We start from the raw sequence: 108053 nt of genomic DNA on the forward strand, positions 1-108053 counted from the left end.
AATGGCATCTCGTCTCACTGGAGTTCATTCTCTAGATTGACTTTGAATTTTTTTTTTCTCCTAATCTAAAGTTTTGAAAATGAATGGTTATTAAACTCTCAAATTTAAAATTCAAATTTTACATGAAGAAAAGATAACAAACCTTGCCCAAATCCCTCGAGTTCATGCTAATGTTATACCCAACATACTAGGTAAGCTTAGATAAATTCACATGGATGGCCAACGAGGGGAGGCCTTGATCACTCCATCCATTTGGCAACCGATCATGTTTTTGGGTGTCACGTGACATCCAGTCCATATAGATAGGTATTCCTTCGGTCTAGAAAATCCAATTTTATATGTTTATAATTAATTGCATGTTTTCTTAGAAAGGGAATTAGTTGGCTTTAATTAGTTTATTTACATCATTTGCATATATTTAATCTCAACTTGGTTATTGTTTTAATTTTATCCCTTATCCAGGATTGCATCAAATTTGATATCAACATGTGCGGATCCCATGGTTACTTCCTCTTTTGGAAAATATTTACTTTCAACGTTGTGAAATCCATAATGATAGAGAGTGCAATTTATACTCGATAAATTGCATAGGAAATGCCATATGCCCATCATGCAAGAATATTGTACATAAAAATCACAAAACTCATCAGGTTAATTAATTTTTCACTTAAATTAATGTTCAAAATATCATTTTTTTTTCCTCTCGTCACTCATTAATTTTTATTGTTATTTTTAAATCTTACTTGTGCTTCTTATCATGACACAATTTTGACTACATCCAACGGTTCATCGTCAATGGAGAAAGGGTCGTGTTTCTTTCTAGCAGGCGAACGAGTAAATATCAAACCAATCATAGGGACCATGCTCTTCAATGCGAGCAATGTCAATGGAAGTTATCCACCAAAGGAATATTGTACCTGGAAGGCATAAGATTTTTGTTCCATAGGATGTAAGGTAAGGAATTTACTTTCACTTAAAGGTTTATTGCCATTTTATGCAAGGTTTTTTTTATCTTTTACTAGCTTATTTTTTAAAATGGATAACACTTTTGGTGAAATTACGTTGTTGTCAGATATAATTTTGAAATATTTATGTATCGTACTGAGGTAAATTTGTTCTTCGACGTCAACTTTTCTAGTGAAGTTACATGTATATCTCTTTGATTTGAAAATATTCGGTAATGTAATCTTTGACCAATCAAAGTGACATAAAAGTAAATTCACTATAAAAGTATTTTTATACACAAATAAATTTATCTGGGTATCTTAAAGTCGTATTTAATAATGTAATTGGAGCAAAAACTATATCCATCTATGTAAAACATTCTACAACGACAAAAATTAAATTTTACTAACACTTCTGCAACAGTTGAAAACAGTATCAAAAGATCCTACAAATAAGTTAGACATGGGAATCAAGTATGAAGAACGTCAACGAATGACAAACATACCTTTGACATCAGGGGAGGAACCCCACCCAGAGCAAAAATAAGAAAGAATCTAGGCGTCCATGCATGTAATCCTAACAGAAAAAATGTAAAGGAACACCGCGAAAAGCTCCTGTTTACTAAGTTGTGTGTGCTCTCAAGATAACCTATTTTTCTTTTAATTATCTTGATAGTTGAAGAGGCTTACTAGATAATCCATGAAGTAGAATTTGAAGTTTATTGAGGAAAATACATTTGCTAATTAAATATAGTTATGCCTTGACAATAATCGATTGAATGGTATAGAAATAAGAGTTTAATTTTCTAACGGCATTTCATTTATAATACGATGATGATGATGATGATGATGAGCATGAAATTGATTCATTATGTATATTAATATAAACTCTTGTGCTTATGTAAAACTGGCACGGAGATCAATCAGTTCAATTGATGATTGAATATAACAAAAATCAATTAAATTTTCTATTCAAAATTAATTGTTATAATTGCTCAAATTAAAAGTCATCACATAATAGAATATTAGATAGAAGATTAATTTGCATATGGATATTGAGATAAAGATAATATTATAATCATATTAGAATATTTTCTATCAAGTAGAATCTTTTAATTAGTGCTTCTTTAATTTTCATAAAGTTCGGGTGTATACCTGTTCAAGGATCCCTTAAAAAAAAAAAAAAAAAAAGAGCTTTTTCAAATCTAATAAATAGAAATCACCATGGGTCTTCTTCTCTTTTTAGGTATTAGTTAATTGAAAATCTAATAGTTAGAAATCATCAATTAATTCTTCTCTTCTTAGGTATAAAAAGTGTTTTTTTTTTTTTTTTTTGTGATTGATTTGGGTATAAGTTTATCTAGGCATAGTCCATTGACATGAAAGATTATCCCATGTGGCACGTAAAAGGAAAATGAGAAAAATAACTATCCTGTGTCCATTCTGAAGAACAGTTACTCGAGTACATATGATACTAAAACTTGAAAATATTGGGTGTTTTTCAAATTAGCAATATAAGATATTGAAAATGTTGGGTATTTTTCAATTTAGCACACTAATAAGAGGTGATGGGTACATTCCAAAATATGATGCGTCCTATTTTGGGCTTTATTCTTAATTCAAGAACAAATCCCTTCAAACATTGGCTTTCAGATTATTTACATTAAAGAAGAGAGCAAATAAAGTATAATTTAAATTTAAATTAGGTTAAACAGTTGATGTATGAACAAGGATATCTATGCTTGTTACCCTACATAATGTATTATTGTCCCATCCATAATTGTTTGGAGTTGGAAAGTAGCATGAACCTAAATTGATGCATGAACGTGCATATAATTCACGGTTTATATATATATATATATATATATATATATATATATATATATATATATATATATAAGAGGGATCCATGTACACATATATCTATAACATGCCTTGTCTTATGTGGGCTAAAAGTTTCGAATTGAACTGATTTTTGGTGAGGATGATCTTTATGACAAGGAGATCGTCCTCACCAAAAATCAGCTAATTCTAAAACTTCTAACCCCATATTTATGAATTGAAGAATAATAGACTACCCATTTTTTGTAAATCACTTTTGATGAGGTTAAAAGTTTCGGATTGAGCTGATTTTCAGATAGAGATCATCCTCATCAAAAGTCAGCTTAATCAAAAAAAATTAGTCCACATAGGACAAAACACATTGTAGATATATGTATACACGGATCATGATCCTATATATATTGTATTGCTTGTTTGAACAAGAGAAATAAGATAAAGAGTAAAAAATATTAAAATTGTTTGGGTAGGAAAATTTTCATTTTCGCATATATCATTATTGGCACCTTGAAATCTGCACAATGATTCCCACCTCATCTCGAGCCCACTCTGGTCATTTAGGTTATTATTGAGGATTGCAAATGCATTCCGATGGCTATTATCTAGCAACTTCAAATCATGGGGGAAAAAAAGGATGATTACGTACAACCCATGCAAGATTCATTCTTTAACACAAATGGTGGTCGTGCCACTATTTAGTGGGGAGATCTCTGCTAGGAATCAACATGTTGGGAAAGAATAACTCCCACGGGAGAAAGGATGTTAAACCTAGGAAGTCAATAACCATCTATACTAAAAGGGGCGTCAAAGGCAAAGTTATGTGATTCTCACATTATAAACCTTGTTACAATCTGTTAAATTTTACACTGATTGAAAAGTGGTTGCTTAAAATGTACTCCTGAATGTGGAGGGGGTGTTGTAAGAAACAAGTTACAACTCTTGCAAAAATCGTGGCAATTGATTATTTTGAACTTAAAATTGTTAGTCACCTTTGATTATTCAAGGAGGAGTTGTGATAATCTGACTACCCCACGTGGCATACTCAAAATTCTCTACTGACGTGACATGTGCTATGACCATAGATTTTTTGCCTTGAGATACAGATTTGCACATCCCCATAAATAAGTGTAGTTGTGTATCACGAGGAACAAAGATCTATGATTCTAACACATGCCACATCATGAGGGTATTTTGAATGTGTCATGTGGGAGAGTCAGAAAATCATTACTCTTTAGGGAAAGATGAATATTCATTTAAATAAGAATGACAATAGTGATTTAATCTTTCTTTTCTTTTCTTTTTTTCCTGTAAGGGGTGGCCTAGGTGGGATATAGAAAAATAATATAGGGTAAATTATACTTTGACCCCTTTAATTTGACATAATTCAATTTTGACCCTCAAATATTTTGATAATTACTTTTATCTCCCTTATAATTATCTAAGGGATTCACTTACCCCTTTTGTCAAATTCCCAACTTAACTGTTAAATTCTTTTTATAAAGATCATTTTAAAATGTTTATTTTTTTTTTATACACAAAAATATGCTTACGGAAAAAAGAGTTCAATGAATGCGTAGGCGGGGGCACATTTTAATTATTTTTTAAATTTTATTTTTAATAAAAAATTACTAAAATAAGGGGGTAAAATAGTAAAATAACATCTAAATTGTAACCCATCAGTGAAAGAGGAGATAAGTGTAATTATCAAAATATTAGGGGTTAAAATGAAATTACACCAAATATAGGGGGTCAAAGTATAATTTAACCAAATAATATAATCAACTTGCAGGATGATGGGAAACTTCCTAAGAAAGATGAAAAGTGGGGGTTGGTATTATTTAATACAAGAGAATACAACAAAGCACAAATCGATTAAATTATAAACAGGGTGAGGGGAATGGAGATTGATCTTGTATCTCCAGTACTATTAAACTAACTTACTACAGGGATCCAAACCATCTGAGAAGATGAATATGAAAAGGTTTTACACCCATCGATAGTAGGAAATATTTAAAATAAATAAATAAATAAGAAATTGTATTTTATTTTATTATTAATATTGATCATAAGAGTTTGTTCATGGGTACATCAAGAGTATTACAAGATTTTCTCATTTCTAATTAGAATAATGTTGAAGTGACCTCACTCTGGAATCTCATATTACACTTCTTGATGCGAAAGTGTATGGAAATCATAGATGTTTTTTATCAATATATAAGTAAAAAAGAATCTATGATACCTATCTATTTTCACGTCAAGAAGTGCAATATGAGATTTCAATCTGAAGTCACTCGAACACGAATCTTCTAATTATGGTCCTCTTATCCTCTATTCTTTTCTCAAACCATGACTCTTAGGCTTCTTTTCTTTTCCCATATTTATCTAAGTAGAAAATTGAAATTTTAAATAGATAAAATACATAATTTCTTCTCAAAGAAAAGAGAGACGATAACAACCACATTAATTAAGGAAAATTTACTTTTAAATCTTCGTTACTTGTGTCAAATGAAAAATTGGATGAAAATTAATTATGCATGCCACATAATAGTAATCGTCGTGTTAGAGTGACCTCAAGATTGGACATCATATCGCACATCTTGACATGAAAGTGGATAAAATCATAGATGTATTTTATTTTTTTTGTATCTCAAGGATAAATATCTATGGTTCCCATACACTTTAACATCAAGGTGTACGATGTGAGGTCCAATCTTGACGTCACTTCAGCATTATTCTAATAGAAATACACAACATTCAACATCCTCACTTAGTGCGAGAATATCTCAACTTCCATATCTCGTGTTACGGGATATCTAGACCTAAATTACAGAATTGATCCCTACAATACAAAATTATGAGCATATACGAAGTCATCCAATTCACGGTATTGTTCTTTCTAAGTTCATGGATATGGTTATGATTCGTTTAAATTTTTTCATTTGATTTAACAAACTCAATATACCATTGAGATCCAAAGTTTTAAAATACAAGGTATTTTTTTGAGACATCTCGAATTATATCAATGTTTTATATTGTCCATCTGAAATAATATACAAAATTATAATTATAAAATTCATTTTCAATCTATTACAAAGTAATTCATTACTCATGTGTTTAAGGATGATAACTCATAACTCAAATTGTAAAAGACGAATTTAAAAAATAAAATAGATGGTAAAGTTGTTCTAAAAAGCATGGCATGTTACATCATACGGATGGACTCAAAATTTCCACATAGTCGGTTAGAGAAAAAGAAGATCATTGTTTTGGGAGTATATAAGAATGGCGGAGATTGCATGTCGGTGCATTTCGAAGGGTGGGCTCGGTGTTGGACGGATGGCTTACTTTAAATATTATTATAATTCTCGACAAACGATGAGCCGTTCGTTAATTGACCTTATGAACTAAGCTTTCTCTCTGTATAATTAAAAAGGTTAGTGGGGTTCAAACTTTCTCACTTTTCTACCTTTTTCATAAGAATCTAAAATCGCACGTGTTGACTAAAGTTCGACTGATTCTGTTTTTTCTTCATCTCAGAGAAAGCAAGTGCTTAGTCAGATTATACGTCTTATCACTTTTATTTTGTATTAGTCGAAGGGATCAACGATCAAGAAAACAGGAAGGTAGATAATCGACAAGGACGTGATGTACCTAAAAGGAAGAATTTGATGCGAGCTCCCCAAATGTATAACAATTACGAGTGGCGCAGACGCCGACACGTCTTCGAAGCCACGAAATTAGGTTGTTTTTTTTAAATGAAAATAAATTGATGCGTATTCTTTAACAGGGTTGCTATTGACACACCAACTCTTACTAATGCCACACTAATTCTTATGTAAAATCCCCAAAGAATTGCACACAGTTGATGAATTATTAGTAAAAGTTGGTGTGGCAATAATAATTCTCATTCTTAAAATAAATATGCCTTGTTGCACTACCACTAACCTTATGATATTCAACAGGTTTGCTACAGTGACCCTACATAACACTCAAAGTAGCATTTGGGTGTGCAAAGATTCATCGATCATCCTCGAGAGTAACATTTGCTTAAGTTATGCTGGAGTGACCTCAAGATTGTACCTCATATTGCACATCATGTCGAAATCTACAAAAAAGAAGCAATGACAAAGAGCTAGAACTATCGGCCAAGTGCAAGAAATTCGAAGTGTCCCACCTCATCTTTGTGGATGACCTCATGATTTTCATGAAAGGAAATGAGCAATATGCTTCTTCAATCGTTAATAGTATGCAATGGTTCAATCAAACTATTAGACTGAAGATCAATGAAAGCAAAAGCAATGTATTTTTTTTCGGGAGTCGATATTAGGAAGAAGGAGACTCTGATGAGCATCTTGAGAATGAAGGAAGGCCAGCTCCCTATGAGGTACCTTGGCTTGCCCCTAACAACTATCAAACTAAAACACCAAGACTTTCAACCTTTAATGGAGAAGATAACTTCAAGAATTTAAGTTTGGAAGGCCATATTTCTCTCCTTGGCATGGAGAATTGAGCCGGTCAAACCAATCCTCGATAACATCCAAGTTTACTAGGCTAGTGTGTTCAAACTTCTTTCAACAAAGACCTGGAAAAAGATGGCTAAGAATAAGGAAGAAGGAGAATTGGGGTTCAAAGACCTAGAGACTTTCAACAAAGCACACATAGCTAAGTAAGTCTAGGCCTTAGCTTCAAACAAGGACAACGTATAGATGAAATGGGTAAAGGAGAACCTGATAAAAAATCACTACTTCTGGACAATGAGAATTCTTAAGGATGTTTCATAGATGCTCATCCATGATCTGGGGAATGGCAACCAAACCTTCTTCTCGCATAACCCCTTGGCACCCAGACGGGAAGAGATTTCAATAAGCAATGAGATTCAACTTACTTATTGATGTATGACATCTACAACTCTAAGCAATCTGATTCTATTAGGTTTTATTTCTATTTCTATTTCTACTTCTAGTAGAATTTATATTTCATAGTTATGTTAGGAGTACAATTTCTTGTTAGTTTCTAATTTGTTTTAAATTCATTTTTATTATTTTAACTATAATTAGTAGTGCTTAGAAGTGTTCAATTTAAATTCTAATAAAATTAGAAAGTTAATATTATGTTATAAATAGGTTAGGAATGTTAATTTTTAGTATTTTAATAGGATTACAAATTGTTATGATGGAGTTATTTATATAAGGAGCTCAAAATATGAAAATAATCAATTCAATTGTCTTTTATCTTTTAATTACTTTTTAGCTTCAAGCTATTGTTTGTTTATCAATTGAATCTATTAATCTCAATTGATTTAAAGTAATTCATTGAACACAACCTATCGAATCTATTGATTCACACGTTTCCGCTACGTTTATTATCCATTGAAAAATAGGTCAAAATAGCAAATCTAATTAGTAATAGCCTTTGCATTCAACTCATCCCCGATAGGAACAACCTGGATGAAGTTTAGAATGATTTAAATGAAGTGGAGAGGGATTCTAACCAAGAAGACAAGGTGTTCAAGAGACTTGAACCAATAGGAAAATTTTCTGGAGTCACAACTTATACCTCCCTCAAAAGGAATGACTCCAATATTAGGTCGGTAGGGTTCATCTGGTTCACAGGAAGGGTGTCAAGGCATTACGTTATATCATGGCTAATGATGAGTAAAGGGGCTGAAGACCTAAGATCGTCTCATGAGGAGAAGGTGCATCCCCTTCTCTTGTTGTGTTTTCTATAAAGCATTTCCTGAAAATGAAGATGAACTCTTTCTGGAGTGCAACTACTCCTTTGAGCTAAGGCAAAGAATCCAACACAGGTCCCTTACCAACAGATCAAGTAGATGTTGGCAAACTAAAATCAAATGGTTAACTAGCAACACTATAAGCAAAAAACTACAATCCAAAATTAATTCAAAAATTAGCCTTCAAGGCCTATGTATACCACCTTTGGCTGGAGAGGTGCAGAAGAATTTACAAAAATGAATAAAAGCATCTGCAATGCATTAAGGATCTCATTGTAAGCAACATGACCATGATTGTGAAGCAGGTGGGGTTGAGAATTGAAAACACTTCAGCCGACGAAAGCTTTATGCCATCCTGGTACATTGAAGTTGAATTCTTCCTTAAATTGTATAGAATCATAGATTTTTCCTTGTATATCTAGAGGAAAAATCTATAGTTTCATGCACATGCCACGTCAGTTGGTATCTTTTTTTGAGCTAGTTTATCATAACCCATGAGAAAAATATATGTTTTAGATAAAATATATAATATATATTTAGTTTTGATCATATCAGGACCAAATTAATTTTTTTTATATCCAATCAAATTGAGATGTAATAAAAATTTTGATCCATCCAATAGGGGCACTGTCCAATAATTATTGGACCGACTTCTAATACGATCTTTATTCTTATCAAATTGGTATCAAATCAATACTAATCCGTTGGGTGTTGACTACCCTACTCACAAACAAAAATCTAAAGATATCTGATTTGAGTAACAAGAATTATCAAAAATCAATAATGAAAAATTATCAAATTTGATGACATATTTCTTCAATCGAATCATATGTTTTTATATATATGCCCACATAAAGATTCACGTGCAAGTTATCGGGTCTAAAAATGTATTTCATGGTAAATGGGACATCAATTTTTTTTTAGTAAGAAAAAGTACAGCAAATTTATGTCTTAGATGACGTGTCAATATCTACTATCTTCGCATCAACAACGAAACGGAGAAAAACAAAACCCAAGGCCAATTTCCGTAATTTAAGCTTAAAAGCATGGCTATTTCTCCGTGACAGTACATTTGTACAACCTGTCATCTATAATTTACAGGTTGGCAACCTTTCGCACTCTTTTCAAAAATGCACTTAAATACGACAAAATCCTTCGTGGCAAGAAACTACCGTTCGCCTATATAAATGGAATCCACTCTCATTTCTCCTCCCAGTCCCGGACAACCCAACCGAGTTTAAGCCGATTCAACTCGGAAATTTAAAAACCGAGATGGGCATTTGTAGCTCGTGCGAGTCAACGGCCGTTTCGACGGCTAAACTTATCCTCCAAGACGGAAAACTTCAGGAGTTCTCTTACCCCGTGAAGGTCTCGCAGGTGTTACAGAAGAATCCCACTTCTTTTATCTGTAACTCGGACGAGATGGAGTTTGATGACTTAGTGTCACCGGTCAAAGATGATGAAGAGCTTCAGCCTGGTCAACTCTATTTTGTGCTACCGTTGACTAAGTTAAGATATAAACTTCAAGCAGAAGAGATGGCTGCATTGGCTGTTAAAGCGAATTCGGCTTTAAGGAAGAGTGGTGGAGACAAGTGTGGGTGTCACCGGAAAGGGGTTGTTCCGGTGAATTTTTCCGGAAATGGGAGGCAGTCACATAGAGAAGTGGCCGCTGTGGTAGGTGGTGGTGATGAGTTGGTGGTGAAGAGGAGGGGAAAAGGAGGTGGCAAAGGACGTAATTTTACGTCCAAATTAAGTGCAATTGAAGAGTAGTGTCTAAGGGTTGATTTTGTAAATAGTTGATGTCTTAGAGGGGGATGTTATAATTTTTTCTTTACCCTGAATGGGTAATGAAATTACGAAAATAGTGTTAGATAAACTCATTGCCTCACTTAGAGAAAGTTGTGACGTCGATTGAACATCAGTTGTTGTGTCTTGCGCGTGTAGCAATTTTGACCATTGGTCATTACATAATTTTGGGTATTTGGAGATACCTCCCTCCCTGGTAATATATCATATCTGAGATGTCTCCCTCGATTTGAAAACAAATGAATTAACTCATTAGCTGGACCAATCCAAATCAAAATAATTGAGGAATGTATATTCTGTACTTCCGTTGGTTTGCTACTGTAGTTTGCCCCCACCTTTTTTTTTTTTTTTTAGCATAAAAGGCCAGATTCAATGCCCAGAAAGTAGAAATCATCAGGTTGATTAGTTGGCTTGCACTAACGTTTGATCATGAAAAAGACACGTGTTGTCTTACCTCAAGATATGAGAGATATTTTGCTCAATCAAGGATTTGTACAGAATCCCGACTGACTCTACTTACATAAAACCTAAAAGGGTAGTAATTTTAGTCGATGTGATTGGTCGATTGAAATTCTTTAAAATCCCAAATTAATTTTTTGCGAGCAATGTTCCAGAAGGGTTTATTTGTAATTTAGAGGATGCGTGAATATTACATATTAAATATGAAGGTGGCAGCATTTTTAGAATATCAATTTCGGTGTCACTTCTACTCCACCTTCTTTAAGTATAATAGTAGAGATATGATATGTTGTAGTTTTCACTTTATTCTTTGGTTTGACATAACTGAAACGATCAAATAAAATAATTAGAATGGATAAGATAGATGATCATATTCCAAATATGCAATAAAAACAATGAAATTTTGATATTTTATTTTTCAAAATACTCTTTAAATACCTATATTATTAAATAAAATTTAAAAAATATCAAAATTTTACTGTTAAATCATTAAGATAAAACAATCTTGACTTACGATCAAGGGGGTAAATCTAATCAAGCATTTTGCAAGAGCTAATATCATTAATTTTATAAGAGGGTGTTTCTAAAATACCCAAAAAAGAGAGCAACATGTAATAATTATACAACTCATCATTAAATTTTATTAAATTGGACACTGTCTTGATCATCTAATTGAAATTACATATTTCCATCAATATTAAGAGGAGATTGGATATATTTTTTTGCTCATGTTGTGAATCTCGAGGTGTGAGGCAGAGTTATTTCTCATATTGTACACTCTAGAGCACAAAGAGGATACGGAATTGGGTAGTTAATTCTCCAAAACTCTCCTTCTCATTTATTTGATCAAGTCAATGGTTCGAGGAGGCAAATTTGATTCAATCCTTATGACAATGGGGAACATCAAAATACTCTTAAATTTAGAGAGCTGCTACTGGCACCCTAAATTTTTACTTATTACACCCCCGATAAAATTTTAAAATATAAAATGTTAATGATTCAGCAATAAGTAAAACTTGATGTGCCAATAGAACTCTCTCATTTTTTTTCTTTTTTTCAATTTCTATTTGTCATATTCGGAATTTTAGAAAAGCTGGGGTGTATTAAGTAAAAATTGGGGTTCCAATAACAACTTTCTATTTTTTTTTTGAACTTTTAAGGAGGAATAAAATAATTTTTAAATGTTGTTTTATTGAACCTCGCAGGAAAAATAAAGTAATTTATACCCATTAGGTTAGTTGTGATGACAAGACTAATTGGATTTACTCTTCAGGTCATGACTTCAAATCTCTATATCTCTTTCACCATACCTATTGTACACATGTCAGGTGGGATGGTATGTGTTGTCCATCAAACTTCAAATCTCTATATCTCTTTCACCATATCTATTGTACACATGTCACGTGGGATGGTATGTGTTGTCCATCAAAGCAAAAATAAATAAATAAATAATTTCTAGATGTTATGCCTCTCATAAGTTGGTGGGACTCCAAAATGCATAGTGGCACTTTGGGACATCATTTATATTAAGAATTTTGACAAGTGCTTCTTAATAAAAGCTCTTGAGCTTATGAAAAGAAAATTGTTAAAATTATTACTTTTTGAAAGTTATTACTAAATGAGGTTGCCTTTTCACAAGTAATAGTCCTCAAATATAACGATTTTTTGGGCATCCCCCCCATATGGCCCCATCACAAAATTGTAGATCATTTGCTTGGGGATACATAGAATCATAAATATTTTATTGTCTATCCTGAGGCAAATTATCACGACTCTACTTTTATTCCTATTTTACTTTCTCAGTCAATATAATATATATTTTTTTAATTAATAAATTTTAATATTAAAAAAAATATAATCACAGTATATTTACACGACAGACTGATAGTTATGATATTTGTTGTGTCTTTAAAGAATTCATTCCTTAGGCCCATTCCGTGAGGGTGCACCCTCACTAACTTGGTGTGTGTGATGTGTGGGCGATGCACCTTCCCCAAGACTAGTCCTTAACAAGATCATGGTATATGGACTAGTCAAAAGCCTAGATACTGGTGCGGTCTATTGTCCACAGGGATACCCAATTATCAAAATAATAATAATTATAGTAATATAGTAGAAAATAAAATAAAATTGAAAAGAACCACCCCAAGACTTGGTTAAAGTTAGAGATATCCTTATGTTCTCCAGCTTCGTTATATATCTTTTGACTTCAGTTTTCCATGAGACATCAATATAAAATGATTGAAATGCCCATCTCTTTAACCTTTTCCCATGATCCAAGATCTTAGACTCCTATAATAAAAATGTGAACCCTCATCTCCAACCTAGAGAGAAGTCTTGACTTTAGTCTTTCATGATATTTTAATATAAAATAATTGAAATGTCCTTGTCTTTAACCTTTTCCAATAATTCAAGACATTAGACTTCTATCATAAAAGGTGCACCCTCAACACTAACCTAAAGATTCTCCCCCCTTCAACCATCAAACTTCAAGAACAAGCTTGATTATTGGGGAAGTTGAAATGTTGAAGACTTTCAAAAAGAAAAATCCATAGGCACAGAATTCTCCAAAAAAAAGAATATCGATCAAATCAACAAATTAATGATTTATGAATTTATCACAGAATATGATAACAATTTTATTCTTCACCCTCAAAATTTTATTACCTTCTACTTTTTAATGTCAAGAACAAGGACATTTCAACAAATAATTACTGAATCTTTCGAAATTTAGTCGAACAAAACCCCTCACCGAATAATATTATAGAATCCAAATTTTACTTCAAAAAATCAGGGGGTTTTGCTAAATCATGCATTAGTTGGAAAATCACCAATCAGACTATTTTTATGGTCTGGAGTTTCATGTGGTTTTAATGATCGGGTCCACAGGATCAATCAAACTGAACATAATCCAAATGCCAAAACAAAATTCTTTGGAGGATATCTTCTGGATGTTGTTACAGCTGGACAGCAGAGACAGGAATCCTACCGAACTGTACAAAGGTTTTGATCATTATAATCAAACCAATCATGATGATGTGTTGGCAGATCATCAAGACTGACCATCATCAGCATCATCACATCATCTGACATTTGATCATTCTCACTTATTCTAATAACTATAAGAGGAATACTAACAAGCGACATTTTTCACACCTACTTAGATACATATATAGTTACATTATGACAGCTGTCTTAAACATGATGAGAAAATGACCTGATAATAAGATGGGCTGTTTGGTGGGCCCCTTTTAGTGAGTGGTTGGATCCATAAACAGAAATGGGGAAAAGGTTTTGTAACTGTGGGGGTCCACCTACCTAAGCTTTCTGTTACATCACCACCGATGAAAGAATACCAAAGAAAATGTTTTTAAATCTTACTCTTTATACTAAGGTTGATAGTGCTGTTAATGGATTGGATCCGAACCAAAATTTGATCCGTTCTGATACGATAAATGAGGTTCTGATAAAAGATTTGGGTTAAGATAGGGATCCAATTTTTGGATCAACCATGTCCCGATTCTATTGAGAAAGTATATAAATTATTTATGTATTTGTTAAGATACATGATGTATAGTTTTGTATTTTATTTATCATATAGGATTTGAGTCAATTTGAACCCGATTAAAACGTCATCTGATGAGATTTGTATCAAAATATTATATTCATATAAAAATTCGAACCATTAAAGGCTCGACTCAATAAATATTGGATATCTTTATTTTTTATTAGTAAAGCGTAATAAATTTCTGATACATTATTCTTATCGGATTGAATCCAAATTGACCTGAATTTTGTCCAAACTTAATATATTGACAGCTCTAAATGGTGACCTAACCAAAGAAAAAAAAACAATGCTCATTAGATCTAATTATGAAGGGTCCCGTTCAGCAACAAACATTTTGGTAAAACATTTTTCAAAACATGGGTTAGAGATTTTGGAATGGGCTGATTTTTGGTGAGGATGATCTCTACGGTGAGGAGACCATCCTCACCAAAAATCAGCCCATTCCAAAACTTCTAGCCCTAATTTAAAAGTTGAAAAATCGTGGACCGTCCATTTTTGTAAACCATTATATATATTGAGAATTTTAGCTTCATCTCTCTAATTAATTACCTTAATTAACATGACACTCAACATTTTAAAAAATGAATGAAGAAATACTTATCCCAATCGTAATCTTTGAAACATGATGTGGTACGCCATTGTACACCTTAGTACAAGACATCATAATTTTGTACTTCATTAACCTTATGAAATCACCCATGCATTCTTTAAGAAAAAAAAAATGCGATCGATTACATTTAAAATTAACCATCACTTTAATTGATTAAATTGTTTACAGACGATCAAAAATGTTTGACCAAGCTTGAGAGAGATGGCTGCATTTGCTGTCAAAGCGGTCAGGTAGGAAAATGATCTCCATGTGGTTGAGTACTTTACCTTATAATTAAAATTTAATCATCAATATTTTACATCTGTTTGACACTTATAAAAGATGCAGTTATTTCTTTAACTATTTCATAATTGGGAAATGTTCAGCAACAAACATTTTGGCAAAACATTTTTCAAAACATGGGTTAGAGGTTTTGGAATGGGCTGATTTTTGGTGAGGATGATCTCTATGGTGAGGAGATCATCATCACCAAAAATCAGCCCATTCCAAAACTTCTAACCCCATAAAAAATGGTTTACAAAAAATGGACGGTCCACGATTTTTCAACTTGTAAACTGGGACTAGAAGTTTTGGAATGGGCTGATTTTTGGTGAGGATGATCTCCTCACCGTAGAGATCATCCTCACCAAAAATCAGCCCATTCTAAAACCTCTAACCCATGTTTTGAAAAATATTTTGCCAAAATGTTTGTTGTTGAACGGGACCCTCTATATATATATATATATATATATATAATTATAATTGTATTGTTGAGGAGAAAATAATGATATGGGCCATTGCAGACATTCTTGTCATATCTATTCAGTGTATGTAGGGCTGTCAACGGATAGTGCTATATCCGAATTCGAATCCGAAAATAACTAATACTATCTGAATTCGAATTCGAATCCGATCGGATATCCCTGACAAACATTCGAATTCGAATCCGAAAAAGATATCGGATATCCGATAATATCCGATTCGATAAAAAATCGGACGAAACCCACATATTTGTTCGAAAAATCACTCCGACCAGTTCAGATCGGAGAGAGAGACAGAGAGATAGAGTATGTACCTGCATGCTCGCCGGCCGGGGAAGACTTGTCGGAGTTCGCATAGTTGAAACGACGAAACCCACGGATTTGTCCGAAAAATCACTCCGACCGGTTCAGATCGGAGAGAGAGAGAGAGAGAATGCGTACCTGATGCTCGCCGGCCGGAGAAGATAGTGGTCGAAGTTCGATTGAAACCCGCTGTGTCGTCTGGTTCTTTACGGCTAAGGTGGGTTAGATTGAGAAGACGAAGGTTTAAAATAAATTTTCGTTGTATAAAACGAATACATAACACATATATACATATAGAAACGTTTTGTTGTAAAACATAAATACATGACATGTAGTGTCATCGGAGCGGATATTGTTGAATCGGATATCGCAATATCCGAATTCGTATCCGAAACTCATTCGAATGTTAGAATGACATCCGAATCCAATATCCGATATCCGAAATTTTCGAATAATATCCGAATTTTCGAATTCGAATTCGAATTCGAATTCGGATTTCGGCTATCCATTGACACCCTTAAGTGTACGAATTCGAATTCGGATTTCGGCTATCCATTGACCCTTAAGTGTATGGAGTATGGAGTATTAGATGGTGTGGATATATATATATTTCTTTGGAATTAAAATAATAAAAATAATGGAAAATTTATTAAGAAGTTAAATGAGTAGACGTAATAATTATGTTATTTTGTATATATATTACTAATAATAAAAAAAATGTTTTTGAGATCATTTAAAAACTAATAATTAATTTAAATAATATAATTTCGATTTGATATCATTGCAAAGGTCATGAGAGATTGTGAGTCTGTCATTTATTAAGAAAAATTCCAAAATGGCACATGCCATCAATATTCATCAATCAAAGCTATCAATGGATCAAATCGGACCCAAAATCCAAATCATTTTGATTCTACAACACAAGGTTTGGATTGAAGATTTGGTTTAATTTTGATAGGACTCAATCCGATATGGAGACAATTGACAAGTTATTAGATAGGTTTTCGACCAACCCCCGGTAGGTACCCAATCGAATTGTGTTTGAAAATGTAAATGAGATAGAGATGTGCGTTTATGTTACATATATTATTTAGGTGTAAAATATGGATTATATTGATATATATAGTTCTATCAAATCAAATCAGATAGAATTAGGACCAATAAAAAAATATAGATTTTCTAATTGGATATGGAACATCACATATTATATTTAATTAGGTTCATAACTTAAAATGATGTATCTAATGAGTCCATGTAGATCTACTAAATTATGGAAAGATTAGATTTATCACCAAAGGTCAATGTTACTTTTTGTTAATAATTTATTAGTGATTTTTTTTCTATTTAAAATGCCCTTTAAAAATTTAGATTACTAAATCAAAATTTCATCATTAAATTATCGACAAAAAATAACATTGGCTTCTGATCAAGGAGAGTAAACCTAATCTTGCATTCTGAAGGGGGTTAAATTTAATATACTAAAATTTTGCAAGGGAGTATTATCAAATTATGTAAAATATGAATTGAGCTAGGGTTAAAATTACTCAACTTGACCTTCATTATAATTTTTTTTATTAATTATATATTTTTCACTTAAGATATGAAAATTTTATTTATATATATTTTTTAAAATATATGTTTTTTTTGCTAATAAAATAAAAATAGGCTTGTTCAACGAGGTCAATCCCCCTCCCCCAAACTGTGCATAACTACCTATGCCATACTAACTCGAGCTCAATCCGATATTAAAAACTCAACTACGAGTTAAGTTTGGGTTAATGAGCTCAAGTTCAACGTTCGGATTGAGAGTTCTGCCAATTGTGTTGAGCCTTGGTCTACCCTCCAACACGCCCAGGCTGTAGCCTCATAGGTGGTTCAATTTTCACTCTGCCCTACCTCTAGTATATTTTTTGTTTTTTAGTTATCACTCCTTGATCTGGCATGAGAGCCCATGCAGGACACAAAGATATGAATCATCCGATCAAGTTGGTTGATGATCAGTATATCCGACGGTTGCCAGGCTGGTTCAACAAGGCTAGTGGGACTGCGGCAGTCAAACTTTCAAGCCACGTGACCTATAATGATCCTTGAAATTCCCACAGAAGCAGGTCACGTGGGCAGATTCTTTTGTAGAAGTCAACTAAGTCACGTGCCTGGTCTAGGCGTGCATCCCACCCTAAACTTAACTTACCATTAAATATTCATACAATATTAAAATACAATGATTCTCACAATAGCAATCCACTTTCAAGAAAATAAAATCATAATCTATGGATGGGAATCCATACATTGACATCTAATGACCCAAATGAAGATATTTTTAAGGTTGCGTTTGACAACTCCATTTGCGATTCTCATGATTTTGACCCCAAAAAATGATTTTTTGAATTCAAAATAGCTTTTAATGCCCATTTTGGAATATATTCAGTGATTTTTTTTTTCCTCTCGTGATTTTACGTTTCAAAATAAAATTATTGATTGGTAAAAATTTGTGAGGCACATTCCGTTCTTACATGAAGTTTAAAATGAACAGAAGCAAGAAGTGGCTCATAACCAAAAAGTTGTTTCCCATAAAACCTCTTTTGAGTTCAAATTTTGCCAAACACTCTCAAACAAGGCCTAACTTACAAGTCTTGTATTAACAAGGGCAAGATGGAGAATTTCCTTTGTTCTCACTTAGTATGAATGTGTCTATAAATTAGACTTCTTATCAACTTGATCTCACATCACACATGAAAAGAAAAATGGGGTCTATCATGCAACCAAACCACATCTTGTCCTTACTAGTAGCTCTAGCCATGTGCACCACCTCTTGTCTCATCCTACCATTGGTGGCACAACCTCACGGGCCAAATGCCACCAATGAGTTCCTCGTTGCTCACAACCGGGCAAGGGCTATAGTAGGTGTAAGCCCACTACATTGGAGCAAGAAGTTATTTATAGATGCAGACCGGCTCGCACGGTATCAAAGGGACAATAAGGGTTGCAACTTTGCTGTTACAAGGTTAGAAAATTATGGTATGAACCAATTATGGGCAAGTGGAAAGGCGGTGACACCCTACGACGCGGTGGAGACATGGGTGGAGGAGAAGAAATACTATAACTACGCTAATAACTCTTGTGTAAAAGACCATAAATGTGGTGTGTATACTCAAGTGGTATGGAAGAAGTCATTAGAGGTGGGGTGCGCACGAGCTTCATGTGCCAAGGGGCAAATTAGTCTTACTATTTGTTTTTATTTCCCCCCTGGAAATATAGTTGGTGAAAAACCCTATTAGAGAAGTGAGAGAGTTTGAAAGAGATCTTATTTAATGGTGTGATTTAATGAAATCTACACTAGTTTTACTATAAATTCAATAATTTGATTGGAACTTGGGAAGAGATTGTCTTGTTTTCTTCCTCTTCTTTTTTCCATGTGTGTGTGGATTTTTATTAGTATCAAATATCATTAGATTTAGAGGACTAAGGGTTTTATTATTAAATGTTTAACTTGGGGGTTTGGCCTGGGCTCAACCCCACTGATGGATGAGCCATTAGTTAAGCCTGGGTTTGAACAACTCAATCAGCCTTTAATTCGGGTTGAGGGCTCAGGCAACCCAACTTAACCTGAACTCGAGGTTATATAATAATATATAATTAATTGTATATTAATTATATATTTTAGTTTTTTTTAGTTATTTCTTGTTACATATATTTATTATAAGGAAAAAAAATTCTTTTTTGAACATTAATTTTCTTCTTTTTGTTGTCTATGGGTGTATTGTAATACTACATTAGACTTGTTCAATAAGCTCAACCCAACAAAAACTACCAAGTTTGTCACCGAGTGTAGAAGTTCCAAGCCCAGACTTAGCTTGGGTTAATGAGCTTAAGTTTGATGGTCGATTTAGTCCGCCCTAGCGTCAACCCACCCAAGTTGCAGTCCTAGTTTCATATGGGAAAAAAAAATGCAAGAATTTGACGATAACAATCTAAATAGCAAGGGGGATTTTAGCAGATAACAACTATCAAGAATATACGGGAAACAGATCACTCTTCATCACTTTAAATTTCACAATATTTAATAAACCACATAGTTATTTAAATAGATTGATTACTACTGTAATCGATAAAAGATTATTTAAATAGAAAGGTGGATTTTAGTTAATTAAGAATCCTGAGAGGGAGACTTCATTTCTTTCTTTATAGCAGCCACCAACTGATCATAAGCTTCTCCCCATGCATTCTTCATCTCTGGTGACCACATATCTGGAACTGCTTCCTTTATAGTATCCAATAGAGCAAACTTCGTAACCTATACAGCACCATTAAACAAATTATAAGGTGACACATTCAAGATTAATATTTTAATTTGCTAGAAACATGATCTGGGGTTCTACTTATGGTCTTGTTAATTCCAATCCTTTCGATTGGATTTTAGTAGAATTTCCAGGCTCTACAAGACCTTTCTTATAGACTTTAAATTTTGTCAACTCATAGGGATTGTTGATCCCATGGATTTGGAGTCCAAAGACTCAGATGAAATATGAGGTTTCATGAATGTCAGCTTCTATATACTTAGCCCATCAATAAACAAATACAATCACTCCTCTCACTAGCCATGGATTTGGCTTGGCAGAAGCAAAAGAGTAATTAATGAGATAGAATGTAATTCTTGTAAGAAATATGGAATTTTTGTGATTGGGAATTGTTAGGAAAATGGAGTTTTAGAAGAATAAGACAATCAAAATCTTGGGACTTTGAGACGTGAAAAGATCGCAATCTTTAAGACTTTATTTTTTCTCATTTGTAGAAGAGTTAACAGATAAAATAACCTTTAGGATATAACAAAATCGCAATAAGAATTTGCAAACAACAATCTTGAGAATTCCACTATATATGAAATTTCCTACGAAACAATGTGTAACTCCAACTTAATAATTTGAGAAATTAAAATAGTAAATTGAGTTCTTGAAAACTTTAGTAATTAGTATACTTGTCAATCCTATTTATAGATATAGAAGGAATTATTAAGTGTCTCTTTACAAATAGATGCATTCATTCATGAGTAATCAAAAAATTTGCACACATTCATAGATCAAAACTATAAGTTGTGACTATTCATGAATCAAAATCCCAACAGGTTTCATGGTATTACCTCAAAATGTTCATCAGCTACACCATATTTGAAGTGGGTGCCACCCAAGTCCTTTAGACTCGACTCTCTCACCGTAACTTTCCCAGCCTTTCGGAGTTGAATTGCTGATTCACAAGTCTACAAAATATAACAATAAATTTCAATAGTAGAATAGCTATTTTTTTAATTTATTTTGGGTAGTTATATTAAGAAAATAGGAAACTATTTGAAGAAAAATTGTTGTACTTTGCCCATTAAGGTCACCAATGAGATCAATTTTCTCATAGGTCCTACATTTTAAGAGTGCAATGCCTCAAGCCCATCTAGATTTAGATTTGGGTTTAGGTTAACAAGTTACGAACAAGTACAACTACACTTGTTAATAAGGCCTAGTTAGTAAAATAATTAACTTTGGGTTGATTGAATTGGCCCATTACAGCCGTTATCAATAAACAGAGTTTCTATTAACACACAAATATTTTACTTATAACACACCAATAGATATGTAAGAGAGAGAGAGAGAGAGAGAGAGAGAGACCATGACAAAGACAGTTACAGCATGAGGTTTGAGCTTTGGATTCTTGTCAACAGGAACATCTGAATCTCTCAAGAATGAAAACAGCTTCTGTGCCGACGGTGCAATTTCAAATACCCTGCAATTGCATGCCCCCACACCCACACCAAAATCCAAATATTATAATTTAATTTAAACTTTTACACATAATCCATCCCACCATCTCAAAAAGACAAAATAGTCAAATAATAATGTTCATTATTTTGAATCTTTCAATTAAAGATTCAAAATCAATTAGTGGCCTGACTAAGACAAAACAAAAATTATTTTATTAATTTGGTTATTGTTATAGTGAGTCCATAAATTTGTGTGTAATTATTTAAGAAAAAAAAAACTCTTCTCCCACAAAACATCAAAAATTATGATTCCAAGCCATTGAATTTAAACAGAATTTTCCAGGATGATATATTATCACCCCTATATGTTATAACCATACATCACTCTAAAAATATTATATAATTTAAAAAAACTTAGGATCGGATGGAAGAAAAATATAAAATCACACCTATAGACACAGGATAATTTTGATGTACCCTCTAGGTTTCTCAAATCATAGATAATTCCCTCTATTTCAAATGGTTAGACAACCTTCGATATCGGTCTTGCATGAGAGGCTAATACAAACTAACCAAAAAAAAAAAACCCTCATTTTCAAACTCGTGACAAGGATCTTCCCTTTTCCCCCACAAATCTCATTGTTTTCAACATCCAAGATCCCATTTTTTTAACCAATTGAACCTCTTCAAGCTTGTTTTAAACCTCTTGGCAAAAATCCGTTCCCCCCACCCCCAAAACCCTATCTCGTTCTTAGCATTTAATTGTTGATGAAGATAGAATCTTTAGGTTGAAGAATGGTGTAAAAAAAATTTACCACAAAAATATTAAAGAATGTGCTTTTTGGTATAAATGTTGAAGGCAAGGGCATTTGAGTTTTAAAATACAGGTAATATTCACCAAAACCTAGAAGAATTCTTCAGATTTACCCCATTTTAAATAAATAATATGATCATATAAATTTAAAATGATAACAAGATAATGTCAGACATCATACTATAATGTTGATAAAAGCCCTCTTTTCAACATAAATACCATTATTTATTTATTTATTTAATAAAAAAGTCATTATCAAAAGTGCCCATTATCATCACATAAATTATGATAATGGGCACTTTTGATAAAAGTATAAATAATTTTAATTTTTTCATATTTGTCGGTCGATCCAGCTGAAGTGAGTCAGAATTGGACCGTGGTCTCCGACCACTTTGACAAATTTTCGTACCAATCATCCGATCCGATCAATTTTTACATTGCATTATAGTTTTTTTTTTTTTTTTTTTAATGTTTCGTGTATATAAAAATAATTAATGAAAAATTTAATTCTAACAAGATTTTAGAAAATTCTTCATAAGAAGCCAACCCTAACAAGATAAAAAATATAAAGTGACATCTTTGATTTTTACCTTAAAAAGAATTTCAACCCTAATTCTCCAGCATTCTTCTTCATTACACTCCATGACTTGACAACTAAATCTTCCTGTTCTTCAGTGAATGCTCTTACCTTTAACTTTCTACTCCTCTCCACATCTTCATTTTCATTAACATTTAATTACATAATAAATCATCATAAAATAACATAAACAAATTACAAGACATTATTAAAATCTTACTTTTAATTAATCTCGCATTGTTACTAACAAGTATGTTCCTCAATCCATCCCTCTTTACCCATGAAAATTCGACGCATCGTCGGTTTCCATATATCGATCCACGTTCTTGCGTGTTGTTGATCTTTGATTGGTAAACAGCATCGAATGTACGAGTTCCTGCGATTAGACCTGATGATTAGTGAAAAATTAAGGGATGAAATATGAAATATGAAAAGAGGGGAGTGATGGGGGGGTACCATTAGAGAGGAGCATGGTAGCATTTGAAGCAGCTTTGCAGATCAAGAGAGACATTATTATTTTGAAATTTACTTTAGAATTCTTTACTTCGTTCATGATATAGGTCTTTTATATAAAAGTGTAGGGACATCAACATGACCTTTCAGAGCTTGGAAAAGCTATTTTATATCCTCACGTTTGTATTAAACTCGCAAGCTGTTTTGTGTTTTTGATGTACCCACCCATGGTTTTGAAAGGTTTTGACTCCTGGATATGGTTTCAAAACGTGGTATGTCGTCTGGTCTTCAATGAGTCCAATTGTCTAAATTGGTTTTAAATTATTTATTTATGAGTGATTTATACATGCCCCTCCAAATTTTGATTAACATTAGAAATACCCAATGTTTTGAAACTGATGACATGCCCCCCTTGATTTAGGTCTTTTTTTTTTCTTAGACTAATATGACCTTAATGCTCTCACTTCACCTCTATCCCAAAAGAAAGCCCTTTGATTTTCTCCCACAACCAGTAGTCAGCTTCAAATTTCAAACATTAAGAATAAGATATAATTTTTGGAGAAGTATAATGGTGGATTTTGGATAGAAAAATTGAGAATTTCTACAAGATATTGAAGATGACGGATAGCCTATGAAGGTGAATGTGTTAAGAGTAATTTACCCTAGAGATTAAAAGCTTGAATTGACAAGTTCTAGGTTAAACTCATTTTCAATCTTAACAATTAATCTCCTTTAACTTCCAAATCTTGAGTAAATGATAGAATTTTTGGGTAAAAAAATCAACGGTTTTCTTCAAACCTTGAATATGATGGATTGAATAATAGATTGAATTAGTTAAAATAATTTACCCTAAAAATTAACAACTTGAAAATGACAGATTTTCTAGGAGAAAAAAATATCGTTATGGGGCATTCATTTCATTTTAAATTAGTCTCTTAAGAAAAACCTTGGTCAAAGGGCTATTAATCAAAATGGGTATGTCTGAATCATCCTTTTAATAAAGTCTAATGCTTGAGTGACACAAACAAAGGCACACATATGACGTGGTGTGCACATAACCATAGATGCTTTTTACTCGTATCTCAAGGAAAATCATCTATGGTTATGTGTGTGCCACCACATCATTTGTGTTTCCCCTGTGTCACCCCAACACGACTCTTTATTAAAATATGTTCAAATGACTCAATTGAGTCAATTTTATATAAAATAATCAATTTATAATTTTTTCAATCATTTAAGGTTTGTAATCTGTACTAAAATAAGATTTTGTGATTGAGCCAGTCGAGTATCTAATAATCCACCATTCGAGAGAAAAAAAACTCATTCAAATATATATAAATAAGGAGAATGCTAACATCCATTGCCTTGTGAGGGGCATTAGGATCTCCAATACGTTTTTTTTTTTTTTGAATAATATATTTAGTTGTTTTATCTAAAAAAGGTAAGGAAATTTTGGCATTGGTGCAATGTCACTTCTTTAAATTTAAATATATATTGAAAGTATTGTTGTTGTTTGGATTTGTTAAAGTACCCTAAGGGAACATGTCAAGATGCATTTTAAACACCTTGGAAATATACATTTACAAGTATTTTTTATAGGAAAAGTATTTTTTAGGATATTTTATGCAGTAAAATAAAGGTTGGAGGTATATTTAATGCATATTAACCTGTGTTCTAAGGCACAAGTTAGCCACATTCTTATTATTAATTTTATAAGTCTTTATAGCATTAATGATATAATTATTTATTAGGATCAAAATGTCCTTACTTATCTTTTTAAATAAACGACAAGCATTGGATATCCCAAGATCAAAATATCAATATTTTCCATTAAAAATAAACAACTAAATAGATTAGTTCAAAAAAGAAGAAAAGTATCAATGGATGCTAACATTCTATAAATCGGAGGACCATGTAATACATGTTCTCATTTGGGTTACATTGGTCCAAGTAACACCTCAATCCTCTAAAATGTATAGTTTACATTATGTTTAAATTTTATTTATTTATTTTTTATCTAAGACTTTGAAAATGAACGGACATTGAACTCTCAAATCTAATATCCAAATTCAACCACTAAAATAAAGCATTTAAATATTTATTTCAGAGTTGTTAAAATTTTATGTCCAAGTGACATCTAATACGTGTCAACTCGGTCAGTTCAAGATGAGATGAGATAGTGAGCTTAGAATCAAAACGTAGTTGAAAGGGAAACCAGGGTGATCAATTTGATCAATGAGTTGGTGGGAGCATTATATAATTGGTACAACTGCACGAACATTGATGGACCTCCGATGCATCGTATAGTACTTGTACGAATTAGTAAATTGGATTGAACGTAACAGTCGGCTGAAAAATAAATGGGCCGTTCTATTTGCACCCACTTTTGATTAATTGCACCACTTCCTCAATACATTCCACTTCAAAAATTAGCTTGAGGTGGGTGCAATTAGCAAACTCGGTGTGTCAAAATAGAACGACCAAAAATGTACAAAACCACGGGCGTCCGGCCCAACTCCTGAGAACGCTGTAGCCTGTAGGCGAATAAGTTGAAAAAGAGGAGAGAGTGATTCAGTGTTTCTCGAGCCATTGTAGTTATCATCATCCGATTGAATCATACCTGATTGACCCCTCAGATGCTCTCTTTTGTTTTTATCAGTGTAGTTTGGTAGTAGGTGGATCCTAACTGATAGCTTGGGGAGGATAGATATATTTCAAGAGTGCCACTAACCTTACTAAGTTAGTAAGGGTTTCACCCTCACTAAGAGTCTTTGGACTCAACTTTTGTCATCCAAAAAAAACATGATCCAATGCTTGTTGTAGACGATAAAGTTCTACAAATAAAATAAAATAAAATCCCAAGAAGTAATTATTTTTCACCATTAAATTTTGATTTAAAATTTAAGAGTTATGTGAAAGCTTGGTAATAGCCCATTTTCAAAATCTTTGATTGATTTAAAAAAATAAAATTGTTTTTCAATTTTTGTTTTGTTTTAAATCTGTTTTTTGAAACAACTTAGAGGGCTGTGGTGTTGGATTGCTGAGGTGGTAATCTATCTAAGCAAAGTGACCTTCGGTAAGGATCAAATCTTTACTAAATTAGTTAGGAAAATGTTTCTCATATTTCAATGAGCTAAGGTTGACATGATAACGCCACTACAATCCCCAGGATAACAACTTTTGCATTGAAAAATTTACTAAAATTTATGGAAAAATTGAAGATATCTTTGAGAAGGAAAGCACACAATAAAAAGTCTCTATCATGATCCTCCGTTTATTTATTTTTTTAAATCCATGATTTCTATTTGTGCAATTAGGACCATTCACTTGGAAAAAATATATATACATATATACAAATGATTATATTATATTGAGTTATTATTATTATTATTTGTCTTTTAACATGCCATAAACACTTACCATATGACTGCAATTTTAGCCACATAAGCCATAAGCCATAACTTAGCTCATAATTAGGCTTCGTTGAAGCTTAGACGAAGGATTAAAGTTGTATTAGGTTGGTAGCTGACTTAAAATCCCACTATCTCCCAATTTGAATCCTGCTCTTGCAAGGGTTAGCGTGTGGGCATTTTCGACAACAAATTTCACAGATCTACCTCGAGATTCATGAAAAATATATCAAATGATTTTATTGATTTTGATAAAATGCAAATATAAATCTCAGTATTTTTCTCTAATTAATAGTTAAGTGCAAAAAGTAAAGATGGCGTGTATAGCTTTCTTCTCTCCGAACTTCGCGTTTAATCAGTTGGAAATGTTGCTTTGACGGTGATTTTGTTTGTGCTTGATTTTCTATGAAGGCTTCTGTAGATTTTCTTCTCTCTAGACTTCTCACTTTATCGGTTGAGAAATATTTATTGATTTTCATAAAAATACTTTAGGTTTGATCTTCTCTTTAATCAGAGTCTAAGTCTCTTTTAAAGTTTCGTTTTGTTTCTAGATGAGAGCTTGAGAGTTTCTTTTTTTTTTAAGAGGAATAATTTTTGTCTTCTAAGTGAAAGTAATCTAGATCCTCTCCCAATGAGAGAGGATTTGATATTTATATACTTAAATATAGTTTAACTTTCCAATTATGCCCTAACTTAAAGAATTTTGATTGATTTGTTTAAAAGTCAAAGTCCAAATCAAATTTTAAGGATTCTATGGATTATTAACAGGTTAAATTCATTTATTTGGATATGAGGCCCAACATTTAATATATGGATCATTTAATTTTGTTTTAGATCATGAACTTTATTTACGACAATCAAAACCCAAAACATATAGGATCTATCTCAATCAATAGGTTTTAATTAAAATGTATAGGCCCAAATTTGATTTTAGAACCTTTCGATAATTTGGAGAATTGCAAGGTCTCTTTAAAATTTTGATGTCTACAGGCACAACATGCATGCTTCAACGACGCTTAGTTTTGAGGAGAAATAAGCAAGATGGTGTATCCATCACTTTTGATATATAGTTATGTTAAGTGAGCTATATATAAATTGGTGTAGGTGTAATTTCATATTTGTACATACTATGAACTAATAGCCGATTTGTTTTAAAGTTTTAAGAGGGTTTTTCCAATTTTTGAAGACGTGAGATTGAAAAGTGTAATCTAGTTTTCATGGAAATAGTGTAGGGATTACATCATTGACCATTGACATAGGCAATCTTGCCAAACCTTGTAAATCCTGTGTCACGTGCTCTTTCTATTTTGATTTGTAATTTATTTTTATTGTTTTCATCGTTTCTCACACTATTTTTCAACTGTGTGACACTGTTAAAAAACTTTAAGTTATACAAAAACATACAATGATCTAAATTTCAAATTAAAAATATATAAATAGTTATTAAAGATTTATATAAGGTAATGCTAACATCCAACACATAATGAGGACTTTAGTATTGTTAAACATTTTTTTTTCAATAATACCCCTCATTGTTTTATCTTTGAGTGAAAAAGACACGGTTATGTTAATCTCTTTACATAATAAATGCTATGAACATTTAAGTGTTTTGGATTAAAAGTCTTTATTATAGTAAATGCTTTGGCCTTAATGTCAATATAATAAATTCATTTATTGATAGCATAATAAATATACTTATTGTGTTAAAAACTAACATACTCTTGTCTTTTTCATTAAAAGACAACAAAAAGGGGTGTAATTGAAGGAAAAAAAAAGTGTTGGACAATATTAACGTCTAAAACCTCACGGGGGCGTTAGCATTCTCCAACACTTTATTTTTTCAATAATACCCCTATTCATTTTATCTTTTAGCGAAAACAAATAAGGGTATGATGGTCTTTAACACAATAAATGCTTATTTGCATTGACTGGTAAATTATTTATTGCAACAAGACATTTAATTCTGGAGATTAAATGCCTAAGCATTTATTTTGAAAGAGACAAGTATTAATTAAATAAATAAACATTTTATTATGTAAAAAGACTAATATATCTTATCTTTTTCACTATATGACAAAATGGACGTTAGTCTTCCCCTATATACATATAACATATTAAAATAACAAAATAAAACTAAAGCACACAAATATCTAAAGAAAGATTATATTAATCAAATTATCAAGTATTCATATTTAAAAAACATGCAAAAAAAATGTAAATGTTCAATAGAAAATGATGAAAATAATCATATACACCCTTTATTGATGATGATTCTTGCACTGATAGGAAGCTATTATGAGAAAATTGAAGATATCTTCGAGAAAGAAAGCACAAAGATGACATAATAGAAAGTCCCTATCATGGTTCTTCAATTATGTTCATCTAAATTCATGATTTCTATTAACTCAACTTAGACAATTCACTTGAATAAGTATCGAGAAACAAAAAATAACTATGCATATGTCTACAAATATTTTGAGCTACTTATGTGTGTTTTTTGTTTTATCATGCTATAAATACTGTCATAGGAGTGCTATTTTGGCCATGTATGTCACAACCTAGATTGTGACATAGAGCCACTAGCTAGCTTTCAAGGTTATGATAGGACACCATACAAGCACATTACCTTTTGTGGACTTCGAGTCAAGTTTTATATGGTTGTGTATGTTGTATATGGAATTTTCCTTTTGTGGAAGGTGTTGAAAAAGTGTTGATGTAACTAACAAGACAAAAAATAATTTGATAAAAACGATTGAGTCGTGATGAATAATCGCCCTTAAGAGTATATCGCGCCCCACTGTGCAATAGGTTATAGCGGAACACCCTCCAGGGTATAACAATTGAAATCCCAAACCAAGCATGTACTTGCAGTGGTTGAGAATGTCGAATAGTTCAGATTACTCCTCATTGAAGAAAAGGAAAAGAAAATAATTTTTAGGCAACTTAGGAACATAAGAAGAGAGAACAAAAAATTTATGTGCTAATATAACATTAAAATGAGCAGTCTAATGCGACTATCTTAACAAAATAGAGTTACAGAAGTAAGTGCCAATTTAGATGATTATTTGATCTATTTTCGTCAATACTTTTCACACCCAGGGAACTCATTTACAATATATTATATATTTCTCTATATCAATCTATTAAAATTTGACCATCTTAGCTATATGACTGTAAATAAAATCAGTACAAATGTTCTTTTGTCTTTGTCAATCTCTACTACTATACAAGGCAAAAAAAAAGTTATCCGTGAGAAGAAAACGCATGCATAATTGATTAATCTTTAATTATGTAATATTGTAAAAGTTGCCGAATAAATATACAAAATTGACATATTCTTCTGATTCACACAATTTGTGAATTAAATTGATTATTAGCTGATGATAACCCAATAAAATTAATAACACAAAGTTCGTAAAAGTTTGATAATCAAAGGAAACGAGTGCCATAGATTACCTAGCTAGATTCCTACTCAAATAGGAAGCCATTCACAATCAAAAGTCAAATAAAATAACCTTGTCACATAGCCATACCTGACATCAATGCTAAATTTGTCTGTACACTGGTTATTATCATTTACACAATTACACAATCTCCCTCGTATTAAAATCTTCCATATTGAAAGCTAAATTTGTTTATACATGGTGAGTTTTGTTTCATCCTCTATGCATAAGTAAATGTTTTATAATGCAGTTTTTAGCTTGACATGGTACTCAAATATTTTGAAAAGAAAATTGGGGTTAAATTAGTATAAATTTGTTGTTGAGGAATTTCTGTGCCAAGCTGATGAATCAATGACTTGATGCCACATGTATTAAAAATTACTAAAAATATGGGCTCCTAACTGTTCAGAAATTTTCTCTCCCTAGATTTTATCTCCACCAACCAATCACGTTTGCTTTTTTTTTTTTCTTCAATACACATGGCATCATGTCATTGGTTCACCAGCATAGCATAGAAATTCCTTAACAACAAATTCGTATACTTGGCTTAAATCCATAGCTTAGTTGGTTTGATGCATTGCAAAGTAAATTTGAGGTCGTGTATTCAAGTCCAATTTACACATATAAAAAAAATTGAAAAAAAAAATTCTATTACTTCGTAACATAATTTTTTTATATATAAATACCCTTTATCATTTCTTCTCATCATCATTTTATTTTTGATGGTAAAATAGGACCCATCAAATACAAGACAAATGCATTTTCATGCTTTAACAAATTAGCTGGTTGTGAAATTCCATCTCCGACTGTATTTCTGAGTTCTATTGGAGGGAAAGTAAATAAATTGCTGATTTCTTAGCTAAAGCAAATGCTACATTCCATGAGTATCTAGTCTTCTTGGACTCCCATTTTATTTTGAGAGAATTATCAAATATTTTTCTTGGTGATCTCAATTGTAATTATTCTCTTTTGTAACCCACTTTTTATTTTCTACCAAAGATTGGGTACCGTAATCTTCAGCTTATCCAAAAAGGGGGAAAAAAAAAAAAAACCTTTCAATGTACACCCACCTTTATACTTATTGCACCCACTTTCTTTTACACATTTCAATCCAAAATGTGCTTTTAAGTAGGTGCAGTGAGCACAAATGGTGGGTGCAAATATCCTGGCCAAAAAAATTAAATAAAAAAAATACGAGCCAACATAATTGAGTCCCAGTCACATTCACTCTCTCGAAGATCAAATAAGGAAGTATACAATAATTTTTCCTCACTTTCCATTTTCGCTAAAGAGGGGGTAATTAACGCAGCCATTTATACATTTTTTTAGTGGTTTGGCCAAGTTGTCTAAAAACTCCTAGATTCATCGCCCCACACCACCCCCCCATGACCTAAAAGTTCTGAAACCCAAGAAAATAAACAAAGGGTAGAGACCCAGTCTATACAAAAAGGAAACAGTTCACCTGGAATTCTAGATCCCCAATTCTTCTAACAACACAATAACATGAACCACAATCTTCTCTAGAGTCTCTCGTATCGTACCCCCAACCAAGCCATAGACCCCTCTCCTTCCTTATCGATATCCCTTTTTTCTATTTCATGTACACATGAAAAAAAACTGGTAGACCAATTGTACCATCTCTCACTAGTGTTAAAAAGGCCCCAAATCACCCCTCCAACAACCATGAAAATAGACGATCTTCAACCTAAAGATCTATCTTCTCCACATATTTAAAGGTACATTACCCCAATTTCTACATCTTTACTAGAACATACTCTATGTGTGCTTATGTGTGTCAATGCAACCTTTGTAGAGTCATGTTCGTGCCCTGTCTCCTTTAAAAGAAGGGAGAAAACCATTCTTTGATTGGTTCATCTAATTTAACATTTTTTTAGGTTTCTGATTGGGTTCTGGTACATGGGTTTTCATGGTCATGGATTTTGGTTTTAGACCCACCTTTTTTTTTCGCCCACCCTTAATGGGTTGACGTTACATTCTTTAGTGGCTGATGATATATGTCTGTTTGCTTTCTTGATTGTGATTCATGTGGTTTTTTTCCATGGATTTTTGGACTTTTTGATTTGGGTATTTCTGATTAGGGATTTTAGATGTGATGATCGCAATTTATAGGTTACATGCTCTCTTCTGAGTAATGGATCGTTGAAAAATAGTGGTGGGTTCATCTATAAATGATTGGATCTTTTAATTTTTTATAGTTTAGGAGAGGTTGAGATTTGAGAATGACTAATATGCATGTAATGAAGGCCGAGGATTCATTCTATGTATGTTTTTATTATTTTATGTTGGATAGTTTGACTATTTGAGGGTAGGGCAAATTTTTTTGATTTTATGGTTCAGGAAAATGTGGCATTACATAAGTATGTTTATCAAGTTAGTTCAATGAACTCAAAGATTTCAATCAATGACTTATTTGGGTACTACGACGACGAGTTTGATGTTAATGTCAGTTTTATCGTTATATCTTGATAGTGCCAGCCAATTATTAACGCATTTTTTTTTTCCTCGCGTTTTCTTTTGACGTAGGAGGATGTCTTTGTTCAAGATGGTATGATTAAGTTCAAACATGGACATGGTTCAAGTGTGTAAATCTTTCAAAACATTATGTATCATGGAAAATGACCTCGAACTCCTTCATAGGTTGCATTGTAGTATCTGTGGATTCAATTTAGATTCGGATAGAGAAAGTCTCCATTCTATTCATGTCACAATTAATACGTATAAAACTGTCGTAGTTCAATAATTGATAGATATAATAGCATTTGTATGATAACAGTTACGAGACTTCTAACTATTAAATCTTTTATCTATTCTTGATAGATAACTACTAACTGTATAACCGCCATTGCTTTTAATCTAGTATTCTAAAGCATAAACAAATGTTTCAAAGCTTCATAACTTTTAAGGTGATCGGGGGATTCACCATGAATGGTTTTATAATAGAGGAAGATATTTGTATATTTAGTTCTTCATCATCATTGAAGCCATATGCCAAAGATCTTGGATTAACTAAATTTGTATATTTATTTTTCTTTTTTTATATATGGATAAACTAGACTTGAACCTACAACCTCAAAGTAGCATGGGAATATGTCAAACCACCTGAGCTATCGGTCCGAGCCCAAATTTGTATATTTACTTATAGAACTAATTAAAAAAAAAGATTTTTCCTTACTTTATATGGAAAATTACATGGGTAGATTTCCTGCTTCTCGTTTGAGATGGAATGCACAAATATGAAGTTATATTTTCAATAGTTTGGATTATATCACCGTTTTATATTGCAGCATTTGAGTCTTCAAGCTGTGGAAAACTTGTCATTTAGTTTCCATTCCAAGTTTAATGCATATGTTAGCACTTAATTCAGATAATTGAATTTACAGTTGGGATTAATTAGACTAGTGTTTTAGATTATCACTATTCGTTGCATTTATATCACCGATGCATATGGGCGATAAAGCACCCTCTCTCTTCATAAAAAAGGGAATAAAAAAGAAAAACATTGCAAGTATCAACACTTGGAAACTTTAAACTGCTAAACTATTAACCACACATCCCACTTTCCTATTTAAAAAAAATAAAAAAATCTCAGTCGGCTGATTATCCACTAATAAACATAATTACTCAAAACGAAATTGTAATACCATGGAGCAAAACGATACAACATACTCCGCAAACCTAAAGTAAGACATCACATTATAAGACGGTCCATCCATCCGTAATCCATCCCAATCTAACTTTTTCCATCTAGCAAATGATACTCCCTCCCAATATTTGCCTGGTGTAAGTCATGCTCGGATAATAAGGTACTTTGGTTTCATATTTGTTTGAGTTATCACATCAATCGGCGCGTCGATAACCAACTTATATAGTATGCATCGAAAATATGGTTAATGACATTGCTACAACACATCAAGCGAACCTTTATATTTGTATTACAGGTAACATACTAATTTTCTTTTCAACTCTTTGTTCATTGATGCATTTTACACACACACACACACACACACACATATATATATGTCCTATTTTTGCATATTGTATTATTGGTCAAAATACTTCTACATACATGCACACACGATATATTTATATACGCACACATCCATAGATGCCTATATACATGCATACATTCGTATTTGGGCCAGCCTTAAGAGTTGAGAATAAGGAATGAACCAAAGGATTTATGTTGTCATCATGACATGTGAGAGTGCAGTTGGATAATCCATTTGGTGGTTCATATGTAGAAGATCTTGGTCCAAATTGTCCTAGACAAGTTATCTCGACCATTTTGAGACATAGTTTTTCACCCATGCCACTTGCTTTATTATTTTTTCGATCCTCCAAGAGAATGTGTTATTTAGAGGCTTAGGGTTGTCCAATATCTTAGGAGGGACTCAATGGATGGTGGGTTTTGAGCCTGTTTTGTGAGGTCATGTGTATGACACTCGTATTGGGTGTGATTTCTTCCTTTATTGTTTTGACTTGAGTATACCTCTACGTTGATCATTCTGATATCTATTGGATATTTTTTGTTTTTTATTTTCATAGGTAATGATGGGGAAATTCAAAAAATTAAGGAATTCCATTCCATATGAACCTTAAATGGTCTATTAGACAATAATTTTACGTGATAGAGTTTCCCTCCTTAATTCCATCCTAGCATGGTTCTTGGGTTGGCGATTTATTCAACATGTTAGAACTGGATCATTGGTGATCAGACTTCCAATTCCCACTATATTAGACACCACTTTTGATAGTTCTTTGTTTTGTCAGAACCACTTAACTTGTTCCATGTAGCTAGGTCTTATTCATCTAAAACCTGCTGTCTTTTCTGCACTTCATAATTGGTGGTTAAGCCTTGATTGAAACCATGACATCTATATAGCAACTCTTTCCTTACATTTCTAAATGTACTTTATGAACTCCATCTATATTAGGGGAAGATAACATTGGTTTTGATACAAATTTTCTATAGATCTAAGATGAGTCAGGAGGCTGAATGTTGTTTCTTAGGTAATTTTGTTTGAGTGTTAGTGTTCGCAATTTTCACTCTAGTGAACTTTTTTAAACCAGTTCAAGGGAAATATATTTGAAACCTGTTTTTTATCTTGATCGGTATATCATCTACATTTTCTTATTTATATTTGATCTAGTTATTCGATTGGGTGTAGATTTGTGTGACCAAGGAGGAGATTTGGACATGAAAATCTTAATGTAGAGTTATGGAAGTACTTTCATGTTCGGATGTCCAATGTGTCGGAGAATCTGATTGTGCACAAGAGAGTTCCGGAACAAATCTTGTCTATAGTGGAGAACCCAATTGCCTTGAACATGGACAGGTTCAAATATCAGACGTTGCACATAAAGTGGATAACTTTGTGGTAAATGCAGAATGGCCTCAGAAAGATAGACTGGGTGAAGATCAAGGGAGAGTAGATGGATCACCTTCTTTAGATAAGGTACAGGGGCTAGAGTTGCCATGTTACTTCCATGATTCTCAAAAGGAAAATAGTGAACCTTGCATGGCCTCCCAGAGCTTGTATGCAAATGTGGATAAGATTGAAGGTGAGCTGCCAAATAACAATTGGGATGGAGAGTCTTGTCTCCCAGAAGCCGAGTGGTCAGAGCAAGATGAGGCCGTGGCAATGTGGGTGAAGGTATCTAATGCTGTTTTTCTATTGATAATCACACGGTATAGTTTATTCTGGTGCTATGTTACCCAATTCATTTGTACTAGTCCGAACCACGAACCGGTACAAACTGAACCAGTTCGCGATATGGTTTGTACTAGATTCATAAAATCAAGCGAACCATGAACCCACTGAATTTTGATTGGGTTTGTGGTGCAGGACTGCATCAGTTCGGCAAACTGAACAATTCGGTTTGTCAACCAAACAATTTTTTTAATCTTAAAAACATGTCGGACTTAGTATGGTCGTACCTAGTTATTGTGCAATCGATCTGCTTATAGTTGGATGTTATTTTAATATATCAATCTGCTATGAAAGCTAAAATTATGCCTTCCTTCTATTGACCATGTTTCTTCATTTTTTTTACCAAGTATAGTGGAGAGGAAAATGGCAGGCAGGTATCCGATGTGCAAGGGCTGACTGTCCACTATCAACTTTGAAAGCGAGGCCTACTCATGAACGGAAGAAGTATTTTGTAGTATTTTTTCCCCAAACAAGGAATTATTCTTGGGCAGATACACTTCTTGTCCGTCCAATACATGAATTCCCAGAGCCTATTGCGCATAGAACACATTATCGAGGGTTAAAAAAGGTAAAAGATTTAAGCCTTCCCCGTCGCTTTATCATGCAAAAGCTTGCTGTTGGCATGGTGAATCTCATTGATCAATTACATAATGAGGTACTCATTTTTTTGGTTTCCATTTCTTTCTTTTATTTGTTCTTATCAGATGTTTTCTTACTTGGGGTTCCATCCATCTTGAATAGGCTGTAGTTGAGAGTGCTCGGAAAGTGGAGGCATGGAAGGAATTTGCTATGGAGGCTTCCTGCTGCAAACATTATTCGGATCTTGGAAGGATGCTTCTAAAGCTTCAAAGTGTAAATCCCTGACCTTGATTTTAACTAGAAAATAAGGATGTTTTCTTTGAGGAGTATTAAGTCTTTTGACCCATTTATTTACTGATATAACATCTTAAATCCTTGTGAAATTAATCAATTAACCCTTGAAAGACCGGGTGGTCTTTATTCCTATTCTCACGTTCCTTATGTAGACTTTATCCTCCCTCCCTTCAAAGTCTCTCTATTTTCGACCCGTGTATGTTGCAAATTCTAATTGCTTCCCAAATTTATTCTCAATCTTTGATTATATCTCAATTTAACTTCAAAACCTTCTCAAGATCTCAATAGCCAGGTTTTGTTTCCCTGCTTCGAAAATGTAGGTCCGCTCCTGTGAATGGGTCCTTCATATTCCATATTGTCACCCTCCATTTTCTGCAACGGATTGGTCCGTGGCCGACCTTGCCTTTTGGTCTTAAATAGTCATAAAATAGTGATATACATTTGTTCATGTCTTTTCATCTCCTTTTTTCTATTGGTATGTTGTTTATCCCTAATCAGTTGACATTGTCCTTTGTATGACCAATAGTTCTTAGCCATGGCATGCCATTGTAGGAAGTTGGAATATTAGTTTTCCTCACAGTGTGGCTTTCATTGAAATATAAATGCTTTTGAGAAAGAAAATAAGTGGTGTGGTCCATAGTTTTGTGTGGGAGGAGATGAGAGTCAAGGAAGGACATAGATTAAGGGCCAAGAGCGGATGTAGGGGGAAGGGCATGACGAGAGTCCTTTGGGTGGCATTGAGTTGTACGAAGGAAGACTAGATTGATTTTTTTATTGGTTGAAAGATAAGCATTTGGACAAGTGATTAACTTCTGTTGCTAAAAGGAAAGAATATGTGGCAATTTGGATTTGGATTTGGCTTTGCATAAGAAATTGAATTTTACTAAAAACTTAAATTAGATTGCCATTTGATTTTACTAAACTGGGAAGAGTCACAAAAAGGACACAATTAAAGGATCAAGCGCTGATGTAGGAGGGAAAAAGTGAATGATGAGAACCCTTTGGTTGGCAATGATTTGTACAAAGAAAGATTAGATCTTTTTTTTGGGTTGAAAGAGAAACATTTTCGCAAGAAAGTGTGGGAATTTGGATTTAACTTTGCATGAGTAGGGAGATTGAATTTTTAATAAAAAACTGAAATTAGATTGCAATTTGATTTTGAGGAAGATTCATATTGTTTTCTTGGCCAAAAGATAAAGATTTAACAATTATTTAAGCTTTAAATAAAGGGAAATAATGTGCTGATTTTGGGGGCTTAGCTTTTAAAGTGAAAATTAAGTTTTGGTAAAATCTACTAAATTTGAGTAAGGCTGCTAGCATGTAAATTGCACTAGGTTAGCAACCTTGGCATTGAATGATTTAAGAGATTAACGAGAGTTTCATGAGGAGGTAAATGCATGCAAAAAGAAAAAAAGAGTTAACAAATGGTATAGGATTAGATTAAATATTTAGGAATGAACAAAAACAGTGGAGAAGAAAATTGATAGTGTGTGACCAAACTACCCTTATAATAAGTTATTCTTAAGGAGAAAGGGAAAAAAAATATATGAAATAAGTATGTATATCAATCTCAAATCTCATGGAATGTCAAGAGAGATTTGATTCACCCATCATTTAAAAAGTATCCCAGGACATTCTTGATGGTTTGCAGCCAATCTGTTTTTAGGTAAGTGTGTATGTGTCATAGTATACTTATAGGGAAGGTAATTCGCTGTTTACTATTAACTTCTCTTTAAACCATTCCTTGCTAAAGTGTTTGCCATTTCATTTGCACTTCTTAGCTGCCAAAATCAAGGGTACTCCCTCTACTTCGCTATCTAATGCGGTGTGCCACTACCAAATCTCCAAAGGGCCCTTTCCATTGCTTCTTGCTCTTTCAATAGCATTCATCAGACCCCCCCAATCTTTTTGGGGCTATTCTTGATTCCTTCTTCTCTCGATTGTGAATGCCTTCCTATTTGAGTAGGAGTCTAGGTAAATTATGGCACTCTTCTCCTTTGATTATCTTCAATGATCTTTGCACCTCCATTTTATCGTGTTATTATCAGCTAATGATTAATTCACACATTGTGTGAGTCAAAAAAATATGTCAATTTCGTATGTCTATCTTTGGCAACTTTTACGATATTACTCAATATAATTAAAGATGATAGCTTCTGTTGCCACCCCAATTTTTTGCTAATGCCACCCCAAGAGTGTGCTAATTCTTTGGTGATTTGCATTTGAATTGGGGTGGTGCTAGCAAAAATTGGTGTGGCAATAGAATCTCTCTTGAATTTCTATCATTTATGCACATATTTTCTTCCCACACTGAATTTTTTTGCTTTTGTATTAATTTCGAAGTAATGCTACTTCTTTCCTTGCAGATGATATTGCAACGCTATGTAGATCCTGATTGGCTACAACATTCTTTTGACTCTTGGGCAAACCACTGTCAGAATGCACAGAGTGCTGAATCTGTTGAAATGCTGAAGGAGGTGCTACTCATCCAATTTTCCTGCATAGTCATACTAAAATAGTTCTCGAGTTGATGTGCTGATGCAAAATACTATTTTACTTGTGCTTTTAGATTTCTACATAAAGATAGCCCAAGGAAAATTATATCAGTCTCTCTCTCTCTCTCTTTGATAGGTATAAGATTAGTGGTTAGCAAATGAAATTGGGTTCAAGGGGGTTTGAACCTAGGATGTGACAACAACTTTCCACATGTCTTACGACTTAGCTAAGTTGGCACTTAGAAACTGTGTGCCACATGACCTTCCGTAGCCTTAAAATGAACAGAATTATATAAGTGCTAAACCTTGATATCCAATAACGAAATGAACAATAGTGACAAAGTTGGGTTCAGGAATATTTCGGCAAGAGAAAGGTTCGGAAAAATTCGGTGAAAGATCAATAAAGTTGGGAAAACATCGGAAAAATGAAAAAGGAAAATAATTTTCTTAACTATAAAAAATGTAAAAAAAAAATGTATTTCATACATTAAAAGATAAAATAACTCTTAAAAATTCAAAAAATAAAAATAATCTGTGATTTCTTCCAAAAAAATAATCGATTAAATCACAATTAATTGTGATTTTTTGAAAATCAAAGATTTTTTTTCAAAAACTTCCCAATTTAAAAAAAAAAAAAAATAAATCATGATTAATGAAAAATTGCAGATTTTGGTCACTATGAAATGAGTCAATACGATGATTGCTATTTTTCTTTCCTAGTCCTTTTTTATTTTGAAAATTATCGGGGTTAAGGCAAGAACCAAACCAGAAAAAAAACATAAGGGGCGGGGGTGGCAAACTCACTTACAATCCCACCACTACTATCCTGACTTGGGATATTGCATGATGTTGATTTTTCTTCTATGAAACCTTGTATTTTGTACTTCAAACTCTCAGATAACTTGATGGATTTCTTGGCTTTCCCAGGAATTAGTTACCTCCGTTCTGTGGAACAATATCGAAGCACTCTGGGATGATCCTGTGCAGCCTGAATTGGACTCTGAGTGGAAGACTTGGAAGCAAGAAGTTATGAAATGGTTCTCGATATCACATCCCATTGCTACTTCCATAGTAGAGCAGAAACACACAGAAAATTCCATGAACTCGGGTATCCAAATCATCAGGAAACGACCTAAACTTGAAGTCCGTCGTGCAGAGGTACATGTTGCACCAGTGGAACCCAACTCACATGAGGTACAACCTCAAGGTAACACCGGTGAGATAGACTCGGGATTCTTTAATAGCCCGGGACTTGGGAATGCTATTACATTGGTTTCCGAGCCTAGTATAGACAGATGGGATGGAATTGTTGTTGAAGCGGGAAATAACGTGTCCCTCCAAACCACACAATTAGAAGAGACACCCATAGATGGAGGAAATGGTATGAAACCTTTGGACCCGACGAATAAGAACCGACAATGTATGGCTTTTGTTGAGGCTAAAGGAAGGCAATGTGTAAGGTGTGCAAACGAGGGTGATGTTTTCTGTTGTGTGCATTTGGCAGTTCGTTCGCTTGGTAAAACCGTGAAGATGGAACAAACACCCCATTTTGATGCTCCAATGTGTGAAGGAACCACAACTCATGGTACTAAATGTAAGCATAGGTCACTATATGGATACACATTTTGCAAAAAGCATAGACGTCAAAACGGCCAGTATTTAATGGATATTGAAAAGCTATCAAGTTCACCGGGGAATACCCATAAAAGAAATCACAATGAGATGATTTCTACCACAGAAACTTCACCTTGCAAAGAAATAATCTTAATAGGAGAAGTTCAAAATCCTGTCCAAGAGAAATCAATATCTGTTATGGAGGAAAAAACCTTGGATGGAGGACACAGCTTGGTAAATAGTGCAGAGTTTCTTCACTGCATAGGTTTATGCCACCAGAATACCGATGATCCATGCCAAGACCGTGCAAAACTTCACACATTATACTGTGAGAAACACCTTCCAAGCTTTCTTAAACGGGCAAGGAATGGTAAAAGTAGGATTATATCAAAAGAAGTGTTCATTGATCTTTTGAGGAATTGCAAGTCGCATGAGCAAAAGTTGCATTTGCATCGAGCATGCATGCTTCTTCATTCGTTCATGAAAAATGCCCTATCCCTCCGAAACCCGGTTCCTAAAGAAACCCAACTCCAATGGTTTTTATCTGAGGCTTCTAAAGATTTATGTGTTGGGGAATGCCTAATGAAGCTGGTTTTCCGTGAAAAAGACAAGCTAATGAAGCTTTGGGACTTTGATATAGTTCCTCATGCGGAACTATCAGTGCCTGCACCGGCTTCCCACCAGAGCAGCCATAACACTCATAAGCCCGTTAAATGCAAGCTTTGTTCGGGGACATTCTCTGATGAACAAGTGCTCGGCACTCATTGGATAGATGTCCACAAAAAGGAAGCACAATTGTTGTTTAGAGGGTACGCGTGTGCCATCTGCCTGGATTCGTTTACTAACAAGAAGGTTCTTGGGACCCATGTGACAGAGAGACACGAGGTACAATTCCTCAAACAGTGCATACTATTCCAGTGTATACCATGTGCTTGCCATTTCAACAATGCAGAACAGTTTTGGTTGCATGTTGTTTCAGTTCACTCCAAGGATTTCAAGTTGCCAACTGTGGTTCAACAGCTCGAGCTTGGTAATAATTATGCCCCAGAGAATAATTCCGGGAGTAAAGATGTATCCCGGAGGTTCATTTGTAGGTTTTGTGGGTTGAAATTTGATCTCTTACCGGATCTTGGTCGCCACCATCAATCTGCTCATATGGGTCCTAATTCAATCAGCAACATTTCCCAAAAGAGAGGGTCTTACCTTAATTCTTACAAGTTAAAGTCAAACAGACTCGACCGTCGAAGATTTTCAAAAAATGGTCTTGGAGGGGCTTCATATAGGATCAGGAACCGGGGTAATATGAGAATGAGGAAACGCTTTCAAGAATCAAGCTTGGTTGACACTGGTGGGGTTAGAGTAGAGACTCAGGTAACCGAAATGGTGGGTCTTGGTAGATTGGCGGACTCTGAATGTTCTGCTGTTGCGAAGATCTTGTTTTCTGAGATTCAAAGAGCAAAACCTCGGCCAAGTAACCTTGACATTCTTTCTGTTGCTCGCTCTACTTGTTGCAAGATCAACATCCAAGCTGTACTGGAGAAGCAATTTGGATTATTGCCGGAACGTCTGTACCTCAAGGCAGCTAAACTTTGTAGTGAGCTCAATATTCAAGTGGATTGGCACCAAGAAGGGTTTATCTGTCCCAAAGGATGTAAACCTCTCGAAGACCCCCATATTTTGTCTCCCTTGACACCTCTCCCAAGTGGGTTTGTGGAACTGAAATCGGCAACATCAGCAGATCCTATGAGTGATGAGGAGTTGGAAATGGATGAATGCCACTATATAATCGAATCACAGCATATCAAACTGAATCCTTCGATAAAAGTAGTCTTGTTTGAAGATGTAAGTGTTGGAAGGGAATCAGTTCCGGTAGCGTGTGTGGTGGATGGCGATCTTATAGGATCCCTCCATGGTGTTACAAATGAAGCATCCAATGGTGAAAGAACCGTTAGTCCCATGCCATGGATGGACTTCTCGTATGTCAGAAAGCGGTTGCTTGATCCATCCCTTGGTCGTGACATACAGGTATTTGTTCTCTTGTTATACAACTTGATACCGATATGCGTCAGTGTTGGATATAGATATGAGGTATTGGACATGTGTATTCTTAAGGTTACCGTACAGTCACACACCATTGTATCTGTTGTGATTGTATTCTAGTATTAAAATATAAATATTGTCTCCAAAATAGAATAGTATTATTAATTAAAAAGTAATATATGGCATTTCCAATGTTTAACCAATGACGTATAAATTGAAACTAATATATGGAGATTATAATCATGAATCATGTGATCGAGGCAATATTTTTCCAATGAGATCTCCTCGGTGATACCCATTGTATGGGCTTGAGATCCTTGCATGTGGCTTGAATATACGTAGATGCCTCTCTATATATCTATATAATCGATTGAATACACCTTGTGAGTGGGTTTTTTTTTTGTTGTTGTTGCAGAGTATGCAATTGGGGTGTGCTTGCCCACATCCAACCTGTTCTCCAGAAGCTTGTGATCATGTCTACCTCTTTGACAACGACTTCGAAAATGCAAAGGATATTTATGGTAGACCAATGCTTGGTAAATTTCCGTATGATGAAAATGGCAGAATGATCTTGGAGGTAATGCGATACCCTTTCACTGTGAACCTCTGTTGATCACGCATTTGTCTAAGTTTTGGAAATTTTCTCTACGGATGAGATAAATTTGAATTTATTTTTTTGGATGCAACCTATGTTACGGGAACTTTTAATCTTTCCCTTTTTTTTTTTCCATTTGGTTGGAGCCAAGAAGTTTTCTTGGTCATTTATCTTTTCTTGAATGAGAAAAACTTGCATTACTGAGGGAAGAAGACTCACCATGAATTTTGAGAAATTTCAACTTTATTGTTTTTTCTCTTCTCCCCCTTTCTAAGAATACCCCTCCAACTTTTTTGCCTTTCCTCTTTTACCCCTTCTTTTCCAAGAATACCTCTTCAACTTTATATTATTGCCTTTCCTCTTCATTTAATTATACCCCTCCAACTTTATTATCTTCCTCTTCTACTCCCTTTAACCCCAAATTGTTTTGAACACCCAAAAAGAACGCTATAGTTGGAATGATTATATCATCCAATCAGGTCAACCTTGGTCTAAGGAATCTTTTAGATGACCGATCAAATGTTGGGTTCTGATATGTAAAATGCAAGTGGGCCTTTTCTTCTGGTCCCGTGCTGGTGCCGTCATTTCTCTTCTTTGGGATATAGGAACTTCACTTCTTTCAGTAAGGGAAGGTTGTTATTTGCTTGTAGAACTTAGCTTGTGGTATTGAACTATGCAGGAGGGTTACCTTGTCTACGAGTGCAACTCCAGGTGTAGATGTGACAGAAGTTGTCAGAATAGGGTTTTGCAGAATGGGGTGCAGGCCAAATTAGAGATTTTCAAAACTGAGAAGAAGGTAATAGTTTCCAAAGATCATGGTCTTTGAAGGTGCCGCCTCAGTAAGGTGGTAAAGTCTGTGTTGTAATATGAGACTGGTCCAAAATCCCACTTTTTTTCCACCTGAACCAATAAAAAAATTTCATGGTTGTTCGGGAATCCTAGATTAATATATCTGCTTGTTGGTTCACAGGGTTGGGCTGTCAGAACTTGTGAAGCAATTTCACGTGGGACATTTGTTTGTGAGTACATAGGGGAGGTTTTGAATGAGCTAGAGGCGAACAAGAGGGGCTTAAGGTGGGTTTGGCTTTCAGTATGTTCAGTCCTCTTCTGTTAATAGAATTTTATGCTTATTCTGAATGGGATCCTCTGAAATTTCAGGCATTACAATGAAGGATGTGCCTATTTGTATGGAATCGATCCCGTTATTAATGATACGAGTGAACAAACTGAAGTAGTCCGATATATGATTGATGGCACAAGATATGGGAATGTCTCTCGGTTCATCAATCACAGGTAAGGATGATTTTTTAGGCAGTGCAGTTGATAATATCCTTACCAAGGTGATTATATACGACTACAACATCTACAAATGATCCTATATACGACTACACTATCCCAAACTAGATTCAAGCTTTACATATTACACAAAAACATGGCTCTATGACTAGAATACCTCAAAAACTCCAAAAGTCTACTCAGATCCTCTATCTGAAAAAAAGACTTCCACTTCACAAGTCCCACAAGCCAACTACTCTACAATTTGGATTAAAATAACAGTATGAACTTACAAGCCCAGTAATTAATTGATCACATTTTAATAGGTACCAAAATTCGATAAAATACGAAATGTTTACGCTGAAAAAAATTGGCAATATATTTCTGAATATTCATATCTTAGTACTCATAGTTTCAAGTTACAAGTTCTGTTTTAAAATCAAATCAAACTGTAGAATCAAAAACCTAAATTAAAATTTTCTCATTTCAAATCACATTGATATTTTCAGATATATATTAACGGCTAAACTCATAAGAATGCATTTGAAATTCAAATTCACATTTATATACAAATTGAAAGTTGATCTCCAGAAAAAAAATTGATCAAAGTAACTGAACACTCCTATAGATGTCCAAACTATATATAGCTAAACGAAAGTGGCACTGAATACCAGAGCGCCATTTCTATTGGTCCAAATAAAAGCCAACACTACGCTCAAACTAGTAGAGACCACAAACACATAACCACCTGGCCAATAGTAGGTCTTAGTTCAGGGTTTTGCACCCAAGGGAACTCCATCACACCCTTATGGTATTCTTTTCACATAAATTATATAAAAATCAAAATTTACAATGTGTATCACAACTGAAATTGCCTTGCGGCATCAAATTAAGATTCACATTTTAACACATTACATATTATGGAAATGTCTATTCTTCAAAACTTTATCTTTATCCACAAATTTACGTGTCAAATCTTGAAGATGACTTAAAAGCACTTCTCAATTAATAACTAAAATAGCAAAAAAATCCTAGTAATTCATATTCAAAGTTTCAAATAACTAGTAGCAAAAAAATAAAATTTTCCTAATTATCAACTTAATTACAAATTATTTAATTTTTTTTGTAAATAAAAATGAGGAAAAGTACAAAGCAAAGGAGGCTGAGATAGCCCCAAAAAAGAAGAGAACTATAAAAGACAAAAGTAAATATAAAATGTAGAACAGCCACACCCCAAAGAGAGTTACACATCACAAAGAGAATCCCATTTGAGCACAAAATCCTCGAAAGATTCCAAGAAATCCTTGTTCAACTCTGACCAAAAGTAAAGAAAGCCCAAAATCTCCATGGTCAAAGCATGAGAGGTACTTTCCTTGCCCTGGAACACCCTATCGTTTCTCTCTTTTCAAAGACCCCAAGCAATGGCCGAAGGAAGAATAGCCCACAAATGTCTTTCTCTTTATAAAATTTCTTATTTAGTCTAGGAAATCAAATCCTATTAAAATTTGACAAACTACTTACCTAATTTGAAAATCCCCAATCAATCGAGGATAGTCGACGTCAAACGTATGAATTTTTGGCAAAAAAAACCCCTTCTTTTTTTTCTCATGTTTTTACTCTCTCTCTTTCTTTCATCTCCTTTTCTATTTCTTCTTCTTTCTCCTGTTTCCTCTTTTCTCCTTTTCCTTCCCCTCTTTCTTCTTTTCCTTCTTTCTTTGTTGCTTTTGGAACGAATGAGTCTGAAACCCTTTTTCATTTTTTCTTTCTTATGAAGTGGTGGGGTCCACCTATCACCCCAAAACTACCACCGCCTCAAATCTTACACCCCCCCTAAACCCTAAATCCTACCTAATGTTTTATTTTTAATTAGACCCTATTTTGATTTTTTTCTTTCTTATTTACTTATAATTAATATCAATTTCTTCTTATTATATATAATTTTCAATTAAATTATTGTACTTTATTTAAAAATATTTGAACATAATTAATGCTTATTCAATAATATTATTTGCAAATAAGTAAATCAATAATCACATTACTCAAGATTCTTGTTCATATTCTTAATTATGGCAATATATCCATTCAAGACTCCTTTTTCTAGTAGTCCCCAAATTAAGTCTCTTGGTACTTTGTTAGATGCATTCTCTAGGTCTTCTCCATCATTCGTCATATCCATTCAAGAATCCTTCCGCTTGTCCCTAATCTTCTCTGTTATTTTTTTTAAGTGGAAAGATCGCCTTGGTGGTTGAATCTACTTGGAATAAAATCAAATTGTTTCTCATATATATATATATAATATATATATATATATATATATATATATATATATATATATTTGCCTTTTGTCTTAATCTTTGTCGAATTACTCTTTCCTGCAGTTCTATAGTGTAGGTTTATAAGTTTAATACCTCGATTGTTGGTACAACTCCTATGTACACATGTTCCTTATGAATCAATTCGAACCATTCAATGGGCCACCTACCACCTAGAAGGAACTGAGCATCCAATGGTTCCTAACTATCAGTCTCTTAATTACTTTCCAAACTACTAAACAATTTCTTTCATCTGATCACATATTCCCCTTATGAATCAATGTGAACCATTAAGTGGGCCACCTGCCACCCAAAAGGAATTGGATGTTCAAAAGGTTCCTAACCATCTGCCTCTAGGTTTCTTTCCAAACTTCAAAGCCAATTGCTTTGTTTCATCCAAAATAAATATGGTATAGCATTAGAAATTTGTTTTTTTAAGTCATGACAAGAATCTTGCCCTAGATTTTTTCTTCCTTCAGATTTGTTTCCATATCTGCTTTGGACGTAAATGAATGTTTTTTTGTTTAGTCTTTTGAGTTTCTCTGTTGGTGCAGTTGCTCACCCAACCTCGTTAGCTATCAAGTTCTAATGGAGAGCATGGATTGCCAGCTTGCACATATTGGTCTTTATGCGAATCGTGATGTAAGTTACTCTTCTCCCTATTGGAATACTAATTGACTTTATTTCTTCAAGATATTGATTATTGACCCGCTAAGAAACTGTTATAAATGGTTACTTTATTTCTTTGAATTTTAGGAAACATGGCTCAGAAGCACATGGGTGTTCTATTCCACATTAGGATATTTTGGTCTATCTGCATTAAAATTTAGATTTGGTAGAAGAAATTATACCCACTCATGTCTTCTTGGATCATCTATCCTACAACCTATTAGAAGTATCTGATTTAGTTGTCTAAACGATTAAGGCCATTTTTTCCCTTTATTGAAACGATTATTCTTTGATTTAGCTAAAAAATCCTGTGCTAACGTGCTGACTTGTATGATCAGATCGGTGAAGGCGAAGAACTGGCATATGACTACAGCAACAAGATACAATCAGGAGGATGCCATTGTCATTGTGGAGCTCCCAACTGCAGGGGTCGTCTACCTTGAAATCCAAGTTCACCCCACGACACACTGAAGCACATTGAAGTCATCCATTTCGTTCATGGAGTAGTCGGTATTAATAGTAAATTGGGCATATACTGAGAGAGGCTGAATCATCTGAGTTTTCCTACCCAACAGACTATTATCCCATAACCACCTTATTAAACTGAAAAGCTGGTGTGTTTCATTTGGCAATATTTGTCACTAATTCTGTCCAGAAGTGCTTTAGGATTTTATAAATAGCTTAGATGGTCTGTTTAATTAATGTGGGTGACTTTGCCTTTGTTTTCCAATATGGGAAGCCTGCCTCACCCATCCCCTTAGAATCGCCTTTTTTTTTCGGTTTTTGGTTTTTGGATAAAATATAGATGCTTGAACCCAAAACGAAGTCTCCTTCAACATAGATTTAATTTTAATAATATATCTTTTTCCAGAGAGATTTTTATGGAGTAACTTAGAACTATGCACATGATTGATGGGGGCTCTCTTTGCATGTAGAACCAAGCTGAGATAAGAGTCCAAAGAGGTTTGTCAGCATCTTTTAGTGTCGCAGGGCATTTCTTTCACGTTCTTATATTATTATTATTATTGCCACACCAACCTTTTTTTTAACACCCCAATAATAAAATTAATCAGATTCCGAAGATGGTTGGTAAATTTTTTGAATTTTCATCTCGATACCATTTTTTGGGAAAATCGTGGGGGACTTTCTTTTTCACTGTTAATTCTCACTGCGTTGATGTGATAGTGGTAGACGTAGGCGATAAGGGAAAAGGTGGGGTTCTCTATCATCCACGATCTATTTGCACAAGGAGAGGGTTCTTCCAGTGTTGGGTTTGAGTTTTGGCAGGTGGTGGTGGTGGGTGATTATTCGTTTGTTAGGGGTTTAAACCCAAATAAAATGGATGAAAGTGGACCGAGAGAGAGAGAGAGAGAGAGAGAGGAAAGAAAAAAGAAAGAAAGGAAAAGATCTTATGCAGGTCCTTTTACAGCGCGTAGGGAGCAACAGAATGGTAAAACACTACTCACCACAATGCCAGCTTGAGGCCATCCGTGTTTATGGTATTTTTCTTCGGAAGAAAAATCAAGGTTGGGTAATGAAGATTTTTTTATACCATCAAAAGGTAGTTCATGTGCAGTGCCAAAGGCGCGCTCTTATAACCCGAACCAATGTTTTCAGTATCATATATAGGAATAGGACTACAGACCTATTGCAAGCCAAGGTTGCCTTCTCACCATAGAATATGATTGTACAAGTTTTATTCATCCATTACCAACTGTCCCAACTAACTACCAATGGATCAGATCGATTTTACTCGAGAACTGATCAATAGTTAGTAATGAGTAGGTGAAGACGTGTTTTGATCCCTTCTTGTGTTCTTCTTTAGGAAAATCCACTCTGTTTAACACTGCATTGATGTGGTGACCATAGATGTGTTTTCTTGAGATACAAGTGAATAGTATTTATGGTTATGTGCGCACCTCGTTGTCAGTGCAGTGTGAAATGCAGTGAAAAATGAAGTCACCGCAGTACGACTCTTGTATTTATTTATTTACGAGGGTTGATGGTGTTGTAACAAAGTTCAGATTCAGTAATTATTTGGTGGGATTTCAATTTTGGTTAGTTTGGATAATTATGGGAAAGTTTCACAAAAAATTGGAAATATTTTAAATATATACTAGATTCTTAGTAAAATCTATCATCTTCAGCCTCCCTAAGTATTTTTTTTATCATTTCCTTATTTAAATTTTCTAGAAAATAAAATTTTGAGGGTGAAGTGTAAAAATGGTATCATATTCCATGATTAATTGATAAGTTATTGATTAATGCTTTGATTCGTTGGTTTAATTGACTACCATAACAACTTGTTTAGTAGTATTGAAAGTATTGTGTATAAAAATACTTGCATGAAATTAATAGTATTTTTTTTTAAATAAAAAATTAATTTATATCTAAGGCTTTCTCCTCAGGAAAGATACTTGCACCTCAGTTACGTCTCAGTTGAGGAGTACACCTTTTATACGCCTCAACCACACCTTAGATGTTTGATTGGCTCACCCCAACGTCTCGGCACCTCGATTCATACGCCTCAAGTGCCTGTGAAAACACTGACCCGAACTAAACTTCCTTAGAAATTCAACAAACAGTACAATATATCTCTCCCATTACCCTCTTTGTTCTTCATCACCAGCTCTTCATTTTTCTTTCTAAGATTTTCTTTATAGTAACTCTAGAAGAAGATAAGAGAAAAGATATGAATGTTTTTATCTTTTATAGTGGGGAACGCCATAAGAAATTTGAATTGCTAGCTTTTACTAAACAAATTAATATACACTTTCTCTTACTCATAGTTCGTGATTCCTAGTTGTGTGAAAACCAATTTTGCCAAAAATCAATCATTCTTACAGCCACCAGTCACAAAGTTGGCTCATTATTAAGTCAATGTTACCATACACCAACGTGCCAAAGGAAAATTAAAAAACAAAAAAAAATCCAAATCCCTACAGAGATACAATTACGTCAAAAACCCAAATCTACTTCACACTACTTTTCATATAATTAATAATATCGAAAATGATTCTGAGGTTGTGGGACGGAGCAAAATTGAGAAGAAAGTGACCATCTTTCATTAATCAAGATTACCTTTTCAAGTGATTGGATTGAACAATCTTACCCTATTATGAAAATGGGGAAAATAAAACCTTCCATTTAAATTATTAGGTAATTGAACTTTTATCAGAAACCATTAAAAGTCCCCAAACCTCAGCTAGTTCCCCACCCCACCCAAACCCAACCTTTCCAGTATTTATTCAAACCTTGGGTATAAAATATACATATCTATATATAAGCACGTAGACCCAATCGAAGGCACTACATATATGGGTTCAAAACAAAACAATCAAGAGATCCCAGTGTGAGGAGACCCAACAGGAAACAAAAATGGAAACGCAGCTTTTCTTCTAGGATCCGTGAGTAACGCCAGGCCTCACTTAAGTTAAAACTGTACACTTATGTTGGATAAAGTCGGAAAGCCACTTTAAATCAACTTTTGTCAATCACCTCAGGAGGCAAGTTGAGATCGAAAAGCCCATCTCCACAAGCTTCCCTCCTAGCACGTTTCCGGGATGAGCAACCAGTCTCAAAATCTGTGGACCCAGAAGGCCGACCTGGTTCCAATCTCCCTCCTATATGTTGCACATGTCAGTAGCTTTTGAAAGTGATGTTGGGTCTTAATTTATCTTCATATTCGCTCTCACTTAAAATATAATCAAGAAGAATAATTATGGTGAAAAAAGATAAAAGAGTTGGGTTGAGATAAAAATGAACCGAGAAAATTTTCCATACCAGTACTAGAACCATATCGATCAGAATTATTGGCTTTGGTGCTCCAAACAGGAAGTTCTGATGCTCTCTCAACACCTTTTGATTTGTACGGAGCGATATTGTGGGTTGCAAGTTGGAGGGAACCCAATAAATCATTTTCAATGCATTCATACCTGCTCATGTAATCCATGTGAAATTGGGAACAATGAAAGAGTAAATCTTAATGGAGTTTAGGGTATTATACGAACCAAACTTACATTTTCTTACAAAGCCTATCAGTGACCAAGGACAGATTGATTACTTGCATCCTTATCGACATGACTTTATCCTCAGAATACCCATCAAATGGTTCCTCTATAAACTTCGATAGCTTCTCCACATTTGATTCGAGCTGCTGTTGCTGGTCTTCAAATAGGTGCTGTTTTAATTCTCTTTCTTCCTTGGTCATCTCATCCTTGAAGAGGTCATCCCCAAACATGTAAAATGCAAATGGGTATGAATATGAGAGAACCCGCCTAGACCTGAAGAGTCTGTTGAGTCCATTTGTTACCCAACTAAAATCTTTCAGTGTGGAGTCCTTGCTCTCCAAAGTTGATATCTTATCCTGTATTGTTTCTTTAAGATTCGTTTCAAGCTTAAAAGAGTCTGTATGAGCTTTGTAACGATTGTGATAGTGCATGTATCGATAAAGGTCCCTCTTTGCACGCTCTGATTTCTTCTCTCGTTCTTCTTTGTAGCGTCCGCAACTGTGACCATTGATGCTTGACCATGTGTGCTCCCGGCCAGTTGCTCCACCACACAACCAACTGCACGAAGGCAAATAAATTTAACGTAAAATCAAGGTCACAAGAGAGGCTAAGCATTGCACAAATAGTCGTGTCACAAGATAAGGATGCAATAGACTTATCATGTATGAAAAGCATAAACAAGAACTACATCTTCTAAAACACTTATCTTGGAAGAAATGCTTCAATCCAAATTAAACACACATTATATTACAAAACTGGGGATTGGGCAACAATCACATCAGATGCAGAGTCACGTTTTTCAGGAAAATTAGATTCTCATAATGAAAATGAGGTAAGATATAGTTTAGCCTAAATTACAAAGCCTGCTAATACCTGATTTGCTAATCTATATGGTCATGTAGTTAAGTCCGTAAAGTGAGATCTAGCTTGAAAAGCATGCATCAGTAGTGATGGGAGCTTGAGTTAACCCTAGATAGTAGAATCGTTCTTCAGATCCTTACACATCACACAGGATGATATGCATGCCACATGGGGTTAGTCTGTGCTCTAAGAGAGAAAAAAAAACTCAACAACAGCTTTCTCATGGATTATTTTCACTTCAAACCAAATTATGTGCTAGAACATATGAGAATTTGAAAATCTAGAAGAAAAAAATTATCTGAAAGATGCAAAATATTAGTTGATAAAAGATAAAGAGTATAAGGGTGAGAGACTTTCATTCACTCATACTTTCTCATAATATTAGAGTAGTACCATACCCTTGAAATGAATTATATAACAAATACCATACATGGATATATGGGGGTATTTTGGGAGACTTCAGTTGGCCAGTGAAATAACATAATAGGTCAAATTCAAGTTCAGTGTGAATCCAGAGACTTAAGACCGATATTAGAATTATTTATATGGGTCCCGTTCAATGGCTAACTTTTTGGCAAAACATTTTTCAAAACATGAGTTAGAAGTTTTGGAATGGGCTGAATTTTGGTGAGGATGATCTCTATAGAGATCATCATCACCAAAAATCAGCCCATTCCAAAACTTCTAACCCCATCAAAAATAGTTTACAAAAAATGGACGGTCCACGATTTTTCAACTTGTAAACATGGGTTAGAAGTTTTGGAATGGGCTGATTTTTGGTGAGGATGATCTCCTCACTGTAAAGATCATCCTCACCAAAAATCAGCCCATTCCAAAACTTCTAACTCATGTTTTGAAAAATGTTTTGTCAAAAAGTTAGCCATTGAACGCTACCCTATTTATATATAAAAAAAAAAGAAGCACCAATATCAGAATTACTATCAAAGCTAAGGCATTACTAGTAGTAAAGAAGTGTTGAGATATCAGGAGAATGGTCCACCACAAAGAATATGCACGAAGAGAAACTGAAGATGGGAAGAATACTCACCAAAATGCTTGTCCACAAATACAGCTCACTAGGTTGCAGCCACCATTCTTTTCAACAGGTTTGTGACACTTTGGGCAAGGCTTTGTGTTGACTGTAATCCAATTAACAGTCTCTGATTCATCATGGCATTTCTTGGTCCAAAGCTCCCACATCAGGCATGAACAAGGTGAGTGTGCTTCGGATGAGCAACTGAAACAGAATTGTAACCCACAAGCACATTCCACCTCGCAATATTCATCATCCTCAACACGTATTGCATTACCACAATGGGGAACACTGGGACACCATTTGACCATTTTGTTATCCTCAATATACGACTCTAAAAGAAACCGTTCAAAACGCTCTGCCAGATCACGATCCCTTGCACTGACTAGATTCCTGATAATAGCTTCGTCACAAATAGCATTGCACTTGTGCGCCATGCACCTAATGCGCCTACTTTGTCCTTCATTAATTTTTACAATAAAATGCTCTGTCCAACCTAACCACAAATGCATATATGTGTGAACCCTCAATTAAAAAGTTGTACAGATTTCTTTGATGGGAACTGAAAATGCAGAATTTCTTTCATCAGTATTAAGTGTTCCTCAGAAAAAAATAATCAATAAAATACCATAACCTGGTTGACACTTATTACCAGGGGCGGATTTAGAGTGGGAGCAATGGGGGCACTTGCCCCCACAAGAATTTTCAAACCTTCTTTGGAGTAATGAACTATTGCTCTCCCAATTTGTTTCACTCTTAGTTGCCCCCACAAAACAGTTTCCATTGTTATGTTGCCCCCACAAAAAAAAAAATTACAATCTTCGTTGCCCTCACAAAAAAACTTCCACTCTTACATTGCCCCCACATGAGTAAATCCTGGCTCCGCCCCTGCTTATTACAACACCTCTTCCAAACTGCTGCTATGAGTGACCAGTCCAATGGAAGAGTAGGGGTTGTAAATGGCTTTGGATTTCAACCAAAGAGGAAACAAATTACAGTAAAAAATATAAAATAAAAATAAGGTTATGGCTCATAACCAGTGACAAAAAATCTGCATTTTTTGAAAAAATAAAATCATGATTTTTTCAAAAAATCATGAAGTTTTGGAAAAAAAGAACTTTGATTTTTCAAAAAATCATGATTTAATGTATGATTTTTTGAAAAAATCACAAATTTATTTTTATTTTTAGTATTTTTAATGGTCATTTTATCATTTAATACATAAAATGCATATTTTTTTATTTAAAAAAAATTAATTTTGAATTTATCTGATGTTTTTCCAACTTTTGCCAACTTTTTTTGAAGCCCTCTTGAAGAATTATTTCCAAACCCTGACTTTGTCACTATGCTCACAACAAATTTGTAAAAAAATTATGGAAATTAAAAAGACATGTCAGAAACTTATTCAACAGGATTTTGCTATTATGGTGGAAAACTGTAGACAAGTAGCAGAGTGCTTACAATTGTTGCAAAAGCAGTGGCCACAGTCCATTGCAGTAGCCTCATCTGTTGAAATGTCCTCCATGCAGATATTGCATGTTACCTTGCACAAGGACTGGGACGAGGCAACATTTTTATACTCGAGCACAGTCACACCCGCTTCAGAAAATAATCGATCTTTCCCCTTCTCCACAAGCACTGCCAACAACTTCTCAACATCCCAACGGTGATAAATAAGTAAAGTCCGTGCGTGTTGTTCGCTGAGTTTTAGCAACTCCATCACTCTACGCAAATCTTCCCTCTGCGTGGATTTATTCTAATAGCTTATTACCAGCCATGAAAATACAAATTGCAGCAGGAACGATAACAATGGTTAGGAAGTTTCACCTGAGCCACTAAAAGAGATGCTTTTGTGATTACCTGCAAAAGGCTCAGAGTGTCACGTACAGAAATCTAAAGCAAAAAAAAAAAAAGCATCATTGCAAAAACACTCTTTTTTATTCTCATATTTTTCCACATTTTTTAGAAAAATGAAGACCTTATAATCATAGTATTAAATTTCGACATATTTCCACGAAATATTTCAATTTCCACAACTTCCGACATGCAATTTAACCGACCATTTATATATATATTTCAGTGGAAATCACTATTCATTTCGTGAAATATTTTGATGAACAGTGAATTTCAGCCAAAATTATCATTTTTTAGGTGTAAAAATGGAATATTTCAGTGGAAATATTTCGATGAATAGTAAATTTCAACCGAAATATTTTATTTAAAAAAAAAAAAAAACTTATAATTGCTTTTAGGAAGAACTTGTAAATTATACATAGTATTTACTAATAAAAATTGCATAGAACATTCATCCATTAGTATAAATGAATTATGATTAGTTAGTTATATATATCATCTTATTTTAATGTATTCTAAGCACATTAGTACGTTTATATAAGCACAAATACAATCAACCATATTTCAATTAGTTGGATACATCATACATTAGCAATTTATTAATACTTATTCAAAGAATAAAAGAAATATAATTACACATGAATGCAATACTTAATACTTTCTTCATATTAATGCCTTACATATTAAGTTGTATGTAGTTAATGCAACATTATTATTGTTATTTCCACTATCAGCCTCTCAATACATGTGCGTATGACTAGCAAAATGTTATTGATGTTCAATTTCTCACTCCATATGATAGTTTATTGTATTTTGATGACTTAATGAGTGTGCTTTAATGCCTATTTTATCATTTCCTACATGTTTAATGAAAATTTCATTAATATTTCTGTCATTTCCAAATATTGTATTCATTTCCACATTCATCGAAATATTTCCATTTCCAGACTAACTGAAATAGACACCGAAATCAAAATTTAATACCTTGCTTATAATACCAACTCATGATATATTTTAGTAATTTCAATTGAATTGTGCCTTTAATTACTGACAGAACATAACCTCACATCTCTTGCACTTTCCCCTCTATTGATACCAACCCACACATTTTTCTCTCCATCTCTCCCTTCAAAAGTGAACTTTTTTCCTTAAAAAATTTAAATCCTCATAACCATTGTATGCTGGTATGTAGAAAATATATAACCGTTAGAAAGTTCAGCTGAGATATTTGCCATGATATCTATAAAAGATATTTTCATTTGATTCATAAAATGGAATTTATTTTGATTTGAGCATTCATATTATGACCCTTCAAAGTTAAATTTTCCTTGACTAAATATAGTCATTTAAGTCAAGGTTTAAATCTCATCTTGAGGAATTTTCTCGGGCAGGAGAATAAACTGAGACTGTTATTAAGACAATCCCAAAAACATTCTAAGTTTTGGTTAGGTCTTGGCAAGGATATGGTTGCAAATTGCAACTACTCATCTACAAGGCATCTTTCCACACGTCTATAAATAGACACGCTCCTTCTGAAAAGGTGTCCCAATGTCCATAAAAGAGATTCTTTGTTCTTCTCAAATGAAAAAATTTCAGCAACAGCGTTCTCTAAATAGAAAGGAAGCCACATTTTCCTATCTCTATAACACATTTCATAAATTTATTTGAGTAGTCATTTGAGGGCATAGAACAATTGAAGCTTATTGTGGTCCCTTTTTAGTAATTAAAATAAATTTACTAGTTTCAAGATTAGTTTTGTTCAGTTACTATATAAGATTAAATAATTAATATTTCACCTAACGGTGGGATTAAGTTGTAAGTGGTTAGCTTTCTTAAAGATTTGATTGATTTACTTTATAATTTTATCTTCAGGAAGCGAGCTTTAGGGATTTAGGTTGAAAAAGAAAAAGTATTTGGGAGAAACTTTTTAGGAGATTTTCCCCCCTCAAAGAGATGAGATATATTAAGCCCCCTCCCTGCAGCCTCCCTCTCGGAATGGTCCTATTAATAACATATATTAGTATTTAGCTATTTTTAATGTTTTAATTTTCATGTTGGTAATAACTGGTATCAAAGCACTTTCCTGGACAATGCAATAAAACTTATTACATGAGAGTGCAATTTTTCTTGGAGGTATGTGTTCCAAGTTCATGAAACCAAGAGATTAGCTAGAGCTTTCAGGTCGTGCGAATTTGAATTTTTCTGGCGCGAATCAAACAGGGAAGTTGATAACTTAGCTATATTCGGATCAAAATCTTGTTTGCTTGTTTTTTTGTGGAGGAATTTCATCATGGGTTGTGTTCATTTCTCTCGGATAACAACATTACTTGTAATTAAGTCCGTCTATCATTACCTTGCTTCTATTGTGTTTCATGTTGCGTACCATTAACCATAGCTTATCAATTTAAAAAATAAAATAAAAAATTGAGCTCAATTAACGATGGGTATGTTATGAAGGCCAAAGTATGGAAGAAAACCCCCAAATATTCCCTCAAAGCTATCGCCTTTGCTACTAATCGAAATCACATTGCATTAACAGAAGACATGGATTTAAACAGAATTCAATTGGAGGAACAAGAGTCCTTTAGCTGAACCAATTTTTTTTTTTTAGATAAGGCTTTGATCATGATGAACTTTTAGGGTTACTAATTTTAAGCTTTTAACCTAACTCACACACACACACACACACACAAAAATCCATCTTTTTCAGCAAAATAGCTGCAATTCAATGAAAATTTACAAAAACCTAAAATCGAAAAACATTCCAACAAATTGACACAATTATTGTCCAAACAATCTAAAAATTAAACTCTTTCTCTCACCTTACTCGAAGAAGAACTTTGAGTCGGCCATCCAAAAGGATCTTCTTCGTTCTCGATCCCATCATCAACAGAGTCTCGATCAGAGCAATAATCATCATCATCATCACTGCACACGAAATCCCCCATTGATCGATCCCCAGACAACAGTACCAGAAATTTTGATAATTCGATCGATCCCAGCGATCACGTTCCCGAAGGAGATCAGTTTCCGGGAAAAATTGTGCCGGAATCCGGAAGGTTTTCCGTTGAGAATGAGAGCTTCGAGGGGGAAGCAAAATTGAAGAAAAACGAGAGAGAGAGAATAAACTCCAGAGCCCTCCTGTAGTCCTGTCGGCTTATTATATTTCTCAAATAAAAGAAGCCGTCTAATTTAACGGTGAGGATTTTAAGATGTTACTATTACTAACGCCGTCACTAATCCCTGACCTCACCGCAACGGTGGATTTGTGGTACGTGGTAGTAGAGTATTATCTTTCCGGTTAAGGTAATTTAGATATACCCCCATGACATTTTTACAATATTGGAGATACCCCTGTTTTTTCAAAATTATGATATGCCCCTTCATTTTTTTGGGGGTTTTGTTAACGTGTTCTCTTATTGCACACGTTAAGTGTAATAAATAAACCTTGGGCAAGGCATTTGAGGGTACTTTGGCAAACAAATAATTTTTCAAGGGCATTTTGCTTGCAAAATCCAATTTTCAAAATGTATTTATTGCTTTTTAACATGTGTCCTTAAGGCACATTTTAACATGACCCTCTTTTTAAGAACTAAGATAGCATGTCCTCTTAGAGCCCCCACTAATCGTGGGTGTATGTGCAGTCTCACCCTACATGCATCAAGTTGGGCTAAATCCCCAAAGGTGGGCCACTAAGGGGTGGATTCAACTTCAAGATCTTCGTTTCCTAACATGTGGTCTTGGCCATCTCATCAATCGTTAAGAGTTTTGCCTTTGATATTTGTAGATGTTATTTTTGTGATTGACCTCGAGATCTCATTTTTAGCAAAAATCATTTACTAATGAATCATATAAATAATAGAAAAAATATCGAAAAAGAGAAAGAACACAAAGAGATTTTTTATGTGATTCGACAAACGTGCATACGTCCACGGGTTCGGGGAGTCATTTCACTATAGATCTCCAGTTACATAACTTCCTCTCTCTTTTTCTCTTCTTTTTTTTCCTCCTTTTTTCAATGGCTTCCAAACCTTTAAATAGTAAAATCCTAATTAATTACAATTGACCATATTATCCCTTATCCAAAATAATAATTACATAACAAGGAGAAGATTCCTTTTAAATTAGGAATCTTCCTTAATAAACTAGAATACTCTTCAAATAATGCCATGTGTCCACCTCGAGATACGTATTGATGGTGCGAATGGATGATCCAGATAGGAAACGATTTTAACCATCCACATTATGATCCGACGGCTGCGATCTTCGTTGGACAATTGTCGAAAAGTTCGAACCGTAGGCGCAATGCACCATCTTTCTCTTTTTCCAGCTTTTCTTTTTGGTTTTTTATTTTCATCCTCCTTGTCGCAAAACCCATAGTCCTTGCATTCTATCTTTTTTTTTTTTTTACTGTATAGAGATTTGTACCTCGACAAAACGCGATCTGAAACCCTAGATCTGTAAGGGTTGATACTGATGTCAGTCTTCGATCTACATGTGTATGTCGTGTCCCTTCTTTCGTTCCCACGGACGGCACCAATTGTGACGGTCATTTTTGTGATTGACCTCGAGATCTCATTTTTAGCAAAGATCATTCACCAATGAATCATAGAAATAATAAAAAAAAATACCGAAAAAGAAAAAAAACACAAATAAATTTTTTACGTGGTTCGACAAACGTGCCTATGTTCACGGGCTCGGGGAGCCATTTCACTATAGATCTCTAGTTACATAACCTCTTTTCTCTTTTTCTCTCATCTTTTTTCCTCATTTTTTTTAATGGCTTCCAAGCCTTTAAATAGATAAACCCTAATTAATTACAATTGACCATATTGTTCCTTATCCAAAATAACAATTATATAACAAAGAGAAGATTCCTCTTAAATTAATAATCTTCCTTAATAAACTAGAATACTCTTCAAATAATACCACGTGTCCACGTCGAGATACGCATTGATGATGCGAATGGACGATCTGGATAGGAGACGATTTTAACCCTCCACAATATTCAATCATAAATTATGACAAATGAGATAAATGGCCTCATCTTCAACTTGAAGGAATTTTTTTTTTTTTTTTGAATTTCTTTAATCAAAATTCATTCATCTTCAAAGCTCTTTAACCTATGGTAAATTATTTTAATCCACTAAACCTCATCTCCAATCCCTTGTCTTTAAGAGTTTGACTTAAATTCTCTTAGAAAATCTTTTTTTATTTTATTTTATTTTTTATATTCAAATTTCAGCATCTTCTCCTTTAAAATCTTATCTAAACCTTGAAGTTTGAAGGTTGAATTGGAGGATAATAATTTCTTTTAAAAGTTGAATTAGATAAAGTTAAGGTTGAAAAGTTGGATAAGAATTCTTGGCCAAGAGATTCAAGATGAATGAATTCGGAAAAGGTTTTCTTTACAGGTTGAATAAGAGGGCATTTAGACTCTTTTTTTCATTAGAGAAGACCGAGATGAAGGGATTGTCAGCAGTTTGAAAACATATGGGGTATGTCTGAATCATCCCCCCTTCTTATAATTAATACTTTCTCGTTGACTTCTCACGTTCTGTTCAGGCGATAAATTGAAAATAATCGGGGAAGAATGATTGTCGCGTTGGATAACACTTTTCTAAGCTCAAACGACGTTTAAGGCAATCTACACGTGTCTCACATAGATTAACTCTCTCCTTAGGTCTTCGTCACAACTCACAATTAAGTACTATTATATGCTTCGCCACTTTTTTACCAGTACATATTTGTATTTATTTCTCACCACAAAATTGCATATGGCAATATGAAATTGCTGAAGTAACATTTAAATTGACATCGATTCTCACGTTGCTGATGTGGATATATGTACGGAGTTATAAATGCTTTTTCACTGAGATATGAGTGAGAAAAATATTTATGATTATGTGTAGACCTCTACATCAATGATGTGAGAATCAATGTCAATTTTAATGTTACTCCTACACGACTCATTTCATAATCCCTTAAACATAGTAAAACCAAAGGATAGGTAGAGAGATCAAATCGATGTTTTAAAAATCAAAACAGTGATTTAATTAAATTTTGTTAAATGGGTTGGGCCATTGTTCACTTTGTTTGGATGGCTATATATATTTTTAAATTATTTTAAATATGTGTACTTTTCAATGAAACTTATATCCATGGACACAGAGTCCAGAGTCCGACTTTGAAGAAACCTCCTTGATACAAGACATGTGACAATTTGAATTTATTTCACATCTCTACATTTTTGTTAAAATTTGAACTATCTCCTTGAAAATGCTACATGTAGTAATCTAATGGAGAGGGTTCCTTCAAAATTTTGAAGTGGGTTCCGTTTAACACATTGCAAGACTCACTCATTATAATTATCTAAGTATAAGTATTAATATCAAGATGACGATAATGTTATGAGCTCTGCTGGAGTAGCTCAGTTGGTTAGAGCGTGTGGCTGTTAACCACAAGGTCGAAGGTTCAAGCCCTTCCTCTAGCGGATTAGTTTATAACTAAAATTAATCATAAAAATTAAATTTTGCATCGTCGAATTGTTGATTTTAGGATGTCAGAAAAAACAATGTAGAAAGAACTCCACTAGACAATAAATTAAGTAAAAGTCGATTAGAGCACGTTTGGATAGAAAGTACCTAAGAAGAAAGTAGTTTTGAAAATAAGTTTTAAAAAGTAGAAAGTAGTTTCTGTGTTTTAAAAAAAATTATGATATTTTACTTGTTTTTTAAAATGAATCCAAACAAACAAACTATTTTTTTATGTGTATCCAAACAGGTTCTTAAGATGATTTGAGCATGTTCATTGAAGATTGATTACAATCCCAATTAAAAAAATAACCAAGTTGAAGATCGTAAAAGAGTGAAAGTCCGAAGAATGTGAATGATGACAGTGAAAGCAATCAAGAACTCATTCTCAAAAAACAAAACTCAATCAACAACAATAGACATAATTTCATACTGTTTTTTCAAATCCCAAAGAAATACTTGCATAATGAAATATATATTCAAACCAACTATCGCAGGGCAACTTTGAGGTTATGTGTCCAAGTCCAGCTTGTCCATCCAAAACACAAAAATGAAGTATATAACACTATAAATCACTTAAGACATGTGATGAAGGAAAGCACTTCAGATGAAACAAAATGAGAAATCTGCTCTTGTTAGTATCTAAATAATTCATCAATGTTTTTTGATACATCAAATAATTTATCAAATTAATTACCAAACTACCAATGCAAACCCTATCAAAATTTACTTTATCTAATTCATCACCACTCTACCCACAACTACTTAACACTCGTACAATAAAATAAAGATCAATGTTAGGATTCCAATTCCTCAACATTGGTTCGAAAAATATAATCTTCATCATCTAACTCCTCATGAAGTAAAGAAATAGATGTCATGTCGAACCTCTCGCTGCTGCCTTTACAATCTTCTATTGATCTCCTCCCCTGATAAAAATAATGACATATGAGATTGCATCTAAGGGGAGGTTCTAAAAGTAAAGGAAATAGAAGACCAACTAGGACAAGATCGAGAATTGCTTTACTTGTTAAGAAAAAAAAACAGATCCAGAAATGAAAAATGACCTATCAGGACCACAAAAATTGATTTAACAAACCTATATAAACATACAAAAATGTAGAGAATTGCTATTGACACCCCAACTTTTACTTATTACACCCCAATTAAAAATAAAGAATTAAGCGAATGGTTGAGAATTAGTAAAAGTTGTGGTTCCAATAGAAGTCCTCTCGTTTTGCTTTTTTTTTTTGCTAGATTTCTGGCTTTTGGGTTTAGGATTTTATGAGCCTAATCATAATTGTAAACAACTGCTGAAATTGTTTGAACGAGTGTTATAATGTTTTGTAATGTTGAGATTATAATTTGAGCCAGACCTTGGTAATGTTTTAAGAATGTGTTTTAAAATTTAATTGGGGTGTAACAAGTAAAAGTTGGGGTGCCAATAACATCACTTAAAATTTATCGCCAAGTTACTTATACAAACCTTCTTCAAGATATAAAAGAAATAGTGGAATCCTTCACCAAATGTTTTCCATTCAATGGACCAGGTAAACTCTGGAGCTTCAAAAAGTGGACGCCTAAAGTGTGGCTGTGGATAATACACATTACAAATTTAGAGATAAGAAGCAAAATAATAAAAGTAGCTCTATATTTAAGAGAGCTTCTACCACACCAACTTTTGCTAACACCACCCCAAGATTTGTGCTAATTCTTTAATGATTTACATATTGGGGTGGTGTTAGCAAAAGTTGGTGTGGCAATAGAATCTCTCATATTTAATTGTTGTAAACTTGTAATACCTGCCCAAAAGAAATTGATATGAAAATTCCATCTGGTTTCAGAACACGATGAACACCTTGAAGCATCGCCATTACTTTGTTTACTGTTGTAGGTCGTGGATTCCAGGGGTCACCACTGTCCACGAACAATACATCCTTCAAATTCAAATTTACATGTATATTTCAGTAAAAAAGATAAGCAATAAAGCAAATGGTATAGTAGGTAATAAAACAAAGTTCAAAACGCCTTTAATGCTTACCATAGTTCCTTTCTCGATGACCACGTCGAAAGACTCCTCACTAAAGGGTAGGTCTAGCATGTCCGCCACTAACACTTTGATATCTGATAACAGAAGGAAAAAACGATGGATAAAATTAAAATTGCTGAGTTGTGTTATTCTCTACTCCTTATAAAATGAGGGGCAAAACAAGAGATCTGCTGTTGGCACCCCAACTTTTACTTACCACAACCCAATTTCTTAATTATTTATCATACCCCACTTAAAAATTAAAACACACTCTTTAAACATCACAAAGGTTTGGCTCAATTTATGATCTCACAATTACAAAACATAATAACACTCATCCAAACAATTTTAGTAGTTGTTTACAATTATTATTAGGCTCATATAAAATTCTAAACCCAGAAAATAGAAATCTAGCAAAAAGAAATGAGAAAGCTTCTAATGGTATCCCAACTTTTACTTATTCTCATCCATTTACTTGTTTCTTTATTTTTAATTGGGGTATGATAACTAAAATTTGGGGTGCCAATAGTAGCTCTCAAGAGAAAAATACAATGATTTTGATGTCAGCATTGTAATATAAGTGGATCACATATTTAATTTGAAAAGCTGAAAGTAATACTAGAAGATAGTACATAGTTGTTCGGGGCCATATTGATCTTTTATAGAAATTTCAGGTATGACTTTGTCATTTTTTGCTGCAATTTCAAGAAGCAAATTCCCTCTTATCAAACATCTAGAAATCATCAATTATGATTAGGGGTTTGGAGACATAGCTCAATTGGTTGACATATTATAATGCAACTTTAAGGAATCCTCCTCAAATGATTCAGATTATTCTGTTATATTTATTAAGCAAGTCGAGAACATGTAGAATAGAACACAGAACACACCTTTATATCCATTGGCTAGTAATCTCCTCTGCATCCTTTCCACGGCAACTGCGGAGAGATCGGTGCAAGTTATTTCAGTAATCCCATCTTTGAAAAGTTCTTCGCACAACTGTGAGTTTCCACAGCCAAGCTCCAACACCTACATCAAATCAATCAGGTTTGTCACTCTCAAAGCCATTAAACATTTAAATGCCTCGTCCCAACTACTAGACCCATTTCTTGGATCATAATTTACAAAGCCTATCTTTGTTAAAATTCCAAATATAAAAAAAAAATTGTTATGTAGATGTTTTTGTTTCTTCCATTGATGTCTATTGGGCCTTTTGTGTCTCTTTCCACAGTTGGTCTCCATTTGGTTTTTGTGACTCTTTAAAGAGAACATGTCTCTTTACATAGGTGTTTTAAAATGCTGCATATATGGGTCTACTGAAATAACTGAATTTGGAATTCTTCTTCCCGATTTCATAGTCTTGAAGATAAATGGTATTCGCAAAATTGAACTCGAATTAAGTACAATCTTATTCATAGAGCAGAGTTGCTGACCTTCATGTAGGGTGAATAAAGATTCAATCTATCTGTCTTTTGGATCCAAATCCAACAATTTTAACTATAAAATTTGTGGTCGGCAACATAAATCCTACTATTTCTCATTCAATTTCAAATTTATATTTAGAAGAGCTATTAACTTCAATTAAGCAAAGGATCTTCAGATGTTTTCTTAGTAACCCAATTGGATTCCTAATTGGGCTGTTTGATTGCTCTTTCAGAGATTAAAAAACAGACCCAAAAGGCTTAAGAGATACAACCAACATACAGAAGAAGTAGGGTGAATAAAGATTCAATCTTTCTGTCTTTTGGATTCAAATCCAACAATTTTAACTATAAAATTTCAGGTCAGCAATAAAAATCCTATTATTTCTCACTCAATTTCAAATTTATATTGAGAAGAGCTATTATATTATCTTCTACTAAGAAATGGGTTTTCAGACATTTTCTTAACAACTCAATTGGATGCCAAATTAGGCTGTTTGATTACCCTTTTAGAGATTTTTTTTTTTTAAAAAAAAAAAAAAAAAAAGAACAAAAAAGGCTTAAAAAGAGTGATTGGAGATACAACCAACATACAGAAGAATTGGGTTTGATGTGGTGTTGAATGAGATGTCGAAAATGAGAGTAATCCTTGAACCATTCATAGTGATCTTCTGAACTGAATCGATCGTTCCTGAAACATTCAAAAGCAAAGGAAGGATTTTTCAAACAACTTCAGTTACTCTTTTAGAAACAAATCAAACCCCCAGAAAGCAAAACATAAACTCACTAGAGAGAGAGAGAAAAAGAACCAGTAGTTAGGGTCAAGATAAGCCAATGCGGTCGACGGACAAACGTCGTTTTTTTGTGATTCCTTCGGACTTTGGTCGAGATCCATTACGAAAGGAAGATGGGCAAAACCCTAAAAATACGAGTTTTAAACCTACTAGAAATATGTTAAACAAAAAAATTAAAAAAAAGGTTTCCATTGCCGGGATTTGAACCCGGGTCGTCTGGGTGAAAGCCAGATATCCTAACCGGACTAGACGACAATGGAATTGTGATAGATTTGAGAACTGAATAAATTTATCCTTTTTTCAATCTTAGAGCTCCATAGCCTCCAACCGATGTAAAACAATCTTGGAAAATCCAAAAACGCTTTTTCACTACACTGCACTGACGTGACCATGCGCACATAATCTATTTTGAGTGCTGATTTTTTCGCTCAGGATACAAAATTGTACATATTTATGGGGATATCCATTTGAGTATCTCTAGGGGGGGGGGGGGGGGGGGTGCGGAGAAATCTATAATTCTTGTACCCGCCATGTCAATTGAGTTTTTGAGTTATCCTGTCAGGTTGAGTTACGAAATCATTACACATCTATTTTCCTTATATCTTGAGAAGAAAAAATCTATAATTATCTACATATTGTGACTTTAACGCACTATTGTAGGAAGTCATTTTTTTATTTTTTTGCCAAATGAATGTTGTAGGAAGTCACTTGAATAGTTCTATAATCTAAAAGATTATTAAGTAGGTCAATTAGCATCGTTTGCGTGACTTATCCCCAAAAAAACCCAAGGGATACAATCTTGATCTCGAGATTAAATGGTATAAACAATAAAACAATTAGATTCACTCTTCATAGACAAACTTGGGATTCGCAATTCAAGGCCTGCCAATGCTTAACTCAACCGGCTATTATATTTGATGTATGTATATATATGTATAGCTAGATGTATGATTATATATATATATATATATATATAAATAATAATATTACTTTTATATTTAATCACTTTTTTTTTTACTAGAGTAGAGTTTGGGCCCTTTTTGGTTTTAATGAAAAGCAATATAAAACAACTCCAAATGATTTGAAAATTGCATGGATTTTTTTTTTTTGCTTTGGCGAAAGATGCATGAATTTAATATTATTATTTTTTTATAAAATCAAAATGAAAACAAAGCTTGACCCGAGCTCAAGAGGGCCAGGTTTGGGTTTGATCAACTTATAATCAATAGGGGTATGGGGCTAGCCTAAGGTACAATCCGCCTCTTTAGAGTTAGGTTAGGATTCAACCAAGTTCCACTTGAAACTTTCCATTGAAATCTTAGGTGGTGTTTGTTTCCGCTTCAAAATGCAGATTTCAGTGCGTTTGCGCTGAAAATCTGCGGTTAGGTCCGAAATTACCGTTTGTTATGAAATTGCGTTACGAATTTGCGTTACAAATTTGCGTTTTCAAACGCAGATGTGAGAAGCTGGTAAAAGACCCTTTTTCAATTTGCGTTTGCGGGAGAATCCAACACCGAAAAACGGTTCAGCTGAAAAGACAGAAATACCCCCGGATTTTTCTTCTCTATTTCTCTTCTTCCCTTCTTTGCAACAGAACCACACACAGTTTCAATGGTTTTCTAGAAAAACAGATAAAAAAGGAAAGGGGGAGAAAAGAAGAAGAAGAATAAGGAGGAAGAGAGAGAGAGAGAGGAACCTGGATGAAGTCGTTGATTCTCCGAAGTAACACTTACGTGTTGAATTTATCACCAAATCCCCACTTGTCTTCTACTTCGTCTTCTTCAAGGGGTTTTTTTTTTTTTTTTTCTCCTCTCTTCTGAAATAAACAAGGCTGAGTTGCTGTATTCAATGAAGCCAGGCCTTGACTTCAGTCTTTCATGAAAGACTGAGGTTATTTAGATTAAAACCCTATATTATTGTTGTAAATATTTGAGAAATCCTATGTTTCAAATTAATGATATCCCCCTTGACCACAGTCTTCTATGAAAGAATTTCTAAAAAGAACAATTTGAATTTTTTGAAAAGAACAATTCAAAAATTGAAATATTGAATCAAAACGACATTTTAAACCATGGAAATAACTAAGAAGTTTTTTATTTTTTCTTAATTAGCTAGAGTCATTTTATTGTATTTTTGAAACAAAAAAGACGAGTCGAAGACTCGATTCTTGGTGCCAATCAAAAATAAAAGAAAGGTGGGTTTTGCTTAAAATTGCTTCGGTCAACTAATAACCAATAGTTTTGCTCTTGAGATTTTTTTTTTTTGATCATGTACTACTGGAAGTTGGATAGCTACCACGCTCTATGTCACAACATGGGCCACTTCATACTTTTTTGTCAAGCAATTTGCCTCAGCCCACATTTTGAGGATCTAAAACACTAAAATCCACTGTTCATTTTAACTACTAAAACGTGAACAATTACGTTTTTGTTATAACAATAAAAAATCAGTACAAAATAATTATTTTTCTGGTTCAAAATGAAATTGTCACTTTAAAAACCTCCGAATTGGTCGTAAATATCTATATTTTAAAATTATTTTCTAATTATTTCTTACCATGTGCATCTAAGGATTTTTTTTAAACATTACTTTTATTTTTATTGTTGTTCTTGCCACCATTCTTGAATCTTTTCTATGAATTGATCATCCTATCAAAATCATCAAATTCAACGTCATCCACATGTGCATTGTAAATCTTTGAATCACGTGGACCCAAGTTACCAAATACACTCCTCATATTTCTATCTGTTAGGCGATTTGGAATGAATGAAATGGTGACTTTTTTTATGGTAAAGAGTATGATCTTTATGAGTTCATTATCTATATCCTTGGGTTCATGTGTTTTTGGTGCAAAAAATTTGAATAGTTTAAGAGAGTATTGTAGGTCTTCTTGACCACCTGTGTTCTTTTGATGATATAATGCATGTTATGTACATAAAAGAAAATCAAAGTAGAACTTTAGAAATATATAAATTAGTAAATCCTAATATGTTTATTCGTTGTATCCCTTTTCCACTTCTTTTCAATTTTTTTTCTTCTTCCTATAATAGGCCTACCTATTCCACTGTGAGGTTTGCCAAGATGTTGCATGGGTGCATCAAATGGAGTAAATTCATTAATGTGTGTGATGTGGTGTAATTTTTGATGCATTATGTTGGATTGCATATTATGCAGGTATTTTGTTTATCAGAAGAATTTCATATGTCCATTTTTTAGAGGAGATGCTATCGAAATTTCTATAGAATTATAAATTTTTTATAATTTTTTAAAGAATTATAAACTTTTTAAAATTAAAATAATTATTTTTATAAATTTGTAATATAAATTTATTATATTTATATATATTTAATGTAATTATATATTATAAGGGTATTCTGATAATTTTAATGCGTTCTGGGTGTACTATCAACTTAAGGGTATTCTGGTCATTTTACCATAATACAACAGATTTCAGAAGCTGTATCAAACAATAATTACCAGATTCTGGTAAACAGCACAACACTTTTATAAAGCTGTAACAAACAAGCTTTTCAGTGTTTCAGCTTCAGACAGCAGATTCTGACAGCAAATTCTAACAGCAAATTCTAACAGCAGATTCAGACAGTTGAATCAAACGGGGCCTTACTAATTATGTCAAACTGATCAATTGGACCAAAAAAAAAAAACAATACCTACATAACATTTTTTAAATGCCAATGGGCAATGAACAAAAATAATGAAATAAAAATAGTTCAAACTTATGAAAATTTATAACATTATGGGAATCAAGAAAATTTGAAGCTAGAAATCCTTAAATTTGAGATTTATCAATTATCAAGTATTGAAAAAACGAAAAAATGAAAAATCTAATTTGCATTATAGCGTCGAGTTCACCACTTTTTAACTTAGTGTTGAGTTCATCAAATTTTAACTTAATGCAAACGTATCACCAAGTATCAAGTTCATCATTTTTATTTTATTACTATTGAGTTCGACGGTAATTAAATAAAAAGTGGTGAATTGGACGTAGTAATGCAAATCGGAATTTTTTTTTTCATTTTGATACTTGCCTAATCTCCTTAAAATACCCCAAAAATGAATAAATTATGGTTGCAAATCAAAAGTTACAATGTAATCATAAAAAAATTCGAATCTTAACTTCGTTCTTCAAGGGTTATTGGGACTATTTAGATTATTAAATTATAAATCCAGTAGCACATAATTCTAGTTTTCATGGAAAATTCAGATTAAAAAGATTTTTATTCAAAAATAATAGTTTTGAGCTTGATCATAGGTATCGAAAATGAATGGCTATCAAACTCCCAAATTTAAAATTAAAATTAGACTGTGAAAATTAATTTTTTTTTTGTGTTCTTAAATTTTTTTTCCTTTATAACCTCGTGACGTCAGATTATATTTTTGTATGCCACAAATTGATGCTATTAGAATCCACTTTAAGGTATGTTTGAGTAACAAATTAATTTTATAAATTTGCATTTATGACATGGATCCCCACTCTAAGGTTGGTTTGTTGGGTAATAAAGTGAGGTTTGATGAGTAACAAACTTCATAAAGTAAGGTTCCCTTTGAGTTATCAGAACTCGAAGAGAGTTTTTTTCTAATAAAAATGCAACAGTTGGCTCTGCCAAGTAAAGAGAGAGCTATAGGGATACGGCACGGCATGCTCCCACGAACGAAAACACAAAACAAAGAAGAAAGGGAGATGGAAACTTGCATACTCGGAGATCCATGAAGCCACTAGATCCACCCCCAATCGCGAGAAGAATTTAGCCGGATCACAAAATGGTTAATGCTCCCAGCCATGATGACAGACCCACAACCTCAGAAGAGCATGTAGTGGTAGTAACTTCAATCTCTTCTAACAAAAATATATTGTAATTTTTTTTTTTTCCAACCATGTTATTCGTTCTATGAAATTCAATATTATTTTTTTGTTTTGGGGGGGGGGGGGGGATTCTAATGTAGGAAACATGGTCCGGTGATGAGAATGACGACAAAAGTCGTGCTATTGAGCTATCCCTTGCAGAATTACGAAGAAAGGGGAAAATGTCACCTGTGAGTAATAATCATTATTGGAAGTTGTTTCAAATTAATAATCAAACAGTTGTTCCCAAGTGAACAGTAGAATTATGCATTTTATTGTGTTTGTAGTGGTGCGTTCTTGGTGAATCCAGAGTTTCCATTGTAGATTTAAGTCCATTGTGTACTAGAATTCGCTTAAATGCTTGATAGGATGCTAAATTATAAAGCCTAGTATCAAGATATTGGATAGGAGGATATCCATGTCAATGTCATGGGTTAATACTTAATATGTATGTACTCCCTCATCACCTTAGAACAAATTTTTTTTAATGTGCCTATACATTTTGTTTCTTTTGTCTTTGATTACTATAATTTTGTTATGGTTGTTCGACAGGTTTCTGCAATATTGCTCTTCCTGTCGAAGAAGGTATCTGCAATGTTTTAGCTCACATGTGGTTGGAAGCGGAGACAGTGTTAGGATCAAGTTGTGGAAAGCGATTAGAGTTCGATAAACAAATTGGACATTTTTTCGAACTCATGATTGAAAAAGATCCTTCTCCAGTCTATGGTGACGGGTTCAGAGCAGCTAATGAAGTTGTGTCTAACAACGGCCTCAGGCACGCCCTTGACCATGTACGGGCCACTGGACAATTACTGGCTTAAGGCTTGAGGCTTGAGTCTTTAAAATCATGATTTATGTCATTTAATTTTTCTCTTCACTTGCCACATGAGAGAACGTGTGTAAATATTTTAAATTAGAAAAAAAATACTCTTGGATATATCTACTAATTCATTCAAATAATTATCTTCTCGAAATCTATGTGAAATATATTTTGCAAATTACAAAAAAAATCGTAAAAAATTTGGGTGATTTAGACATGCCCCCTACGTTTTGCTAAGTATTCGAGATACCTTCTAATGTTTTGAAATTGATGACATGCATCCCTTGACCTTAGTCTTTTAAATAAGTTAAGGGAAATGGACTCAAATGCCCTCATCTTCAACCTCTAGTCAAAATCCCAAAAATATTTATTAATGGATATGGACTAATATATTTATAATAATAAATAGAATAATATTTGGTCTTAGAAAATTTCCAAGACAGAAACATAGATGCTTCTAAGTTTATTATAAGGAAAAGTGTATTTTGTCATGAAAAAGACTTGTTTCAATAATTAACAATAATTTACTTGATTAATTACAAGAATCTTAACACATTTATACATGAAAACAAATCATAACTACTCTAACTAATCTATTGTGATGACCACTCTAACTTATAAAATTGTCTTAAAATATAATTTGGTGTGTCTTTATACACCTTATTACAATGCATTGTAATATTCAAATATTTATCTCCTCAGAATTTGCTTCCAAAAACAAAAAAGAAAACCATTGAGAGGCCGCAACTCACCCCCACTAACAATGCCATCCCTGATCATTGTCACCACACCAAAAGAACCAGAAATCTAAATGAGGAGATATTACAAGAAAATAAGAAATTTACCTCTTGAAATTGATTTTTTGATAAAATATTTTATTTTTTTTCCCTTTGAACTATATATTTTTCATTTAAGAAGTGTACACCATTTTTTGAAGAATAAGTTTTCCTATTAAACATAGTCTTCTGTATACATTTCTCTCCCTAAAACCCTATTTAGTTCTTGTTGAAGAAAGTATAAATTTTAGGATCCCGCAAATGCCCCCACTTTTTACATTTAAACTGGTATATAATTGGGTTCATTTTGGCCAAAAATCAGAAAATTGCAGCAGCACTCTAGAAAATTACATTGGTTAATATTCAAAATTACAAAAATAACTTTTTTACAATGTAATAGTCAAAACTCATTTTATCAATATTTTAAATTATGGATAAGTCCTTTTGATACATGTGCATTTACACATGCCACCTTCAAGTTAGAAATAAAATAAGATTTGTTTCTTACAAATTTGGAACCTGTTTTTCATGTATTTGCACTAAAATGGTATTTCTAGAAATAGGATTTAAAAAAAACCAGAATTTTATTTTTAATTCTAAATTATGAAATCAGTTTCTACAATAGTGTGTAAGCAAACAAGTTTTCTGGATTCTGGAAATCAGTTTAATTCCAACAATCCAAAATCAGAATCTAATAATCCAAAATAAAATAGAAAGGTGTCTCACCACATTCAATATATCTTGAAATCTCAACTCTCTTCACTTTTGTTGAATTATTGGGAATTGCTGAAGCATCCAACTGCAAGAACATAGAAATCACAACAAACCCACTCCCCATTTTCTCTCTAACAACTCTTTTACTCAAATTCAAGGACCAAAATCCCGCTAGTCCATGGTGGTAGTCTTCAATCACAACTTTCAAAAACAAAAATATTCCAACCCAAAAAGCTAATCTGGCTACTTGTCTGATTCTTGTGGATGTGAAAGTGTTGTTAAATAGATTGACAACAGAAGCTGAAGCATAGAGAGGAAACCACAAGTACCAATCTACACAAACACATAAGAAACCAAAAAATAAATAAAAATGGAACTATTATAAAAATTGATTTTGTTTTGTTTTAATTTAATGAAGAAAGGGGATTTCAGGGAAGAATTACCTGGGTCATTTAATTGAACTAATGCAGAGTAGGCAAAGAGAGAAGCCATTAATAGAGAACATAGAGGGAATAGCTTTGTGGGTTTTGCCATTTTTTGTTTCAGAGTTTTTCTGCAAATGAAGGTGTGATTTGAAGTTTTCAAATGGTTAGAGAAGTCAACGGTTCTGGTTGTAGGTCCCCCATGTTTTCAAAATGATGGCATGCCCCCCTCCTTGAACTCAGTCTTTTCTGATGGACTAATAGAAAAAGATTTAGATGCCCTCCTTTTCAACCCATAGTTAAATTTTCATAAACTAATTGACTTAGGAGAGATTTTTCATATATGTATAGTTGCTTCTCTTACCAACTCAAATCCGGTTGAACCCCTCTTCACCTACATTAACCACTAATCCTTTGCTTGCTTAGCAAAAAAAATATATTTAGAATTAAGATTAAAGAGCTTGAACTATGATAGATTTCAAAAGAAAATGAAGATTTTCTTTACAAGAGGTAAAGAAAGAGGGGAGTTGTATGATATTCTCATATGGAGTTGTTTATTTATTGGGTGGCCATCTACTTGGGATATGAGATGGCCACCCAAAAAATTATCGAGTCCATGGTGATAGACTCAAAATTGGATAATAAATTTCGGTTGCATTGGTTACCCATTATTGACACCTTAGTTCTAGGCCTTATCATATATTTGCATGGTCCTCCATGATGATCATCATCAAAGCCTTAATTATCCCAAATAAATTTGGTCCATTGAGTAATTATTATTTCTCAAATCAATTCCATTTATGTAAGCATGTATTCTTTGGGATCACATAAGCATTTGCTGACTACAATACTGTGGCCCACATTGTCTATTATATTGATAAATACATTTATAACAAGTAATTAATTTGTAATTGGAACATGCGAATCAAGAAAGCCCCTATAGCTCAGTGGTAGAGCGTCAGTCTTGTAAACTGAAGGTCTGTAGTTCGATCCTGCATGGGGGCAATTATTATTAAATTTTATTTACATACCTTCCTAGAGGAAATACATGTTTTTATCCTAAAGATAAATTACACATATCTCGAGAAAAATCTCAACCATTGACTTTGTGTTTAAATGGTTGCGATCATGTGCTTCTTCCAGGAGCCATTCTTCATGAGTCACCGGAAATTGACCCACACATATAAAAAGTTTACAGAGTTAGATAGGACTCTGTGATGCCAAATCCGATCTTGAAAAAACCAATTTAAAACAACAGTAGGGAATCGGGTGTAATTTCATTAACTCAAGCCCAACAATAGGGCCCGAATCGTGTGGGCCGGAGTCTGATCCAAACACGGCCAATTAGGAAGGAAATAATTAGAGTAAAGTTTCTATTATTATTAATATTCTTCACCCACGATCACTGTCCAAACACGGAAATTTTTTTTTTCAGACTTTTTTAACAGAGCTAATCAATCACATGAACCCGCGTGTATTGAATAATTCTTAATTTACAAAACTATCCTTGCCATGTTTGATGAGGCACGCACTGGAGAACATGGTTTTTAAATTTGGTATTGCTTCTCGTCTCGTTTAATTCCAATATCAAGTTGTCTTGGACAAATTTTCCGATACATTTGAGACATCTCGTGAGATAACCGAAAAAATAAAACGTGAGATGTAAAACTCGGTCAAAAAATGATTTTGTGAATTGGTTTCGTTCAGTTATTATATCGAGTTAACTCGGACGATACGTCTCGATCTCTAATGAGTTAAAAAACCATACTGTAGAGTCTGTGACCACTGTGAGAAAAAAAAAAAAAGAATAATTTATCAAAACGGTAGAGTTTTCGAAATTAATTCCGAAAACGGTACACTGTAACAATTAATTCCGAAAACGGTAAATTTACCGTTTTCGGAATTAATATTTTTTATCAAAACGGTAAAAACAGTAAAATATTTTTTTTTTAATACCGAAAATACCCTTTTTTTGTTTTACATATATATTTACAATTTTAACCTTAAAAAAATGAAAATCCAACTAAAAAGATTCACTCTCTTTCGGTAATCCAACAATTATATGTATTTATAAATTTTTTTTTACCGAAATCAATTTTATTTTCATAATTTCAGTCAAAAAATAAAAAAGGGCATTTTCGGTATAAAAAAAATAAAATTTACTATTTTTACCGTTTTGATAAAAAAATTAATTCCGAAAACGGTAAATTTACCGTTTTCGGAATTAATTGCTACAGTGTACCGTTTTGGTAAATATTCGAAATGTTGTTCATGTTTTGATAAATCTGCCAAAAAAAAAAAATATAGTCGCGCGTCCACGTGTGAGAGTTAATACTAATTTTCCTATTTTATAACATTATAATAGTGGGTATGGTTTGGTGTGACAAACTTCATAAATTTTGTTTTATGAATCTCATAGTAAAATGCCACGTGTCATATTCATGCCAACTGATCCAACAAATGTTTGAATTCTCACTATATCGACTTGGTGAATAGGTCCATGGAGTGGGTTCACAATTAAACTATCGATCGCATCCAATGGTTAGAAACCATTAACCAGTTCAATTTGATTGGGTAGATCAACTACGCAGTGGGTAAAACAATGCACCACGTGGCCTTCTCGGAGTGGATCTCACATAAAAACTTTGACGGGTTTGACTTCATCAAATATATTTTCCAAAATCCAATGTATCATCTCTTGATCCTTAAAATCTTTTATAATCAGCATTAATGAAAATCATTTAAGAATTAAATATGTGGGAAGAGATTTTTAGCAAAAATAAAAATTAAGTTTCTAATTAAGGAGGACCCACGCAAGCACACAAGGAAAGATGTCTTAGTCTCTAATATGGTGTAAAACTTCAATTTATATAAGCAAAGCTTAGGCTACACAGTACTAGAAGAAGAGACGCCTAGAAAACTGTAAGTCTCTGTTTATCTTTTTTTTCTTCTTGTAATTCTTATTTACTTATTTAATATTTTATACCTTTTGAGCAATCTTAATCAAATTGATGCATGTTTATATTTAATTTACCAATTTTTTGGGATCGGCTAAATGAACATTATTCGTCTATTTCAGTTTACCTTTCTTTTGATTGGTGAAATTATTTTTAACAAGACTTGTAAACTCAATGATGGATGGTTGAGAAACAACTCAGGTCTATGGAATCATTGACTAAGTTAAATATCACATTCAAACAATTATCTATTCCATTTTGTCCAAAATCAAAATTAGAAAATTTTGTTTTTAACAGTGGAATGGAGGAGGAAGATTCATTTAATTGACCTCAAATTTACCAACCCCCTCCTCTGTCACAAAAAAAGAAAAAAAAAAACTTGAAATCATCAAAAAGTCTGAGAAAATCTAGACTTGAGACTCTAATGTTTTACTGACACATTTAACCTAGACTTAAAAAGTTTAAAATTAACTCTATCATTATTATTTAAAATTACCGAGGTATGGTGAAAGATATTTTCTAAAAAAACATCATTTTTTTTTATTTAGATAATTGCTATTGCCTCACCAATTTTTACTAATGCCACACTACCTATATGCAATTCCTTGGTGATTTATATAGGAATTGGTGTGGCTATAGTAGCCCTCTTTTTTTATCGGTCTGTTGGGAACTTACTAAATAGTTGTTATTTGATTTTTCCACTTCTCTCTCCAACTTCCGTTTCGAGTATTTTGACTTTTCAGAGAAAGTCAACGTCCTAATTCTTTAATACGAAAGAGATCACCACTGGGCCTACTCATAATTTTTTATTTATTTATTTATGTATCCATGAAAATTAGTTGGAAAAAAATATTTGTGGAAAGTATAATTTGTAGGTCTCTGCAATTTTGGAAAAAAATATTCTTCTCAAACCAAAACCCAAAAGCTATTCTCTCAACTACCCCCAAAACTATGAAGTTTATTTTTTTTTTATACATTTTAAATATGGGAAAATACTTTATGAGAAAATTCCTTTCCCTCATAACATTTTCAATTATGTACACCAAGGCCTAAGTTCTTTTTCTCTTACTTTCAAACCCATTTTGGGTTGGAAAGTTAAAGGATCCTACATGCAAAACCGCCTAAAAAGCAAAGAAAATGTTGAATCCTCAAATGAGTTCGACACCTTTTCATCTGGATTTGCTTACTAGTCAAGTGCTCTCCTCAACCCCACAATCTTACTCTGCATATTTTTGCATAATAACGAACTTAGGTTTCTTTTTATCTGAAACAGTTTTTGCTCTAATAGGTTCTTTTCTGGATTGAAAAAAATGGTGGGTCTGATGGTAATTCTTCTCTCTGGATTGAAGTAAATAATGGGTTTCTTTTTTCACCTTCAGCTTCATTTACTTGAACCAAGACAACTACAGCCAAATTTCATTGGATTGGGACCTTAAATTGTGATTAAACATTTATAGAACTATTTGGCAAGTAGTGGCACTTTAATGTTCTCTTTATTTTACACTAAACCAAATTTTTTTTTTCTTCAAAATTCCGAGGTCTATGAAGAACATCCATATTAATATTTGCTCACTTGGTATTTTATGATGTTCTACATTACATTGGAAGTATAAAAGAATGATCACACACGAGCATAATTTAAAGTTTTGTACCATTTCATAATGTTCCCACCGAGACATATCGGCTCAATTTTTCAGGTTTGTCTTGTTTGGGGTGGTCTCATTTATTCTCCTAGATGAGAGACATTGCTGCGAGACGAGATGTTAAACCTTACTTGGCAAAATATCAAATGTGTTAATCAGTTGTGATAACACCTTTGCTTTTGTATTTGATTATTATCTTGGTTAATTGAACGTATTTTTGCAGGCAGAATTTTGCCCGATCACATAATGGGTAATGGTCCCAGCCATGGTAGACCCTCAGAAGAGCATGTAGTGGTAACTTCAGTTTCTTTTATATCTCTTATTTTATTTTTATTTTTATTTTTATTTTTATATCTCTTGCATTACTCTTTCTTCTGTCACATTAATTTTTTTGATAGAAAATATATGATTTGGTGTCTAACAAGTATATATTTCTGTTTGACTTTGGGTCATTGTTCCATGGTCTCCTTATAGAGCCTTTTGTTAGTTGGTGTTATAGTGCAATTTTTTTTTCAACTTTCCTTAAGCATGCCATTCCTCTGTGAACTTCAATTTTTTTTTTTTTTTCTGAGAATTCTAATGTAGGAAACATCATTCGATGTTGAGGATGACGACATAAATCGTGCTATTGAGCTCTCCCTTGCAGAATCACGAAGAAAAGGGAAAAATGTCATCGGTGAGTAATAATCATTATAAGACATTGGTCATTATGGGAAATTCTTTTAAATTAATAATCACAGTTTTTCCCAAGTGAATGGTAGAATAATGCATTTTATTGTGTTTGTCGTGGTGCTTTCTTGGTGAATCCAGAGTTTCCACTATAGGTTTAAGTCCATTGTATACTAGAATTTGCTTTAATGCTTCATAGGATGCTAAATTATAAAGCCCTGGTATCAAGATATTGGATAGGAGGATATCCATGTCAATGTCATGGGTTAATATGTACGTACCCTAGAAACCCAATCCATGGGAACCGATCCTAGCCTTGCTTCTGTCTTTCATATCCATCCAAAAGTTACCCACTCATACTTCCTGGTCTTCTTGTAGGAAGTCTTTTTTCTTGTTGTTTTCTTGATCAAACTAGATAAAGCATGATGGGACAACAATCCGATTATTTGATGGATATGTCATCATCGTCGAAGCCTTAGCCCAAAGACTTAAGGGTAAGCTTAACAAATCATGTTCATTCAATTCTGTCAGGAACCACATCGTTATTGAAAGTGGGTTCATATCCACTTTCACTATGAAGGTGCCAACTTAGCTGAGTTGGTTAGGCATATGGAGAGATGATCCCACAACATAGGTTCAAAACTCGTTGAACCAATATTCACGCTGACTGCAAAAAAAAAAAATCCAAATTCACTACCTCTGTTTTGGGATGCTCACTATTGGATAGAGATACCAACATCAGTTCATTTTTCATCATTTATGCCTTGATACAAATATTAGTGTCTCTAACATGTATCCTATTTGTGCATTCAAATATATCTAGAAACATCCCTTTTGTTGAGTCAGTTTTTTAAATTATATGAACTTATCTTATTGTTTTAAAGAAATAAAAATGCATTTTCATTCTTCTTGTTTTCACCATTTTTTTATTTTTGTTTTGTTTTCTAAGATGAAAGTTCTAGTTTGGATGAAGATGAACAACTTGCCATAGCTACACAAGAAAGCTTGAACATTTTGGATGAAGATGAAGATGACCAACTTGGCATAGAACAGGAAAGCTTGGACATTGAATTTTCTCCTCATTATCAAAGAGGAACTATTAGTAATCTTTTAGCATTCTCCCGTAGGAATCCCAATCGTACAAGATGTGCTGTTTGTATGAGACCTGTAAGTGTCTATCCCGATCAAGTTAATATTCTCTTGAGTATCTTTATAATGGAAGTTAGTTCTGTTTTATTTGCACTTATTAATGCCAAATATTTATAACTAATGTGCTTCTTAGCCATAAGATTTATCTCCTTTTTGAATTTGGGATTAGTATCACTTACTATTTTGTTGCTTTCTTCCTTCACATATTTCATACTCATTGTCAACTTTTGCATTTATTTTTACTTTGTGTATTTCTCACAGATTCCATCAAAACCTCGTAATGCTAGTCGTTATATGTTGGATGGTTTTTGGAATCAGCAGTTCTGCACCAAACATCTTCGTGATGGTACCCCTCGATGCTGTAGTTGTCAAAGAATGGAGGTTAGGCTTACAATATGTACATATTTCCAAAACATTCAAAAACACTAATGTGTCCATGTTTATTAAGAAATCTAAAACAATGTTGATACTTTTCTTCATTATTTGCAGCCAAGAAACGATGAATACCTTTCCCTTGATGATGGTCGGAAGCTTTGTCTACAATGTCTAAACACTGCGATCATGGATACCAATGAATGCCAACCTCTCTTCCATGAGATACTACATTTTTATGAAGGTTTGAATATGAGAATCACTCAGGAAATTCCCATGCTCTTGGTCCAGAGACATACACTAAACGAGGCCATGGACGTCGAAAAGATTGTAAGGCAGATATATCCAACCCACCAAATTTTAGATTTAGAACAAAAAATGTGTTTAATTTTTTTATTTATTTAAACTTTACTTGGTCCTTCATTGATTCTTATCTTATTTCCTTTGTCCGTTTTAGGCTTCTCATAACTTGCCTGAGGTTAGAGGGCTCTGCTTGGCAGAGGAACAAATTGTCCGCAGTGTAAGGATTCTTTAGCATCAATTCTCTTGAAATATATATATTTTTAAATAGAAAAAAGCAATGGCTTTATTTTTATTGTCCAATGAAATCTTTGTAAAAGACTATATGAGATTTTATACTATTAGCAAAAATGCCATTGATCAATGACAATGTTATTATTGCTTTTTGTACCACTATACAAGCATATATGTATGTGCCATGTATGTAACTTGTTTAAGGGTTACAAGAGAGTGAAATTGAACGTGAAAACTAGGGATTCTAGGATGATCATCTCATCTCATCCATGGATGTAAGCACAGTCAGACCAGATTAAATTTGTTGTGTTATATACATTTTCTTTTATTTTATTGCTTTTGTGATTTGATCTCCTTTTTGGTGCTTACTACCAGATTTCAAGGAGGCCAAGGATTGGTGGGAACCGAATCAGTGGCTTGGAAACCAGACCAAATAGGTTGGTCCGTCGTTGTGAGGTGACTGCCATTCTTGTTATATATGGCCTCCCTAGGTATTATTTTTATTCTGCATTTTGATTCACATATTTAGTTCGTATGGTTCAAGTCCTTGGGTAAATATTTCGACTTATGAGCTACAAATTTTCTCTTAATGCAGACCAATAACTGGGTCAATCCTAGCTCACGAGTTGATGCACGCATATATGCGACTTAATGGTACTCCCTTGCCACGTTAGAACAATTTTTTTAAATGTGCATATGTATTTTGTTTCTTTGTCGTTGGTTGCATAAAATTTTGTTATGGTTGTTCGACAGGTTTCCGCAATATTCCTCTTCCCATCGAAGAAGGTATCTGTAATGTTTTAGCTCACATGTGGTTGGAAGCGGAGACAATGTCAGGATCAAGTCGTCGTGGTAGATCATACAAGGGAAAGCGATCAGAGTTCGATAAACAGATTGGACATTTTTCCAAACTCATGATTGAAAAAGATCCTTCTCGAGTCTATGGTGACGGTTTCAGAGCAGCTTATGAAGCTGTGTCTAACAACGGCCTCAGGAGCGTCCTTGACCATGTACGGACCACTGGACAATTACCAGATTGAGTCCATCTTCGTCATCCATTCCTTGATGATGAACACTCCCTCCCCCATATCGTATTATCAAATGTTCAAATGATCAAATTCTGGTTACTCCTATTAATTATTTGAAGTATCATTGGGATTTTCCAATAATCTACCGATAATAATAAATAGAAAAATAGTTTGTCGTGGAAAATTTTCTTGACATTTATCAAAATCTGTAATGGTAGGATTTTCTAAAATTCATCATTTTCCCTCTTCTCTCATGCTAAATAGTATTTCATCTCATTTCTCCATTAGACGCACTCAACTATCTCTTTTCTCATCATTGGTGATGATCATTGTTGCAATTTCATCGAATTACTTTCTCCCACTTGAATTCGTTAAACCCATTTTCATTTCTTATCATCAGGTGGTAAGCATTAATGTAATTCATCGAATTAAACTATCTAATCAATTTGCGATGTTGGTTCTAACAAACAATAAATATGATAAATTCATTAAGCATGTATATATCCTAATCTAAGATACCACTATTATAATTAAAAGAACCTTTCATCTTTACATAACTATAGCTTTGCATCTAGAATTATGATTCTGTTATTCTCTCATTTAATATTTTCTAAAATCTGCTTGTTTTTCTTTTGTGATGTCTCACATCTCTTTCATTTTAAATCTATAGTCCCTCTCTTTAAATCTAGAAAACACATTTAACTTTCTTATTTCTCAACATTGGTGATGGGTATTATTCTACTTTCATATTTAATCATTTTCTCCCACTTTGAATATCTTAAATCCATTCAAATCTCTCATTTCTCATAATCAGAGTACTAATATAGTTTTATTGAGTCAGACCCTAGTAATAAAAAATCAGCCACATTACTAGAATCAATTTGGCCAGTTGACCCAAAAGAAAGTACCACATGGCGTACAGAAAGACAAAGGAGCTAGATAGCTACCTAGTTTTCACAAGTACAGAACCCAAACTCAAGTTGGAAAACAGGGTGGGGGAGGATTTTTTGCATTATTAAAGGATTAAAAATAATATGATTAGGTAGGATTTTTATAAAGTATGTGATTAATTAACTTGTGAAACAAATTAAAGTTTGTTTTTTATTTATTTATTTATAAAACCCATGCAACATGGCCCATTACATTACATTCTAAAGATAAAGACACAGGTAGAAGCAAAATATGGTCGGATGTGTTCTTTATTTTGGAGTAAAAATCATTTTTCCAACAATGTTTTCGAAAGTCCAAGGCAAGCTTTTTGTCCAAAAATTAATTTCTCCATTATTTTTTTTTTTGTTAAAAATATATTTTTTCCATGGATGAGAATTGAGAAACATATGTTATTATCACACCAATTTTTATAAAATAACCCAATCAATGAAATTAATTGGGTCTTCATATAAGAGTCATTCAATCACAATAATTTTTGTTCATTTAAAAGAACAAAACATGGATGTTCCCTTTAAAATGTATTTTATTTTATTATTTTTATAATATTTTGAATTTCATTACAATTATATTCAAAGTTATTCAATTTTTTTTATAATTAAAATAGTATTTATGTCTTTATCTTGGATATTATATCCTAATTTCATTAAGAGAAGAACAACATAAGAAATAAAACTTTGCTGTGGTAATATCAGATCCCAATTTTTTTTAATATTCAAGTGGTAGGTTGTTAAAGTCTCAAATAATGAATAAAACAAAGGAAATTTTCTTTGGGCTAATAGGTTAAAATAAAGAAATTAGAAGGTGAGAATAATACAAAATCTCTGATGCAACTGGATTTTCTTAATATATGCATATTGACATCTAGACAAAGTGGAATGAAGGAACAAGATTCGTTCAGTCGCCTCTAAATCCTCGATATAAGACTTTGACGATGATGATGCTTTAATACATAAAAAATTATGTATATAGCTATGTACATCACATTCACTATAAGGCATCTCTAGCAAGGAGAAGGGAATATAAAAGAATCATTCAACCTAAACAAAGACAAGAGGCCCTCAGATTTTTATTAAAACAGAAGGGTTATTTTATTAAGATAGAAAGCTCCACCCCAACAATGCTGATTGGCTTTCTAATATAATTTTAACTGTAAAATTAAAACAACTCCCTCTTAACAGATTACAACTTTACAAACCAACCAAAACCCACTTCAATGGCAATCCTTCTCTACTTCCAAGCTCTCTCTTCCTTCCTTCTTTTCTTCAACACACCATGTATCATTGCTCAAACACCACCCACCAACATCACAGATTTCTCATGCTCATCGGACTCACCCCGCTCTTGTGACACATACGTTGTGTATCGTGCCCAATCTCCTGATCTTTTAGACCTTGGACTAATATCCGATCTTTTTGGGGTCAGTCGTTTATCGATAATGAAATCTAGTAACTTGAATTCAGAAGAAGTTCAACTTATTCCTGACCAGCTCTTACTAATACCAATTTCATGTGGTTGCACTGGGAACAGATTTTTCGCCAATATCACGTATCAAATCAAGAAAGATGACAATTTTTACTTGGTTTCGACCCACAAATTTGAGAACCTCACCAATTATCATGTTGTGGAAGATCTGAACCCGACGTTGAATCCAATATTGTTGCAAATTGGTGTTGAAGTCATCTTTCCTGTTTTCTGTAAGTGCCCGACAAAAACCCAATTGGACAAGGGCCTTAAATTTCTTATTTCCTACGTATGGCAACCGAGCGACGATGTCTCACAAGTGAGCTCTACACTTAATGTATCACCTTTAGATGTTGTAGCAGAAAATAATTATATGAACTTCAGTGCTGCCGTCGATCTTCCAGTGTTGATTCCAGCACCCGAATTACCAATCCTGACTCAACCCTCTTATGCGCCGCCTCCACTTAAAAAGAAATCTGAATCTCATCGGATCTTCACCATTGTTTTCTGCTCCGGAGCTGCTGTCTTGGGTTTGATTTTCGGGTGTTTGTTGATCTTCATCTACCATAAATGTTACAAAAGAAAGAATACAGATCCCGAGATTTCAGTGTTGGAGAAGATGGATCTGATTCAATTGATGAAAAAGGGTTCTAAAGAGGATGTTTCAAGTCCTAGATCGATACAAGATAAACTATTGCCTGGCGTTTCAGGCTGCTTAGGCAAGCCGGTCATGTATGAAATGAAAGTCATAATGGAAGCAACCATGAATCTCAACGAACACTATAGGATCGGTGGATCGGTTTATAGGGCTAACATTAAGGGCGATGTTTTTGCCATAAAGAAGGCCAAAGAAGACGTTACAGAAGAGTTACGGATACTACAGAAAGTTAACCACGCAAACCTAGTGAGGCTGATTGGCATTTCGATTGACACAGATGGGGGTTGTTTTTTGGTTTATGAATTTGCAGAAAATGGGTCACTCGATAAGTGGTTGCATCCAACATCATCATCATTATCACCGTCTTCGAGCTCAGTAACTTTTCTCACTTGGCGTCAAAGATTGAACATCGCGTTAGATGTAGCCAATGGTCTACAATACATGCATGATCACGCTCAACCAAGTATCGTTCACATGGATATAAGAACAAGTAATATTCTTCTCAATTCTAAGTTCAAGGCGAAGATAGCAAATTTTTCAATGGCTAGAACCGCTACAAACTCTGTCATGCCCAAAGCTGATGTTTTCGCATTTGGGGTTCTTTTATTAGAGTTGCTTTCAGGAAAGAAAGCCATGGAAACCAAAGAAGGTGGTGAGATAGTGATGCTTTGGAAGGAAATGAGAGTCATATTGGAAGTTGAAGAGAAGAGAGAAGAAAGGCTGAAGACATGGATGGACCCAAACCTGGAAAATTTTTATTCGATTGAAGGTGCACTGAGTTTGGCGGCTATGGCAAAAGCGTGCACTTGGGAGAAATCAAATGCAAGGCCAAGCTTGGCAGAGATTGTTTTTAATCTTTCTGTTCTTACTCAGTCATCAGAGTCATTAGAAAGGTCTTGGACACATGGTTTAGACGCTGAGGAAAGTATCCAGATTATTAGTCCAGTCACGGCACGATAGATAAATGTGCTCAATTAGAGATCTCATTTATGTATTTCTAAGTAAATGAAATATGAAGAATGTGTTATATCAGAACCAATACATAGCTCAAGTTTACATTCTTTATAGATTTTCATAAAACATATTTATATCGACTATGCTTTTTTTTTGGTTGGTGGGGTTAGTGGTTAACAGTTAGCATATTAGTATAAGGTGTTTGAACCTAAGACCTTGGGAACAACATCCACAAGGTCTTACCACTTAGTTAAGTGGTGCTGCTTTATTTACATCAACTATGCTTATAGGCCCTAATTCAGTTTGATCTTCCAGCCTTGCTTGACCTCAATCTACTACTTTTATATCTTTACATAGCTCAAGAATCTGTTGTTGAGCAAATGCAATCTTCCCATGGTTTTGCTCAAATGGGAACCAATATTCACTCCAAAATCAGTCTTGTTCTCAATAAAAAAATCACTTTTTTCTCAAACAAAGGACTCTATTCTGTATTAAGGGCAAAAATGGAAGAAAAAGCAAATATTGACTTTGCCAAGTCTAAGAGAGTGAATCAAATAAGGAATCTCTAGACCCCATTAATATTTTGTTACGATCTAATATACACCATATAAAAGCCCGTGCAATGAGCAATCAAGCCAAATTTCAGTTGGAAAAGAGAACATGAATGATTGGAGAGTAGAATACTTAAATAATTTTTTTTTGTAGGTACAACAGAATAAACAAGTTAGGCAGGAGATACAAACATACCCACTCCCATCTACCCAAGAAATCCTCACAAAAAAAAAAAAACCTAAAATCTTTCAGAATTTTACACAAAAGAATAAAAAATTCATGGAGGACAAGCACACATTGCTGAGCCCACCTTCTCAAAGATCTGTCAATTTTCTCTCCTTGTAGATTGCCCAGGAACATATAAAGTCAAGAGAGCCAAGGTATCTGTGTCACCATTGATTTATGATGCACAAAGCAGGGTAGATTGAACACGATTGTAGTTTTAATTAATGAAAAATGGTGATGCAACATAAACTAAGGTGGATTTCGTATATATAAAATCACCAATGTGTGCCAAAATGCACATGAATGACACCCTTTCTTTCCCAACACATAACACATGACATTTAAACCATATAGAAAGGCTTGAAACTTCACTTATGTATTTAAATATATATTTACCAATTGTCCTACACATGAAACATAACATATGAGCATTTAGCAACTCAAAATTTACAAAAAGCTGGTAAATGAGCTCCCACTATAACTAAAACCGCCAAGTTAACTAACAAGGGAAACTCTTGTCAAAATCCTTCCTTACCAAGATCCCTTCCATAGATATGATATGGCAAAGATGCACAGAAATGATATACCAATGCAGTAACAAAGATCGCGCCCACAATTACTTGAATCTTCAATTCCTCGAATCCAGTCTATGAGAAGTAAAACTCCAATTATGAGACATAAAATGCCACCCAAAATGCTGTCATGTAGTTTGCGAGCCACCCAGCTAGGCATGATGACGAACAAGAGAAAGCGTGACACTGAAAATATAGTTCTCATAAATAATTATAAAATCGGGAAAAAAGTATCTCAATTGTCTCAAAATAGTAAAAAAAATTAGATTAATTCAAACCTGGGAATTCCCGGGGAAATAAGAGGTGTGCCACAACTGCAAAGAAGGCAACCCAACATCCAAACTCTCCTCTGCAATACAGCATTGGTGATTTTAGCTATAAGATGGAAGGACTAAGCATTGAAACGATGGAGAAAAAATGGAGAAAATATACACCTTACAATGTTGAACAGCACCGTTGGAAGACTTGATAAGAGATAAGTTACTAAAAGGGTAGTTTGTGTGGGGGATGGCCGTGCCAATCGATTCAATATCAACAGAAATCTGGCACAGCAAAACAGAAACAATATCTATCATTATAATAAAGGGACCATGAAGATTCAAGCCACTTAGGTACACAAAGCATAGATAAAATATCCATGAAGTCCCCAACCCAGTTAAGTACCTAGAATTAGAAATGAAGAAATACATTGAGGTAGACACATCCTCACCAAAAATCAGCCCATTCCGAAACTTCTAAGCCCAGTTTATAAGTTGAAGAATCGTGGACCGTCCATTTTTTGTAAACCAGTTTTGATGGGGTTAGAAGTTTCAGAAGGGGATGATCTTTTGTGAGGATGATCTCACCATAGATATCATCCTGACAAAAAATCAGCCTATTCCTAAACTTCTAACGTTTTATCCAACATATTTTTTCCTATATGGGTTAGAAGTTTCGGAATGGGCTGATTTTTAGTGAGGATGATCTCTATGGTTAGAAGTTCATCCTCACAAAAAACCAACCCATTCCAAAACTTCTAACCCCAGTTTACAAGTTGAAGAATTGTGGACTGTCCATTTTTTAAACCACTTTTGATGGGGTTAGAAGTTTCAGAATGGACCAATTTTTTGTGAGGATGATCTCCTCACCACAAAGATCATCCTCACAAAAAATCAGCCCATTCCAATACTTCTAACCCATATAAGACAAAACATGTTGGATCTAGATCTTGCCCCCATATATGTATATATTGGTTATTCCTAAAAAATTCCTCTAAAGTGGTAGTCACCAAAGTCTCCGGCTTATTGTAGAAAATGCGATTAAATCATGACTTTTCCCCTTCCTGATTTAATAACAACTTTTTTAGTAATACGTGACTTTTACGAACTTCACGATTAAATCACAAATAATGCGAAAATAAGGAGGATGCAAATGAGAATGACATTGATTTTATGTTTTTGATCTTTTAAAGAATCCTAATTTGGACTTATAATTGTCATCTTTTTTTAAATATATTTTGAATAGTATAAACCTTGAATAAGTTGTGAATCTATGGTTACTTGTTGTGGATGCATAAATGATATATGGGAATTGGTAATTTATCATTCTAGTTTAATATGGAAACTAATGATATAATATAGGAACTCCTACTACTAGGAACAATTACATAACATAGCCCAAACCTAGCTCAATTTTTCCCGACTTTTTCCGATGTTTCCCGATTTGACCGAATTTTTCCATTGCCAACTTATTCCCAAACCCCAACTTGGTGAATATACTAGTCCTAGGGTCATACATAAAATGGTTGCTAAAATAGTGTTGCTTGAGAGTTAGTGAGGGATTAGGGAACTAAGTTACACTTGCTATACATGTGCGAGCCTCAAAGGTTTGGTGAGTTGCCATTTTTGATAGGGTGGTGCAACCCTCCACTAGGCTAGTTTCCATGATAGGAATGTATTCTATGAGTTTACACTTTAGGGACGCCACATCTCTTACCCCATGCAACCATCATTTAAGCTAAGCATGGAGAGGGCGAAGACGTTTTACCTCACATGGTTTTACTACCGAAAGACATACTTATCTTGATAGATGACAATAGCTCAATCTAGGTATGCTGTTTAATTTTATTTGTTATTTAACGTTTGGAAACAAACATATTCAAGAAAATGGAGAAGTAGCTCCAATAGGTGATAAATTAAGAGAATGTCAACTAGGATGGTTTGTGAATGTTCAACGGAGGCCAATTCCATGAGAGGGCCCACTCCCAGAACCATTTTTTTATGATAATGTAATAAACGAATGAAAACTCCTTATAATATAGGCATGTATCATTTAACATGAACCAACTCAACTTATTCAAACAAGGAATTGTTCATAATGGGATACATTGAAAAGAAACCATCCCACTAATAGCACAAAACAATTTAAATCTACCAATGTACAAAGGATATCTCAAGTTTGCAAATAGGAACACTTAAAGTAGCTGCAACGAGTATTAGTAATGAGATAGATGATGTGTGCTGAACATTGACAATTTCATGGTAAAGCAAACTACGGAATAATTACTAAAACATGAGAGCACAATATCTTCCCTCGAATTCACGAATAAAAGGCCATGGTTTAAAACCCAATTTTCCGGATCTGATCACCAACCACCTAGTCCAGTTTGACTCAGCTGATCCAGCCCAACTAGAATGAGTCAAATTAACTGGCTCAAAAGAGAGCAAAACATTTTTTAATATATGGGTCAGAAGTTTCGGAATGAGCTGATTTTTTTTGTGATGGTCAGGACATCATCCTAACCATATTGATGAGTCAAATTGACTGGCTCATATATTGAAAAATGTTAGGCACAATGGCTCTCTTAGGGCCTCGGAACGCTTCCATATATATATATATATATATGGGGGGCGTTCAATGGCCAACTTTTTAGCAAACTTTTTGGCAAAACATTTTTCAAAACATGAGTTAGAGGTTTTGGAATGGGCTGATTTTTTGTGAGGATGATCTCTATGGTGAGGAGATCATCATCACCAAAAATCAGCCCATTCCAAAACTTCTAACCCCATCAAAAACAGTTTACAAAAAATGGACGGTCCACGATTTTTCAACTGGTAAACATGGGTTAGAAGTTTTGGAATGGGCTGATTTTTGGTGAGGATGATCTACTCACCGTAGAGATCATCCTCACCAAAAATCAGCCCATTCCAAAACCTCTAACCCATGTTTTAAAAAATGTTTTGCCAAAAAGTTTGCTAAAAAGTTTGTCCTTGAACGCTACCCTATATATATATATACAGACACACACACACACACACACATATAGTTAAAGTTTTTTTTTTTTTTCCTTATGATCTCAATTAATAGATGCGGCAATATAAAAAAATTGTCCTTTCATGTTGACCAAAAATATTTATAATCTCAATAATAATAATAATAATAATAATGGAAACCGATTCAGACCCAACGACTGATTCAGTCGAGTTCTCAAGGACCAGCTGAATTTTTTTACCCCAAAAAACTAGGACGAATCGACCCACATTTTGGACAATTCAATAAGTAACCCGACTCATAGTGGGAGAATCCCAGGGTGGCCTCCGAGTCAATTCATTTCATGGAACAGGATTAAAGACACCCTGAGAACATTGAAGAACAACAGCCACATCCATGATTCATGAATACATGTTGGATCAAATTTAAAGAAGTAATCGGATGTTATCTACTATTTGGTTTTATTAGGGTTTTAAAAATTCACAATTGACCCAGGCCAACATTCTGTTCTAATAATCGAATCAAATCCAACCAAAGCTTTAAAAAAAATAATAATAATAGAAAGTTAGAAACCCTAAAACAAAGAAATGGGGAACCAACTAAAGATGGACTAACATGGCAAATACGGTTCCACCCCATTGAAACCAGGTGTGAGTTGTGTGAGCTGAAGATGATAATGGAGTCTCTGAGTCTGAGGAGATTGTTAATAATAAGCTTGAAACCAGATTTTCCATCTCAGCCTCTCCTCTCCACCAGTTGAGATCTCCACTCCTCCAGCCCTAAAATTACTCCTCCAATAATCACATCTTGGATTCTTGATTGATTGTTTCTTTTAACATAATAAAGGTAAAGGTCTCATCTCTGATCTCTCACGAGTCAATCCCATAGCTTTAAATTCAACGGATCAAATCAATTTAAAATTTAGTTTTTTATACTAGAGGGTGGCATGTGAAAGTGCATATGTATCCAAAGGGTTTATCCGTAATTTAAAATATTGATGAAACGGCTTATGAATGTTACACAGTAACAAAAATTACACCCAAATGTTTATACCCAATGCTTTGACATAATTCTATGTTGTCACCCTAATGTTTTAACAATTGCACTTACCTCCCTTATAATTATCTAATAAACTCACCTAACCCACGTTCTGTCAACCAAACAATTAAAAAATGAATGAACCTTTCAATAATTTTTGGTAGATACATACCGAATATTTTCAAAAAGATTCGATAATAAAATATCATATGTTTTTACATGGGATCCAAGAAATTGTTCGATATGTAACTAACGATCTAAGAACAATAAATTCGATAGAAACATATTGAAAAAAAAAAAAAAATCATTATCTTAAGATAGGTACATACCGAACAATTCTTTACATAGGGGGTCCCATGTACAATCAAATGCGTTCGGTATGTGCCTACAGAAATAGTGCTAATGGGTTTAGTCCTAATTCACCAAACATATTGGGAACTTTGATAAAAAAAAAATTTCTGATGCAAACGATAAAGATAAAATTAATTTTTAACATGATTCACTTACAAAATAATTAAAAACAATTTCAAGAACAAAAGATGATGGAAGTAAATGATAAAAACTCACTTCAACTAAATGAAAATAAGTGGTAAAAAATCAGATTTTAGTGAATAATATCCTCTTCAAATGGATCAAAATGTGATCTTTTGATAAGTCTTTGAAGAAAAATCGTTCAGTTATGTGGATTTGATTGAACTTTGATAGGATTTTTTGGTAGGGATGTTTAAGTAAGGTTTAATATGCTTCAAATTGGAAGGAGTGAAAAATTGCGTTTGTTCGTTGAGTATTAGGTGGGTGTATGCAATAAAATATAATAAAATAAAAAAGTGTATTTACATACTTACATATGATTGACATTTAACCTTTTAGCGGATGTGACGAGCAAAAAATGGGTATCAATAGCGCCACAACATTAAAAAATGATTATTTATATTTTATAAAGATTATTTTACCCTTTTCAAAATATTTTTTTTGTAAACAAAACTATCCCTATGAAAAAAATGGGTTCACTCGTAAGAGTATGAATTCTTATATGTGGATATTTTTATACTTTTAAAATTTAACATTTTTTAAATAAATTAATAAGATAAAATGGGAAAGTAAAATAGTAAAATGTTCAAAGTCGAGGAAAAAATTACAAAATTAAAAGGCTCACGTTAAGGGCACCCATTTATTTAGCATGGGCATCCATTTTAATAGGGGCACCCACATTTTATTTCCTTATTTAGTTTAGTAGGGGCACTCACTATCAGACGAGCACCCACCATTTTCAATGATTTTTTCTCTTCTTCATCTTCTTTACCTCTTTCACCTATATAGTTTGAAACTCTTAAAAACAGAGGAGAAAAGTCATGAAATCAGAATCCATCGATATTATATCAGGACCTTGTCGACATAAATTAGAACTTTTTTTTTTGTCTATGTTTATAGGCTCCTATGTCGACAAGATCCTGTTGACATTAGATTAGAATCATTTTTGTTTGTTTACCCTTAAGGCATGGTGGACAAAGATCCTATCAACATTGGCCAATTTTTTTTTTATATATGAAAGACTTGAAACTCATTTATCCATTTGTCCAACTGAGATTTTGATGCCACATCAACTCCAAGATTTTATAGAATTGGGAATATAACCTCAAAGGTTGAGGATAATTTGGGTGAACAGTCAAGTATATCTTGACTTGTCTCCATCGTTGTTACAAACAAAAAATGTTATAAAGAGAAAATGAGGAAGTGGTGAAGTTTCTGGCTGGAAAATGATGATTTTTGGTGGAAATTATTGAAGTTTGACCTCCCGACGGGGAAGAGGAGTACCGGATTCCATTGCAAGTGGAGGAAGACAAGAGAGAAGAGAGTAGAATGGATAAATAGTGAGTGCCAACATCTGATCCCCACTTAAGCAAACATTTTGGTACTTTTGAAAAACGTATCCCCCAAGCTAAAATGTTGGGCACCCTTAACATGAGCCAAAATGAAATATGTATTATTATTCAGATATAATTTATTTCATGTAGTAAATAAAAATTATAAAATTTTATCTTAAATATAATATAATTTTTTTTTCTAAACTTTACGAACAGATCAGGATTAAATTGTCAATTCAAGGAAATATGGATTAATTGTGATTTAAAAAAAAAAAAAACACAAAATTTTGTCACAGTGAGGGACATGTGTGTTTATTACAAAAATTAGGATTTATGTTTGAATAATTTTTTATAATTATTTTAAAATTCTATTTAAAAATTGTTATATATAAATTAATTTTACATCATATTTATGTTATAATAATATTTTATGATTTAAAATATTAAGGAAGGGAATTTTGAAAATGTTGATATGGATAAATGGAATGGCTAAGAAAAATAAAATTATATATAAAAAAAAAAAACACACACACACACACACATTAAAAAAATATGTATTAGTAAATCCAATTGTCGAAAAGTTAATAATAGATTTAAATAATTTGAGCGTGTTCAAGAAAGGATGATTACAATCTCAATTAAAAAATATTCAAATTGGTAGTACTAAAAGAGTTAGAGAAAAACTCAAAAGAATGTGGACGAAGATAATGAATAGATATATTAACTTACTTTAAGTAACAAAAAACTTTAGATAAAGTAGAATACCAGATTAATTCAACCGACCCCAAATTTGTGAAAAAGACTTTGATGATGATATTTATGTCAAAATGACAAAAACATACATTATGTGAAAAGTGAAAATTTTGACAAGAAAATTCGATGGACCAAAACCCACAAATTTTAGAAATTGAATTTTGATGGCCTATGACTATTGAAATTTTTTATGTTCTCCAATTTGATGCCTTGGTCTGTCGAATTTTAAGAAATTCAACAGTCTAGAACCATCAAATATATGTTATTTTCACGTTGTGATAAATAATGATATTGAATTAAGGGTATGGCCATTAATGTTTATCTTCACCATGTGATCTACCTAATAGTAGGTTGGGTTCATTATGGTCAGCATGTGCCCCATTCATCCCATTTGTCTATTTCTTCAAAATGGAGAGACATGGAATCATCATAGGCAAATGGTTAGGTGACTAATCCATCCTAGGGGTATTTAATCCACTTTTTTACCTTCTATTAGTTCAAACGGTTGCATTCAATCCAAGACCCACCTGCCCCATTCTTGGTTTCAAGATTTGTTTTATTATCAACATTTTTGTCCAAAAGGAAAAACTGAATTTTTGGCATCCCAATTGAGTTTCAGAAACCCTATTCTGACAAAAAGATTTGAGAAGAAAGAAGAAAGCATTTTGAAGACATGTACAAAACTAGGATTTTTTTTCAAATCGTTGTTTTGCATTTTGATGAAAATCGATCAATGATTGTTCTTTTGGTTTGAAATCATCCAAACAAGTCGTTATTTCAAGGTTTAAGTGATCTTTCCATGTATTTTAGTAAATAAAAAAACTCGAAAAACGAAAATGAGTAGATTTTAACAACTTCAAGTTAACCACCTTTTACTATCGAGTTCGACATTTTTTAGAAATTGTTAAATTCAACACTAAAAAATGTTGATCTAAACAATAAAAAAGTGTGAACAATAAAAATGTTGACCTTGATAATAAATAAAAAGAGGTCAGCTCGACGATAATGAGAAACCATTAAGAAATAATAATAAAAGTTTACTAAATGGACTATCAAGCTACCTCCCAAAACTTAGGGACTATATAGAAATAAATCCCTTTGCCACTTTTTCTTTAAGGGTATGTTTGATTGCATGGAAAGTGACTTTCCATGAAATTTGAAATCCATGAAAAAATAGTGGTGGAAAATAGGTAGGATTGGAAAATCAAATTCTATTGTTTGATTATACTTGGATAAAATCATGAAAAAATTATATGGGGAAAAAGAAGAAAAAGAAGGAGAGGAGGAAGAGAAAAAAAAATGAGAGGAGGGGAAGAGGAAGAGGAAAAAGAAAATGAGGAGGAAGAGGGAGGGGGGAGGATGTCGTGGTGGTAACAGTGACGACGGTGGCGGCAGAAGTAAGTGAGGAAGAAGATGATGAGGAAGATGAGGGGAGAGCGTGGTGGTGGCGGAGGAGATGAGGGATGGGAAGAGAGAGAGAGTGGTTGGAGATAGCGATGACGGTGACGGTGACGAAGATGGTGACGACGACGAGGTTATTGTGATGGTGGTGATAGGGGAAAAAAAATATAAGTGTGGAAGAATTGGGGATGGAAAATTTGGGTAGATTTCATTTTCCCACCCATATGAGTGGGAAAGTGAAATCCATGTTTTGATGGATTTTTTGGTTGAAGTGGAAAATGAATTTCCATTTCCATGTGCAATCAAACACTTGAAAATGTCATTTTCCACGGAAATTGATTGTCCACCTATTTTTCATGTGCAATCAAACATACCCTAAGTAAATTTTCCTATTTAAAATGTGTTAGACACCACTATGTAGGTTCAAAACCCACCTTCATCTACTAATCATTAATCAGCAACCTACTTGTTTTTTTATGGGTAAGTTGACTTGAATCCATGACCTCTAAGTTGTTTTGCAATATGTCAAATCAGTTGAGCTATGGGTGTTGAGCCTTAATCATTCACCTACTAATCATTAATCAGCAACCTGCTTGTTTTTTTTTATGGGTAAGTTGACTTGAACCCACGACCTCTAAGTTATTTTGCAATATGTCAAATCAGTTGAGCTGTGGGTCTTGAGCCCTAATCATGCACTAACCTGCTTGCTAATTAAAAAAAATACTATGATAAAAACAATTAAAGTAGGTGAAGCATCTCTATATTTTTTTATGACTAATGTCACAAGCAATGCTTCTTCCTTTAATTAACTTTCTTGATGTCTCACAACTTTGCATCACCTTTAAGAGGTCTACAAATTATGAGGTGGGGCTCACCAACATAGTGTGTTGCTCATTTCATTCTTAAACCCCAAGTAGCACTTAAACAAACTTATTACAAAACCACAATAAACATTTAATTAGAGAAGTTTTCTCAAAACTCAATAAGAGAATATTACAATCTTTATTATCTATGTATATGTATATGTATTTTTAACACACATGTATACATGCTAATCATGCCATCATCTGGTGGAATTCATGGAAATCGAGCATCCCATTGTCATCAAGATCAAAAACCCTTATCATGGCCACACACTCTTCATAAGATTTTGTGTCGCCAAGGCGATTCAACATTCGTTGCAAGCTCTTGGGTGTTATGCATCCCGATCCCTTCTCGACCTCAAACATCTCAAAGGCCCTTCTTAGATCCTCGTCCCCATTGTCTCGTTCCATCAATTGCATAAAATCTTGAAAATCAATCAATCCATCGGCATCCATGTCAAGATCATTAATCACACTCTGAGCCTCATCATGCGACATGTACTCGCCTATCGACGCGAAGTAGGCTCTAAGTTCTAAACTAGATATCTTTCCATCACCATCACTATCGAAGTAGCGAAAAACGTCTTGAAGCTCGTCTTCTCTTTCACTAGCTTTTGCTTTCGTTGTAAGAGGGGATATGGGTGGGCTTAGTGTTTCAGATTTTCGACGAGGAGGACGAGGGAGGCTTAACTTGATGTTCTTGCTGGAGAACCATTTGGATGTCTTAGAAATGTTAAGATTTGCCATTAGAGAATGAAAGACAATGTAACAAGTGTAGGATACAAGTATTTGAAGGGATGAGAATGGTTGAGAATAAATTCAAAGAAACTTGCAAACAAGTTGCGTATCAGATGGAGAACATTATGAGAATTCTGTACCGGACGGAAGTTGCATGGAAACTTCACAAAGACTGACTTTTGTGTAAGGTACCCTATATTATTGAAGCCCTTTGGACTAACATGGTTATTAATCTGAGTTCACTTCGAGGGTTTTACAAAAATAAGGGTAATTTAGACATACCCCTCTGGGCTTTGATAAATATTTGGGATACCTCACTGAATTTTCCAACTGACAGTATACCCCCTTGATCATGGCCTTTTGTAGGAGATAACATATAATGATTGACATACCCTTATCTTCAATCTCTTGTTTCTCGAGAATCAGTTGTCTTCTATTTTGAGTTTTTGTAATGAGATCACTAGTTATTCTTCATACAATTTGATTATTTTATCCATTTGTGTAATCGTGTTAATCTAACTTACTCACGTGGCATACTCAATTGACACCCATGATGTGATAGGCTCGAGAATCGTAGATCTACCCTCCTTGAAATACAAAATTATATTTTTTTATGGGGAACCATTGTTCTGTATCCCGAGGTGAGCAGATCTACCATAAATGCCTTCACCAAATAAATCTAGGGTAGTGTATGATGGATTTTAAGAGATTGAAGATAAGGGTGTTTTGGTCATTTAATTTTTCTCTCCCAAAATTCTTCAGGGGTATGTCATCAGTTTGAAAGGACAGGGGCGATCTCGAATATTCCCCAAAACCTGGTGGTAAGTCTAAATTACCCAAGAAAGAATCTTGGACCAGGTGAGACTAGAGGTTGAAGGATTGGGACAGTTGAGGATTATTTGACTGGCAAGAATAAAAGAGTAGTGTTTTATGGAGGCTTAGGTTGTCATTTACGTAACCTCTGCGAGAATGCGAGATGGGCATTAATCAGACCAAATTGGGGGTTGGCTTAGCTTAGCTGGACCAATCGCATATACTTTTCACTCTTACCTAAATACAATGTTTAGAACATAAATAATACTATTTATTATTCATATAAATACCATAATTATTTATATTATTTTTTATAATTGAAATATTATTATTGACTCAGTGAGTCTCCAGCCCACTAAACTCGACCTTGGACATTAGAGCTGGATGAGGTTTCAAATCTTGGTTTGACATCTCTTCTTGTTTAGGGGCGAGACGGACAAGTCATCTTGTCTCGGATGAGATAGATCATTTAACTCAATTTACAATTAAATGTAAAGAATTATAATTTTTTATAAAATAATATTTAAATTATAAAAAAAAATATTTTAATCAAATAATACAAAATCCTGGTTGATCCGATTTAGTGATTCAGCTAAGATTTTCAAAATATTATCTAAGTCGTCTCGTTTGCCTCATTAGATGGTGTGAAGCCCAAGGCACAATGTAAATCCATCCATCATATTAGTGAATGATAACGAGATGACCCGGGCAAGTCATCTTGATCTCGAACAAGATTTGAAACCATTTATTAACCTACAACTATTATTTTAGAAAAGAGTGATCTTTGTGTCCCTCTCATTAGTATCTTCGAAGCTATTTCAATATGCGTTTTTTTTTTATTTGTGTGTGTGTGCGTGCATAATTTTTAGGTAAAATTTTCTTTCTCCATTCTTCTCATGACTTCACCATCCCGCACTGCACTAATATTATTTTAAAAATAAGAATTCTGTTGACACACCAATTATTTACTTACAACACACCAATCTTTTAAAAAATATACACATATAAATTCTGTGTGTTACAATTAAAAAATTAAAAATGAATGTTTCACATAAATTTTCCAACTATGTTTTAACTGTAAGAGTGTCCCCCTCACCACACCCAACAAATAAAAAAGAAAAATCATCCTTGTGCTTTATGAACTTTAATCAGGTAGTCAATATTCAGATGGACCACCACATGTTCTAACGTGCTCCTTGGCTTGCAAAGAATGTATTTATTAGGTGAAACAAATACTACATTATTCGATTATCAACATCCATTGATTAATTAAACACATCAACCATGCTCTATACAATTATAGATTAACTCTTTTAATATATATAGGGAATATCCCCATTTTGATATTGAATTTTTTCTTTTTCTTTTTTCAATAAGGGTAACTATTGTACTTGATTTAATTTGTTTCACAACTACAATTGGTACCCTTTTCAAAAAACAAAATAATTAAATATCAAAACAGGGATATATACCCTATATGATTCAATACCAAACAATGGATAATCCCTACAATGGGTGCTCTTTAGCAGATGGTTTTCGCTCCTTCTTTTATTCTCTCATAAAAGACCATGGTCAAGGTGTATGTAATCATTTTAAAAACAGATGGGTGTCTCAAATGTTCACTAGAAATTGGAGGGGTGTGTCTAGATTACTCAAAAAAAAAAAAAGAAGAATTTCAACTATTAGTCTATTTTAATGAGCTCATCCATGGAGCCTTGAACTTGTCTTTGAACCATAGCTAACAAGTTGTCTCCATTTTTTCAAACAATGGCCTGGGACTCAACGGTGCTGCCTTATTTTGGTTATTTTGTGTTGGTTAAGATAATTTACAAGGTTGAGGAGCCAATGGGCATTTTTTGAAATAAGATTGAACAAGTTGCAGGTCACCAATTTGCGCTCCACTTAAAAATTTTACTTGCACTCCACAAGAAAGATTGCACTGCATTCTTTTTTTTTCTTCATACAACCAAAATTTTATAAATTCTAGGTTCCACTTTCAAAGCTTCATGATCTCCAGGTAGGGTAAGAATCTACAGGAACTCTTGCAAATGATAGGTTTGGTGTAAAATTTGCACAAACTCCTACTAATGATGGGTTCTTTACCTCAGTATCAGTGTTGTGTAAAATTCTTGTGGGGTGCAACTTTTTTTTTTTTTTAGTTTGGAGTGCAATTGGTACTAGATGATGTGCACCTAGTCAGTCCCTTATAAAATTCCTGTTATTTTTTTATTCCATGAGTCGATTATTGGGTTTTGAGTTGCAACCCACTGCTTCATGGTTGGGAAAGTTCTGCAAAGCCCAAGATATTACACTGCTATTATTTTAAAGGAAAATGTTGAAGTAACATTAAAATTGACATTGATTCTCACATTGCTGACGTGGATTTATGTACGAAACCATATATGCTTTTCATCGAGATACGAGTGCAAAACATCTATGGATATGTGTCACCTCAACATCAGCAATGTGAGAATCGATGTCAATTTTAATGTTACTCCAGCACAACTGTATTTTAAAAAACAGAGGAAGCAATATATATATATATATATATATGGGAAATGTTCAGCACCAAACATTTTGGCAAAACATAGGTTAGAAGTTTTGGAATTGGCTGATTTTTGGTGAGAATGATCTCTACGGTGAGGAGATTATCATCACCAAAAATCAGCCCATTCCAAAACTTCTAACCCCATCAAAAATGGTTTACAAAAAATGGACGGTCCACGATTTTTCAACTTGTAAACATAGGGCTAGAAGTTTTGGAATGGGCTGATTTTTGGTGAGGATGATCTCCTCACCGTAGAGATCATTTTCACCAAAAATCAGCCAATTCCAAAACTTCTAACCCATGTAGGACAAAAATGGTGGGCTAAAATGTTGGCCAAAATGTTTGGTGTTGAACGGGACCCATATATATATGTGTAGTGTTCAATGGTTAACTTTTTGGCAAAACATTTTTCAAAACATGAGTTAGAAGTTTTGGAATGGGCTGATTTTTGGTGAGGATGATCTCTACGGTGAGGAGATCATCCTCACCAAAAATCAGCCCATTCCAAAACTTCTAACTCATGTTTTAAAAAATGTTTTGCCAAAAAGTTAGCCATTGAACGGGACCTATATATATATATATATATATATATGGGTCCCGTTCACCACCCTACGCTTTATCAAACGTGTTTTGTCTTACATGGGTTAGAAGTTTTGGAATAGGCTGATTTTTTGTGGGGATGATCTCTATAGTAAGAAAATCATCTTCACCAAAAATCAGCCTATTCCAAAACTTCTAACCCCATAAAAAATGGACGGTCCACGATTTTTCAACTTGTCCTACATGGGTTAGAAGTTTTGGAATGGGCTGATTTTTGGTGAGGATGATCTCTACGATTAGAAGATCCTCCTCACCAAAAATCAGCCTATTCCGAAATTTCTAACCCCATATTTACAAGTTGAAAAATCGTGGACCATCCAATTTTTGTAAATCATTTTTTATGGGGTTAGAAGTTTTGGAATGGGCTGATTTTTTGTGAGGATGATCTCCTGACTCATGTAGGACAAAACATGTTTGGTAAAGTATAGGGTAAAGTGTAGGGTGGTGAACGGGACCCATATATATAGGAAAATGCTGAAGTAACATTGAATACATCGATTCTCACATTGCTGACATGGATGTATGTACACTTTCCATTCGAGATACGAGTGAAAAGCATCTATGGTTAATGGTGTGTCTCCACATCAGCAATGTAAGAATCAGTGTACATTTCAATGTTACTCCAGCATGACTCATATACAACCCTTTGATAATCCTACACAGCTCATGTTTTCATGATCCTTCACTGTTACTAATTTTACTTAATTTTTGTATTAAAACTTCTGCTTTGAAACTTGAATTCAATCCCTAGATCCTTCTATGCAACCTTCATAATGTTCTTCTATACATTATAAAGTTTTATGTTTGGGTTTTCTTCTCTCACTTTGGAATAAATTAGACATCTGTATCATTCTTGTGCTTTTCACAGTTGTTGCAGGATCTTGTGGCCTCCCCCATCTCTATGTGCCCACCTTAGGTTGTTGAGGTTCAGATGGACCACCCCATGTTCTGATGCGTTCCTCAGCTTGCACACCCTGTAGTAGATAAATTGACCAAATTAATTCACATTATATTCTTATTTACATCAACCATACTATATGAAATTACAGATTCTACATTGAGAAAACTTGTCCTAATAGACATGTATAGGAGTGGGCATGTTATCAAATTAACATACAATGACCTTAAACATAAAACATTTGTTGAGAAGTGATAGTGAAATTGGGATTCTATGCTAAAAAATGTACATGTGTTTTTAAACCCTTAGATTTAAAAGAATAATGCCCACTATTTTAATTTTAATTACAATAGCACCATTTACAAATACACGTATTATAATACCTAATGGTATTATTTATAATACAATGGCAATTTTTTTAAAGATTAGTACAATAAGTATATTTTAATATATATATAGTTTCTCTGTCTTGTGCTTTGTGTTCTTTTGATGTAAGAATTTTGAAGAGTTTATTAGAGATGTCTTTTTTAAAGACTTTAGTTTGTTGTTGGTGTTGTTTTCTTGCTTGTTCTGTCTGTTGGTCATGTCAACCACTTAAAAAAATTTACTTATTAAAAAAAAAAAAATTGTTAGTTTCATAGTTCATAAATATTTTCAAAATGTATGTAGATATGTAAATTCTACAATTTCATTTTTTTCATAGTAATGGAAAACAAGAGAAACAAACAAGAACACAATGGCCCAGAAATTTAATATTGTTGTGCGAAAGAAAGCGTAACAAGAGCAAACGATAAAAATAAAAAAAACAATCTCTATTCTAAAATTCTAAAATCAATCCTTAAACTTTGCTTACCTCTTTATCCCAGTTAGTTCTGTACATGATAACTAACAAAACAACTGTTTGCAATAGGTACCCCACTAACATCCCTGACCAAATGCCCTGTATGTCATTAGAGAAACAAATGAGAAATCTTCTTTAAAGATTTTTATGATTATAATTAGAAACTTTAATTTGGTTTGGTGCCTTACCTGAACACCAAGATCAAACTTGTAACCAAGCAAGGCACCGACGGGTAGCCCGAAAAGATAGTAGCATCCAACATTTACAAATGCAACTAAGGATTGCCAACCTGCACCAACTGCCACCCCTGCAAATTCAAGAAATTTTTTCTTACTCGAAACTTTGTGTTTGAGATGACAAGTAACATAGGCCTCTAGTGTTTGTTTTAATTTCTTCTAAATTTGAGTCTGTATTAGACGAGAGAGGTACCATGTAGAACGGGTTGGATGCTATTGAGGAGAATTGTAGCTGCTAGAAAATACCCGAGCTTTGACGTCTCCCTCATGACTATAGGTTTTCCCGTAAACATTTTCGGGAAATGAGTCTTGGTGGCTAGAATAACAGCTGTAAAAATAATCCCAAATACTGCCGATGTCGTAACAACCATCACTACTGAGAACTTAGCAGCTTTTGGGTGTCCAGCTCCAAGTTCATTCGAGACCCTCACACTGTTATACAATCAAGAATATGTAAACAAAACGAAAGAATACGTTAACGTACGTAATTGTGTTAGAGCCAACTTTCAACCCATTTTATATTATCGAGAGAGAGAGAGAACCTGACGGCTGCATTGAAACCCAAAGCAATCATCAATGTCCATAGTTGCAAGTTCATACTGGAAGATTCAGAAAAAAAAAAAGGAGACAAATTAATACTTTGTTTAGCGAGATAAAAAAAACATAAAAATGGAAAACTAACCAGATTGAAATAGCATCTATTGCAATTTCAGGATTCTTTAGGTAGCCTACAAGAAGGATCATTGCTGTGTAATACCATAGCTCCAAACTGTCATCAAATCAAAGCATTTGCTTACTTAAGCAACGAGACGATATGACACATTCGGTTCTTTGTTTTTCTTGGATTCAATTACTTACCATAGCATTAAGGCTGAGGCAAGTGAGAGCTTCACAAAGGCAGACAAAGATTTGAATGCCAATAACGAAAAGCCACTCCATGCATCGGGAAAGCACCCCGAGACCACATACACTATCTGAGACAGAATCACTAGCCACCACGAAATGTTCCCAGCTATTGCCGCCCCAGCCAGACCGTGCCCAAGCTTTGTCACGAGTACCCAATTCAACAAAATATGAAAGAATAATGCAACCATAGAAATTATGGTCATGACCCAAACTCTGCTTTGAGATTGGAAAAACTTTTGTATGGGGAAGTTTAGGGCGTAAGCAAACAATTGCGGGATCACCCATATTGAGTACTTCCCGACAAGGTCTGATATGTCGTTGCTCTGTTGAAGGAGCTTTAGTAATGGTGAAGCAAAGACATAAATTGGTGTTAGAAGCAACGCTGTGACGCCTGTTATGATCCATGATCTTTGTAAATAGATTCCAAGCATGTTGAATTGTCCAGCACCGACCGCTTGACCGCAAAGTGTCTCGAGAGCACTCCCCATCCCTAGCTACTATGCAGGAATAAATTGAAGTTTCAATCAATTTAGTGGGCTATTGAGGTGAAAACTCCACTCAAGTTTATTGATCTAGATATATAGACAACTTGGATTCAATTTACATAATGTGTCAAAGCATGAACATTCAAATGGTGCCTAACCATTATCTGTCCCTGAACCATATAGAGTATTTAAATTTAAACATTAGGAGTGATTTAGATCAATTATGATCCTTACACTAGATTTACTTTCTATATCTTTGTTGATATAATCTCTATAAATACCATGTCAAGACTTATGTAATAATCATCCAAGAATTTCAATAAAGTTTAATATTGGAAACAAGCAACAAAAGAAGAGTTTTAGAATCAAAGAAGATTGAATACTACACAAAGCCTTGGGATGACTAACCATGACCCCATAAACAAAGCCTTCAATGACATTTTGAACAATAGAGACCGCGGCAAGCTCAACATCTCCTAAATGCCCGACAAACGCAACAGTTACAAACCCAATAGAGAATTGAGTGACTGAAGTGAGTATAGCTGGCCCTGCTATGTGCCACATCTGTTTTGATTCATTCAAGCTTTTCTTAGCTAACTTCCCTTCACACAAAAGCTCAAACATACTTCTTTTTGTTTCAAACTTCTTTTCTGTCATTGAAGAAACTTATCTCTTCTGCTTTCAAGTTCTAGTCTCTCTTACACCTTATATGATCACCACCTTAGTACACTACCTACTGCCTTGTAATATATTTGAAGAATCTTATGGACCAATGAGAAAACCAAGTCAAAGAAAACTAAATTGAGAACCCAAAGTTGATTTTCATCTCCTAAATGAAGAAGAGAGAAATATATGAGAACATCAACTGCAAAAGCTACTATAATTTTCAAAAGAGTATTGTTTTCTACATTAATTAGTAGTTAATTTACATTTATACCTTTTGATATCGAAACTATCAATGATGGTGACGATGATGATCACGAAGAAGCATTTTTCTTCTATTGCTCATAAGTCCTTTAAAGTCATCTCCCTCATTTGTCCAATATCAGTGTTTATTAGGGATGGAGAGAGAGTTATTTTTCTTCTTTTTTTTACAATTAATCCAGCTCTATAATTTTTGTGCATGGACACTCTTTTGAATTTTCATTGTGTTATATATGTGTATTTCGAATTCAGAGAAACCTGATTATCGTTGTCATCTTGATTGTGGACATCATCAATTTATCATGTTTTCTTATAAAAGGGAAAAAAATAACTATCATTTTGAAAATATTAGTTGCTTATGAAAATGCCATTTTATTATCCTTTTCGTAAATATTTTGGAAAGAAGTGTTTCAACGTGATAATTTCAATAGCTCTATATTGATTTTATAAATTCCTAAACAATAATTGGGGTATGTGAAAGGATATATGAGTCTAAATAAAACTTTTTATTTATTTATTGGTAAATCTATTTTTAAATGAGACCAGTAACGTCACCACGGGGGGATTGAACCTAGGTGTCTGGTATCATCACTAGTAGATTTTACCAACTTAGCACTGGTTGGCACCTTGAATGTTTGGTGACTGATACACCTGTTATGAATTATTTACATTTTTTAAAGTATATTCGTCAGTCATGGCTGAGGAAAAAATGAAGTAGTTTTTTATCTGCATTTGTGCAACATATTGTCTCTTTATTTAATTTGTTGCTGAATGGATTTGATATCTACCCCAACTTTTTTAAAATATATGTTTCCTTTTATTTTACAAATGAAGAGTCCAACAACATTAATACTACCTATAGTCAAATTGTTGTTGTCATTTTATTAAAATACTCTATATAATCACATAATCCTGTCATACTTCTTAAAAAGAAAAAAAGAAATGCAGGGACAGAGCTACATAGGGATGAGTGGGGGTTGAAATTTTTGTTAAAAGAAATTAATTTAGGAATATACCTTATAGATTGTAATAAATGTTAGATATACCCCTAAATTTATAACAGATGCACTAAGTTTGAAAAAAAAAAAAAAAAAAGAGGTTATTTTGACATACCCCTATGCTCTGATAAATATTATACATAGCTCCACAATTTTAAAATTGAGATAGGCATCCTAGCTGGCCAGCCGCTTAGAGTTAGTTTGAAAGGGAGTGGAACTACGATGAGTAACTTAGTAAGATTTTCAAATCTTTTTTGAGATTGATCCAAATTGTTATAAATAGACGGCTACTAACTCCCAAATTTAAAATTAAAAGTCAAGGGTCAAAAATTACTTTTTTTTTCGATGTTCTTTCAATTTATTCTTCACATCCCTGTGCCATTGGATCGTGTTTTTAGGTGCTATAAGGTAATGCAGTCAAAAAGCTTTCTTTACTTAGTTAGGAAAGGTTTTTTTTCTTTAAGAGAATATTGATTTAGGCATGTTCCCCATGTTTTGGTGAATATTAGAGGAATGCAATTTCGGATATCGACATTTTAGAGACAACAAGAGACCTCACATTCCTATTGGTCCATGACTATTGAGGGCATCCTTAATTTACAAAAATACTCACCTAAACAATCTTCAATTTACAAAAATATTCATGTTGAGGAATCTTTCAATACACGTGGATCAATAGGAATGTGAGATCTCAAAGATATCCATTCTGTTTTAGTAATGAAAAATAAATGTCCATTTTGCAATAATCTTCTAACTAATATTTAAAAACTTTAAAAAATGATACTGCATGCACAATGGCATCTGTACTCTTAATTTTTTTCACATGTAAAAAGATTAGAAACAATATTTGATAAGTTTTTTTCTTTTGAAAAAAAGTAAGTTTTCTCCGACTTCCATGCTAAAAAGGGTACATGGATTGAGGTACTCATTTTCTTTAAATAGTTTTTTTTCCTGATTAAAAGGTTTAAAAAATTGATGACCATTGAACTCTCA

The 108053-nt window shown here is 33.7% G+C and overlaps 12 protein-coding genes and 3 non-coding genes across 21 annotated transcripts; 7 read left to right on the forward strand and 8 right to left on the reverse strand.

The window, feature by feature from the left end:
- Positions 1-9706: 9706 nt before the first annotated feature.
- On the forward strand, positions 9707-10560 carry LOC147403532 (HTH-type transcriptional regulator). The gene has a single exon (XM_086439135.1). It carries the CDS (start codon positions 9787-9789, stop codon positions 10282-10284), a length of 498 nt encoding a protein of 165 aa, XP_086295261.1. The 5' UTR covers positions 9707-9786; the 3' UTR covers positions 10285-10560.
- An 8184-nt stretch (positions 10561-18744) lies between these two features.
- On the forward strand, positions 18745-19278 carry LOC147403533 (CAP (Cysteine-rich secretory proteins, Antigen 5, and Pathogenesis-related 1 protein) superfamily protein). Its single transcript, XM_086437567.1, has one exon. It carries the CDS (start codon positions 18745-18747, stop codon positions 19276-19278), a length of 534 nt encoding a protein of 177 aa, XP_086293693.1.
- Positions 19279-20016: 738 nt separating this feature from the next.
- HB1 (hemoglobin 1) lies at positions 20017-23752 on the reverse strand. Its single transcript, XM_086439136.1, has 6 exons — positions 23594-23752; positions 23358-23513; positions 23151-23274; positions 21655-21769; positions 21138-21254; positions 20017-20294 (listed from the first exon to the last, which is right to left on the reverse strand). Exons 1-6 carry the CDS (start codon positions 23688-23690, stop codon positions 20148-20150), a joined length of 756 nt encoding a protein of 251 aa, XP_086295262.1. The 5' UTR covers positions 23691-23752; the 3' UTR covers positions 20017-20147.
- An 8069-nt stretch (positions 23753-31821) lies between these two features.
- LOC147403535 (histone-lysine N-methyltransferase SUVR5-like) lies at positions 31822-48922 on the forward strand. 4 transcript variants are annotated; one of them, XM_086439137.1, is made up of 12 exons: positions 31825-32179; positions 35633-36118; positions 36528-36830; positions 36917-37027; positions 39415-39525; positions 40471-43182; positions 43613-43774; positions 44472-44588; positions 44763-44866; positions 44951-45085; positions 47934-48021; positions 48387-48922. In XM_086439137.1, exons 2-12 carry the CDS (start codon positions 35684-35686, stop codon positions 48489-48491), a joined length of 4383 nt encoding a protein of 1460 aa, XP_086295263.1. In that variant the 5' UTR covers positions 31825-32179; positions 35633-35683; the 3' UTR covers positions 48492-48922. The 4 variants fall into 4 exon arrangements, 3 of the variants coding, with proteins under 3 accessions (XP_086295263.1, XP_086295264.1, XP_086295265.1); XM_086439138.1 differs by lacking the exon at positions 31825-32179 and adding an exon at positions 32212-34402; XM_086439139.1 differs by lacking the exon at positions 31825-32179 and adding an exon at positions 32212-32616.
- A 2381-nt stretch (positions 48923-51303) lies between these two features.
- LOC147403536 (putative E3 ubiquitin-protein ligase ARI2) lies at positions 51304-58951 on the reverse strand. 2 transcript variants are annotated; one of them, XM_086439140.1, is made up of 7 exons: positions 58629-58950; positions 55780-55812; positions 55414-55693; positions 53968-54448; positions 52068-52616; positions 51832-51983; positions 51304-51671 (listed from the first exon to the last, which is right to left on the reverse strand). In XM_086439140.1, exons 1-7 carry the CDS (start codon positions 58752-58754, stop codon positions 51529-51531), a joined length of 1764 nt encoding a protein of 587 aa, XP_086295266.1. In that variant the 5' UTR covers positions 58755-58950; the 3' UTR covers positions 51304-51528. The 2 variants fall into 2 exon arrangements, with proteins under 2 accessions (XP_086295266.1, XP_086295267.1); XM_086439141.1 differs by having other exon boundaries at positions 51603-51742; positions 58629-58951.
- Positions 58952-62225: 3274 nt separating this feature from the next.
- Positions 62226-62299, forward strand: TRNAN-GUU (transfer RNA asparagine (anticodon GUU)). Its single transcript has one exon. It is a non-coding gene; the product is annotated as a tRNA-Asn (tRNA).
- Positions 62300-62947: 648 nt separating this feature from the next.
- On the reverse strand, positions 62948-66750 carry LOC147403538 (S-adenosyl-L-methionine-dependent methyltransferases superfamily protein). Of its 2 annotated transcripts, none has more exons than XM_086439142.1 (7): positions 66599-66750; positions 66384-66480; positions 65259-65397; positions 64381-64463; positions 64142-64276; positions 63826-63930; positions 62948-63268 (listed from the first exon to the last, which is right to left on the reverse strand). In XM_086439142.1, exons 1-7 carry the CDS (start codon positions 66682-66684, stop codon positions 63137-63139), a joined length of 777 nt encoding a protein of 258 aa, XP_086295268.1. In that variant the 5' UTR covers positions 66685-66750; the 3' UTR covers positions 62948-63136. The 2 variants fall into 2 exon arrangements, with proteins under 2 accessions (XP_086295268.1, XP_086295269.1); XM_086439143.1 differs by having other exon boundaries at positions 66376-66480.
- Positions 66751-66769: 19 nt separating this feature from the next.
- Positions 66770-66843, reverse strand: TRNAE-UUC (transfer RNA glutamic acid (anticodon UUC)). Its single transcript has one exon. It is a non-coding gene; the product is annotated as a tRNA-Glu (tRNA).
- A 6713-nt stretch (positions 66844-73556) lies between these two features.
- LOC147403540 (transmembrane family 220 helix protein) lies at positions 73557-74337 on the reverse strand. Its single transcript, XM_086437664.1, has 2 exons — positions 74201-74337; positions 73557-74090 (listed from the first exon to the last, which is right to left on the reverse strand). The coding sequence occupies exons 1-2, from the start codon at positions 74289-74291 to the stop codon at positions 73735-73737; spliced, it is 447 nt and encodes a 148-aa protein (XP_086293790.1). The 5' UTR covers positions 74292-74337; the 3' UTR covers positions 73557-73734.
- Positions 74338-75112: 775 nt separating this feature from the next.
- TRNAT-UGU (transfer RNA threonine (anticodon UGU)) lies at positions 75113-75184 on the forward strand. Its single transcript has one exon. It is a non-coding gene; the product is annotated as a tRNA-Thr (tRNA).
- A 3682-nt stretch (positions 75185-78866) lies between these two features.
- Positions 78867-82705, forward strand: LOC147403542 (protein DA1-related 1-like). The gene is made up of 9 exons (XM_086437665.1): positions 78867-79073; positions 79365-79455; positions 80398-80615; positions 80859-80978; positions 81087-81299; positions 81427-81489; positions 81879-81994; positions 82099-82157; positions 82257-82705. The coding sequence occupies exons 1-9, from the start codon at positions 79026-79028 to the stop codon at positions 82541-82543; spliced, it is 1215 nt and encodes a 404-aa protein (XP_086293791.1). The 5' UTR covers positions 78867-79025; the 3' UTR covers positions 82544-82705.
- Positions 82706-84643: 1938 nt separating this feature from the next.
- Positions 84644-86715, forward strand: LOC147403543 (serine/threonine receptor-like kinase NFP). Its single transcript, XM_086439144.1, has one exon. It carries the CDS (start codon positions 84696-84698, stop codon positions 86559-86561), a length of 1866 nt encoding a protein of 621 aa, XP_086295270.1. The 5' UTR covers positions 84644-84695; the 3' UTR covers positions 86562-86715.
- Positions 86716-87672: 957 nt separating this feature from the next.
- Positions 87673-92054, reverse strand: LOC147403544 (cold-regulated 413 plasma membrane protein 4-like). 2 transcript variants are annotated; one of them, XM_086439146.1, is made up of 4 exons: positions 91769-92054; positions 88344-88446; positions 88183-88253; positions 87673-88090 (listed from the first exon to the last, which is right to left on the reverse strand). In XM_086439146.1, exons 1-4 carry the CDS (start codon positions 91885-91887, stop codon positions 88057-88059), a joined length of 327 nt encoding a protein of 108 aa, XP_086295272.1. In that variant the 5' UTR covers positions 91888-92054; the 3' UTR covers positions 87673-88056. The 2 variants fall into 2 exon arrangements, with proteins under 2 accessions (XP_086295272.1, XP_086295271.1); XM_086439145.1 differs by having other exon boundaries at positions 88339-88446; positions 91769-92051.
- A 5070-nt stretch (positions 92055-97124) lies between these two features.
- CML41 (calmodulin-like 41) lies at positions 97125-97975 on the reverse strand. Its single transcript, XM_086439147.1, has one exon. It carries the CDS (start codon positions 97818-97820, stop codon positions 97266-97268), a length of 555 nt encoding a protein of 184 aa, XP_086295273.1. The 5' UTR covers positions 97821-97975; the 3' UTR covers positions 97125-97265.
- A 4696-nt stretch (positions 97976-102671) lies between these two features.
- LOC147403546 (protein DETOXIFICATION 33-like) lies at positions 102672-105795 on the reverse strand. Its single transcript, XM_086437569.1, has 8 exons — positions 105547-105795; positions 104606-105147; positions 104430-104516; positions 104290-104346; positions 103941-104179; positions 103700-103818; positions 103524-103610; positions 102672-102746 (listed from the first exon to the last, which is right to left on the reverse strand). The coding sequence occupies exons 1-8, from the start codon at positions 105793-105795 to the stop codon at positions 102672-102674; spliced, it is 1455 nt and encodes a 484-aa protein (XP_086293695.1).
- Between the last annotated feature and the right edge of the window lie 2258 nt (positions 105796-108053).

Source organism: Akebia trifoliata, chromosome 4 (assembly GCF_017979445.1).
Source record: "Akebia trifoliata isolate Shusen 1 chromosome 4, ASM1797944v1, whole genome shotgun sequence".
NCBI lineage: Eukaryota > Viridiplantae > Streptophyta > Magnoliopsida > Ranunculales > Lardizabalaceae > Akebia > Akebia trifoliata.

Excerpts from the sequence above, each read along its gene's own strand:
- LOC147403543 (XM_086439144.1), top strand. The coding sequence starts at position 84,696 with ATGGCAATCCTTCTCTACTTCCAAGCTCTCTCTTCCTTCCTTCTTTTC.
- LOC147403538 (XM_086439142.1), bottom strand. The coding sequence starts at position 66,684 with ATGGATCTCGACCAAAGTCCGAAGGAATCACAAAAAAACGACGTTTGT. Across the intron at positions 64,464-65,258 it reads ACTAGCCAATGGATATAAAG|ATATCAAAGTGTTAGTGGCG; the intron begins GTGTGTTCTGTG and ends TTCTGTTATCAG. Across the intron at positions 63,931-64,141 it reads TATCAATTTCTTTTGGGCAG|CCACACTTTAGGCGTCCACT; the intron begins GTATTACAAGTT and ends TATTATCCACAG.
- LOC147403546 (XM_086437569.1), bottom strand. The coding sequence starts at position 105,795 with ATGACAGAAAAGAAGTTTGAAACAAAAAGAAGTATGTTTGAGCTTTTG. Across the intron at positions 104,517-104,605 it reads GCCTCAGCCTTAATGCTATG|TTTGGAGCTATGGTATTACA; the intron begins GTAAGTAATTGA and ends ATTTGATGACAG. Across the intron at positions 104,347-104,429 it reads ATAGATGCTATTTCAATCTG|TATGAACTTGCAACTATGGA; the intron begins GTTAGTTTTCCA and ends TGAATCTTCCAG.
- LOC147403532 (XM_086439135.1), top strand. The coding sequence starts at position 9,787 with ATGGGCATTTGTAGCTCGTGCGAGTCAACGGCCGTTTCGACGGCTAAA.
- LOC147403535 (XM_086439137.1), top strand. The coding sequence starts at position 35,684 with ATGGAAGTACTTTCATGTTCGGATGTCCAATGTGTCGGAGAATCTGAT. Across the intron at positions 36,119-36,527 it reads CCGTGGCAATGTGGGTGAAG|TGGAGAGGAAAATGGCAGGC; the intron begins GTATCTAATGCT and ends TACCAAGTATAG. Across the intron at positions 43,775-44,471 it reads ATGGCAGAATGATCTTGGAG|GAGGGTTACCTTGTCTACGA; the intron begins GTAATGCGATAC and ends TGAACTATGCAG.
- CML41 (XM_086439147.1), bottom strand. The coding sequence starts at position 97,820 with ATGGCAAATCTTAACATTTCTAAGACATCCAAATGGTTCTCCAGCAAG.
- HB1 (XM_086439136.1), bottom strand. The coding sequence starts at position 23,690 with ATGAACGAAGTAAAGAATTCTAAAGTAAATTTCAAAATAATAATGTCT. Across the intron at positions 23,514-23,593 it reads TACCATGCTCCTCTCTAATG|GAACTCGTACATTCGATGCT; the intron begins GTACCCCCCCAT and ends GTCTAATCGCAG. Across the intron at positions 21,770-23,150 it reads GGGTTGAAATTCTTTTTAAG|GGTATTTGAAATTGCACCGT; the intron begins GTAAAAATCAAA and ends ATGCAATTGCAG.
- LOC147403536 (XM_086439140.1), bottom strand. The coding sequence starts at position 58,754 with ATGGGGGATTTCGTGTGCAGTGATGATGATGATGATTATTGCTCTGAT. Across the intron at positions 55,813-58,628 it reads AAAGTTCTTCTTCGAGTAAG|GTAATCACAAAAGCATCTCT; the intron begins GTGAGAGAAAGA and ends AGCCTTTTGCAG. Across the intron at positions 54,449-55,413 it reads CCACTGCTTTTGCAACAATT|GTTGGACAGAGCATTTTATT; the intron begins GTAAGCACTCTG and ends ATTTGTGGTTAG.
- LOC147403542 (XM_086437665.1), top strand. The coding sequence starts at position 79,026 with ATGGGTAATGGTCCCAGCCATGGTAGACCCTCAGAAGAGCATGTAGTG. Across the intron at positions 80,979-81,086 it reads GTAGTTGTCAAAGAATGGAG|CCAAGAAACGATGAATACCT; the intron begins GTTAGGCTTACA and ends CATTATTTGCAG. Across the intron at positions 81,490-81,878 it reads AGGAACAAATTGTCCGCAGT|ATTTCAAGGAGGCCAAGGAT; the intron begins GTAAGGATTCTT and ends GCTTACTACCAG.
- LOC147403540 (XM_086437664.1), bottom strand. The coding sequence starts at position 74,291 with ATGGCAAAACCCACAAAGCTATTCCCTCTATGTTCTCTATTAATGGCT. Across the intron at positions 74,091-74,200 it reads AGTTCAATTAAATGACCCAG|ATTGGTACTTGTGGTTTCCT; the intron begins GTAATTCTTCCC and ends GTGTTTGTGTAG.
- LOC147403544 (XM_086439145.1), bottom strand. The coding sequence starts at position 91,887 with ATGGAAAATCTGGTTTCAAGCTTATTATTAACAATCTCCTCAGACTCA. Across the intron at positions 88,447-91,768 it reads GGTGGAACCGTATTTGCCAT|ATTTCTGTTGATATTGAATC; the intron begins GTTAGTCCATCT and ends TTGCTGTGCCAG. Across the intron at positions 88,254-88,338 it reads GTGCTGTTCAACATTGTAAG|AGGAGAGTTTGGATGTTGGG; the intron begins GTGTATATTTTC and ends GCTGTATTGCAG.
- LOC147403533 (XM_086437567.1), top strand. The coding sequence starts at position 18,745 with ATGGGGTCTATCATGCAACCAAACCACATCTTGTCCTTACTAGTAGCT.